The sequence below is a fragment of the Phocoena sinus genome, chromosome 5 (assembly GCF_008692025.1).
Source record: "Phocoena sinus isolate mPhoSin1 chromosome 5, mPhoSin1.pri, whole genome shotgun sequence".
In the NCBI taxonomy this organism is placed as follows: Eukaryota; Metazoa; Chordata; class Mammalia; order Artiodactyla; family Phocoenidae; genus Phocoena; species Phocoena sinus.
Window position 1 is genome coordinate 20,477,511 of NC_045767.1, and position 118,862 is coordinate 20,596,372.

At 39.1% G+C, this 118,862-nt stretch overlaps 2 protein-coding genes and 1 pseudogene across 2 annotated transcripts; all 3 read left to right on the plus strand.

Annotated features, from left to right (window-relative positions):
• Nucleotides 1-2,274: 2,274 nt before the first annotated feature.
• On the plus strand, nucleotides 2,275-63,431 carry TNIP3 (TNFAIP3 interacting protein 3). The gene is given in 14 exon segments (XM_032633430.1): nucleotides 2,275-2,329; nucleotides 3,873-3,993; nucleotides 26,317-26,403; nucleotides 29,827-29,907; nucleotides 31,785-31,850; nucleotides 33,276-33,383; nucleotides 35,133-35,261; nucleotides 39,775-39,894; nucleotides 42,765-42,890; nucleotides 46,974-47,024; nucleotides 48,155-48,184; nucleotides 48,186-48,253; nucleotides 51,140-51,200; nucleotides 60,332-63,431. Coding segments are annotated over 13 exon segments (1,113 nt in total). The 5' UTR covers nucleotides 2,275-2,329; nucleotides 3,873-3,882; the 3' UTR covers nucleotides 60,407-63,431.
• Nucleotides 63,432-72,253: 8,822 nt separating this feature from the next.
• On the plus strand, nucleotides 72,254-72,370 carry LOC116754844 (annotated as a pseudogene).
• Nucleotides 72,371-86,634: 14,264 nt separating this feature from the next.
• LOC116754709 (NADH dehydrogenase [ubiquinone] 1 subunit C1, mitochondrial-like) lies at nucleotides 86,635-86,948 on the plus strand. Its single transcript, XM_032633596.1, has one exon. The coding sequence runs from the start codon at nucleotides 86,635-86,637 to the stop codon at nucleotides 86,863-86,865; it is 231 nt and encodes a 76-aa protein (XP_032489487.1). The 3' UTR covers nucleotides 86,866-86,948.
• The last annotated feature ends 31,914 nt before the right edge of the window (nucleotides 86,949-118,862 follow it).

The following is a 118,862-nucleotide window of genomic DNA, read 5'->3' on the forward strand; positions in this document are numbered from 1 at the left end:
GGCTTGCAGAGTTTCTGCTGAAAGATCAGCTGTTAACCTTATGGGGATTCCCTTGTGTGTTATTTGTTGTTTTTCCCTTGCTGCTTTTAATATGTTTTCTTTGTATTTAATTTTTGAGTTTGATTAATATGTGTCTTGGCATATTTCTCCTTGGATTTATCCTGTATGGGACTCTCTGTGCTTCCTGAACTTGATTAACTATTTCCTTTCCTGTATTAGGGAAGTTTTCAACTATAATCTCTTCAAATATTTTCTCAGCCCCTTTCTTTTTCTCTTCTTCTTCTGCAACCCCTGTAATTCGAATGTTGGTGCATTTAATGTTGTCCTAGAGGTCTCTGAGACTGTCCTCAGCTTTTTTCATTCTTTTTTCTTTATTCTGCTCTGCAGTAGTTATTTCCACTATTTTATCTTCCTGGTCACGTATCCGTTCTTCTGTCTCAGTTATTCTGCTACTGATCCCATCTAGAGTCTTTTTCATTTCATTCATTGTGTTGTTCATCATTGTTTCATCTTTAGTTCTTCTAGGTCCTTGTTAAACGTTTCTTGCATTTTCTCTATTCTATTTCCAAGATTTTGGATCAGCTTTACTATCATTATTCTGAATTCTTTTCAGGTAGACTGCCTATTTCCTCTTCATTTGTTAGGTCTGGTGGGTTTCTATCTTGCTCCTTCATCTGCTGTGTGTTTTTCTGTCTTCTCATTTTGCGTATCTTACTGTGTTTGGGGTCTCCTTTTTGCAGGCTGCACGTTCATAGTTACTGTTGTTTTTGGTGTCTGTCCCCAGTGGTTAAGGTTGGTTCAGTGGGTTGTGTAGGTTTCCTGGTGGAGGGGACTAGTGCCTGTGTTCTGGTGGATGAGGCTGGATCTTGTCTTTCTGGTGGGCAGGTCCATATCTGGTGGTGTGTTTTGGGGTGTCTGTGGACTTATTATGATTTTAGGAAGCCTCTCTGCTAATGGGTGGGGTTGTGTTCCTGTCTTGCTAGTTGTTTGGCATAGGATGTCCAGCACTGTGGCTTGCTGGTCGTTGAGTGAAGCTGGGTGCTGGTGTTGAGATGGAGATCTCTGGGAGATTTTCGCCATTTGATATTATGTGGAGCTGGGAGGTATCTTGTGGACCAGTGTCCTGAAGTTGGTTCTCCCACCTCAGAGGTACAGCACTGACTCCTGGCTGCAATACCAAGAGCCTTTCATCCACACAGCTCAGAATAAAAGTGAGAAAAAGTAGAAAGAAAGAATTAGTAGAAGTAGAAAGAAAGAAAGAAAGAAAGGAGGGAGGGAGGGAGGGAGGAAGGGAGGAAGGAAGGAGGGAAGGAAGGAAAGAAAGAAAGAAGATAAAGTAAAATAAAATAAGATAAAATATAATAAAATTATTAAAATAAAAATATAATTATTAAGAAAAAATATTAAAAAACAAAAAAACGGACAGATAGAATCCTAGGATAAACGGTGGAAGCAAAGCTATACAGACAAAATCTCACACAGAAGCATACACACTCACAAAAAGAGGAAAAAGGGAAAAAATCATAAATCTTGCCCTCGAAGTCCACCTCCTCAATTTGGGATGACTCGTTGTCTATTCATGTATTCCACAGATGCAGGGTACATCAAGTTGATTGTGGAGCTTTAATCCGCTGCTTCTGAGGCTGCTGGGAGAGATTTCCCTTTCTCTTCTTTGTTCTCACAGCTGCTGGGGCTCAGCTTTGGATTTGGCCCGCCTCTGCATGTAGGTCGCCTGAGGGCGTCTGTTCCCGCTCAGACAGGACGGGGTTAAAGGAGCCGCTGCTTCGGGGGTCTCTGGCTCACTCAGGCCGGGGGGAGGGAGGGGCACGCAGTGCGGGGCGGGCCTGCGGCGGCAGAGGCCGGCGTGACGTTGCACCAGCCTGAGGCCCGCCGTGCGTTCTCCCAGGGGAGTTGTCCCTGGATCCCGGGACCCTGGCAGTGGCCGGCTGCACAGGCTCCCCGGAAGGTAGGTGTGGAGAGTGACCTGTGCTCGCACACAGGCTTCTTGGTGGCGGCGGCAGCAGCCTTAGCATCTCATGCCCGTCTCTGGTGTCCGCGCTGTTAGCCGCGACTCGTGCCCGTCTCTGGAGCTCTTAATCCCTTCTCCTCGCGCACCAGGAAATAAAGAGGGAAGAAAAAGTCTCTTGCCTCTTTGGCAGGTCCAGACTTTTCCCCGGACTCCCTCCCAGCTAGCCGTGGCGCACTAACCCCCTGCAGGCTGTGTTCACGCCGCCAACCCCAGTCCTCTCCCAGCGATCCAACCGAAGCCGGAGCCTCAGCTCCCAGCCCCGCCCGCGCCGGCGGGTGAGCAGACAAGCCTCTCGGGCTGGTGAGTGCCGGTCGGCCCTGATCCTCTGTGCGGGAATCTCTCCTCTGTACGGGAATCTCTCCGCTTTGCCCTCCACACCCCTGTTGCTGTGCTCTCCTCCGCAGCTCTGAAGCTTTCCCCTTCTGCCACCCACTGTCTCCACCCGCGAACAGGCTTCCTAGTGTGTGGAAACATTTCCTCCTTCACAGCTCCCTCCCACTGGTGTAGGTCCCGTCCCTATCCGTTTGTCTCTGTTTATTCTTTTTTCTTTTGCCCTACCCAGGTACGTGGGGGGTTTCTTGCCTTTTGGGCGGTGTGAGGCCTTCTGCCAGCGTTCAGTAGGTGTTCTGTAGGAGTTGTTCCACGTATAGATGTATTTCTGGTGTATCTGTGGGGAGGAAGGTGATCTCCGCGTCTTACTCTTCTGCCATCTTCCCAGAAGCCTCCAAGGGGTTGTTTTTAAGGGATGAAAAATGATGAGGAAGGCAAAAAAAAAAAACCAAAAAACTATGTAAAGAAAAATAACAAAATGAATGTATTTTTCTCTTGAATTGTGGGGGTTTTTTTCCTTTTTTTTTTTTTTTTTTTTTTTTTTTTTGCGGTATGCGGGCCTCTCGCTGTTGTGGCCTCTCCTGTTGCGGAGCACAGGCTCCGGACGCGCAGGCTCAGCGGCCATGGCTCACAGGCCCAGCCGCTCCGCGGCATGTGGGACCTTCCCGGACCGGGGCACGAACTCATGGCCCCCGCATCGACAAGCGGACTCTCAACCACTGCGCCACCAGGGAAGCCCTTGAATTGTGTTTTTAATGAGAAGATTTCTCCATCATGCCAACATGATATAATGGAAAGAAAAATGGACTGGAGTCAGAAAATCTGATTTAAATTTTGATGTTACCTGTTAATAGTCTTGGGAATGTAAGCAATTCATTCTTGTTCTCATATAAATGATGCAAGTTGGACTAAGTTCTTTTTAAGGTAATTTCCAGATACTCTTTGACTCTAAAATTTCCATTTGGTGGCAAATAGTTCCTTAGGGATTTGTTCTCAGTTTAACTGAAGACATACAGCAAACATAGCCAAGAGACAGGCCATAGAACCCTACAGATCTGCGTCTGCTCTTGGTCCTGCCAGTGTTCTGCAGTGTGATTTCATGTAAATTAGTAAGTTAATTAACTTCCTAAGTCTGAGTTTGCTCACCTGCATAACGCAGGTAATGCTGACTGTGGTAATGCATTGTTATACCCACTAAATAAGAATATGGATGTAAAGCATCAGGCTTACTGGGAGTGCTCAGCTCTGGTCATCGTTATCAGACTGTGAAAATCCCTAAACTTGTCTGTATCTTACTTGATTACTTGGAATAAATGTGCAAGTAAGTGAAAATTAAACTCCAATACTCTTTAGAGTTCTCTAAGGGCAGCAGCTAATGAATACAAAATGAAATTAGAGAACTGGAGATTTTAGAGGGGTATCATACACTAATAACACCTCTACATCATTCACAAAATTATCATCATTTTTAATTATCTTTGTAAAATGTGACTTTCCCATGTACCCTGGGCAGATGTGAAAGCATGGAGCTGGATAATAAAATCTGCGATCTGATTGAGAGGAATGTTTCTCCTGATCCCGGAGGGGTCACCCCGGGACCAACGCCAAGTCACAGAAGTCCATGTTCTGTGAAGGTAAGAAAACATCTTCTTTTGCGGTTTCTCAATACACCCTTCAGCAGAGTGTTCACCGAGAAGAATGCATGGGGACAGTCCCCAAATCATTTACAGTAATGCACTTCCTTGATGGCTGAGAGGACAAAGTGAACCAGTACCAACTTCTCATACACAGTCACTTCCTGTTACCAAGGAAACCCTCAGCAGAAGCTCCTTCCAGTTTACAGCGTGATACCAGGGGAAGCAGAGCTCAAGCCGCAAGAAAGAACACTTATTGCAGCGACAGCTCTTTTACTGGGAGGCGCTAACCTCATTTTTGTAAACCCACTTACACTGGGTTGCGAAAGTCTGCACAACTCACGTCCATTTTTTTGATGAAAGAACAAGGTTTCCCTGATTAGAGTTGTTTGACTTTGACTTTCCTCTGGTTTTAGGATATTTGTCTATAGTGCTTTATGTAAGCAAATAAAATTCAAGGGTAAGCTCAAGCTAGGAATTTTGTGCATGACTTTCTAGAAATACATCATAAATGACAACATAAGCTCTTAAACTCTGCAGCCCTTCTGATTAGAAACCATCTCTAATGATCATTTCAAAAGATATCTAATGTAAGTAAATTAGAGAGCATGGCTGACATTAAAAACATTTACATAGGGCTTCCCTGGTGGCGCAGTGGTTGGGAGTCCGCCTGCCGATGCAGGGGACATGGGTTCGTGCCCCGGTCTGGGAAGATCCCACATGCCGCGGAGCGGCTGGGCCCGTGAGCCATGGCCGCTGAGCCTGCGCGTCCGGAGCCTGTCCTCCGCAACGGGAGAGGCCCCAACAGTGAGAGGCCCGCGTACCACAAAAAGAAAAAAAAAAAAAAAAAAATTTACATAACTTCTGCTTTGGTTCTTAGTTCTAAAATAATTCATGCTCATTGTGGAAAAGCTATTCTAAGCATAGAGAATACTATAAAAATCATGTAGAGACAGATTTATTGTGGAGCTAATTAAGCTTGGATTCCCCTAAACAAAGATTTACTTTTGTAACTAATTAGCATTCACAGATTTGTGTCTTTTTCTCTTAAAGGAGGTCCTGGAATTGTGTAAGCCTCAGGCCTCACCAAACATGTATCAGCCTCTGAAATCCCCTCCATGCCCACAGCTCCTAGAGAGCCTCTCTCAGCATTTGGGGTCTGTCTGTGTGTCTCCTTCTGTCACACACACACACACACACACACACACACATGCACACCCTGTTTTGTTAAACTCACCTTTTTTCACTTAATAAAATGTTGTGGATATTCCTATAACTCTTTCATTCATTTAATGACCAAATAGTATGGTGTGTGTTCTTCCCACTTCTCCCTGAAAAAGAAGTATTTCTTTTCAGAGTTAGAAATGACTCTCTGCTAATGATGAGGGGCAAGGAGGCTTTCCTCCCCTTTTCTTTCTTCTCTTCTCACTCCCACCCCCATACACATATCTCTAACTCCCAGTTAAGACTTCCTTCCTTCACGAAATGTGTGCTTCTTTGTAGTGGCCATCTTGTCTAATCCCGGAAAGAAATTTAATGATGAGAATTTGAATCCCCTCCAGTACCTCTGATCTGCATATTCTCTGATTATCAGCCCCCAAGGCTCATTTGACTGACTTCCCTCCCCATTCCATTCATTTTGTTTTCTGGATTCCTCCTTATGTGCTAAAGACCTCTTCTCCATCCTTATTGCTACTCTCTTGGAAGTTAGCTCGCTCTGTGCTGGGGACTTAACTGGAACTTCTACCTCTCTTTAAGATACTGTTTCCCCTATCACTTTGTTGATGAAATTGGCTCGTTTTCCGATACATATCCAGGCAAAGGAGAACAGGTACCTGGCTGATGTTTTTTATTGTCCTTGTGAAGTGTGAGGTAAAGACATCTATAGAGAATGAATGCGAGGGTAAACGTGAAGTCCAGTGGTTAACATAAGGGAAGATATGAAATGGCCATTGAGAGACTGAGAGACAGGAGAGAGGTGCAAAACTAAAATGAGTTGCTGAGTAGCAGTGAGGACCACTTAATAAGACCAGTCACTAAAGAGTGTTTGGGCTCCTAAATCTTCAATCTCTCCATCACCTCTTGCCAGCTTAATTCTCCTCAACTTTAAACATTTATGAGACCTCATGTTATTTTATGGGTAATGTTCTTTCTTTCTCACCATTAAGTATGATTTTATTTTATTTTTTAATTTTTTTATTCAAGTACAGTTGATTTACAATGTTGTGTTAGTTTCAGGTGTACAGCAAAGTGATATGCATATATTCTTTTCCAGATTCTTTTCCATTATAGGTTATTACAAGATATTGAATGTAGTTCCCTGTGCTATACAGTAGGTCCTTGTTATTTATCTATTTTATATATAGTACTATGTCTCTGTTAATCCCAAACTCCTAATTTATCCCTCCCTCACCCCCATTTTAGGGGTAATGTTCTAACTGACTCTAATATATCATAGCCAAGCTTATTGATCATGACGTCCAAGACTTTGCAGCCCCTTATCACACCACTAATAAGCTCTACCCTGATAAATCCACAGTCATTTTGCATCTAATTTTTCACTTGTCCTCCCATTTGCATTTGATACTATTCACTAATTCAACTTTCTTAAAATGTCTTACTCCATTTACATCTATAAAAGTATCCCTCAACACCCTCCTTTTACCGTCTGATCTTTTCTTCTCGCTCACCCTCACTGACTTCTCTTTCATCACCTGCCTGTGTTATACTAGTGTCACCCAGGGATCTGTCTGTAATCATTGGCTCACTAAACTACAAAATATAGGCTGATGACTTCTGACACATACACCTACTAAAGGTCAAGTACTTTTCTATACTCATATCAACTTCACTCAGCATTTTTAAAAGTGAATTCAGTATCTTTCCTGTTAAAACTGCTCGTTTTCTTTTTTTCCACTCTCCATTTCCCACTTCCCAAAATGCACCCATGTCCCACCATTCCACAGTCCTCTAACAGACCATGCAGTTTCATGTACTATGCCTTTTCACATGCTGTTTATTCTTCATGGAAACCCTTGTCTCCTTGCCCATTGGATGAACTATCTTTCATGCCAAGGTTTAGACATTTCATGACTCTTTAGTCCCACAGAGTTCTCCAGCCCCCTTTTGCTCTGTCCTAAATAAATACCTTCTTTATACCTCATTCATAGGCTTTATCACCTTGGTTTTGTAATCATTTATGTATAGACATGTCTTCCCCACCGGTCATGGACTTCCTGTGGATGGGGTATAAAGTGTCACATGAATGTGTAAAGTATCACAACATAGGTTTTTCTAGAAGGTACCAGTGTTATGCAACATGTTTGTTTTCATGCACTGTGAGAAAAGTAGATATACAAAATCAACTTATCTCTAGAATCCTTTCACAAATAATTCTCAAAGTCTACAGGGGAATATTGAATATACACTTATAAGCCCAGTTTCTCATCCTCAAGCTTTTGACTGCCAGTGATTGTCAGATGCCCACCTATCACTGCTGCTTCTAGACGTCAGCTTTACCACTCTCAGTGGCATTGTTGTGGTACCACTCACTGTGACAAGTCAGCCTAATATTTGGATATATTCTCCAGAGCCCAAATGCAGCTAAATGCTATTGCTCTCTCCATTTCAATGGAAAGACCTTTCCTTTTGCAACTTTAGCTACACAGGCCCCTAATGCTACTTTACACATCCAGTGTTTGCCAGAAATATGTGTAACAGTTTGACTTTCATCCTTCTGCAGATGGGGAAACTGAGGCTCGGTGAAGCTAGATCATTTTCTCATGGTCCTATAGCTAGTAGAAATTGGTTTCTGGACCTAAACCCAGATTTGTCTGGGTTGCCCTATGTATCCTGCTCTTAACTTCCCTTCCCTCACATAAGAATCATTTGGTGACTGGGCCCAAGTTCAAGCTGATATCAGGAATGATGCTATTGTCAGAGCAAACCCTCCTTTCTGGCTTAAAGCATCACCATTGGATCAAGCTTCTGTGCCTTTACTCTCTCTTTGAGGGTAAGATCTCCCAGGAAAAATCCCTGGAAGTTTCTCTTTATCTCATGGACTTCTGGCATCTCCTCCTCAATTGTCATCTGAAGTATCTTAAAATATTTGATTCCTTAAGTAAACACAGCTTAGTTTCCAGCTGGAAGCTCTGCTGAATTACTGTTTACAATAGCACTCTACAGAAGTAAATCCTACATTCAAAACAAATAAAAACTGTTGCATTCTCACTGAGATACTGATGGAACTAAAAAAAGTATAGGAAAAATCTTTTGGGGTAAGACAAGGGTGAGCCAATGACAGAAGAACTGTGGAGGGCATCTCTCATTTTTCCACTGGAGGAAGTAAGCATAAGAACGGTAAGGTAGACTCCCTTTCCAGGAAGAGGAAATGAATTTCTTTGTGACATTATGAGATGGGAAGAGTGTGGCTGCATAAAAGAAATATGATTTAATGAAAACTCCTGAGACATATGTCATGTTCCTTTTTTGCTCTATCTTTGCCAAGAATAAGGAAAGAGGGAGAATTACTATAAGAGAAAATGAGCAGACTGACTCATTGCTTTGAGGAAACAGAAAAACATTATTGATGAACATGAGGAACTTCACCAGTATGAAAGCAGGTTTTAATATTCTGGGAGAGCTGAAGTAGACAGCTGGTGAACAGAAGGCATTGAAAATCTTATAGGCAAAGGACAAATAATTTTCTAAGTGAGATTAACATTCAATTCCAAAATGGGTGTTAAATGGAAGTTACACTAAACCAAGACACGGTCTTAATACTATGAGAAAATTAATATATGAACATTAATTTATGACCCTGTAATTGTATGTCTTTAAAGACAAAAGAAAGTGATAGGAGGCTTGAGATGTATTTCTTGGACAAACATATACATTCCAGTAATGCTTGGAAACAAGGGTGCCACTTGGGAAAGGGAAGGAAAAGTGTCCAAATTTTAAGAAGATATACCACAACTGAATTTGCTTAAGAGCATTGTCTTGTGTTTAAATTCTATTTTGCTTTTCTGATTTTAACTGAGACAGCACTAGAAATTGGCTTTTAATAACTTTGGTACCAGCTGAGGGAAGATTTCCCAGTAACTGGAGGAAAATTCTAGCTCTGGACATTCTTCTCAAGGCAAAAAGCTTTGGGAAAATGTTTTGAAATGTTCAGAGAGTAATATGAAACTTCTTGGAAAGTACAGTAAGTTGACACACGTTTTTTGTAACCACATTTGTTGAAAAAAACAAAAGATCTAGTTTCCGTTTCCTTATTTCCCTTTTTAGAAAGTTAAGCTAGTTCTTTATCAAAATAAAATTTTGATTATTGAAATCTTGTTTTCTCATCTCTAAAATGGGTTGTCACGAGAATATACTAAAGTGAGTGAAGGAGAGTGAAGCTGTGTGCTTGCTCAGCGGCCGCAGGCACCGCTGCTCCTCTGCTGCACCAACGCCGCAGCCTCAACTCGGATTTTCCCCTGATTTCATGCCTCTTGACCCGGGTCTCTTACCGTTCTGTGGACGCTAGCTCCACACACACCTCCTCCTCGAGGTAAATATTTAGGAGTGGAATTGCTGAGTCGTATGGTTGTAAATCTGGGAGGTCCTTATCCTAGATCATTTAATCTGCAGTTATCTTGAAGGCTCCACTGTGGCTGGAGGGTCCAAGTTGTCTTCACTCAGATGTGTGGCAGTGGGTACTGGATATTGGCTGAGATTCCTCATTTCTCCTCCACATGATCTCTCATCTTCTGCCACGTGGCTGACAGGGTCTTGGTGCTCCAGCCTGGTGTCAGGCCTGAGCTTCTGAGGTGGGAGAGCTGACTTCAGGACATTGGACGACCAGAGACCTCCCGGCCCCACATAGTATCAATCGGCGAGAGCTCACCCAGAGATCTCCATCTCAACGGTAAGACCCAGCTCCCCCCAATGGCCAGCAAGCTCCAGCGCTGGACACCCCATGACAAACAACCAGCAAGACAGGAGCACAACCTCATCCATTAGTAGAGGGGCTGCCTAAAATCACACTAAGTTCACAGACACCCCAAAACACACCGCCAGATGCAGCCCTGCCCACCAGAAAGGCAAGATCCAGCCTCATCCATCAGAACACAGGGAGCAGCCCCCTCCACCAGGAAACCTACAGAAACCACTGAGCCAAACTTACCCACTGCAGGCAGACACCAAAAACAACAGAAACTATGAACCAGCAGCCTGCGAAAAAGAGACCCCAAACACAGTAAATTAAGCAAAATGAGAAGACAGAGCAATACACAGCAGATGAAGGAGCAAAGTAAAAATCCACCAGACCAAACAAATGAAGAGGAAATAGGCAGTCTACCTGAAAAACAATTCAGAGTAATGATAGTAAAGATGGCCCCAAATCTTGGAAATAGAATGGAGAAAATACAAGAAACATTTAACATGGACCTAGAAGAAGTAAAAAGCAAACAAACAATGATGAACAACACAATAAATGAAATTAAAAATTCTCTAGAAGTAATCAATAGCAGAATAACTGAGGCAGAAGAACGGATAAGCGACCTGGAAAATAAAATAATGTAAATAACTACCACAGAGCAGAATAAAGAAAAAAGAAATGAAAAGACTTGAGGACAGTCTCAGAGACCTCTGGGACAAAATTAAACGTACCAACATTCGAATTATAGGGGTCCCAGAAAAAGAAGAGAAAAAGGAAGGGTCTGAGAAAATATTTGAAGAGATTATAGTTGAAAACTTCCTTAATATGGGAAAGGAAATAGTCAGTCAAGTCCAGGAAGTGCAGAGAGTCCCATACAGGATAAATCCAAGGAGAAACACACCAAGACACATATTAATCAAACTATCAAAAATTAAATACAAAGAAAAAATATTAAAAGCAGCAAGGGAAAAGCAACAATTAACATGCAAGGGAAATCCCACAAGGTTAACAGCTGATCTTTCAGCAGAAACTCTGCAAGCCAGAAGGGAGTGACAGGACATATTTAAAGTGATGAAAGGGAAAAACCTACAACCAAGATTACTCTACACAGCAGGGATCTCATTCAGATTAGACAGAGAAATTAAAACCTTTAGAGACAAGCAAAAGTTAAGAGAATTCAGAACCACCAAACCAGCTTTACAACAAATGCTAAAGGAACTTCTCCAGGCAGGAAACACAAGAGAAGGAAAAGACCTACAAAAAAAAACACAAAACAATTAAGAAAATGGTAATAGGAGCATACCTATTGATAATTACCTTAAATGTAAATGGACTAAATTCTCCAACCAAAGATATAGAAAGGACACAAAAACAAGAGTCATATATACCATCTACAAGAGACCCACTTCAGACCTAGGGACACATACAGACTGAAAGTGAGGGGATGGAAAAATATATTCCATGCAAATGGAAATCAAAAGAAAGCTGGAGTAGCAATTCTCATATCAGACAAAATAGACTTTAAAATAAAGACTATTATAGGAGACAAAGAAGGACACTACATAATGATCAAGGGATCCATCCAAGAAGAAGATATAACAATTGTAATTATTTATGCACCCAATATAGAAGCACCTCAATACATAAGGCAAATGCTAACAGCCACAAAAGGAGAAATTGACAATAACACAATCATAGTAGGGGACTTTAGCACTCCATTTACACCAATGGACAGATCATCCAAAATGAAAATAAATAAGGAAACACAAGGTTTAAATGACACACTAAACAAGATGTACCTAATTGATATTTATAAGACATTCCATCCAAAAGCAACAGAATACACTTTCTTCTCAAGTGGTCATGGAATATTCTCCAGGGTAGATCATATCTTGGGTCACAAATCAAGCCTTGATAAATTTAAGAAAATTGACATCGTATCAAGTATCTTTTCCAACCACAATGCTATGAGACTAGATATCAACTACAGGAAAAAATCTGTAAAAAATACAAATACATGAAGGCTAAACAATACACTACTTAATGACCAAGAGATCACTGAAGAAATAAAAGAGGAAATCAAAAATAGCTAGAAACAAATGACAATGAAAACATGGCGACCCAAACCTATGTGATGCATCAAAAGCAGTCCTAAGAGGGAAGTTTACAGCAATACAATCCTACTTCAAGAAACAAGAAACATTTCAAATAAACAACCTAACCTTACACCTAAAGCAATTAGAGAAAGAAGAACCAAAAACCCCCAAAGTTAGCAGAAGGAAAGAAATCATAAAGATCAGATCAGAAATAAATGAAAAAGAAATAAAGGAAACAATAGCAAAGATCAATAAAACTAAAAGCTGGTTCGTTCAGAAGTTAAAAAAAATTGATAAACCATTAGCCAGACTCATCAAGAAAAAAAGGAGAAGACTCAAATCAATAGAATTAGAAATGAAAAAGAAGTAACAACTGACACTGCAGCAATACAGAGGATCATGAGAGATTACTACAAGCAACTCTATGCCAATAAAATGGACAACCTGGAAGAAATGGACAAATTCTTAGAAAAGCACAACCTTCCAAGAATGAACCAGGAAGAAATAGAAAATATAAACAGACCAATCACAATCACTGAAATTGGAACTGTGATTAAAAATCTTCCCACAAACAAAAGCCCAGGACCAGATGGCTTCACAGGCGAATTCTATCAAACATTTAGAGAAGAGCTAACACCTATCCTTCTCAAACTCTTCCAAAATATAGCAGAGGGAGGAACAACTCCCAACTCATTCTGTGAGGCCACCATCACCCTGATACCAAACCAGACAAAGATGTCACAAAAATAGAAAACTACAGGCCAATATCACTGATAAATATAGATGCAAAACTCCTCAACAAAGTACTAGCAAACAGAATCCAACTGCACAGTAAAAGGACCATACACCATGATCAAGTGGGATTTACCCCAGGAATGCAAGGATTCTTCAATATATGTAAATCTATCAATGTGATACACCATATTGACAAATTGAAGGAGAAAAACCATATGATCATCTCAATAGTTGCAGTAAAAGCTTTCGACAAAATTCAACACCCATTTATGATAAACACTTGCAGAAAGTAGGCATAGAGGGAACTTAACATAATAAAGTCCATATATGACAACCCCACAGCCAACATCGTTCTCAATGGTGAAAAATTGAAACCATTTCCTATAAGATCAGGAGCAAAACAAGGTTACCCACTCTCGCCACCATTATTCAACATAGTTTTGGAAGTTTTAGCCACAGAGAAGAAAAAGAAATAAAAGGAATCCAAATCGGAAAAGAAGAAGTAAAGCTGTCACTATTTACAGATGACATGATACTATACATAGAGAATTCGAAATATGCTACCAGAAAACTACTAGAGCTAATCAATGAATTTTGTAAAGTAGCAGCATACAAAATGAATGCACAGAAATCTCTTGCATTCCTATACACTAATGATGAAAAATCTGAAAGAGAAATTAAGGAAACACTCCCATTTACCATTGCAACAAAAAGAATAAAATACCTAGGAATAAACCTAACTAAGGAGACAAAAGACCTGTATGCAGAAAACTATAAGACACTGATGAATGAAATTAAAGACGATACAAATGGATGGAGACACATACCATGTTCTTGGATTGGAAGAATCAACATTGTGAAAATGACTATACTACCCAAAGCGATCTACAGAGTCAATGCAATCCCTATCAAAAACCAATGGCAGGGCTTCCCTGGTGGTGCAGTGGTTGAGAGTCTGCCTGCCGATGCAGGGGACATGAGTTCGTGCCCCGGTCCGGGAAGATCCCACATGCCGCGGAGCGGCTGGGCCTGTGAGCCATGGCTGCTGAGCCTGCGTGTCTGGAGCCTGTGCTCTGTAACAGGAGAGGCCACAACAGTGAGAGGCCCACGTACCACACACACACAAAAAAATACAATGACATTTTTCACAGTACTAGAACAAAAAATTTCGCAATTTGTATGGAAACACAAAAGACCCCGAATAGCCAAAGCAATCTTGAGAAAGAAATACGGAGCTGGAGGAATCAGGCTCCCTGACTTCAGACTATACTACAAAGCTACAGTAATCAAGGCAGCATGGTACTGGCACCAAAACAGAAATGTAGATCTATGGAACAGGATAAAAAGCCTAGAGATAAACACACATACATATGGTCACCTTATCTTTGATAAAGGAGGCAAGCATATACAATGGAGAAGAGACAGCCTCTTCAATAAGTGGTGCCAGGAAAACTGGACAGCAGCATGGAAAATAATGAAGTTAGAACACTTCCTAACACCATACACAAAAATAAACTCAAAATGGATTAAAGACCTAAATGTAAGGCCAGACACTGTAAAACTCCTAGGGGAAAACACAGGAAGGACGTTCTTTGACATAAATCACAGCAAGATCCTTTTTGACCCACCTCCTAGAGAAGTGGAAATAAAAACAAAAATAAACAAGTGGGACCTAATGAAACTTAAAAGCTTTTGCACAGCAAAGGAAACCATAAACAAGATGAAAAGACAACACTCAGAATGGGAGAAAATATTTGCAAAGGAAGCAACTGACAAAGGATTAATCTCCAAAATTTACAAGCAGCTCATGCAGCTCTATGTCAAAAAAACAAAGAACCCAATCTAAAAATGGGCAGAAGACTGAAATAGACATTTCTCCAAAGAAGATATACAGATTGCCAACAAACACATGAAAGGATGCTCAACATCACTAATCATTAGAGAAATGCAAATCAAAATTACAATGAGGTATCACCTTACTCCGGTCAGAATGGCCATCATCAAAAAATCTACAAACGATAAATGCTGGAGAGGATGTGGAGAAAAGGGAACACTCTTGCACTGCTGGTGGGAATGTAAATTGATACAGCCACTATGGAGAGCCGTATGGAGGTTCCTTAAAAATCTAAAAATAGAACTACCATACGACCCAGCAATCCCACTACTGGGCATATACCCTCAGAAAACCATATTTCAAAAAGATACATGTACCACAGTGTTCATTGCAGCATGATTTACAATAGCCAGGACATGGAAGCAACCTAAGTGTCCATTGACAGATGAATGGATAAAGAAGATGTGGCACATATATACAATGGAATATTACTCGGCCATAAAAAAAATGAAACTGAGTTATTTGTAGTGAGGTGGATGGACCTAGAGTCTGTCATACTGAGTGAAGTAAGTCAGAAAGAGAAAGCCAAATACCATATGCTAACACATATATAGGGAATCAAAAAAAAACAAAAAACGGTACTGATGAACCCAGGGGCAGGACAGGACGCAGACATAGAGAATGGACTTGGGGACACAGGGAGGGGGAAGGGTAAGCTGGGAGGTCTCAAGCTGGGACAAAGTGAGAGAATAGCATTGACATATATACACTACCAAATGTAAAATAGATAGCTAGCAGGAAGCAGCTGCATAGCACAGGGAGATCAGCTTGGTGGTGCTTTGTGACCACCTAGAGGAGTGGGATAGGGAGGGTGGGAGGGAGCCGCAAGTGCGAGGGGATATACGTATACATATAGCTGATTCAGTTGTGGTAATCGTGGAGTATTTCAATCCTTTCTTTGTTAGGAAAAAACGTTGCATTTTTGTGTGAGGACCTGTTTACTGTTCCCTGGGAAATGTTTGAATAGCTGGCTGGAAAAACAGCAAGTTCTTAGGCAACAAGAAGGCCTGTCTCAACTCAGCTGCTGCACTTTGTGGTGTTTGAAGCTCACAGTTGGCAACCTGGGTGAAGTCATTTAAATGAGCTATGTATCTTTCTCTTATCTCTAACTTCAGCTAGTAGTTTTTAGTCTTATAGTTCTAAAAGTATAATCAAATCTCAAAACTAAACAGATGAGTGGATAAAGAGACCATGTTGTGTTTCCCTAAATATCACCATGCCTTATCTATGACCTATTATTCCTCCATTCATTACAAAGATTTTAAAATCTTCCACTATGCATGAATATCAGGTATATGTCCAGATAGGGAGATCTTGCTGTGTCTGTCCCCCTTGAACTCTTTTATAATAAGGTATAACACCAGGCACCACAGGAAAACAGACACACAAGTCTGTAAGCTAAAATCGAACTCTAAGACACAATTAAAACTCTTATAAAAGAAGGGAGACAGAAACTCTCCCTAACACTTGAGAGGCATCCATTGTTGGACAGATGGCTGTCTATTGGATAGAAGTGAGGTGATAAGCTCAAGCTCCTCTTGGTTAATAAGTAAGAGACACTTTTGAGTAGGACACTTTCTTACTCAAAGGTTTTCTCTTCCATCGCTGGGAGGATTTGCCCCAAGTTCCACAAGAGAGGGATTTAGAGAACACTGGAAGATGCAGGTTGTCCTTTGGAGATGTGAGCAGTAGGTGCAAGACGATTCCATCTGCCTCTGAACATAGTGATCCTGGAAGCTCCAATGCAGGCTGCTTCGGTGGCCAGGAGAGCAGCATGCCAACACGAGGGGGTGTTAGTGGAGGAAGCCACCAAGTCTTGAAGTGAAGGGTGACATCTGGGTGGAAATTATAATACATTTTATAATTTTAACCGAATAAACGAACATAAGGCATCCAAGAGGCTGCAAAGAGAAGAAAATGAATTCGGAGTGTCAGGGCTTCTAGCAAACAGACTTTTGGAGCTAAAAGTATTATCCTTACTTTTGGAATCATTGCCCTCTCCTAGACTTATATGACTTCAGCAATTACACTTGAAAAAAACTTTAGATATGTCTTTCTTATTATGCAGAAGGAAGAGTAACGTCAGCCTCTGGGTTCAGAGATTTGTAAATTTGTGACACTATTAAGGAAGCTAAATTCTTGGCTTGGGAGATACCACGAATAAACACGTTCATAAGAGTTGTTTAGCAAATATGTATTCTTTATATTCTTGATCTGTTTAGCTTTGTGACAGAATGTGGATCTCTCGTAAGGGCTTCCAAACCTAAGATGGGTTTTGGAATCTAATGCCTCAAGAAACCTTTTTTCTCAAGTAAGCCTTCCCATTTCTAGTTTGGTTAGAAACAATTTCTTTAATGGGCGTGGGGAAAATACTAGCGAAATGGGCACTTTCAGCTCTCACTGAAGAAGGCTCATTGTGTTCTCATGTCTACCATCTAGATGAAATGCATCTTAAGACTCTTTTTAGCTTCTTTTGTACTTGTGAGGGGAGTGAGGCTGGGCCCACAGAGTATATAAATATCTTTTCCTATGGGATTCTGGGATAGGTAGCAAAAAGTGGGATAATTTATTCCTTTTATTTTTTTCTCCAGTAAGGAAGATTTAGTTTTTTAAAGTAAATGTTCCTTAAATCAGTAAGATCAGCTAGTAAATATTTACAATATTTTCAAGCTCTCATATTGAGAGATTTTCTTTGAGTCAGGCTCATTTTCAGACAAAACAGTCCCAATGTACACTATTTGATCACTTGTGTTTCCACAAGTCATCACCGTAGGCTCCCATTATTCCCACGTCATCTATATATGTACATGCCCCTTCTTAATTACTATATGTAACTATAATTTTTGCTATTTAAAAATAGTATCTAGGGGGCTTCCCTGGTGGCGCAGTGTGCAGGGGACACGGGTTCGTGCCCCAGTCCGGGAGGATCCCCCATGCTGCGGAGCAGCTGGGCCCGTGAGCCATGGCCGCTGAGCCTGCGCATCCAGAGCCTGTGCTCCGCAATGGGAGAGGCCACAACAGTGAGAGGCCCGCGTACCACAAAAAAAAAAAAAAAAAAAGTATCTAAAGCTATGATATGTTGAGATGTATTGTCTCAGGAAGAAAGGAGTCTCTTTCACCTGAGGTCTCCAGGCTAATCGCTTGGTGATTATGAAATGATGCAGAAAGGATTTCATTATCAATGGAATGATCCCTCTAATCTTCAGATTTTATTTTCAAAAACCAGAAAATACATGAAAGACATGTCTGTTTTGCTCATCTAGTACTTATCTCATGTCCAATACACAGTCCATAATCAATAAATATTTATTATGAGTACATGAATGAAAGTGAAGTCAACACATGTAAGCTAGGTACAAGAGAAAAATAAAGTGATTTGCAAAGATACCGAGTGATCAGGGATTAAAGTCTGGCAGAGAAGAGAACATTAAAAACTTCAAATGCAGGATTACAATTTTCGAAGGCTAAATTTCTCTTTTCTGACCACCAGTTACTGGCAGTAGAAATTAATCTCTAGGCAAGTAGTGATGGGAACTGGTAAGAGTTTGTTTGGATATGATCTTGAAGGTCAAGCCAGTTCATATGTAGCCCTCAAGAAAGCTCAACTCCCTTGAAACTTTTCTGAATTATATTTCTTAATGGCTCAGGCTCCTGTATCAAACAAAGTAAATTATGTTTTGTCCAATAATCTTTAGCTATGTTATTCATATCTCCTCACACAGGTGAAAAGGTTCTTTGTGGGGAATACGCCAGGGGGACTGGGGTCTGGTATGGGTTCAGCCACCCACTCATCATGTAATGACCATGGGCAAGTCACTTCTCAACTCTGAACCTCAATTTAATCCTTTACATCAAAGATGCCTCTCCTGACAGCTGCATGGGACTGTTATGAAGTTCAAATTGAAGCAGATAAAAGTTTTCAAACCACAGAACTCACATGTGCAAAATTGTAATTTTCTCCGTTTTTTAAGCTGAATTTAGTTTCAATCTAGGACCGCTATCCTGTCTTTTAGAAGATAATTTAATCCAGTTGACTTCAGGAAATCTCAGCCACTTCAGCGTTTTCTCAGGCAATTTATATTTTCAGTGCAGCCTTATGCAGGGATTCTCTCCTCTGTCTTCTCCCTACAGCAGCACCTACAGTCTGTGATGCAGATTTTGTGGGAAAATGCAGGTGGAGTAGAGTTGCCAGATGTGGCAAATAAAAATACAGGATGGGGCTTCCCTGGTGGCACAGTGGTTGAGAGTCCGCCTGCCGATGCAGGGGACACGGGTTCGTGCCCTGGTCCGGGAAGATCCCACATGCCGTGGAGCAGCTGGGCCCGTGAGCCATGGCCGCTGAGCCTGCGCGTCCGGAGCCTGTGCTCTGCAACGGGAGAGGCCACAACAGTGAGAGGCCCGCGTACAGCAAAAAAAAAAAAAAAAAAAAAAAAAAAAAAAAATGCAGGATGCCCACTTAAGTTTGAATTTCAGATAAACAACAAAATATTGTATCGGACATACTTTTACAAAAAAGGTTATTGTGCATCTAACACTCAAATTTTTCTGGAGGTCCTATGTTTTTCTGGCAACTTCAGGGTGAAGGCACCAGGCTGCAATAATCCATCATCTTACACTGCAATTAGCACTGTAATCTGTTCCTTATGCTCTTTTCATTGGCTCATTGCTTCACTGGCAATCACTGAAGCTTCCAGGGCCCTCTTCTCATCTCCTGTCCTCAGATCCATGTGATAAATACTGCATTTTCCTCAATTTTACAGCAAAGCATTCTTAAATCCACAAAACCCTAGCTAACCACTGTTACATCCTTCTCAGGAGTGCAGGAAATTTCTGACTCTGCTTCCACACCACTCTGGGTTTGAGGGGTCTGTCTCAGGACCTCCCTCCCTAGACATGCTGCGAAGTCCCAGATGTGTGCTATGCAGAAATTCTCAAGACTTGCCCCTTCCCCAGGTTTACCTCAGGGGGTAAGGCCAAAGCTCTCTCTGCTCTTTGGTGTTCAATCTAGGCATTTCGATAGATGATGGATGAGTCCCTAGAAGAGTTAGACTCAGTTTCCCCAAGAGTACTCACAACATTCAGGGCTCTTTTCCCCTGATTCTTTTCTCATTTTTCCTCAGGGCCATATACTTTTTTTTCTCTTCTCTGGGTGGGATGGGGTAGGGAGTGTGGAAGAGGTAAGGAATAGGTTATACCATCTCTTCATCTACCCTCTTTTCTGTCAGTTGTTTATGGTGTAAGATTTTACGGCTTGATTCTGATTTTTCTCAAACATTTTGTTATGAAAATTTCAAATATATAGCCAAGTTGAAAGGATTTTATGGTGTACACCCATAGATTTTACTATTAAAACTTCACTCTACTTGTTTATCATATATCTATCCATCTACCCACTGCATGTTTCATCCATCAATCCACGTTACTTTTTGAAGCATTTCAAAATAATTTCACAAAAGGAATTAACCTTTAAAAAAAATTTTTTAAATATATTACTTTCAGAAATACTAACTCTTAAAATTCAAAGCTTTGGTTTTCAGGATGGTCTCTAGAGTTTGAAGAGTCTATTTCGAAGTTCAAAGGCTGAACAGGGACTGTTTTTCCCTTTGCATTCAATGACAAACTTACTCAGCCCTGAGACGAAAGATATCTCTTACTGAACAAAGAAAGGATTACTTAGATGAAACAAAGAACCATATGTGTTTGGGGGAATCACCAGTTAATACTTCAAGAGATTAACTTATAAGATATAATAAAGTACGGTACAAATGTAGGAGATATTATTAAAGACCACATTTATACCTTTTAAAAATTCCCTCATAACATGTATAATCATTTATATTATTTATTTATTAAATATTAACTAGGATTAGGAGAAAAAAATTTAAGGAGGTTTTGTATGGAGACAAAACAATATTGATCATGTAACCAAAATAAAAAAGGGTGAAATATTTACCTATAAAATGAATAAAAAGAAAATACATTTAAACAGAACAGCTTTTTAAAAATGGATACCTCTACTTGATCCTTTCTGATTTGGAGACAAAACATATAACTTTGCTTATCCCTGTGGTCATTCTCCTCTGGGCTGTGTTCTGAGATGTAGAAGTGTACTATGATTTCCTACTGAAAATTTATACATAAACAGGTTTATTTTTTTTCAGTGTGTATGTCACTACTCTGTCCTCTGAAGGTACTATGTCAGTTCCCAAGGCTGAAATGATAAATATCAACCCTACCTTCAAGAAACTTACAGCCTTGGGAGAGAAAGGTACATAAAATTAATGACAGTTTTACAGTAAGTGCAGGAATTGATGCTTCACAAAGTGCCCTGGATCACAAAGGAGGAGGTAACTAACTGCTCTGGAAAACCAGGGGAGACTTCAAAGGGGCTGGTGGTCAGGCTGTGTCAGCTAGTTTACTACTTTGGGCAGCGCTGAGAAATCTTTAGACATGGAAGTTTCATAAATTCTGCAGTTTCCTAAAGACTGGAGAAGAGTCAGCAAAGCCCAATTTGCCCTGTGATGTGTCTGCAATGCACTAAAAACTAAAAGTGTGCAGTGGAAGCAGACATGTATGTACCGCATGGAAGAAGTGCTTCAAAGCGCCAACCTGGAGGGACACAGCCTGTATCCCCCTTGAGGCTCTGGAATTTGGGACACGCCTCTCATGCGGCTCTTCTAGTCCAAACCCAGGTTTGGGGTATGAAGGAGAGGTAATTTACTAGTTTGGAAGCCAAGAAGTTGACTTTTCTGATCTTGAGATCTTCTACAACCTCTTGAGAAGATACATGACTCAGCAACATTACAGATTTAGTTTTGGGTAAGGAGGAGGCTTTACGTGTGTCTGAGCACTGTGTGTACTTGTGTAGGCACTAACATAATTGGCACTATTTTAGGTTCGAGAAATACAGAATGAACACAGCAGACAACAACTGCTGTCATGGAATTTAAGCTCTAATGGTGGGAGGCAAAGAACAAAGAAGAAAAATATATAGGGTATGATATACAGTGCTGTGGAAAAAATATAGCAGGAAAACACTGGGATGGAGAGTAATTTTAAATGGAGGGGGGTTAGGTAAGATCTTAATAAAGAGATGACATTGAAGCAATTACCCGTTTGGGGTGGAGGGTGGGATGAGCCATGAGGTTATCTAGGAGAAAGATAGTTCTGGGCGGACAGAGCAGGGAGTGCACACGAGAGGTTCATGGACCAGCAGTGTGGCCAGGACATAGAGCAGAGTGAACAAACAGGAGGATACTGAGAAAGAGGTCAGAAGGGCACAAGCTAGAGTATCTAGTACCCTGTGGGCCACTATAAAGAGTTTTGCTTTCACTCTGAGATGGGAAGCCATTGAAAGGTTTTGAGCAGAGGAGTGACATGAAATGACATATTTTAAAGACCCACAGTGGCTACTGGGCTGAGAATAGATGGGAAAGGAGCCAGAGGGGAACCAAGGAACATTGCAATAGTATTGCAGTAATCCAGGTAGGAGATGATGGTGGCTTGATCAATGCAAAGATGCTAAGCCTCTTGCCCAAGCTCACATATCTAGTAAAGGATGGAACTAGGATTTGACACAGAGACAGATGTCAGTAACTACTGGATGCTCTCTTAAGAATTTTCATGTGAATAAAATCAGGAAGTAATCATTAAAGTTTCCATTTTGAAAATTTATAAAATTGCACGTTTATGTCACTCTCTCCTTAAACTGGGAAGTCTCTAGTGGCAACATGCTGCTCTCCTTTCTGTGTATGTTTTTTTTTTGTTTATTTGTTTTTTTTTGTTTTTTTTTTTGCGGTACACGGGCCTCTCACTGTTGTGGCCTCTCCCGTTGTGGAGCACAGGCTCCGGACGCGCAGGCTCAGCGGCCATGGCCCACGGGCCCAGCCGCTCCGTGGCATGTGGGATCTTCCCGGACCGGGGCACGAACCCGTGTCCCCTGCATCGGCAGGCGGACTCTCAACCACTGCGCCACCAGGGAAGCCCTCTGTGTGTGTTTATAGAGAGCCTAAAAAATGTTCAGTTAGATTGGGTATAAGCTATGAGGAAAAAGAGGAGTCAAGGATGACTCCAAAGTTCTTAGTCCAGAGCGTGAAGTTTGTCATTGTGATGGGGAAGACGAGTCTTGTGAGGGAAGATCAAGAAATAGCTTTTATATAAGTGGATAAGGAGGTACCTATTAAGCAACCAAACAGGTATGGTGAGTAGGCAATTACTATAGGTGTCTGGAGTTCAGAGGTGTGGTTCATTCTGAGTGCCCCAGGTGAGCTGATTATTAAATATTTTGATTACCACGAGATGTTAAGTATTTTGAATATTACTTTTGATAATATCTATTAAGTGGTATTGCAGTTGTCAGTCTAACCCATTTAGTACATAATGTGCATATCCAGGTTTATTTTTACTAAAAAGCCACTTTGATCATATAATTCCTTTCCTCAAGGGTCTTTAGAAGTGCCCCATGGCCTATGCAATAGACTTAAAATTTCTTAGTCTCAAATTAAAAGCCTTTCACAATTTGATCTAAATCGACTTTAGATAGACCACATGAGCCCCCCTCTAGTTACAATGAGCTTGCTATAATCCTTCATATTTAGGCTTGTCCATCTCTGTTTCATTTAAGTTGCTCCCCTTACAATAATATATCTCAGTTCTCACCATCTATGAAAATCCTATCCAGCCTTCAAGGCCCAGCAGATATTCCAACTCCTGCAATAATGATTAAAGCTCTGAATGAGCTCTCTCTGAATTCTTACAGTCATGTCTCTCTCCCTCTCTCTCTCTCTCTCTCTCTCTCTCTCTCTATATATATATATATATATATATATATATATTTATATATATATTTATTTATTTATTTATTTATAGATATGCAAATTTCATTAGAAGTAGGAACTTTTGTTACTTTTGTTTATTTTCCTTTGGAATCCACTTAGTGCCATGTGCATAGTAAGTGATGTGTAAATGATTGATGATCCCTATCTTTAAGGTCATATTATTATTAACATCTAAGCTCTTCTATGTATTATCACAGACAGCACCCCAGGAAGAAGACACCTCTACTATCCCTAGTTTACAAATGTGGAAGTTGAGACTTAGGGGCCTTAAGCATCATCCCCAGATTTACAAGCAGTGAAGGTAGAGCTGAGATATGAATCCAGATGACTGGACTCTAGAGTCAGATGTTTAGTCACCACCACGTACTCTCTCTCCTACCTAGATAGCACATTCACTTAAAAATCTATGCAAATAGATTCAGGAAGCAAAGGAGGTTTTTTAACCCCCATTCTAAATGGATATTAAAGAAAAAGCCTGCCAAAGAACCCCTCCAAGCATGTGTAGAAATGTGATGATCTCTCTTGAACTAATTTTGAGAGAATTATCATCAACCGGAATGATAGTTACAGACCACTGACCGGTAGTTCCTTGGTCCTTTACTTCACCATATCTCCCTCTGTTAGTTATTTTCCTCTAGAGATTATTTTAGTCACTTGAGAAATGAGGACTCTTCAAAATCACTTTGGAAACATGGAGTGACATGTCCATTTCTCTGAAAGTTATTGCAGCTAGTGAGACTTCTCATGAAACAAAGCTTGACTAAAAGCCAGACTCTTAAAGTATACAGCATATGTGAAAGGGATGGAGGTGAGGTGAAGAGGGCATATGTAACAGAAAATATCCAGTTTATTCCTAGGACAGTACTAATGCAAATTCCCTTTTTCTCAAACCGAACTTGGGATACTCCAGAAGAGTTATTGTTTATTCATAAATCACTACATGGCTCTCTGGAGCTAATAGAAAATCTGTTTGTTGTTAAACTGCCATAGCAGCAAAAGAGGGAAAAAATTATAATAAAAAATGCAAAGATACAGGATTTCCATTCAGTAGAATCACTCACATCATGACGGGCTACAATGATGAATGTGCGACAGGAGGCCCATACAGAGGGGACCCAACGACGACAGTGCCTGGCCAGAAAATGTTCTTTCTAACCATTTCTTTAGGTCAGTGTTAACACGTCCACTGGGTTATTATTACCAAATACACAAATAAGGCTGACGGGAACCTTGAACCATATATAATTATGTTTTGTGTGTGTGTGTGTGTGTGTGTGTGTGTGTGTGTGTGTGTGTGTGTGTTTGCAGCAGGGATTGGGAGGGAGAAAATATATTTTTATGTTATTGTCTTTTTTATTCTTTTCTGATAAGTAGATTTTACTGTTAATGAAGTGTCAGTCTCCAGGAAATCCCTGCTCATAGTCCCTAAAGTCAAATCATATGTGAGTCATAAGTTTTACCTTTAGAACTGTGAATAATTTCATTCCCACTTGTATTTTTGGATATTGCCTTAAGGAAATATCATTCTATTTCACTCAAGTGTACCCCCCAAACAGACCAAGAAACCAGAAGAAAGTAAACACACACACACATACACACACACTCCAGGTGGAGACAGCCACAGATGTCAGGGGGCGTGGTCAGTTCAGGAAGCAGAGGGAATTCAGTTCGGTTGGAGCCCAAGAATTGGAGACGGGTAGAAGACCTAAAGGAGAAAAAGGAGGGCCAAATCTTAGCCACCCGTTCATTCCCTTTTAAAGAATCTGAATTTCAGGAGTTTTAGGATTTATCCTACGTATATGTGGATATCAAATGGGGAGGTCTAAAGAAAAACGTAAATTAAGTGATTGACTAAATTCTTCCTTTTCTCCTTTCAGCAACACATTCTTTCCTTTCTATATTGTTGCCTTTTCTTCTGTTCCCTCTCCTCCAAGTCAAGAATGAGGTCTTCTGCTCTATCACGGCCCATCTGTGTAGCTCCAAACATCTGCTTTCCGTGCTTTTTTTTTTTTTAACATCTTTATTGGAGTATAATTGCCCTACTTATCACATGCTCCATTATCTCAGTGCCCTGTAAAACGACAAGCCAACTCATTAAAGGTAAATGTTAGTGCAAAGATTTTACTTCCATGGGATCATGGAGAAAATGTGGACAACCTATGGAAAAGACAGTCTTGAGACTTTAAACTTGAGAACCAAGTTTAAACTTCCTGCCAATACAGAAGATTAGTTTTACGAACAATACCCGATAACCTTGTAATGAATTATTTTCTTTTTAGTTCCATGAGAATTATGTATGACTCATTAAATTCTGCACAGCTAAGCTGACATGTATAAGGCATTGCCAGAAAAATCCTTCCCTTAGGGAAGCAAGGAACTGGGCTGTCAAAAAGTCAGCAGTTACCTAATTGATCTGGAAATACAGTGAAGTTACGGCAGCTTGTCTACTGAGGAAAGACTTGGCTTGCCTAGGCTTTCTGTGGTAACTTCTTCCTCCAGTGGGAGAAACTTCCAGTAAGGGAAGAATGGCAATTTACATACCATAGCAAGGCTTATCTGCCTTGCGTGTTAGTCACAGCCTGCAGCTTGAGACAACCTGGGAAATCCCTATCTGGAAGAGAAGAAAAGTTATAATCACACTTGCTGTGCTTTTAACCTTATTCTGTATAATTCACATACAGAGTCACTTCTGTACATTTTCAGTGAAAAACTGTTGCTATTATTTTCTATCATCAGTTAACTATTTGTGTGGTATTTTAAAAATTATATATATATTTGCTCTGACTTTAAAAGACACCATTCAGAGATATTTTCTTTGCTTTTTTCTTTCTGCTCTCCAAGACTCCAGAAAAACCAGCTTCCGTGGCACATTTCCTACAGTACACAACTAGAATGAGTGGTACAGAAACTTCTACTGAGCATGCAGAGGTAAGACCGCATTTCTAGGGGATGAATTGACCATATATATCATCGACAGCATTGCTAATGGCGAGTTATGCAATGATTAATAAAAGTAGAAATGGCTAGTTTACTTTCTTTAACTAAGATCTGCTCTATATATTTCAAGAATGTTATTCAACAAAGGAAAAATATCTAGGTGACTGGTTACATTTCCTTTGACACCTCTGAGCTACATTTCTTCTTTTACAAAGTGAGAAATAAAATCTTGTCCTGTCAGCTTTTCGATTCTATGTGTTTCATATTTTGCTCTTGATTTCAAGGAATTTGGTTTAATGTAAAATGTAAAAAGAATATTATATTTGTGTGGTTAGAAATAAAAGCTATTATAGCAATAGAGTATCTATGGTGAAATACTTCTATATACGTAATTAATACCACAGTCATTGTTCTGTTACTGGTTACTGCAACAGATACTTACTACTTGAATGAATGAATGAAAGTGCTTTCTTAAAGATTTTTTTAGAGATAACTAAGATATAATAGGACTCTGAGACTTTTTGGTACATTTAGGTATTTAATTTAGCAGTCTCAGAACTTGGATCTTTTAGAAGTTGGTCTGGGTATTAGGGTAAATGAGAAATCAAGGTCCAAATACTTTGAACACAGATTACATTTTATAGGGAATAAATGTTCTTTAAATGAGCCCTTAGAAGGACCAGTGACTAAAATTCTTTCTATGCCTTTATTAGCAACTGGGAAGCACAGCAAACACAAGTGAAAAGTTTCCCCAAAACTTTGTATTTAATTGATTTTCTTTCATTTTAATGCACACCTAAGACATATGAATGGTGGTAAAATGTTGATTAATCCTCAGAGAAATCCCTAGTGATACATTTATGACTTATAAGCCATACCTATTGCTGTGCTTTCTCTGTCTTGCAGATTTAATATCTCTACTAAATCATTTTATAAATGATTTTTATAAAGTTATTTAAAAATAACTCAGGGCTTCCCTGGTGGCGCAGTGGTTGAGAGTCCGCCTGGTGATGCAGGGGACACGGGTTCGTGCCCCGGTCCGGGAGGATCCCACATGACGCGGAGCGGCTGGGCCCGTGAGCCATGGCCGCTGAGCCTGCGCGTCCGGAGCCTGTGCTCCGCTACGGGAGAGGCCACAACAGTGAGAGGCCTGCGTACCGCAAAAAATAAATAAATAAAAATTTTAAATAACTCATTTATAAGAAAATCAAGGGTCAAAATATTTCATAATTTTTTTCCAGAGAAAATTATATATGGAAAAAAATGCATGCTATCTGATTACTCTTAATCTAGATTCCCAGAAAGTAGGGTCATACAAATATTTGTTGGTCACAGATCTTTTTTTTTTTTTTGGTCTATATCACAAACAGAAAAAAGACTTTTTGAGGACCTAAAATTCATATTCCGAAGCATGGTATGGAACGGAAGAACCTTGAACTTTAGTGTAACTCATGATAATCAGCGATATTTATTAAAAATAGAGGTGGGATAAATTGGTGGAGCACAGAGGATTTTTAAGACAGTGAAACTATTCTCCATGACACTACAAATGATAGATACATGTCATTACACATTCGTCTAAATCCATAGAATGTACAACAGCAAGAGGGAACCCTAATGTAAACTGTGGATTTGGGTGATAATGATGTGTCACTGTAGGCTCATCTATTAACAAATATACCACTCTGATGGGGGATGCCAATAATGGGGAAGGCTACCCATTTGTTGGGGCAATAGGTATGCGGGAAATCTCTATGCTCTCCACTCAATTTTTCTGTGAACCTAGAACTGCTTTAAAAAGTAATCTATTAAAAAGAAGGTAGAGGTGCTATGGCTCCCTTTCAGAAATTCTGATCAGTGTTCAGGGTGCCCTATGTTTAGCAACGTCCCAGGGTGATTCTGATGTGCTCCAGTGGTGAGAACCACTGGTCTAGAATCCAGTCTCACCAAACCTCTGCTTCACAGAGCCCAGGACACACTAAGTAGGGTTGGCTCACAGCATTCTCCAAATCAAAGATGCCTAATATTTAGTCTGTGCTGATCCAGAATAAGTCCAGTCCCTTGAAAATCTTCCTAAAAGAGGGAAATCTCAATTGCAGGACCCAACATACTTGTCACCTGGAAATTGATGTCACTTCTGGCACTGGGCTAAACCACCTTGAGGTCAGAAGCAGGTATAATCATTCTGATTGTGTTGACCTACGGAAGAATGTCTCTTTTTAAATGCAGTCTTAGTTACACATGGATCTGAATAGGAAGTAGCTAAGAAAACTAAGAACAACATCTATAGAGGTATAAAATACCCTCGAATCCTAAAACATTGTGAGACAAAGATAAGTAAAGATAGAAAATAGTTTTATAAATCATTTCTAATGAAAAAAGTCCTTGAAATCCTGTGACGATTGCAAAACGGCATTTCCTGTAACGTTTGTGGCAAAGGCCAACATGTTTTGAAAATATTTCTTAATTGTTCATGAATACCCTTAAGCAATTTCGTGGTCCACAATAGCTATTGAGCCTGAAACTGAATAGCAGATTTAGGGACGACCCTCATTACCGCATTCATTGTATTACTTATATGGCTCAGCCATGCGATGGTTTTAAGACTATTGAGTTAAAAAAGAGAAAACTGTACTTAAGAGAACTTTGTTGATGGTCGATTTAGACAGATGGCAGGCAGTTTCCAGAGCTTTTGTGCTTTCTTTAAATGAATAATATTGTTTTTTAAAAAAACTGGAAAGAAAGGTGGTTAATTTTTCACCATACCAATGATTTATTATTAATCTAAATTTGTCACCTAGTAGCTTTATACAAAGGGCTGGTTAAAATTACAAAATACCAGATAATCTATGCCCACCTCTATAACATAATCATAATGATGGTCACTGAGGTAGTTAATTTATTGTATTATTGTTTCAGAATCAATTTGTTGCCATTTAACTGTAGTGTGTTGGTCTTTTTTTCTTGGTGGTTCTATCACTTCTCTGACTTTTGCCAGGGCCACTCTTCAGATCATGGGTATGTATACAAAAATGATTTTTTAGAAATGTTTACCAGGTAAATACCTAACATATATCCATGAAACTTACCTGATTTCTATATACATTATACTCTGAATTTTCATTTTTTTGGAAAAGGGTTGAAATCCAAATTCATAAAATCCTAATTTCTTACTTGCCCATTATATAGATACATTCGTAATTTATTAGAGAATTATTTTGGTACTTAATTCATATAAAAGAGTCTAAAATATAAAGCTTTTCCATCAACAGGTCTCTATGAAGGACTATGGTGTGAGCATTATTATTGCTAAAATATTTTTATGAATTACAACATGAGAGTTTGTGAAGAGAAGCATTTCTCCTGTTCACAGACTATTCTGTTTCACTCTTTTTCTTCTTTTTTTTTTTTAAGTGGACTCAATCATCGAGAAGAAAAAACTTAACAAATTTCCTTGAACAAAAGATAAGGTGCCTGGAAAAACAGAGAAAAGAGGTAATTTTGAAATATTAGTTGAAGCATGTGCCATGGATTAATGCTGAGAATAAAATAGGCATCTAGTGCCTTTTATTTTTGTTATTGGGTCACAGTATTTATCTTAAGGATACTGGACTGCATTATTTTGAGAGCAAATACTTCTTTCTTATTCACCTACATATCTCTTACTCGGTCTCTCAGTGCTTGTGCAAATGAATAAAAATGACAAAGCCATAAATCCAATAATTATAATCTTATTTTTTTCAAAACTTAGACATTTCCTCCACACGGGCTAGGTGAGCTTATCATCTGTGCCCTTTCTGCTCGGCACTTGACACACCTTGAAACTCAAACTGTCAGAGGCTTTATTGTATCACTGATTAGGTGCTCTGACTTCATGAGTTGGGCATCTGACCAACAGGGGTTAAGGAGCTTGATCATAAGAGAAATTTGTTTTAAAATGTCATTGGGAGTGTGATGGATATTATTTTGAGTTCTGTTTTTCTGAGTTTAATGAATATTAGAACCTCTTTATTCTCCTTAACAGTTCTGGCACTCTGTTGTCAATTTTGTAATTCCTTTTCGAAATCATTTTCTGTGCTACAGCCTTCATGTTTTCTTCTATGGTTTCCTCTACCCTTCTTTGATACTGCATAAAATAATGTGCCCTTCTGGAAAATTACTGAACTATAGCAGAGTAATGTTACCATAGCATAGAAATGTTAGTCCCTAAAATAACAACAGATCAGGGATCTTTACATAATAATATTATATAGTCTTATACTAAATAGTCATATATATTTCCAGCATAAGAGTTACCTAGCAACTGCCACTCTGGATTAGATATTTTGCTTTGTAATTAAGAGAAAGTCTTGCTACATTTTAGTCATTGCGACAGTCTTCTCCATGTCTGTCCCATATTTATAGGTGTTAGAATTTCTCTTAATGTGGAAAGTTGTAGACTTCCCTTACAAGAAAACTGAAAACAGGTCTTAGTGTTTTTTCTTTCATCTATTTGGCACACAGTTTTAAAACTTTCAAATTGTTTGCAGCCTAAATTGTTTCTAAATATTGTCTTATGACAAAAACTATTTTTCCCTGAAAAACCTATGCTTCCAAAAAGGTGATATTATCCATTAGCTGAGTATATAATACAAATCATGTACTGACTTTTTTAAAGAAAACACAGTATTGCAAGCAAATGATTATCAGTTAATTGAACTTGGAATTTTTTTTTTTTTTTTTTTGCGGTACGCGGGCCTCTCAGTGTTGTGGCCTCTCCCGTTGCGGAGCACAGGCTCCGGACGCACAGGCTCAGCGGCCATGGCTCACGGGCCCAGCCGCTCCGCGGCATGTGGGATCTTCCCAAACCGGGGCATGAACCCGTGTCCCCTGCATCAGCAGGTGGACTCTCAACCACTGTGCCACCAGGGAAGCCCGAACTTGAAATTTTTTAATATAAATTCTGCCTTTAAAAAGCTAGAAGAAATATTTCATTTTAATAATCAATGTAAGCACATAAAAAATATGGAAAGGTTTGAAAAAAGTCCCTTCAAATATTAATAAATCTTACATAAAACCATTAATACTTACAATTTTTTATCAGATTCTGGTTAGATTAAACAAGAAGATGGAAATTCAAATAACTAAGCAAAGTTAGAAGTTGCTAATAAATTGATATACCTAAGGCTTAATAGTTTTTCATATGTGAACCAATTAGGAAAGGTGAATGTGTTCAATTAACTTATCCCAGGTCTACCAGAACTTGGTGGAAATAATACTGTCTTCCCCCATGGCTTCCAAAACCTTAGTAGCCTCGAAAAGTGATTTCATTTTGGCTAAATTTCCAAATGGGCAAAATCCTTTGTTGCTTTACCAAACTTTAATAATTTCAGCTCCTGGAAGTTAACCAGCAATGGGATCAGCAATTTAGAAGCATGAAAAAGTTATATGAAAGAAAGGTAAACACCTCTCTGTTTGGTATTTGCTTTAAATCGGTAATCTCGGGGAGACAAGTATGTGAAGATTCTCATTGATTTCAACTACAGGAGATTTGTGGGTAGCCAGCTGTCTGTTGTAAAATGATGAAGGGTAGGGTGCTGAGTGCATTATCGGCCTCTTGGTACTGAAGATTAATGAACGAAGGAACGTGTCAGTGAATTGTCTTAAGCATGGCAAAAGAAAGGTACTAAATATAGCCCCCAGTGCCGTCTCTAGAGTTCTTGCCCACATTTATCATAGCTCACACAGTATCCTGGCCTCGGCTTTGTTACTAGCAGCCAGAAAAACACAAGGTTATATGTGAGGTGAGAAATGGCTTAAAGTTCATACTTTTTTGTGCAAGGCTACTTCTCTAATTCTTTATAACATAAGCTGTTTTCCACAGAAAAATAGACAAGCAGTGTTAACAGCGTAAGTGTGAGGGGAAGTGGGGAATCCCTTCTTCTCTCCAAAGCATGTTCTCTGTCAAGAAACTTTTGCTTTGGTGAGAAAGAATTTTTTTTGGAGGAAATATATTTTGAAGGGTAAAAGTCAGTTTATAATTTAAAACCATTCCATGTTCTAAAAGAGAGGAAAGAGAAGGTAAACTCCCCAAAATAATTCAGAGTCAAGAAACTTGACCACACGTGAGAAATACATTAGTATTGCTCTTTTCTTCCTCATTTTGATACTCAGAGTATTAAATCTGGAAAGAGCAGGGTAACGTTTCACTGCACCAGGCCATGGTCAAGCCACCGTATAATAGTCGGTCTGGACAGCTTTGGGATCTCCAAATTTTAAAGCACATGATCCCAGAGAAAATTGTTTAAGCTGCCTTCCTGAACGGCTTGCAGCTGCATGAAGACCCAGGGTTAACAATGGTCACAGTTCCCATCTTTGATGACATGCCTGTCCCTAAGGCTTTTCTCACTGGACCCTTGTCACTCAGACGACTAATTTGGCATTTAGTAGCAGGTCAAATGCTGCAGGTTACTGATGAGTTAAAGGTCATGTCTGTTTTTCAGCAAGGTGGATATATTCACTTATCCCCTATCCTTCGCTGTCCTTTTCAGATCAGATGAGGCACACCTTGCGAGCCGAGAATAGAATGACAAGCCTAGAAGGCTCCCTTAAGGTCTACGGGTTTATTTCCTCGAAAGTGGTGTGGTCTAGAGAAAGAAGGCTGGAGGCCGTTTTGGTGTTTGCTTTTTTCTCTTGTAGAGGAAACTTCTTTTTAAAAGCAAAAGACCCGATCTTGGTTTGGGGCGGTGGGAAGAAGAGCCACTCCCTAGGGGATGCCCAAGACTGAGCCAGTTCTGTCCCCGGATGCTTAGGCTGGGAATAAATCCAGGGGGTTGTGGGCTTCAGGCGAGGTGTCTGCAGCTGTCTGTGAACCACTTCTTCAGGTCACAGAGCTGAAAACGAAACTGGACGCCGCAGAAAGCTTCCTAGGCACGCTGGAGAAGGAGCTGCAGCAGAGCCAGAAGGAGAGCGACCTGCAGCAGCGCGAGGAGGTGGGCGGGGCTCGAGGAGCGACCTCCCTGCCCCCAGGAGCGCGCGGTAGGGGGAAGGGTGGGGGGGCCCTGCCTCCAGATGGTTGAGAACCAACCGTTTATTCAAATCAACCCTCTGCTGATCGGTGACCGACAGGCAAGGGTGTACGGGTTACGCAAGTCCCCAGAGCCAAAAATAGGGGCCACTTCTCTAGAATCAGAGGGCGGGAGGTGCCGGCTCACTTCCTTCTTTGTCGCGCAAACAGGCAGACCTTAATTTGCCCCGCTCCACCCGCGGGCAGAACTGAGCCAGGGCTTTGGGGTGTCTTTCTCGGACGTTGCAGCCTAGGAGAAAATTCATTTTGCGTTTTTGCTTTTACTCATACTAATCATTTTTATTACCAGTGTTGATAATATGACAATTCCTTGTATTTGTACAGCTGCTTTTCAGCTTACAGAGAGCTTTACAAATAAGTATTACTTTTGTCATGTTAAAAATATAACATTTTTGAAAAGTATCTCACCCTCATCGTCTCATTTAACATCCTCAGCCCATCTGTGAGGAAACTCTTATTTTTGCCGTTTTAGAGATGAAAGGGCTGAGACGTAGGGCTTAGATGACTTAATGTCAATAACGTAGCACAAATCAGTGCAGACATCATCAGTTCAGGTTCCCTTCCTTGCTTAGCAACTCCCTTTCTGCCACGTAAGAGTCCCTTTCGGTTCCATTTACATGCAGCACAGGAATCATGGTAATTTCTTCCCTATGAAGTTGGGACCATTTTCTTGTGGAAATAATTTTCTCTTAAACTATGCTGAGTTAGAAAAAGATTGGTAACTTTTCTGTGTACACATGGACCTATTCTGTTTAGACAAAGGCAAAGAGAAGTGTTTTCACTTTTAAAGAAAACGACTCACCTAAAGTAGATTTCTTTAATCATTGTGATGGGAAATATTAGCTATTAAAATAATATACTTTAACGTATATCTTAGCTATTTCCTCATCTTGATTTACCTAAATTCCAGAATGTTTATTTTACTGGGTTAAAACTGCAGTCTCGTTAAAAATTCAATTCACTCCACAAAAAGTTTACTGTCCAGAATATAAAATTAAGAGATAGGAGGCAGATGTTGTCTGAATCCTGTTATTGTCTAAGCCACCGACCTTGCTTCAGTTACTTAAAACACTGGATTCCTTGAAGGTGATCTGAAAAGTGGAGGAGTGATGGCAGTTGGACTAGCTCATCTCTACCTTTTAAAAGTAATCATCAGAACAATATAGTGCTCTGAATAATTATCTGTGGTGAAATGTCTTATTGCCTGAGGTTTTGTCTTTTATCCTCTTCTTTGTCTCTCACCAGTCCTGAATGATGCAGGATTGGGCTTTGAGATATTTGGTATTTTTTGTTGCAATGACACTTTGCATATTAGAACTTTCAGTTATTTTTAGTGAGTCACTCTTTCATCACCTTGTAAGAGCAAGTAGCTTTTTCTGCAGACCCATTTGACCCTTGAAAGTGAGGAGTGGAGATTTTGATAGCTTGTTCTGGGGTTGCAAAACGTAGTAGCAGTAAGGATAACATAAAGATTTCTTCTATCCTAATCCTGACCTCCACCCAGAGATTATTGCTCAAATGGAATGTTAAGTGAAAATCTAGCACTTAAGGTCCTGTTTTTGTTTGTTTGTTTTTTATTTCAGAAGTATTCCTACAATATCATCTCATCTGAATTTTATTGATTTTGAATTTGTTTTCTTGCTTTCTACTTCAGAAGGAAAAGGAGAGCCTAAATGAAGAATTACATGAATTGAAGAGAGAGAATAAGCTTTTGAAGGAAAAAATTGCTCTCGCAAGCCAGAAGAAGCAACACTTTGAATGTGAAATAAAACGCCTCAATAAGGTATCAGGCTAGGTGAAGCTGGAGAGATGAGAGGTTTCTGTATAAAGAGCACTTTCTGGGCTGAGGCTCACAGCAAAATCCACACTGCAATGCGGCTCAGTCTCGGGGGCTTGCACGGAGGTCTCTGTAATTGCATAAATCACTCCTATCTGCTTCGTTCAGCCATACTTGGCTAAGAATTTTGGGGGGAATTCATGTCTCTGCAAAGAATTGTCATTAAAGAAAGCGATAAGGAGAAAGTATAGAAGGGAGTAAGAACTTCTTTTTTTTGGTAGATCAAAGCACCGCATAAAGCAAGTGGGTGTTTGCGAATAGTAGCGTTATCTCTTGGTCAACCGCGAAAGTTTCCTGAGGAAAACAGGCTGCTCTTTAAAATCATCACTGTGGAGCTGCTGAGTGTAATTCAGACTATATGGAAGCAAGCTAAATGCCAAATCCAAAAATGAGATGGCGGCCTTCCTGAGAATAAGCCTAAAACTCACCTTTAATGGGGGGTTGGGGAGTAGTGTGTAGGTCTATTAAGAAAATCCTGGTGATTTAATGCCTTTGCTCCAACAACTATTCAAAGGAGCTACCTGTGAATTGCTGCAAAAGGACGACATGTAAGTGAGTGTGTGTGTGTGTGTGTGGTTTTAATGGACTAAACCTTAATTTTCTTGGGGGAGGGATTGCTGACTTGTTCAGGGAAAAAAATTAAATCCTTTGCTGTTGACTTTTCCAAGAGTCACATCGTATGTGGACCGTAGTAATATTTGTAGTACATGGTTGAGTTGAGATAGTCATCTCTCAAGCTAGATATTTCTGGACCAAAGTAACAGAAATTATCTTCTAAAAAAAGAGTAGGTGGTTGACTGGCCTTAAACACGTGCTCAGTGCTTGCCTTTGGGACCGTGTGCCATCTTGTAGTTAAGTAGTGTTCAGAGGTGTAACTTAAATATCCCCAAAGTGTTAACTATATGCCTGTATGGTTGATAGGGTGCTTTACAAATGTGATGCTATGTTTGATCTGTTTATGGGGCAAGTTATTATTCAGGAGAAAATGAGAAATTGGAGATTGACTTCGTAAACAATGTACTTCTCTGTCGTTTAAGAGAGAAAAACAATGTTCAGAGATACAAATTCAGGGCAAATGAATTTTCTGTCTTAATCACTGCTGGAAATCCTTCGCAAATGAATTAGAGGAACTGACATTAATTGAGATTATATTTGAAATCTCTCCCATTTTTGATATGTTATTACTTATCAGTTTTCTTCTGTTCTCTATTTCTATAAATGTAGGCACAAGGATATAAAGCCTGTCGAAATTAAAACAGCCGAGAACTCTGTTTTTTACTCAAACCCATGTATAACCTTCATTTTTGTGTAGGTGTGTTTATAGAAAATCTTTTTTAATTAGTAGAAACTTTAAAAATCATGATTATAATCAGAAAATCTCAATGAGAAAAATTAATTTGAGTAAAATTCAGAGCTTGTCATCTTCTCAAAGAGGATTTTTCTGGTTATCTTAATTAAAATTACATACTCCACTTCTAATATTTCCTGTTTTAATATTTCCTTGGAATTCATTGCATTCTAGTATATGCATAATGTCTCATATTTATTATCTTAATTGTTTCCTGTCTCCCAGTCTTGATTGTAAGCTCCATGTGGGCAGGATATTTGCAGGGCAGATTTCTCTCCTAGGCAAGGTGGACACAGTATTGAGGGCCCACAATACTTATAGTGGCCCATTAATACGCTTAATTTCTCTTAAAGTCAGAGGAAAAAACCTAAAGTATGAGGTTGAAAATATATTTTCATATTAACATATTCATCTTTGTAAGAATGCAATTATAATATATAGTTTTACTACATATTTATTGGGAGGAAGGGACTCACAAAGACAACAGTCATAATGGGGCCCTGAGTTTCTCTATTTTGTTCACTGCTACATTCCAAGTGCCTAGAACAGGGCCTTGCTCATAGTATGTTCTTAAATATTTGTTGACTGGATGAATGGATGAAGTAACTAATTAATGTAATTTGCTGGTACCTAATATGTTCAGTAGCCAATTTTGGCCCTGAGATTCATGTTTTAATAGGCGTAACACATTACTTATGAGTAGTAAGAGAAAAATAAAAGGTACTTCAAGCCAGAAAAGATTTCATCTCACACATCTATACCTTCAACTGTCACTAAAAACATAGAAAGTGATGAGCTATAAAGAGATGTTTTTTCTCATTTTTTCTCATTTAGTGCAAAGAGATTTTTTTCTCATTTAGGTTTTTTCTCATTTAGTATTAGTGTCTAATGGAATGTAAGAAATTATTATTTTACAGTATAGATTTTTCTTCTGTTCTCTTTTACCACTGTAATAAATAGAAGTTACTCAAAATGATGATTTGGGTAGCTAATTGTGTGCACCATTCATTACAGCATGGAAATTTGGGGTCCACCCCGCTTGCACAAACCCACTGCCTGCTGACCCGGTCTCAGCAGAAATTGGTAGCATGTCACCTTAGCAATTAACATATGGTTTTCAGAAGTTCACACAACTATGTGTACTGAATTTTACTTATTTGCTTTGAGGGAGATACCTAAGGGCATTGTTTTCATCAGGTTCTTGACAGAGAAGCCAGATGTTTGATCAAAGTGGGAGAAATTACCTGAGGCTAGTCAACCAGGGCCACCCATGGGCAAAACTGATGTGTCTGACATCTTGCCATTGTGAGATGGGTAGATCTGTTTAGTATATCTGTGCTTATGGTAAACTGCTGCTCTAGAGTAGGTTACAGGTGTTTGTTCAAGGAAGTTGGAAAACCCCAAGATGGAATAAATGTCTACTAGACTCGCCTTTCATTTATGACTCATTTGCAAAATTTCTAGAAGTCTGAATAGCATGAAAGGTAGATCAGAAAATTCAGATATTACAAAACCTACAAAAGTAGTCTATTCATAGCTGTAGGATATAGAACCAGCATATTTGACTATCTTGACTCACTTGGTTTACCCCACCCTAGATTCTATTACTAGTGACACGTTTTAAAAATATAACTATTATGATAATTCCTAGAACTATGTAGCTTAGCAATAAATTCTAACAAAACCTAAATTATTAAACAACTTCTGTTGTCTAATAATTCTTGGAGGAAGAAAAAAGGTCTTGTTTTTCTTACAACTTCCTGAAAAATGATATTTACATCAGGCTAGACTATAAGACATTCTATTAGGAAACTTCTAATCTTAGCTATGCATATTTAAGACCTTAAATTTGCTTTTCTTTTCTATCCTTATGACAATATTGTGTAGTAATGCAGGGAAGTGAGTTACTAATAGAATCATCAAATGAACACCATCGAAGCTACTAAAGAAATACAGAGGCAGTAAAGTCTTGGAGCTTTGGAAGTGAACCTTTCTATTTGTATAGAGGACTCATTTGATAATGAGCAAGTAGTCACATTGTGTGTGGGCTCTGAAACCACAACAGAATGAGGTATGTCCTGTCACAGTTTTTGGTGGCCGTTTTATTTAACTCATCATGAGCCCAAAGTCTTCAGAATAGAGACAATGTCTTTCATATAATCTGAGAAAGTATAGTATGTGTAAGAGTGCCATGGAATTATGAGTAAGGATGATGATCTGGCTGGCAAATCTAAGTGTCTCTTATTTGCTTCACTTCCTCACCCCACGGTGAAAACACCAAGTTGTACTGCATGTCAAGAAAGCAGAGCACTCTCTCCACCCTCTAGTGGGTTAGTGGGTGTTTTATTGGAGAATAATTATGACTGTGTCTAGGCCAAGGCACGTCATGCTAAAGGAGTACAGAGCAAAACCGTACAACAATGGGTAATGAGTCTGCCTGGGTTCCCATTTATGTGAGTTTCCCTCTCTCCTGTAAGGGACATGGTTAGATAGCAGAAATATATCATTCAAAATGTCATCTGATGGGGATATATGTATATGTATAGCTGATTCACTTTGTTATAAGCAGAAACTAACACACCATTGTAAAGCAATTATGCTTCAATGAAGATATATTTTTTTAAATGTCATCTGAGAGCAGGAACGTCAGCTTTTGAGGAATGCAGATTCTCAGGCCCTGCTTCCAGATATACTGATTCAGGATCCTTGGAGGCAATGCCCAGGAGTGGGCATGTTTGCTACCTCTCCAGGTGATTCTGATGCTCCCTGAAGTTCAAGCCTTATTGATGGAGCATATATTTGACTGAAGCAGACTCTAGAGAAAGGCTATGTATCTGTTTTCCACTCATGGTTGGCTAGGTGGAAGGATCTCTAACGCCAAAGCCTTCTCAAGTAACAATGAGAGTTGAATAACATAAGCACCATCATGGAGAAAAGATGGAGATTCTGAAAAAAAAAATGCATATATGAAGAAAGTTACTCAGTGATGAAGGTAGCATTAAAAATGAAATTCTACCTTATGAGTGCACTTGAGATGACTGTAGGAATTGTAGAGAAATTCATATGATGTGGCAACTCTCGGGTCAACAGTGTGCTTATCTTATAACACAGGCTCTTCAGGATGCCTTGAAAATGGAGTGTTCTTCATCTCCTGAGGATTGTTTGCGGAAGTCTGAAATGGAGTGCAGCCATGAGGAGATGAGAACAGAAATGGAAGTTCTCAAACAGCAGGTGAGAAGTTGAAAGTGGAGTGGTCATGTGGAGAACTTAGGGCCCATTGTTCATGCTGCTTTAGCCATTTCTGGAAGTCCTCCTATTCAAAACATGTCAAAGGTTTTTGCATGCATTTTAATTAGAATTACCTAATTTTAAAGCTTTATGGGAAAATATAGATCAGCTAGTCCAACTCTAGAGAAAAAAAAAAGGAGAAAATTGAGTTTCAGATGGATTAAGTGGCTCGCCCAAGATTATACACTTAAAAAGGGGGCATGCTAATTAACCTTTTAGTGAAATTCTATTAGCACTGGGTCTAGAGGGTTTCATGTAGACATGATTTATTTTAAAGACACTATTAACCCAAACTCTGGACCTTTTCAGAAAATGGTAGCAGCCGGGCTATTATTCTGTAGCTGCAGGCCTCTGGGCTTTTGAACAATGAGGGCAGTTTTAAAGGGAATGCTCTGCACTGGTCATAGTCACTGAAGAGCCAGGTCTGTTCATCTATCCCTACATACAGATGGCACCACCTAGGAATTTACTGATGTACAATGGTTTCCTCCTCCTAACTCACTCAACTTCACTCACTGTTTCCAAGTGCACAGCAAGAGTAAAGGATGCTCTCTCTAAGCTTCTGCATGCACCAGCAACATGGGGCTGTGGGGATATAGCACTGCCTAAACTACTTGAGTCTAATTTTAGTTCACCCAGCTGGAGCCGGCTTAGCTCAGGAGCCACCCATGCATATCACATCTCTTTTCCTGTAAGAGGTTAAATAAACTAATATAAGCAAAGGGCCGGAACAGTTCATAGTGATATTGATAAGTACAGGAAATATAGGAATTCCAATCCCAGAAGCACACATTGTCAGAAATATGTTAGCAATGGCAGGGGCAGGGGATAGGGTGACATAGAACAAAGAGCCGGGAAGTATTATTTTCTGATGCCCCTGGGTATGACTTGTTGGCTGTTTTGCTCTGAGCAAGTACCAATTACAAGGATTCCTGATGCAATACAAGGAAGAATAGAGCAATTGTGATGTTGTTGTTGTTTACTTTATTGTTATTACTTCATAGGAAGTAACCTATCTATAAATCTAAAAAATTCAGAGCATTTGACATAAAGTTGGATTTTCTCTTCTATCAACTCAGTTTGAAATAATCTGCTTCATTACATTCAGGATCAAATATAGAGCTTGAAAATAGACCCATGGAAAGAATAAGTGCATAATCGGAGTGTTAAAACTGCCAAATTCTCAGCTCCTAAAGTACCACTGGCTCTAGCCAGCATTCCTCTGAAAAAGGTACTGCTTACATTCAGACACCTGAGTCATCTTCAGTGCTCCCATATAATGTACACCACATGCGAGAGAGTTGCTCTTACACGTGTTTACAGTAAAGGTTTAATTCGTATTTGATACAGACAATGGCAGGTATTCTTTTTCGCATAAACCCCAAGAGTAGACCAGAATCCATCTCCTTCGTTTCTGTATGGCCCTTTTGCTAGCTTTCGGCATTCACATTTTAACTGTGCACATTTCTAATTGGGTACCCACAATCATTACATCACCAAGTGCTGCGTGAAACCCTAAAGGATTTAAATTCACAAAGAAACTGAGCTCGAATCTTGGCCATCTAAGTGATGAAATCGCTGTCAGTGTTGTGTTTGATAAAGAGCGTCCATCTGTTCTAATCAGATGGACTTCTCCCACTTCAGATGCCTCTGGTAATTATTTACAGAGTATTGGTTTAACTGTGTCTGGATTTGAACCTCAGCTCTCAACTAAAAAAACCACCCCAAAACAAAATATCAGATTGGCTGGGTATAGTTCCCTTGCAACCTTCTGGTGAATAAAGCCTTGAAATTAAATATGTATATCTGCATCTAGATCCATGTAAAATATTTAATTCCCCCCCCTTGCCTATTACATTTTGTTCTATTATTATTGACTTAAAATTGATAATCCTGTAGTTAAAATTTGTTGCACTGTTGCTGATGGTGGTGCAATGTGCATTAACTTTAATAGACGAAATCTAGCTACTAGGTTCCCATGTAAGTCGTAGTTTAAATCTGGTTTTAGAGGAAATCCTTTGCTTCATTTCTTAAGCTTCATTTGTTTTAATAACTCCACATTCTAGTCTCCAAGCCATCAGCCAACACTACGCCAATTAAAACAACAATAATTAAATCTGGTTTGGGGGGGTTTGTTTTGATTACTCTTCTGGAATATTTGGAGTACCTCTTGAGAGGCATTCCACTAGAATGTTACTCTTTTTTATGATATACTCCCACAATTACTTATAAAGGCCAACTCTGGTGAATATCTTTCAATAAACATGCTTTGCTCTCCCACATACATGAGCCTTTCATTTCTATCTTGTGCTAAACTTATAATTTATATTTAGAAACTTTGGCATGTCAGTATTTAGTGGCTTCACTTAGCAGCTATTGTCAGTAAACTGTCTTTCAGAACTTCAAGCGATATTTATACATCAAAGCCTTGTTTTAGAGATGGATGATTTGCTCCAAAACAGTGAAACTTAACACTGATGGGGTGGGAGGAGCAAGGCTTCATCACAGCAATGGAATATGCAATAAAAAATCGGGGAGGGGAATTATTTTCAAAATATCCATGTTATTACTTTACTTATGAATTTCTGATATATGCTCAAGGAGAAAAAAGTTGAGAACTGCCATTATAAACAAAGTGAAAGGTAAAATTATAGTCATATGTATCAAGATAGAGCCCCACCATAAAGAAATATTCATGAAAAGAGGACGGAATGTCTCAGATTGGACAAACCCAGATAGCATCTCTCCGGAACTCATTTAAATGGCTTAAGAGAAAAGGAAGCTAGCAGTAACAGTAAGTTAATATTTCCTAGGTGCAAATATACGAAGAAGACTTCAAAAAGGAGCGATCAGACCGAGAAAGACTTAATCAAGAAAAAGAGGAGCTACAGCAAATTAATCAAACTTCTCAAACCCAGTTGAACAGGCTGAATTCTCAGGTATAAGCCCAATAATCTTTGCCAGCACATATGTATTTTATTTTTATTTTCTCATTTAAAACTCTAGACATTTTGGCTTCCATAATTGGCTTCCATAATCCATAATTGCTGTTGGATTTTTTTTTTCTTTTTTGAGAGATTAGCACCTGGGATGAAATCATTCTTAAACAATCTTGTAAAGAGATGAAAATGACTAGAGATTTCTTTCATCTTAAGTATATTAAGGCGTTTTCCAAGAAATTGGATTCCAAAGTCTTTTATAAAATCCAATTCTTTTGATCTTTTTGTCATAATATTTATCTTGGTAGAATGGGAGTTGGAACTACCTAGCACTCAAATTCAAAGCCAAAACACTCTAGTACAGTGAAGTTGTTTCTAAATTCTTATCATTTTCTTTGAAGGGCTATGTTGGAATGTTCCTGTCTTCTAAAAACATACATACTAAATGTCATTTATATACCTAGTGAAACCAAGAATTTTGTTCAGTGGTTTCCCAGATTTAAAGTAACTGGAGTGCTCTCAAGGAAGCCAGATAATGTTAGCCACTTTATTAGAATAGAATACTAAATGTAAGCATACTAAAATTAGGTGCAATAGAATTTATTAAACATAGACTCGGGAAGTTGCCCTGATGGGTAAATATTGATGTTAATGAGGGAAATGTAGCTAACACAAATTTGGCTTAAGAAAAAACAATGAACCACAAAATTTTTAATTTGCAAAATTATGCAGTGTTTTTCAATAAATAAGGAATTGTTGTGGGACAGGCTGTGACAGCTCTGTAGCTTTAAGATTCTTAGTCTTAGAAGAGATGTTAAACTCTTTGTCATCGCCTTCTTCCTAATACAAAGTAGATTGTGAGTTAAATTTAGTTTCTTCTTTGACATCTTTTTTAAGGATTAACTTTAAATCCCTAGTTTTACGTGGAGAATTATTTGGCAGAACCATTTCCTTTCTAAGAAACTGGAAGGAATAAAATAACGATAAAAATATAATACAATGCTTTTTCTGAAAATAATTCATGCAACATACTTTTACAACAGTGGGTGAGAAAATGTTCTGATTGTTCTTGGTGAGAAAATCACTGTCTCAATTTGTATGCCTTACATGCAAAGCTGCCGTAATTTTTTTGAAGTTGTCGCTGCACAAATCATTTTTGTTCCTGCCGTATTTTAATTTTATTCATTCTACTACATTAAATTCAGATTGATGATAAATATTTGTCTAGACTGGCAATGTTCTTGCCTTTATTAAAGCTGTAGTACAGCCAGAAACACACAACCAGATACTTACATTATAGACTATAATTCACAGTAATTTTCATTCCCATGTTATCTGTAATTTTTGATTGATATCAAAAAATAAATGTATTGTCTAATTACAGTACAGTATAACTGCTTATGAACTAGGGGAGGATTCTAGTGATATGCTAAAACTATCAAAATTTTCTTTATAATGATAATCCAAGCATTTATTCTTCAAAAGTCTCATTTACTCAGGTGAAAGGAAGACAGAATTCACCGGATGTAATAGATGGTTTAACAATCTATGTTAAATGTATTAACAGCAGATTAAATGCCATGATAGAATAGGCATGACCTTATTTGAGTAGCATATTACCAGTGGTCCAAACGGACCACTTGACCAAAGGAATTTTTAGGTCAAATCGATCTGCCACTAGTCGCTTACATACCAGAGTTTATTCTTCCTATCACGAAGGACATTTTAAGGCAGTGACTGGTAAAACAGTCAGTGTGGTGAAGTGAAAGATACTTAGGAGATATTTAAGGATAAAAGCCCGATGTTCATGCCTGCTTTGACAATCAGTGAGGACCTTGAGCAAATATTCAACCTTTCTTCTCTTCATCTGTAAAATGATGAAGTTGGAGTAGATGATCTCTAAAATGTTTCTTATAACTCTAAAACCTCTGTCTCTAAAAATAGGTTGCTTAACCTCTCTTAGCATTCTCACCTGTAAAATATAGATAATGATGCCTACCTCATGACTCCACAAAGTTGTTCTCAGGGTTAAGGGAAAAACAATCTATGCAGAAACATCTAGTTCAAGTAATGGCTCACAGGGATTTCATAAATAATCTGTTGGAAGGGAGAATTTTTAATAGTTTCATTTAGTTGTATAATTAGCCTGCCACATTCAGTGCCTCGTAATCTAATTTTGATGCTTTCTTTCTGCAAGGCATTCTGCTCTATGCTGTGAGGGAACTAAAAAATGATCCATTCTATTAAAAGACTCACAAGATAATGAGGGGGACATATATAGTCTGTCCTCATCATTTTTGCAGATTCCATTTTTGTGAATTTGCCTACTCACTAAAATATATTTGTCACCCCAAAATCAATTCTTGTGCCACCTTTAAGGTCACTTGTGAACTTGTACAGAGCAGCAAAATACTTGAGCTTCCTGACACACTTGTTCCCAGTGGAGGTCCAACAGTTGATGCTGTCTTCTTCTTTCAGATCTCATACTGTAAAAAGTGTCCTTTTCATGGTCTATATAGTGCCACATTTTTCACATATTTGTTCTTTTTGGTGGTGATTTCACTTTTTTAAATAAATTTATTCTATTTTAATTTTGGCTGCGTTGGGTCTTCGTTGCTGCATGCGGGCTTTCTCTAGTTGTGGCGAGCGGGGTCTACTCTTCAGTGTGGTGCACGGGCTTCTCATTGTGGTGGCTTCTCTTGTTGCAGAGCATGTGCTCTAGAGCACAGGCTCAGTAGTTGTGGCCCATGGGCTTAGTTGCTCTGCGGCATGTGGGATCTTCCCGGACCAGGGCTCGAACCCGTGTCTCCTGCATTGGCAGGTAGATTCTTAACCACTGCACCACCAGGGAAGCCCCCGGTGATTTCATTTTTTTAAAATGGCCCCCAAGCATAGTGCTGAAGTGCTGTCCAGTGTTCCTGAGCACAGGAAGGCTGTGATGTGCCTAATGGAGAAAAGGCATGTGTCAGATAAGCTTCATTCAGGGATGGATATAGCGCTATTGGCCATGAGTTCCATGTTAATGGATCTATAATATTTATTAACTGAGGTGTCTTTAAAAGAACACACATAAAACAAAATTATGTATTGATTGATTTACAAAAATGGCATGACCAGAAGCTGGTAGGAACCTAAGCCTGCATTTCCCTGGGAGAATGGTGCAGTGTTTGCTACTTCAGTGTTCACAGTGACTTTATAGAGCATAACTACCGTGAATCATGAGAACTGACTGTACATAGTACACATTAGACTATAAAAAGTCATATAGTAAATGTAAAATGCTATCTATATGGGAGGACCAAAGGAGAGAATAATTCTGATAGGTAGGACTTGGAAAGGTATCATACAGTAGGGGACATTTGACCTTGCTTTATAGGGATATAGGGATGACAATAGCATTACTAAAGAGTCCAAAGAAAACCAGCTTTCCCTAGATGTGTCAGATGTTGGGGGAACCCAGCATAGGTGACTCTGCTGGATGAGGTTGGGCCTCAAATAGTGAGAAGCATGAAGTGTAGCAGTGTGCCTTTGAACAAGTTACTCAGCATCTCATGCCTTAGTGACCTCGTCTGTAAAACAGGAATGATAATGTTAAGTATCACGTAGGGGTATTGGGAAGATTGAATGTGAGTTATTAAGTGTAAAGCACTTAGATCACTGACTGGCATGTATTAAGTGCATATGCAACTTTTAAAGTTTATTGTGGAAGCCTTTGACTGTACAATTGACCAATTCCAATTACATTCAATAAGCAGTAGAAGCTGTTTCTATATCCATATCTATGTCTATATCTATATTTATAGCTAGAGCTAAATACATCAACCTAAAACTGAGAATTATAATGGCCCCAACAAATTGGAATAACAATTTTAAACTATCCAACTTTCCAAACTTCATTTGGGTATTTCAAGATAGAACCAGTGCCTGTCTGAAAAATCCAAAACTCAGCTATTTTCGTTGGCATGACTGTTATCAGTGCTTCACCCCCTTGATTTCTGAGTAGATCACTGCCCTCTGGGCCAAGAGTAGCTTTAGAACATTTGAGCTCTTTCTGATATACAAATGCCTTTGTTTTGTCCACAGATAAAAGCTTGTCAGATGGAGAAAGAAAAACTAGAAAGGCAATTAAAACAGGTATGTTGGTCCTTACTGAAATTCACCAGCCCTCTTGTCGTGTTTGGTTTTTTTTTTTTTTTTTTTTTTGCGGTACGCGAGCCCCTCACTGTTGTGGCCTCTCCCGTTGCGGAGCACAGGCTCCGGATGCGCAGGCTCAGCGGCCATGGCTCACGGGCCCAGCCGCTCTGCGGCATGTGGGATCCTCCCGGACCGGGGCACGAACCCGTGTCCCCTGCATCGGCAGGCGGACTCTCAACCACTGTGCCACCAGGGAAGCCCAAACTCTTGTCGTGTTTGAAATTCCAACTTTAAGTTTTACACATTTATTCCCAAATACAGCAGGTCCTCATGGTCCCAATTGAAGGCATTTTCAAACTCTGGTACAGATGGCCTAGGACAACTCATGCTTTTCATTGTCAACTAAAATGTCAGTGGAGAGTTAATGCTTAGGTACCACCAAGGCCTCTCAACCCTAACACTCATGAAAAGCACATGTTACAGAACACGTTTTTACAGTAGCACAAGCTTCGGTGTGTGTTCATGCAAACAGAGATTTCTTCATAGACTCACAAACACCTGGGAAATATATTTCCTTGGTATTTCTTGCAGTTGCTTCCACAACAGTGGAAAACTACGTCAAAGACTTGTGCCTTCTTTTGAGAAAGTAGAGTATCTTCTTGGGTATTGGAGCATTCTAGTCCATTGGTTCGCTAGTAGCCTTAAGGAATGAATATTGTTTCTCTTAATTCCTAATTTCCTCTCTGGACTTTAGTTATGTCATCAGTGTCTCTGGCTGCAGTTTAAGAAAATTTATTTTATGGCTTAAAGGCTGGTTCTTCTTAAGCAAGGACTCCGTGAAGATAACTCAGAGACACAAAGTTAACTCTACATATATTTTCAAATGTTTCTAATTTCTTCAACATGGAAAAGTAGCTACAGCTTCACCTTAAGTAAAATTTGGCCTGTGAGCTTCATCTGTATCAGTCCAGAGTCTGCATTGACAGGCCTCCTACCTTGAATTTGTATTATGCCAGATTTAGGCTAAACCGTAAGATTTTAACCAAACTTTGTGGTTGTATAAAACAAGTGTCAGTGTGATTCCCCAATTTCACCCACTTTCCATAAACCAACAGCATTGTTCTCCTCAGATGTATTTCCTAACCAGTAACTACGGCTGGAATTTTCACCTACGGGATCCATGCCTACCGACAGGCCCTGGGGCTGTGCAGGATCAACAGAAGTACCCAGTAAGTAAGAGCTCTCATTGCAACAAATAAGTGCTTATATCTCTAATAAGTGCTGATATTCTCTTTTGGTAGAAATGATGTCTGTCGCGGGAATTTTGGCACATAATACTGTCTACATAAAGAGCCTCTATTTATCTCAGCCTCTAATTTGCAGAGTTACAGTGGTCTATGTACATTATAATTATCTTTGGGCCACTGTATCCATAGGACATATAGATAGGAATACATTAACTGAAAGGTATCGAATTGAGCTAAAATTCCAGGAACAAACATATAACACTTTATATGGGTCATTTTTAACGACATACCTGACTCTACCGAAAAGACATTTCTGTGTATAAAGAAAAGCAAAGTGAATATAGCAAAACAGTCTGGGTGATACCTTTTTCAGTTGTAGACTTATATTCAACTACTATGAATATTGCTACATCTGTGTAAAATAGTTTTTGACATTTTCCAGTTGAAAGCATCTTCTTAAAGGATCCAAGAAAAAGTGACCCACTTAAGTTGCTCTCTATGGCTGTGTCTACCCAAGCAAAATGAAGTGAACGGTGGAGCCATTAGTTGTGAGTGAAATTGCTTTGGACAGTCAACCTGAATAAGTCAGACCCAGAGCACCCTCCCTTTCCTTCTCAATAACAGTGTTCCACCCACCATCCCCCATGGTCTGCAAGTTTGTCTCTACTCTCTATTTTTGCCTACATAGACAGAATCTTCATACAGGAAATAAATCATGCCTTTTTCTGCATTTTGGATTGGCTCAGACAACCTCCTCCCCCTTAGTTATTATTAACTGTGTTTCCAATTAGGCAAAGAATCTGAGATTTTAAATCCTAGCAGGATTTTCCTAGCGGGACACTTAAGGAGTACATAGTTCTCTTAGTTGCCTGAAACTTCTCACACTTGTATTTGAGTGTGACTCAGAAGCCCTTTTCCCAAGGGAAGAGAATGACTCTTTGGGTGGTGGAAGGAAGGATGTCAGAATTTAATGAGCATCTCTTAGTTGACCCTGGTGTGACACAGCATACAGCTGAGAATTTGGTTCTTTTTGTGTTGTTGTTGGTTGCTTCTTCTGTCTGCTCTCCCTCCTCCATTTTCTTTTTTCTTTACCCGTTTGCTTACTTTTTACTTTTCACTAGAAACATTTCTGGGAATCTCCAAACACAGCTATCATTCTGTATTTTTTTCAGAATGTAGAAGGAAATTAATATTGTGGGAAACAAAGAGATAGAAATTTACTAAGGAGTTTAGTTGTCTGCAGGTTAGGGAATTGGGGGAAATACTCTCATGGAAGGTTAACTATAAATCCAAGGACTCATTCAAGTTTGCCTACAAGTAAAAATGACTGTTTTCTTCAAATCTTCGTTTGTGGAAAAAAGGCAGAAGTTCACCTACTATAAAAGCTCATCAAACCTTTTCTATCAATTACAAGAGATAAGGCAGTCCAGATCACTTAAAATTATCACCAGATAAACGTCTGTATTTGAAACAAGATTCCACACCATGTAACGACTACATTTTCAATCAGTATTCACTTAAACAAAATCTCAGTATAAGGAGAGAAATTACAGAAACTCCCAGAGTTCATTTTAAAAGAATATTTTATGTCTCATGCTTATTTCTAAGCCTGAATTAAAGCACATGCGATAGTGTTTGTAAAATGATGGTATATTCACCTTCTTTTGGCAACTGTCCTGGAATATGAAACTGAGGCTCAGGTCACTTATCCTGTGTTATTTGAGACATCTAAAAATAAACGAGGAGATGAAAAACGGAGGTGATCTCATTTCCTCTTCTAGCTTTTTGTGGACCAAAAAGAGCCAGGAGCCTAGGTGTCTGAGTGAGGGTAAAGTGGGGTCAGGCAGTACCAAATGCAGCATTTCTTAGCATCTTAGATAATTAAACTCTTAGGCTACTTTCAGTGGTCTGGCAGCCCTGTAAAATGCCCCCTATTGGCTCGTTGTTAGAGAAAATTCTCCTCAGTTATTTTCAGGTGGTAATTAGATAATAGAACAAAGGGCCTGTCTTCTCTGGGTCTTGGGGAGAAGGTAGAGGAAGCAGGAACAAGCATCTGGAGCAGGAAGACAGACCAACCTCCTTGGCAGGGAAAGCTGAGATTCCTCTGTTCTAAGTGGTTAAATACAAAGATTCTGGCCTTGGAACTGTATTTTGAAATTCAGGTCTATAGTTTATGATTTATTTCAATGCAATTTGTTTAACAGGTTTCCTGATGTTCAATGTCTAGCTGTTCTTAATTGGTGTAAATCTAGGGAAAAAATCCCAAGAGAAAAATCCAAGTCTACCCTCTCTTCTCACTGACTTTCTAGTCTAAACTAAGCAATTTAGAATAGTTTCTGCAGAGGAACAGTACAAAGGGAAAGATTTTCACTCCTTTACCATCCTGAGCCTCTATAAGCCATGTCCTCATGTAATGGCTTAGATTTCTTCCTTGAGCCACCAGAAAACATTAAACTTGTACATTGTTGTCTTAGTCTTCCTGTTGCCTCCTGTGTGAGGGTTTTATAAAGAGTATTCTTGATGATAAATTCTTTTGTTTTATTTACGGGCTATAGTAAGTTTTACAAAAGTCTTTATACTTCTGCACATATCCAAAACACATCCAGTTTCAAAAAAAAAAAGCCACAATCGCAAAGTAGTAGACATTCTGGCTGAACACAGAGTGGATTTAGGAGGGGGGTAGGGAGATGGTAATAGTGATGAGGGAGATAAGAGGGGTGAGCAAGATTGGCCACAGGTCTGGATAGAAACCCCTTTTTTGTGTTGCCTGCATAACAAAAGCCACATAGGGTAGTTACGTTTTTAACACACCACTATGTTTGGTTTGAAGCCCATGTTGCTATAATAATGTTTTATTGTTCCACACAGCCAGACTGTCAGTGGTATGCTCCCGACCTGTTTCCGCCAGATGTGCAGGACAAGGCGAATGGTAAGACCGCAGCTGTATTGACCATTCTTTCATGTTTACATTTTGATGGGCTCTTTTGGGGATGTTTACTCGACATACATTCACTCATACTCGGGGAGGACCCACTATAAAGTTGAGTTGCAGACACACCTCTAATGTGATGCACCGGGGGTTAAATTGAACTCCTTCAGAAAAAGAAAATGTTCGAATGCAGAAATGCATGGATCTCAGTTCTGGCGTCAGAGTCAGTATTCCATCCGGGGTTAGAAAGGAGAACTTCCAGCAGAGCTGCATTGTAAGAACCACAACAAAGCTCTGCGATTCTACTGCAAAGGCAGATGCACATCCACCATTCCAGGTTGAGTTTGCTAGACAGACGTTTTAAATGTCCCTGGCAGACAGACTGAGGAAACCAAAGGCTCAGAGCTGTGTTCCCTGATGACTGTCAGGCTCCAAGTTTAGGCCAGAGTTGCCCACAACGCCCACTTCTAAGTATGCTGAGAAGAATGAAAAAGTCACCTACCAAGGACTCACAACTAAGAGTACTCTTTTACGTTATTTTTCTTTCGTTTACCATTCTCTTCTTTCTTTCCAGAATCTGCTGTACTTTCTACTGCTTGTTTCTCTGGTCTCATGAGGCCACCCAGGAGTGGGCTGAATACACTGGGCTAGAATTATAATCCCTCCTCTGTTTTCATCACATATAATCAGAAGTCAGCAATGTCTGCTGCATGTTTAACATTCCATATGACACATACCTGTGACTCTAAGTTGTTAATTTCCAGAGATTGGAATCTATCTACAAAAGCTGAAGAGGAGCCATATTCCAATTTCAGGCCATACTTGGAATGTTATCTCATTTAGTTCAGATCTGAGGTCACAAAATTCTAGTGTTTAGTGCAAGGAATCCATTATGGAGTGGAAGTAGAGAGCCGGGGATACCGTATGTAATTTTCCAGTTGGGAACTTCACAAGTCCAAGGGCTTTTCATGGTAGTCTGCGTAAATGGAGCCTCCTACACTTGTGCACCACACAACCTGGACAGCTGTACACAGCAGCACTGAGAGTGGCAAAGGCCATAGCTCACAGTAGCATTATGAAGAAGAAAGATAAAAAGTGAGAACTCTATAATAAAATGTCTAGGTATTTATCAGAAAACTGTAGGACTTTCTTTTTTCTTTTCTTTCTACTACTAATATAACCATTGGTTTTAATGAAGTTCTTGGGTTCCAGTCATAAAGGAGAGCTTTTAATAGAAAGGCATACTATTAACCATAATGATTGTTGCATAATGTCTGTGTTTCTGAAATACATTAGCTGAGTTGCCATCCAATTATAGTTTCCCATTTTATATTATATTGGTCTGGAATGAATATTAAAGATATTTTCTCCTGAGTTGGAGTTTAATCACTAGAAAATACAATTATGCAGTAGAGAATTCGATAATATCATAAAGCCATTTATATATCACTATAGTATTCGTCCTGGACCAAAGTAATAGAAACTAATGATTATATAAAATAGGACTGAATTGTGATGATCTTCAAAAACTAAATAACATGCAAAACTATAATTTTATAGTCAGTGTGTGAAACCTACTGATTTTTGTCTACTTGGGAAGAAATATAAGAGCTCTGTGATGTATAAACATGTGTGTGACAGGGTCTACAGATATAAAGTAAGTTTTATTATTATACCATTTTACAGATGAGGAAACTGAGGCTTGGAGAATTTAAGTAGCATGCCTAAATCACAGAGTTAGGAAGATTTAACCCTGGGATTAGATTCCAGGTATATAACACCTCAAAACCTGTGCTTGAATCATATCCTGTAGTGCCCTTGAAAAGCCACCTCTCTTACTGTATTAAAACTCTCTAAAATGGTAGATATAAAAATGACAATGGGGGTCTTAACTTGGATAATTATAGGTCTAGTATCTAACCCTCAATAATCTCTTCTTCCTAAGAACTCATAGCATATATTATCTGTGCTTCTCATTTGACACTTAGAATATCACAGGTAAAAGACACAGTACTATGTAAGAATAAGTGCATAATAAATGTGTTATGAGGTAAATCTTGCTTGGGCAATCCTGGTGGAAACTGAAGGGTTATATTACCATTTGAAACCTGTCCTCCGTACCAGCACTGCTCTGCAGCTGACAGTGGCTTGTCTACAGGGAAGAGGGCTGATCATGACTAGGGGACTATTATAGAAAGAAACCTCCTTACTTTAAAATCTACCTGCTTGGAATTCCTGTTGCCCCTTTTCTAGCTTCCAAAGCTGATGCTGTTTCAAAGCTCAAGCCAGGTCATGACACTTGGCAGAAGCTCTGAAATCACCCTTGTCACAAACATCCCACGTGCCATTATTTAATTTCGGTAGTGAATCTTGTTATTTTTTGTTTTATTTAATTGGAAAGCTCCTTTTGCTTTGTCGATCCAACACAATTGCTCAGAGTTCTTAAAAATAATTGTGTAGTATTGATTGTTAAAAAAAATATGGATTTAAAGAGCTTTTATTATAAAGATATTTTTATTGTCTCATCATATGACCAATGCATTTATTCTCCACTATTCAAGAACATACTGCTAGTCAATATAGCCTGTGTTTTGGACTAGAAATACCAAAATGCAAGCGATGGAAAGAAAAATGAGTGGAAAAATTAGACTCTGTTTCTGATAATCTATAAACAAGCTATTTCTGAAAACTGCTATACGTTTTATTCATATAATATTTAAAATATTTTATTTATATTTAAATAAAAAGGATCCTTTTTAAAATGTGGATGTTTAAATTAATATTAATTAGTACATATGCTTCCTAGATTGTCCTAGTTCTCGGTTTTTATTAATTTCCTATTACTCCTGACAAATTTATCTTTCTGACCCCAATATATGTAGGATATTTTTATCTTAGTATCTTCCTTTATAATTATTCCTCTTATTATAATTTAACCTGAAATAGTGGCTCCAATGTCTACACATAGAGCGGCAGCCTTGTGATTTTTAAAAGGGACAGTGGGTACAAAGTGGGTGACTAAACGTCTATGCTACCGCTAGAGCCTCCTCTGACATTCCCAGGGTCTGCGACAAGAACACAAGGAAAGCTGCATACTTTATTTGTAACTATTTAAACATTATGGATCAGGCTTAGAAGCTATTAAAGTATAGTCTATCCTCCTATTGATAAATATAACTGGAAGGCCAGCGTCAAATTTAGAACACTCAGATTCCAACCAGTTCTGTGCCAGAAAGCAGTGGCACGGGAAGACCTGAGCCATGGCCCACCCCCTTCCCTCCCACCTACCCACTGGGAGGGGTCTTGAGTGTGAATTTGAGGACAGCCAGAAGGCACATCCCAACTTCATATACCCCTCACTACCCTACAAACAGCACCCCTTGGCTTCGGGCCTGGGGAAGAAGACCACACGGGGCCTGGAAGCAGACCCGGGGTCACCTGGCAAAGAATCTGGGGGTCTGCTTGTGGGTGCCAGGAGCTTGTTCTAAAGGAAGGTAGGCCCACATGATGAGAGGGAGTCTGGCTGGAGCAGGGCCAGAGCAGGGTCCTCTGAAGAGTGGGGACCCAGTGAAGGGCTCCCTGGCCGAGGATTAAGGTCAGTTGGTACTGAGTACAACATGGGACAGTCTTCAGGTCAACTGATTTCCAGCCTTGCTCTCAGCCACTGTCTGTGGCTATTTTAGAGTGCTTTGGGGACACACTGAAAATCAAATCTTCTTTCAGAACCTCCAGATTTAAATAAAGGTTTTCAAGGCTTTGAGACTTTCCTAGCTTTCTTTCTGCGTAGCATTAAATAATGGCATTTTTCTACATGATGTAGAAAATGCAACATCCACATGATGGCCCCAGATGTCAACGGGTTACAGTTTCTGTTCAAACATGTGATTTTACAAAGAACTTTTCATCTCATTTTATCTGTGGTCAGAATGGGGTGCAAAATGACTTCCGTGTTTCCCGAACAATTACGGCACAGCAGAGTTAGTATAACCTGGAAAGCACGTTGTTTGTTTCCTCCTTTTTGAAATGTCAAAAGGCTATGTTTTCTGACCCTATTGTATGCCGATCACTTCTGTACCTTCCAAAATTTTCATATGGTATAGAGCTGAACTTTGTCTAATGAGCTGGAGCTCAATTCTTACATATTTGGAATGGCATGAAATGTAGGCGTGCAAGATTGTGTTGTGAGCAAACATCATTATTTCTTTACAATATAGAAGATCAAAGCCCAACCATTATAACTGGCCTTTACCGATGTCTAATAATAAAGAATTAATTGAATACTGCCTGAATTCGTTTCCTAGGGCTACCATAACAAAGTACCACAAACTAGGTAGGTGGTTTAAAACAGCAAAAATTTACGCTCTCACAGCTCTGGAGGCTGGAAGTCTGAAATCAAGGTGTTGGTACGGTCGTGCTGCCTTCAGAGCCTGTAGCGGAGGGTCCTTCCTTGCCTCTTTCAGCCTCAAGTAGTCCCAGATGTTCCTTGGCTACGGCAGCATAAGGCCAATCTCTGCCTCTCTCTTCACGTGGCTCTCTTCCCTCTGTGTCTGTGTCTAAATTTTCCTCTTCTTATAAGGACACCAGTCATATTGGATTAGGCTAATCCAGTGTAACCTCATATTAACCTGATTATGTCTGCAAAGCCCCTATTCCCAAATAAGGACACGTTCACAGGTACCAGGGGCAAGGACTTAAACATATCTTTTGGGGGGACACGGTTCACCCAATAACACTAACCGTATGCCAGAAACTATTTTAGGGGCCTTATATTTATTATCTGGTCAAAACTTTACAGCAACCATGTGAAACGAGGACTGCCGTTGTCCCTGTTCTGTAAATGTGAAAACTGAGAAGCAGAGAGATCATGTAACTTGTCCAACCCCACATGGTTGGACATGGCTGGTTATTGGCTGGGACACAGACAAGCTCACACAGTCTAGCTCCAAAGCCCACATTGTAACCACTAAGCAATGTGGACCACCCCATGCTCTGCATTAAGTAAAATGTAATAGTGTCATACTTTGCATTTATTCTATTTAAATAAATTCTAATAGTCCTGTCTGTCCTGAAAACCAGAATCTTTACGTCTCAGGGTGTGTCTTTTTTTTTTTTTTTTTTTTTTTTTTGCGGTACGCGGGCCTCTCACCGCTGTGGCCTCTCCCGTTGCGGAGCACAGGCTCCGGACGCACAGGATCAACGGCCATGGCTCACGGGCCCAGCCGCTCAGCGGCATGCGGGATCCTCCCGGACCGGGACACGTGTCCCCTGCATCGGCAGGCGGATTCCCAACCGCTGTGCCACCAGGGAAGCCCCCAGGGTGTGTCTTTTTATAACTGTCTTTATTTAAACATTACAGGTGATTTTACATTGGTAAATGGCTTGGATTAGTTGGATTTTTTCCAGTTCCTCATAGTATGAAGAGATAAAGGGACCAGTGTAAATAGTAAAAAGTACTTAAGAAATGTAAGAAACAGAAGAAACTTGAAGACCATACTTTGTATAATTTTCAATACAGATGGATAAAATATTACAATATTTTTCTTTTATCAAATACATTACTGTCTTAATAAAGGAAATTAATTGAAACTTAGAGGCAGATAATTTTATGCCTGTTTCTAGATTGTTTGAAAAGAATTACAGGAGAAATGCCACCTCACCTTTAATGCTCTAAAGGTCAGCTTATCAGTAAACTAAATGATTTTGCTAAAAGAATAATAAAGTGCAAAAGTATATTTACATGTACAGGAACATATGAAAATACAGATGGTAAATATATTCCTAGTCAAACACTGATTTTATAAGCAAAGACTAAACATTCTATTTAGCATTTTGTATGAATAGATACAGAAGATAGATAGATCGATCCTAGATGAGAAAAATGCACACAATAAGTCTATAGACTAGTCACAATTCCACCAGGTAAATGAAATTGTAGTAATTCTATTAAATGGAAGATAAAAATCCATAGGGAAGGAAAGTAAGGTATATATTTTATTTTTCTGCATCCCAACTGGGAAGAAAGTCTACTTACCTAGGTTTCCTTACTGTTCATGCCTAAGCGTTCACATTCTAAGAGGTTAGTGGGCATGTAGAGAGCAGAGTCCCCTCAATCCTTTCAAAACCCCTCTGCGGCGCTGATACCCCCTCCACTCTTAACCACCAACTGTACTTTAGATTCAGCTAATACTTGATGTAGAGTTGAGACATGGCTTCTGTCACCAAGATCTCCGGGGTCTATTCAGATCACTTTGGCCTCAGGCTACTTAACCTGTGCTCCTGTGAACATGGAAACCTACAGTGTAACCAACACCATTAATAGATAATTACCTACCCAATTAGTGGGTAGAGTCCTTCACCAAGTGATAAGGCAAAGCCAATTCTTCCTAGCAGGTGAGGACCCACATTCCCTTGTGGTGTTTCCCTTGTCCTGCCCCCATAACTGCAGAGCCAAGTCTCACGACAGAAGTCTCTAACCAACTTCACTATATAAGGACACTCTGCCTTCCATTCTAGGAACTCAAGACCTGTATTTGCCTTTGTTCAGATTTCCATTCTGCCATGGATTATCTCATGGGCCATAGCTGCTCTCCATCTAAAACTTGTGGGTAGTAGCCCTTGCCTCTATACCTATTTCGCAAGAGTGCTGTAAAAACTACACAGGAACTAATTTTTCTTAATGTTTTAAGATACCTAGAGGTAGGCATCATTAATTAATGGATTAATTCTAAACTTCAGGATTGGTTAGACCAGTAGATCATGCTTCTGGATCCAAATTTATGTTCTCACCATATTAGATATCTCTTCTTTTTGGAAATGCGAAAACTTTTTGATCAAATTAAGGAATGCTTCCAGACTTTAAAAAATTATTACAAAGTTACATTCCCATCTAAACACATTTTTACCTGTATTTTTATATTTTCTCAGTTTAGTGCATAATCATGTCTAGTCTGTCTTTAAAATACACCAAAAGTTCAGGTACATATTGTAAATGAATTCTTTGCCATAAATTGTAATTCGGTGCCATAAATTGCATGTAATTTCAAAAACGTACACCACAAATATCTTAAGTACATTATGGGCTGAGTTCCTGTAGAAACTGTAGCTAACATTTCTGAGAAAGTAAGATACTTATTACGTTTAATATAACTTTCCAAAAAGGCATTAAATATTTTTTTCTTTTTTTATTGAGGTATAGTTGATTTACAATATTATGTAAGTTTCAGGTGTACAACATAGTGATTCACAATTTTTGAAGGTTATACTCTCCTCATAGCTCATTATAACATATTCATCCATTCATTATAAAATATTGGCTGTATTTCCTGTGCTGTACAATAAAGCCTTGTAGCTTATTTATTTTATGCATGGTACTTTGTACCTCTTAATCCCCTGCCCCTTTCTTGTCCCTCTCCATTCCCTCTCCCCACTGGTAACCACTGGTTTGTTCTCTATATCTGTGAGTCTGTTTCTGTTTTATTATATTCCCTAGTTTGTTGTATTTTTTAGATTCTACATAGAAGTGATATCATACAGTATTTATCTTTCTCTGTCTGACTTATCTCACATAATACCCTCCAAGTCCATCTATATTGTTGCAAGTGGCAAAATTTCATTCTCTTTTATGGCTGAGTAATATTCCGTTATATATGTATTATGTATTATATATATTATATATATCCATTATACATGTAATGGATATATATAATGCATATAGTATATCTTTTTATACATATATATATATATATATATATATATATATATATATCCCACATCTTCCTTATCCATTCATCTGTTGATGAACGCTGAGGTTGCTTCCATATCTTGGCTATTGTAAACAATGCTGCTATGAACATTGGAGTACATATATCTTTTTGAATTAGTGCTTTTGTTTTCCTCAGATACATACCCAGGAGTGGAATTGCTGGATCATACGGTAGTTCTATTTTTAGTTTTTTTGACGAAACTCCATACTGTTTTCCACAGTGGCAACACCAATTTACACTCCCACCAACAGTGTCCAAGGGTTACCATTTCTCCACATCCTTGCCAATATTTGTTATTTGTGGTCCTTTTGTTGATAGCCATTCTGGCAGGTGTGAGCTAATATCTCATTGTGGTTTTGATTTTCATTTCTTTGATGATCAGTGATGTTGAGCATCTTTTCATGTGCCTATTGGTCAAATGACTGTCTTCTTTGGAAAAATGTCTGTTCAGGTCTTATGCCCATTTTTAATTGGGTTGTTTGTTTGTTTGTTTTGATATTGAGTTGTATAAGCTATTTATATATGTTAGATATTAACCCCTTATCGGTCACATCATTTGCAAGTATTTACTCCCATTCAGTAGCTTGTCTTTTCATTTTGTTTCCAGTAGATACCTTTTTATATAATGGCCGCAGTTCTCAGAAGAATATTTTTTCAACCTGAAAAAGTAACCTTTTATCTTCCTGTTACTAAAATGTTAGTTTAGCATATCTTTGAAATACCAAATGCAGGGCAGCAAGTATAAAACATTTAACATATACTAAGACGTTATCATGAATCAGGGAAACACCTTATTTCTTGGCATTTATGCGATTTTTTTTTCTGTTGCCATGAGTAGACTTCTTTGATTTTGTTTTCCCTATGGCACTTATTTGTGGCATTTTATTACTAAAATATTCCAAATTTTTCTTATTGGTTTTCATGATACACTCTCACATCATAAGAACTGTGATCTTTTCTATGGCTTCGGCAAGAACGCACCCAGTATCGTATTTTTAAAGTACTTTATTTGGCAGTTATCTCTCTGTGGGATGAGTACTGAACCAAATAGTAACACATATGACTCACTTTCATAAGCAAACGCCAGAGCCACCGAAATGCCAGCAAGGATGAGAAGCAGTGTATCCTTGTCAGGCACGACCAGGACGAGGCCACAAGTGATTTCACGAAACGGTAAGCATATGTCAGTCCTGAAAAGAATAACCTTCCATTTGCTGCCTCTTGATTTCTCATTGTAAACTTGTGGGTGCTCATGAATAAAATACTTCTTTTCTCACCAGCCTCGAAGTTTTTGTTAGCCCTAAGCCAGAAGAAGAGAAATGAATTTTTAATTTTCAATCTGAAACATTTTCCTGCTGTTTTTCATAGGTTTCTCCTCAGAAAAGAAAGCCAATGCGTAGAAGCTGTTGGAGGAGCACACAGGCCGAGGGAGAGCTCGGCTGAGGGCCCTCGTTCCTCTTTTTACTGTGGCTTGTGTCTGCCACACCTGCACATCACCTCCTCCACTACTCATACCTGGTAATGTTTCCCTTTGGCACGGATGGAGGACAAGGCTGTGACAGCTGAGATCCTGATCAAGTCCTAGGGGCCAAAATTATACAACCTATCACAACTTCCAGCTTCCTCGAAATGAGAAAATCCTAATGTGATGGTGATGGCTTTGCTGCATACATGTATACTTAGAGAAGTAGTTCAGAGACACATCGATCTGCAGTTAAATCTGTGTTTCTCTTCCTGTGCATTTGCGTAATTATTAACCAAAAACGTAACTCTGTCTCCTCAAACCAATTAAAACGGAAAACGAATGTATCCAAATTTTATTGCAATTAAATTATACAGTGACGTGACAGATGTCTAAAGATTAAGCAGGTTTAAAAGTATTCATCCATTTAATAAGGATTCTACTAGGACCAACTGGAGATCATCTTTGCGAGGAGGTATAAAGCAGGAGTGTGAAATTCACGGATATCTGTACTTCTAGAAGTAACCAAAGAAAACCAGGAGCGTCCACTGAAGCTGCAGTCCAATAAACAAGCCAGAGATAAGAGCTGAGACTATCTAGCTACAACTTCCAAAAGTTATTCTGCTTAATTCCAGCTCAATCGTTTCTGTTTTTTCAATTTCTGGAAATACTTGAAGCTTTGTGTAATAGGAAGATGAAAGAGCCTTTAACTGCCTAAGCAGTTAAATACTTTCAACCTCAGTCTTTGGCTATTTAATTCTTGATAATTCTTGAGAAAGAAATATCCTTCTCTTACGTTAATTCGCTAAAGCTTTGTTTTTTCTACAACTGATTAAAGAGACAAATCATTCTTGGCCAATACTTCAGTATAAGTGAATCAGAAAAGCAATAGTTGCATCATAACAGTTAGGTGTATTTTTTTTAATTTCCATTTCCTTGAATTAGTGAAAAAGTCATTGTAATCCAGCTTCTAGCAGCGGATTAAGTTTGCCAACTGAGGTGTGCTCACCAGAATAAAAATTGAACGTATATATAAGAAGTACCCCTTGGTAGCCTTGTTGTAGGTCAATTCAACAGCAGTAAAACATGATTTAATCACACCATTACTATTACTGAAGTCATCCTACTACTAATTAGCAAACGGCCAAACATTGTCAAGATTGTACAAATGCTAATGTATTGGGAGAAAATCCAGCTTAGGCGAGACCTAATTTCATTTCAACTCCCGGTGGGTGACTGCAAAGGTGCAAAGAGGACCCCTTGCTCAGAGTGCTACTGTAGTTCCAAGAAGACAGGTTTCCACATCCCCGGCCTGTGAGTCAGCCAGTCCCTCTTGTGACCCTCTCCCAGAATCATTTGGGGACGTCTCTGTCTCAGCTCATTCTAAAGGTCATACCCCTGTGCTGTGGCGCTTGCTTCGTTATCACACACAGTTTGTAGAAACTGTGTGAGGAACAGCTCTATCCCTTTGAAAAGATAAGAAGTCACACCACGCAGTGGTCTCTATTACTTTGGAAATGTAAGACCAGGCATATTTTAAGTTTTCAAAGGTCATGGAGAAGTTCAGTCTTTGACTTGAAGGTATCACATGAAGAGAAAGATGTATTCACTTTGTCATGGTTGTGATGTGATGTCAGAAGAAAACCTTCCTTGGAGTCTAGTTAGGTCTGGGAGTGAGGCCAGCCTGTAACGCTCACTAGCATAGATTTTTTTTTTAACCCCATTTTCCTTATCAACAAAAATAATATTTCAGACTAAATTTCTAATATTATTAAGCATGGACTAACTTCAGATGATTTTCCTTAGTTTATTTATTGAGCTCTATCACCCAGCAAGAGAGGTATAATTATCCCGTTGTTACAGGTGATTAATCCAAGTCCCATGGCAAGATAATGGCAGAGCCAGGATTCAAAACTTCCTCAGGGCTGGCCACCCAGTTCTATGGATGCTATAATTCTGCTTCCTAAATTATTCCAGCAAGTTCCACTTGTTTTGTGGTTCTTTGGGTCTTCATCAATTTGAAGTTATAAGAGCATACTTCTAGGAGAAAGTATTTCGATAAAAAATACTATATATTTTATAGAATTTATGTTACCCCCTGGGTTAAGGGAAGTATCTCATTTAAGCTCCTACATAGAAAAAGGAAAATGTACATTTAACGTTAAAGTGCATTAAAGGTAGAAGTGTGGGCCTGATTGGTTGCTTTCATGTATTGCTACTCTTTCATGTAGCTCAGACACTGCTAGAATTGAATCTAAAAGACATGTATCTCCCAATTCAATGATTCAGTTTAACAATTATTCTTTAAACACTCACTTATTTTCAAAAATGTCCAGGCAGCTCAAAGCATCTCACACTGATTCTTTGTCTAGGCACTAATTTTGGTTGAGTCCATATTTGGAGGGGAGGACAGAGTCATTTAGCAGCCATTATTCTCCCCAGCTGGAGGGTCCCTTTGCCCCATTTCATTTCTGTCACTTTCTTCTAATCATCCTGGGCACCTGCAGGATGTTAAATCCTAGGCAGATATAAAATCAGTTGCACTGCTGTTGCAGCCAGACTGTGATACTTTTGCCGGCTTAGAATTGCTTAAGCTCCAGGTACAAGCGCAAAAGAAAAGAAAATGTTTGCTCTAATCCTTACTTTTCAATAATTTTAGAAATAGTTTCTCTTGCCTAGTTTCCATCTTATATAACTACCTCTTCACTTTCATCAGTCTTTGCTCCAAGGGAAAAAGGTGTTAGGGGGAAACAGTTATACCTCCAGCCTTTGTGATTCCATAGAAAAGGAAAGTTTTACCAGCACACACATGCTATACACACACACACACACACACACACACCAGGCACCTCCAGACACACACACACACACACACACCACACACACACGCCCCACCTCTGCCTCCCCAGCCTTCCAGGCAGCACTGTGGGGCTCTAGTTTCTCCATCTGTGGCTGGGTAGATATATTCAAATTGAAAATTTTGCCTAATAAAGTTATATCTTTCCATTTTGCCTCAAATGCTGGTGTGTGTGTAATATATTGCCAAGAATATTGACAAACTCTATCTTAAGCCTCCTACAGGAAGTGATAATGTTGAGATCTAGCACCAATTAACTTGCCAATAATTGCTGAGTAATAGGAGGGGAATTTAACGTTTGTGGAAATGCGTGAGTTTCACCACTTTGTGTCCTGCGCTCAGAAGGTAAGATAATTTCTCTCTGCTCTTCTTCCACTTTATTCCACTCCAGCAGCAGAAGGGGGAGCACAATATATGAGGCTCACGAAGTACTGCTTTGGTAAACTAAACCCAACCCCAGGGCTTCCCAACGCTCTTAACCTATTCCTGAGAATTAGTTTGTTGGGAGAATCATCATATGAGCTGATTTCCCTGAGTCTGCCCTTGACTGGGGGGGAGCATTTGCACATCTGCGGGGGAACCTCACAGCTCCCTTCTCCCTCTCCCCCTCTGCGGCCGTCAGATGACGACCCACATCAGCCAACACAGACACAGAGGCGTCTGGCAAGCACGAGGCCCCCTCCACTTGGAGACGCCTCTGCAGGCCGAGAGGCTGGCTTTGTGCTGGGGAAGCTGCTCAGTGTGTCGTTTCACGTGCATTTGCCACACTCGGGCCATTTCCAATCGCCCTGGGAAGGGGGGGCTGAGGGAACACATGTGCGAGATCGCAGGGTCCGGCCTAGGCTGAGATGATACTTTGCATTTCTCACGAGGGGTTACAGCATTGAGCAGGATTTAGCATGTAAAGAATGAGACTTAAGCCTTCTCTCCTCCTTTGATTCTGTTTAACTTCCATAGGTTCTTTCTCTCTGTTCCTGGGTGGAGACCCTAATGTCTTCCTGCTTCCTGACCACTCCTGAATGCCAACCAAAAACATGTCTTTCCCTTCAGTTTCCTTTTTTCAGACTTTTCTCATGTTCCTTTTAAGTAACGGAAGTTTCAAAAAGGCAAGATGGATGCTAGCATGAATGTTAACAGTATGATCTCAAGTTCTCTCAGATGTGGTAACTTACACGGGGGTCTCCAGTTTCCTATTACTTAATCCAGACCCCTCTCCTGATTCCTAATAAAGAACTCAGTGCGTCCCAAACTGTGATGGGTGCCATCATCCCTTCTAAACCCACTCTGTCTACTTCCTATTTTCATCTACAGAATTGTCATTCATCTAGTCCCATAAACCAGAGACCTTTGAAACAGTAGCAAAGCAACATTTTTGGCATATTATGCTTTACTATCTCGAGAAAGGTAAAAATGCAACTGAAACACAAAAAAAGATTTGTGCAGTGTATGGAGAAGGTGCTGTGACCGATCGAACATGTCTAAAGTGGTCTGCGACGTTTCGTGCTGGAGATTTCTAGCTGATCGATGCTCCACAGTCGGGTAGAACAGTTGAAGTTGATAGCGATCAAATCAAGACATTAATTGAGAGCAATCATTGTTACACCACGCAGGAGATAGCCGCCATACTCAAAATATCTGAATCAAGCACTGAAAATCATTTGCACCAGCTTGGTTATGTTCATTGCTTTGATATTTGGGTTCCACATAAGTCAAGCGAAAAAAACGTTCTTGACTGTATTTCTGCAATTCTCTACTTAAACATAATGAAAATGTTTGGTTTTTAAAACCTCTGCCACGCAGCACAATAACTCTGGGAGTTTGACCAAAATACTCAAACCTCTATGAGCATCAGGTTTTCCTTGAATAAGTATCCCACATAGTATTGGGGGGCTTCAAGAACTTCTGGCTTGCCATCTCTGTTTTACCAACTCATCATGACCTCCAAACCTCATGTCACCCTGGATGTAAACCTGGATATGAAATTCGGAACCTTCCAGAGGATCTGCAAGTAATCTAATCCCTGAAATGAGTTTCTCATGGTTTGTACAGTCTGTCCTAAATATTTGTGGGAGCATGGGGATTGCATTCATAGCATCCCACTACAGGCTCCTATCTAGTATTTGTGTACCCTGCCTTGCCCTCTACCACAGCTTTATTGCCTTGTTATTTTTACTTTCTCTTCTGCCTTTTTCCACTTAGTATTCAGTCTCTGACATTTTCTCTAACTTCCGACTCTTTCCCTTCTTTCAGTAGCAACAAACATTACCCCTTTGTCATAAATATAATGACAGTCATTTATTTTTCAAATGTGTCCTTGAGGTCTTACCCTCTACTCAAGAGTATTATCAATGTATTGTGTCACCAAAACAGACAGACAGACAAATGGCAAGGCTCTCTCCGAAATGAATTCTAATGAATTCTCTAAGTGCTAAGGCACAAAATGAAGAAAATAGTTATTAATTTATGGGATTATTTAACGATTAAATTATGTATATAAAGAGGTTAACACAGTGGCTGGTACATGGTAGGGACTCAATAAATTCCTTGGTTTCAATATCTATAAAGAAAAATGTCAATGTTGATAAAGGCTGCTATTGTCAAGAACTGTAAAAGTCTGAAATACATAAGTCAGCTGCCGTAGTTTCAGGAATGCTAGCAGAAGACACAAGGTTCCTGGGTCAGAGACAGAAGACTTCATTACTCCCAGCAATAGCAGTAGCCACAGTATCAGCATTTCCTTGTGCCCGCTATCTGAGCCTGATCCCCACAGGGCAAAGTGAAGAGGGCCAGCTGACACCTACACATGCAGTGGCCACATTACAGGAAAGGAACCCTAAATTTAGAGAACCCAAGCCTTTTATGATGGGCAGTAATCCTGCCTGACTGTTGCTTTGGAAAGAGACATTATCTTTATTATATTGGGCAGCAAACCTGTCTGCCACCTACTCCAGAAGGAGATACTTCCTCTATCTTCTGAAAAAAAAAAATATATATATATATATTTTGTTTGTTTTTTTTTAATTTTTGGCTGTGTTGGGTCTTCGTTGCTGCGCGCGGGCTTTCTCTAGTTGCCGTGAGCGGGGGCTACTCTTCGTTGCGGTGCACGGGCTTCTCATTGCGGTGGCTTCTCTTGTTGAGAGCACGGGCTCTAGGCACGTGGGCTTCAGTAGTTGTGGCACACGGGCTCAGTAGTTGTGGATCGCGGGCTCTAGAGTGCAGGCTCAGTAGTTGTGGCACACAGGCTTAGTTGCTCCGCAGCATGTGGTATCCTCCCAGACCAGGGCTCAAACCCGTGTTCCCTGCTTTGGCAAGTGGATTCTTAACCACTACGCTACCAGGGAAGCCCCTGAAAAATATTTTTGAAAAGATAATCCAGAACTAAGGCAATCAGTGTCTCTGCTTGCGAGATGTAAAGAAATGGGATATTCCCAAGGAGGATTCTCTCCCAACAGATATATGTGAATAAAATCACCAGTTTTCTAAATGCTGTAACAAATTTCTCTATCTATATGATCTCGGAGTTAAAACTTGGGTTACATATATGGTAACTACCTCATTTATAAAATGGGATACTTCCAATTAACTGAATCTTAGACATAGCTCAATACCTCTTGTCAATTATATGCTTTAAAGTTAATTATTAGGCAATATTATTCCTTATATATCTTTGCATGTGCATACTCAAAAGAATGATAAAAAATACACATAAGATTTCCTGGTTCTCTGAGGAAAGTTACTCTAGCATAATACTTTATTAAAGGTATTTGAGACTGTTGCTTTCTTGATTTCCAAACATCCATTCCATCTTCTTTTCAGAATAGCACCTTAATATCCTTTAGGAAAATTATATTTTCCCCCACTGGACCCAGTTTGATCTAAAGTGTCCTGTCCTCTCCTAGGCAAGGGACAACCAATGTGATCCAAACCAGGCAGGTTGGACTTTCCCTTGCTGGAATTTGAACTTCAAGGCAACAGAGTGCCTTGAGGGGATAGTGGTTGCTACCTTGGCCCCTTAAGATTGACCATGTTCTACAACTTCCCTCTTACTCATGTGAGTAACCCAGTATCTCTCCAATCAGTTGTTTAAGTCAGTCAGAGTTAGTTTCTCTAGTTTGAAACAAACGAATCTTAATCACAAATGTGGGAGTTAAAGCTCAGAGTTTAGGTCAAGGGTCTTGTGAAGAATATATGTACACATACAATATACAGAGTTTTTTCTTTATTAGATCTCTGAAAATGGAAAGTAGGACTGCTGGTAGCTTTATAATAATATAATCAGATCCAATATACTCAGATGAGTTAAACAATTCAAATGCTATCCTTGCAAGTCTGACAAAATATTACCTTGGATCACTACACAGTACACTCAACTATATTTTAAAGTTGAAAACTTCATAATAAAAATAAAATACAATTATTCATTTGAATTTCTTCCAAAACCTGACAAAGCTCCTTAAGAAAATATTTTCATGAAGCAACTTTGGGAAAAGTTCCAGTGAAATAAAACCACCAAAGCCCATGTCTAATGTCCTTATTTCTTTCAATGAAGTGCCTACTTGCGTATAACTGATGACCTACATCTTCATACGTTGTTAATAAATAAATCATAGGTAATAGAATTCCTTTGTGAAAGAACTATACCAAATGAGTTCTGCTTTAAAAATCAGTGAGATGGTGGTGTTACTTTCCAGCAAAGTTAAACTCTAGCATTATAAACTCCAGATTATTCTGCAGCAAAATGTGAATTCAAACACAGAGCAGCTCCTCAATAAGAAGTTAAGGTAAAATTCCCGATGGCTTAAAAATTTCTTGTAAACCAATACATTTTTGGACATTTGGCCAATTCTACACATATCCTAACTCTCATCTTGATCAATTATCTATTTTGGATTATTACTTGTCATTGTCATCTTATTGGAAATTTCTTTTATTTGCATAAAACTGTACCTTGTGTGGTGTGATGTGTGGGTGATACCAAAGAGAGGCAGTTCCTATTCTTTCTAATGTCTAAGGAAAAGTATTCTAGCAGCTGTGGGGAGAATGCATTGAAGCCAGGGGAGATTGAATCTCCTTTTAATTTCCAACCTATTCCTCGGTCTTTCAATGTCTCTAGAAGTATTATCTTCCTTCTATAAGTCACAGGAGGCAATCAGTCAAAATTTGGCAATTTAAAGTGAGCGAACTATTATAATATTCAAATATTCTAGCAAAACTTTGTACGTTTTTTTAATCAAAATGTATTATTTCATTAATTAGCAAAATGTAGATCCATTTTCCCCAAAAGAATAACTAGCCTTTAATTTATTTTTTCTTTAATTTATTATTACTCCTAGTTCAATAGGTTCCAACAGCATGGCAGAAATCTATCTTTCCCGTAAAACATTAAAGTTAATCCCAGGACATAGATTAGGCACTAAGAAACTTTACAAATAAAGTTAAAATGATTTTTTTTTAATATAAGGAAGTGGTAGGCCAATGTTTCTGACATAAATTTAAATTTATATTCATAAATTTAATTTTTTCCAGCTTGTCATGTTTTTCAAAAGAAATTACCACTAACAATGTTTAGCAAACTTTTAATTTACATTTAGACATTTATTCTTGCTTTATTACCAAATTATTTAGCATCTATTGCCTTCACCCTCCACTGATTGCTTTCCAGTAAAATGAAAGAGCACGGGATTTGGAGTCAGGTACAGATTCTGGCCCTGATTGCACAGGTATGAATGTGAGCAAGTGTGCCTGATGTTAATAAACCTCAGTTCTCATAACTGAAAAATGACAAGAAAACAATCTCAGATTTTTGTAAAAAGTTAAATGATATCAAATATGTGATGTTTGGCAGTTGGGTGGTTTTCATCATATGTTAGCTCCCTTTGCTTACTGTGACGGTTAAAGAAATTTCTCTTGGGTAATGTTTCCCAAAATGTGCTTGATAGGAGGAAAAATAGGAGCTGTGCAGGAAAGGATTTCCTCATAAACATAAGAAATGCTTTGTCCAACCCAGCTTTTACTGTAGGAGTTCTCAGATCTTTTCATGTGAAATTGCAAGTTACGAAACTCACTCTGTGAACTGTTCCCAGCTTGTGGAGAATTTAAGTCATGTTGATAAAGATACCATAAATAGAATTAACACAAAAATCAGATGCCATCCAAAGATTATCTCTGCAAGACAAAAGCATAAAAAGTGATTATTCTCTGTTAAGTTTAGATATATTATGCTTATTAAAAGAGTGGCTCAAACACAGAAAGGGTTATCCTATCACATACCACTCAAAGACATAGGGTTAGCTTCAGTGGCTGCGACAGGCTAGAAGTACAGGAAAGGAAGTACAGCACACCCATAGGGTGGGTGGTATAGACCCAGTTGAGGAAGACACAGCTGCAGATGATGGGAAGAATGGGTGGGATGTTCCAGGTTGATGGTGATAGACAGAGGGGCAGACCAATCAAGATGTAAGCCCCAGGAAAACCCAACAAGGAGTGATAACGATGTTCAATTTGAAAGCAACTGAAAATGGATCAAAGCATGCAAATTAAAAGAACTCATCTTGATCCAGACAGAATGAACTAAAATAAAGACTATACAGACACTCTGAAAAAACTATTTGTATTACAAAAATAGTAATCATAAACTTTAAAAAATTCTCATACAAGTTTCTAAACTAAAAAAATCAGTTGGTCTACAAAGGAACTGTAGAGGGAATACCAACCAATGCTGGACAACTTGACATACAAGGAGATAATGGAGAAACACTTGTCATTTTTTTGGCATTATACTTTCATTTATCTTTTCAGTCAACTCTCAGGGGTAGCCTTGTATAAATAATATGCAAAAATTAAATGACATTATCTTTTATATAAATGGCTTTATAATGTCTTAATTTATGGTAAAGTGATTATAAATACCTTATTTCTTAGTAGTATATATTTTCATTTTAAAAAATACATTAAAGTGCTCCCATATCTAGGGTTAGTTAGAATGTAGCAATGGTACCATGCAAAGAGCCCGCCTCCCTGAGAGTTTATCTTTCTGTTTAAAAATCTGAAAGTTATTCGTTTCATTATATATAGGCCACAGTTCAAAGCCAAGGGCTACATGAGCCAGAAGTGTTTACTTTTAAAACCTAAGAGCATTTTACATTTTGGCTATTACACAAAATTCTTTTCATAATTTTTATTCTATCTTGCAGTTCTGAGGAATTTCAAGTTAAACTCAGATTCCAGTTTTCACATTTACCTTCTTTAGAAAAACAAATCATATCACTCAAGGAGAAGCTAAATCACAGGTGTGGATATGGGGTTAGCAATTTGCAGAATGAGGACTTTTTATGTTATAGCCTAGTTTGCAAGCTGAACTTACATATGTCACTTTATATAGAGCCATCTTGGAGATCCAAGGCACACTCTTGATGTTCATGTCTGCAAGACAACTCCAAATTCCAAAAGACAATCAGATTGTCGATTAGTTTCAATAGAATATGCCTCCTAGTTCCTAATTAGATTATTTCAAAAACTGGAAGTACAGATACTCCAAAGATACACCTGAAGCTATTTGTTTAAGTAAAAAAGGAAATTAATGGCAAGAAACATATATGCCAGATGTTTTCCCTTTATAGATAATATGTAAAAACAATTTATATATGATATATATGTTAAATCTTATATATATATATAAAGTACAGAATTAAATAGTCTGATGGACAATAATCCAACAAAAAATTAACAATAAAAATTAAACTGATAAAAATTTTTTTCTTCTGATGACTTTCTGAAAGTTTTTTTGCACCAATAAACATACCACCTGAGTACATTTCAAATTCTTTATAAGCGAAGTCCAAACTGATTGCGAAGGATGTTACATTGCAGCTTATAAAAGTTAGCAACAGTTAAGCCAGTGTGGCATTTACATGTTCTTGGACTGAGGATTGCTAGAATAAGAAGCAGAACTCAGAGTGTGGTAAACATTAAAAAATTATTCTTCCATTCTCATCTAAATTGACCTCATCACAATCTTCTGATATTACTAAGCTTTTGCAAGGGGAAGGAGGCAGTTGGCAGAAAGAGGAAAGGCTGAGGGTTTATTAGTGTAATGGAGAAAGGACAACATCAAAGAACATCCATCTTCTGACACTCCAGGAGCAAAACCAATCAGCTTCTCTTCACTGGGAACCGCCAGGGACATTACGGCCAGAAGTTCCTTTATACTTAAGTGTCAATGTCTGAAGCATTGAGGTCATCTTTGATAAATTAGCAGCCACTACAAAACTACATTACGATTATCAACCAGGCCAGCAGAGAACACTTTTCTGAGAAAGGCCATCTGTTGTGGCTCTTTATGGAATAAGAATCATCAGGTTCTTTTTTGGAGTTTCTGAATCTTCGCACACAGTTCACGGTCTAAGACATTTCTCTGTGTTCTTGACTAGCGTCCTGTTAGCTGGCGCAGAAAGGGGCTGCCTCTCTTCTTCTATACTGGCATTCACTGAAATCACTGGGTTTTCTTTTTCCGCTCTTCACGAACTTTCTTAAGAAAAAACTGCTTTTCTTTCTTCACTTTTTCATCCACTTGGAAATCACTGTCTTCGATTTTTTGAAGATAATTCTTGACTAAGGACCTTCCTCATACTGACCCAGCAGCTGCAGTGTTGGGCCACGTGGTCCTTACTGACAGGGTCAGGGCTCTAATCCTAAACCTTCCACGTGGTTGAGAGCAGCTCTCTGAGCCAGATGGCTCCCAAAAGTCAGAGAGGATCCTCAGAAAGTACCTGTCAAAATCTTATACCATGTGCAAATGCTCATGTTTATATATCTACAATAACTATATATCAATATCTATATAGCTATAATGTATCTTTAAAATGTTTTTGTTTAGAAGTTACATTGTAGCTGAAGAGTTTATTCTAGATGGATTGAGGGGTAAAAAGGAAAAAATAAAATCTTAAAAGAAAGACATAACTGAATACATCTAATAGGGGCTCAGAGTAGGGAGCGTGAAGAAATGGCTCGTCTGTTTACAACACACTTGACAGGAATCTGGGCTCATTGTGACAAGGGGCACAAAATACCCAACAAATACCCAACACACGTCCTCCACGTGGCTGCTGGGCAGGACCAGTGGAACAGGGCTCAATATTGGAAGAAAAGCTACAGTATTTAGTGGGGGAGTTTGCCACCTGGAGCCTGTCCAGTCCACACATGGGTGGGCCATGAGTGGTCTTATAGACATAAAGGCGTTGAAGCTCTCTTTTCAAGGAGAAAAAAAAAAAAGAAAAATAGATTCTATATGCCATTCTGGAAAAGGCAAAGCTGTGGAAACAATAAAAAGATCAGTGGTTGTCAGTAGTTTGGGGGGAGAGGGGAGAGGAATACAGATTCCAGAAGTTTTTATGAGCAGTGAAAATACTTTGACATTATGATTGACATATGTCATCGTACTTTTGTCCAGACCCATAGAATGTGCAACACTATTCACTTCACTAAAGTGAACCCTAAGGTGAAACAAACAAAAAAGAATCTACAGATTTGGTCTACAGATGCAGCCATGAGTATGATGACACCACAAGTATCATATGTGGTATTTATTGATACATGTAATATCTGTAAATATTTTTAAAAACAACATTAATAGGTAAACATAAACTAGAAAAACATATACATCAAATATGGTGAACAATTGACTAACATGCTTAAAATATATTTAATACATTTTTTTTTTAACATCTTTATTGGGGTATAATTGCTTTACAATAGTGTGTTAGTTTCTGCTTTATAACAAAGTGAATCAGCTATACATATACATATGCTCCCATGTGTCTTCCCTCTTGCATCTCCCTCCCTCCCACTCTCCCCATCCCACCCCTCCAGGCTGTCCCAAAGCCCCGAGCTAATATCCCTGTGCCTTGCGGCTGCTTCCCCCTAGCTATCTACCTTACTACGTTTGTTAGTGTGTATATGTCCATGACTCTCTCTCGCCCTGTCAAAACTCACCCTTCCCCCTCCCCATATCCTCAAGTCCGTTCTCCAGTAGGTCTGCGCCTCTATTCCTGTCTTATCCCTAGGTTCTTCATGACATTTTTTTCCCTTAAATTCCATATATATGTGTTAGCATACGGTATTTGTCTTTTTCTTTCTGACTTACTTCACTCTGTATGACAGACTCTAGGTCTATCCATCTCATTACAAATAACTCAATTTCATTTCTTTTTAAGGCTGAGTAATATTCCATGTGTATATGTGCCACATCTTCTTTATCCATTCGTCCGATGATGGGCGCTTAGGTTCTTTCCATCTCTGGGCTATTGTAAATAGAGCTGCAATGAACATTTTGGTACATGACTCTTTTTGAATTTTGGTTTTCTCAGGGTATATGCCCAGTAGTGGGATTGCTGGGTCATATGGTAATTCTATTTGTAGTTTTTTAAGGAACCTCCATACTGTTCTCCATAGTGGCTGAACCAATTCACATTCCCACCAGCAGTGCAAGAGTGTCCCCTTTTCTCCACACCCTCTCCAGCATTTATTGTTTCTAGATTTTTTGATGATGGCCATTCTGACTGGTGTGAGATGATATCTCATTGTAGTTTTGATTTGCATTTCTCTAATGATTAATGATGTTGAGCATTCTTTCATGTGTTTGTTGGCATTCTGTATATCTTCTTTGGAGTAATGTCTGTTTAGGTCTTCTGCCCATTTTTGGATGGGGTTGTTTGTTTTTTTGTTATTGAGCTGCATGAGCTGCTTGTAAATTTTGGAGATTAATCCTTTGTCAGTTGCTTCATTTGCAAATGTTTTCTCCCATTCTGAGGGTTGTCTTTTGGTCTTGGTTATGGTTTCCTTTGCTGTGCAAAAGCTTTGAAGTTTCATTAGGTCCCATTTGTTTATTTTTGTTTTTATTTCCATTACTCTAGGAGGTGGGTCAGAAAGGATCTTGCTGTGATTTATGTCATAGAGTGTTCTTCCTATGTTTCCCTCTAAGAGTTTGATAGTTTCTGGCCTTACATTTAGGTCTTTAATCCATTTTGAGCTTATTTTTGTGTATGGTGTTAGGGAGTGATCTAATCTCATACTTTTACATGTACCTGTCCAGTTTTCCCAGCACCATTTATTGAAGAGGCTGTCCTTTCTCCACTGTACATTCCTGCCTCCTTTATCAAAGATAAGGTGTCCATATGTGCGTGGGTTTATCTCTGGGCTTTCTATCCTGTTCCACTGATCTATCTTTCTGTTTTTGTGCCAGTACCATACTGTCTTGATTACTGTAGCTTTGTAGTATAGTCTGAAGTCAGGGAGCCTGATTCCTCCAGCTCCTTTTTTCGTTCTCAAGATTGCTTTGGCTATTCGGGGTCTTTTGTGTTTCCATACAAATTGTGAAATTTTTTGTTCTAGTTCTGTGAAAAATGCCAGTGGTAGTTTGATAGGGATTGCATTGAATCTGTAGATTGCTTTGGGTAGTAGAGTCATTTTCACAATGTTGATTCTTCCCATCCAAGAACATGGTATATCTCTCCATCTATTTGTATCATCTTTAATTTAATTCATCAGTGTCTTATAATTTTCTGCATACAGGTCTTTCATATCCTTAGGTAGGTTTATTCCTAGATATTTTATTCTTTTTGTTGCAATGGTAAATGGGAGTGTTTTCTTGATTTCACTTTCAGATTTTTCATCATTAGTATATAGGAATGCCAGAGATTTCTGTGCATTAATTTTGTATCCTGCTACTTTACCAAATTCATTGATTAGCTCTAGTAGTTTTCTGGTAGCATCTTTAGGATTCTCTATGTATAGTATCATGTCATCTGCAAACAGTGACAGCTTTACTTCTTCTTTTCCAATTTGGATTCCTTTTATTTCCTTTTCTTCTCTGATTGCTGTGGCTAAAACTTCCAAAACTATGTTGAATAAGAGTGGTGAGAGTGGGCAACCTTGTCTTGTTCCTGATCTTAGTGGAAATGCTTTCAGTTTTTCACCATTGAGGATGATGTTTGCTGTGGGCTTGTCATATATGGTCTTTATTATGTTGAGGAAAGTTCCCTCTGTGCCTACTTTCTGGAGGGTTTTTATCATAAATGGGTGTTGAATTTTGTCGAAAGCTTTCTCTGCATCTATTGAGATGGTCATATGGTTTTTCTCCTTCAATTTGTTAATATGGTTTATCACATTGATAGATTTGCGTATATTGAAGAATCCTTGCATTCCTGGAATAAACCCCACTTGATCATGGTGTATGATCCTTTTAATGTGCTGTTGGATTCTGTTTGCTAGTATTTTGTTGAGGATTTTTGCATCTATGTTCATCAGTGATATTGGCCTGTAGTTTTCTTTCTTTGTGACATCCTTGTCTGGTTTTGGTATCAGGGTGATGGTGGCCTCGTAGAATGAGTTTGGGAGTGTTCCTCCCTCTGCTATATTTTGGAAGAGTTCGAGAAGGATAGGTGTTAGCTCTTCTCTAAACGTTTGATAGAATTCACCTGTGAAGCCATCTGGTCCTGGGCTTTTGTTTGTTGGAAGATTTTTAATCACAGTTTCAATTTCAGTGCTTGTGATTGGTCTGTTCATATTTTCTATTTCTTCCTGATTCAGTCTTGGCAGGTTGTGCATTTCTAAGAATTTGTCCATTTCTTCCAGATTGTCCATTTTATTGGCATAGAGTTGCTTGTAGTAATGTCTCATGATTTTTTTTATTTCTGCAGTGTCAGTTGTTATTTCTCCTTTCTCATTTCTAATTCTATTGATTTGAGTCTTCTCCCTTTTTTTCTTGATGAGTCTGGCTAGTGGTTTATCTATTTTGTTTATCTTCTCAAAGAACCAGCTTTTAGTTTTATTGATCTTTGCTATCGTTTCCTTCGTTTCTTTTTCATTTATTTCTGATCTGATTTTTATGATTTCTTTCCTTCTGCTAGCTTTGGGGCTTTTTTGTTCTTCTTTCTCTAATTGCTTGAGGTGCAAGGTTAGGTTGTTTATTCGAGATGTTTCCTGCTTCTTAAGGTGGGCTTGTATTGCTATAAACTTCCCCCTTAGAACTGCTTTTGCTGCATCCCATAGGTTTTGGGTCGTTGTGTCTCCATTGTCATTTGTTTCTAGGTATTTTTTTATTTCCTCTTTGATTTCTTCAGTGATCACTTCATTATTAAGTAGTGTATTGTTTAGCCTCCATGTGTTTGTAGTTTTTACAGATCTTTTCCTGTAATTGATATCTAGTCTCATGGCGTTGTGGTCAGAAAAGATACTTGATACAATTTCAATTTTCTTAAATTTACCAAGGCTTGATTTGTGACCCAAGATATGATCTATCCTGGAGAATGTTCCATGAACACTTGAGAAAAATGTGTATTCTGTTGTTTTTGGATGGAGTGTCCTATAAATATCAATTAAGTCCATCTTGTTTAATGTATCAATTAAAGCTTGTGTTTCCTTATTTATTTTCATTTTGGATGATCTGTCCATGGGTGAAAGTGGGGTGTTAAAGTCCCCTACTATGAATGTGTTACTGTCAATTTCCCCTTTTATGGCTGTTAGTATTTGCCTTACGTATTGAGGTGCTCCTATGTTGGGTGCATAAATATTTACAATTGTTATATCTTCTTCTTGGATCGATCCCTTGATCATTATGTAGTGTCCTTCTTTATCCCTTTTAATAGTCCTTATTTTAAAGTCTATTTTGTCTGATATGAGAATTGCTACTCCACCTTTCTTTTGGTTTCCATTTGCATGGAATATCTTTTTCCATCCCCTTACTTTCAGTCTGTATGTGTCTCTAGGTCTGAGGTGGGTCTCTTGTAGACAGCATATATAAGGGTCTTGTTTTTGTATCCATTCAGCCAATCTGTCTCTTTTGGTGGGAGCATTTAGTCCATTTACATTTAAGGTAATTATCGATATGTATGTTCCTATTCCCATTTTCTATATTGTTTTGGGTTCGTTATTATAGGTCGTTTCCTTCTTTTGCATTTCTTATCTAGAGAAGTTCCTTTAGCATTTGTTGTAAAGCTGGTTTGCTGGTGCTGAACTCTCTCAGCTTTTGCTTGTCTGTAAAGGTTTTAATTTCTCCATCAAATCTGAATGAGATCCTTGCTGGGTAGAGTAGTCTTGGTTGCAGGTTTTTCTCCTTCATCACTTTCAGTATGTCCTGCCACTCCCTTCTGGCTTGTAGGGTTTCTGCTGAGAGATCAGCTGTTAACCTTATGGGGATTCCCTTGTGTGTTATTTGTTGTTTTTCCCTTGCTGCTTTTAATATGCTTTCTTTGTATTTAATTTTTGATAGTTTGATTAATATGTGTCTTGGCGTATTTCTCCTTGTATTTATCCTGTATGGGACTCTCTGTGCTTCCTGGACTTGATTAACTATTTCCTTTCCCATATTAGGGAAGTTTTCACCTATAATCTCTTCAAATATTTTCTCAGTCCCTTTCTTTTTTTCTTCTTCTTCTGGAACCCCTATAATTCGAATGTTGGTGCGTTTAATGTTGTCCCAGAGCTCTCTGAGACTGTCCTCAGTTCTTTTCATTCTTTTTTCTTTATTCTGCTCTGCAGTAGTTATTTCCACTACTTTATCTTCCAGGTCACTTATCCGTTCTTCTGCCTCAGTTATTCTGCTATTGATCCTATCTAGAGTACTTTTAATTTCATTTATTGCGTTGTTCATCGTTGCTTGTTTCATCTTTAGTTCTTGTAGGTCCTTGTTAACTGTTTCTTGCATTTTGTCCATTCTACTTCCAAGATTTTGGATCATCCTTACTATCATTATTCTGAATTCTTTTTCAGGTAGATTGCCTATTTCCTCTTCATTTGTTAGGTCTGGTGGGTTTTTATCTTGCTCCTTCATCTGCTGTGTGTTTTTCTGTCTTCTCATTTTGCTTATCTTACTGTGTTTGGGGTCTCCTTTTTGCAGGCTGCACGTTCATAGTTCCCGTTGTTTTTGATGTCTGTCTCCAGTGGCTAAGGTTGTTTCAGCGGGTTGTGTAGGCTTCCTGGTGGAGGGGACTAGTGCCTGTGTTGTGCTGGATGAGGCTGGATCTTGTCTCTCTAGTGGGCAGGTTCACGTCTGGTGGTGTGTTTTGGGGTGTCTGTGGCGTTGTTATGATTTTAGGCAGCCTCTCTGCTAATGGGTGGGGTTGTGTTCCTGTTTTGCTAGTTGTTTGGCACAGGTTGTCCAGCACTGTGGCTTGCTGGTCGTTGAGTGAAGCTGGGTGCTGGTGTTAAGATGGAGGTCTCTGGGAGATTTCCACCGTTTAATATTATGTGGAGCTGGGAGGTCTCTTGTTGACCAGTGTCCTGAAGTTGGCTCTCCTACCTCAGAGGCAGAGCCCTGCCTCCTGGGCTGGAGCACCAAGAGCCTTTCATCAACACGGCTCAGAATAATAGGGAGGAAAAGTAGAGAGAATTATTAGAAGTATGAGGAAAGAAAGAAGGAAAGGAGGAAAGGAAGGAAGGAAGAAAGAAGCAAAGAAGGAAAGAAAGGGAGGGAGGGGGGAAGGAAGGAAGGAAGGAGGGAAAGAAGGAGAAAATGTAGAGAGAATTAGTAGAAGTATGAGGAAAGAAAGAAGGAAAGGAGGAAAGAAAGGAAGGAAGAAAGAAGCAAAGAAGGAAAGAAAGGAGGGAGGGAGGGAGGGAGGGAGGGAGGAAGGGAGGAAGGAAGGAGGGAAAGAAGGAAAAAAGACAGAAAGAAAGAAGATACAGTAAAAATAAAATAAAGTATAATATAGTTATTGTACTAAAAAATATTTAGAAAGAAAAAAAAAAAAAAGAACGGATAGAACCCTAGGACAAATGTTGGAAACAAAGCTATACAGAGAAAATCTTACACAGAAGCATACACATACACGTTCACAAAGAGAGGCAAAGGGGGAAAAATCATAAATCCTGCTCCCAGAGACCACCCCCTCAACCTGGGGTGATTCGCTGTCTAAAGGAGGGAAGGAGGGAAGGAAAGAAAGAAAGAAAGAACGAAGGTAAAGTTCAATAAAGTTATTACAATTAAAATTAATTATTAAGAAAAAAAAAATTTTTTTTTTAAAAAAACCATGGACGGATAGAGCCCTAGGACAAATGGTGGAAGCAAGAGTATACAGACAAGATCTCACACAGAAGCATACACGCACACATTCACAAAAAGAGGAAAAGGGAAAAAAATCACAGATCTCGCTCCTAAATTCCCCCTCTTCAATTTGGGATCACTCCCTGTCTATTCAGGTATTCCACAATGCAGGGCACATCAAGTTGATTGTGGAGCTTCAATCCGCCGCCTCCGCGGCTGCCGGGAGAGACCTCCCCCTCTCCTCCCTGCTCTCACAGCTCACAGGAGCTCAGCTTTGTACCCAGCCCTGCCCCTGCGCGCAGATCGCTGGAGGGCGTCTGTTTTTTGCTCAGACAGGACGGGGTTAAAGGAGCCGCTGATTTGGGAGCTCCGGCTCATTCAGGCCGGGGGTTGGGGGATGGGGGAGGAGGGGCACTGCGTGCGGGGCGGGCCTGCGGCGGCAGAGGCGGCGTGACGCTGCGGCAGAGGCCGGCGTGACGCTGCACCAGCCTGAGACCCGCCGTGCGTACTCCCGGGGAAGTTGTCCCTGGATCCCGGGAACCTGGCAGTGGCGGCCTGTACAGGCTCCGCGGAAGAGGGGCGCGGAGAGTGACCTGTGCTCGCACACAGCCCCCCTGGTGGCGGCAGCAGCAGCCCCAGCGTCTCCCGCCCGTCTCTGGGGTCCGCGGTTTCAGCCGCGGCTCGCGCCCGTCTCTGGGGCTCGCGCTTCCCACCGCGGCTCGCGCCCGTCCCGGGGGCTCGCGCCCTCAGCCGCGGCTCGCGCCCGTCTCTGGGGTTCGCGCTTTTAGCCGCGGCTCGCGCCCGTCTCTGGAGTTCCTTTAAGCAGCGCTCTTAAATCCCTCTCCTCGCACACCAGGAAACAAAGAGGGAAGAAAAAGTCTCTTGCCTCTTCGGCCGGTGCAGGCTTTTCCCCGAACTCCCTCCCGGCTAGTCGTGGCGCACCAACCCCTTCAGGCTATGCTCAAGCCGCCAACCCCAGTCCTCTCCCTGAGCTCTGTCCAAAACCGAAACCCGAGCCTCAGCTCGCAGCCCCGCCCGCCCCGGCGGGTGAGCAGACAAGCCTCTCGGGTTGGTGAGTACCGGTCGGCGCCGATCGTCTGTGCAGGAATCTCCCCGCTTTGCCCTCCACACCCGTCGCTGTGCACCTCTCCGCGGTCCCCTATTTAATACATTTTTAATATGTAAGCTATTTTGTCACTATCAAAATTGTTTATAAAACCTTAACATGATAGAATGTCAACATAACTTTTAAAAAAATTCTTTTTTTTAAATTTTTTCTAAAATATAACTTTAAGAAGCGACATTATTTTAAAAAATGTGCTTAGGTTCACAATTCATTATCTGCAATTCTGAAATCTAATAAGCTCCGAAAAACAAGAGACTATTTGTGATGAACTGTGAGTCAATTAATAGCAAAATATGACTGTAACTCATATGAGGCTCTTTATAGCCTTTTTAATCTCATGTATTATGAACAAACATTTCACTATTAATGTATTTTATTGCAGGGTCCTGCCCCAGACCACACTAGGGATATTATGTAATGTACAGTTTATATAAAATTACCTTTCTATACCCAATCAATTCTCAAGCACATTTTGGTTCCAGAGTTTTCAGATAAGAGATTGAAGACCTATGCATAGCCTCAATTAAAAAAAAAAAAAAAAAAACCTATCCATTTATATAATAATTTTTAATTCTATGTAGGTGGATAAAAGGAAGAATGGAAGGAAGGAAGTGAAGGAGGAAGGGGAGAGGGAGGGAGGAAAGAGGAAAAAGGACAGCTATGAAGAAAGGGAGGAAGTTTTCTAAAATATTAGTATTTATCTATGAGCAGTGGGATTATGGGTGATTTTTATTTTCTTTCTTTTTAATATTCTGAATTTCCTAACATAAGCAAGCTGTTAGAATCAAGAAAAACAAAAAATATTATAAAAACATTCTTTGACGTCATTTTATGCTATTAAAAGCTCTTCATGGAAAACACAAAGATAAATTTTTAACCAATGCAGTGTTTGAATTAATCGCAAATTTTAAATTAGTGGGAAATATATTAATAGACTTTCAGTGTAGAAACATACATATAGTTAATATTTAATTTTAACGTAGCTTGTATTTATGTACTTATGTAAATATATATTATATTATATATACACATACAACTTTATAAGATATACATACATCTTTCACCATGAGGTCTACCCTATCCACCTCATTTAAAAAGGCAACATCTGCTGTGCAGTAGAAGCTAACACAACATTGTAAAGCAACTATACTCCAATAAAAATTAATTTAAAAAAAACATAAAAAAAGAGGCAATGTCTCTTATGCTCTAGATTTTCTCACCCTGCTCTGTATTCCCCCATTGCACTTATTACCTTCTATCATAGTATATCTATTAATCTGTTATGTTTGTCATTCATGGTCTTTCTTTTCCTCACTAGAATATTAGCTCACAAGGGCTTCAATCTTTTGTCTACTTTTGTTCACAAATGTATCCCAAGCACTCAGAACAGTGCCTGGCATGTATGAGTTACTGAATAAATAGTTGTTAAATTTATGAATCTGTGTAGTTTTCAAATACTCAGTAACAAAAAGAACAACAACATTAAATAATACATAAAATCTTAGAATTCTTAGAATCATATTAGATCTGAAAGGAGCCTGAGCTTTCTTTAGTACAGCTAAATATGGTTTAGCTAAATATAATTTTAGGACATTAATCACTATTAGATAGGATATCCAAGTACAATTTTCTTTTATGCTAAAAAATGTTTATAACCAGTTTTTTTTAGTAGAAAGTCTTGAGGTTCGCCTTTCTTTCATGTTTTTCAAGTTCCCACAGAGGAGGTTAAGAATTCTTCTTCACATGAAACTGTTATGTGATTCTGGCTTAGAGATTTATTAAAATAACATCCCTTTGACCTTTTCAATCTTGTTTGAGGAAAAAAATCCTATAATCTACTTTGTCACCATAATGTAGAACATGATAAGAATATGCACTATAAATGCAATTATCAACATAAACTTCCATTATATTATCTACATTGTTTGACAGGATCCTTACACTGAATTCATAGAACCCAAAGAGCTCACAATTCTTCCTGAGAACAAACACTTTCCTTTTCATCTCCTGTGCCCCTTCTCCCACAGGATGCCACAACCCAAGATCAGGCACACAGCAATGCTAGAAACAGCCTTTATGAATTTGTGTGTGTGTGTAAACACAAAGAACCCATGGAGTTGTGCTGGGGAAAGGGGCAGCTGGACCAAAACCCTTTTGCTGTCCCAGTATTTTGCAAGACAAGTCATTATCCTTCTTGTACTTTGTATACATACTAGCTGAGAAAAGTAGCCTTAAGATGTTAGTCTGCCTTTGCCTTTGGTGATTAGGAGTCAGAGATAAAATTCCCAGATAGCAGAAGGGATAGATGGAAACACTGACCTAATGTGTTTTCCTTTCTTTAAGTCCTCTAAGCATATCTTTCACTTATGCATTCTATTTTTTTAAATTAATTTATTTTTTGGCTGCATTGGGTCCTCGTTGCTGTGCACGGGCTTTCTCTAGTTGCCACTCCTACTCTTCGTTGCAGTGTGTGGGCTTCTCACTGTGGTGGCTTCTCTTGTTGCAGAGCTCGGGCTCTAGGTGCAGGGGCTTCAGTAGTTGCAGCACGTGGGCTCACTAGCTGTGGCTCACAGGCTCTAGAGCGCAGGCTCAGTAGTTGTGGCACATGGGCTTAGTTGCTCCACGGCATATGGGATATTCCCGGACCAGGGCTCGAACCCATGTCTCCTGCATTGGCAGGCGGATTCTTAACCACTGCGCCACCAGGGAAGTCCCTATACATTCTATTTTATATCAAGGTACCTTCCATGCTAAAAGTTTCTCCCCATCGATCCTTGGGGATGTTAATTTCTGTTGCTTTATGATGTGCCGTGTAGGAGACACTTGGTTTTTTGCCAAGAGCCCTTTTCCCTTCTGTAGAACCCATGTTTGATGCAGGTATTAGGGCTCAGGAAAGATTAGTCCTGCCCCAGTCACAGCCCCAAGAGGGTGAATCCTGATTGCCTTCAACCGATCATAACACAGTAGTTCAATTTCCCTTTCCATTTTGAGATTGAACTGGAAAGAGATACCTGATCCCAATCTAATAAGGCACGAGTGGAAATCTGTTGGAATAACTCCTGGAGAAAGATTCTAAGCTCTTAAGAAAGACATGTGAGAGAGGGCTCTTGAGTTTGTTTTTCCTCTGGACACTGATGTGTGAGGATGTAAAGTTTGCAGACAGAATCATTTTGCGAGCATGAAAGGGCCTATCCCAGATGGCAAGGCTGATAGAAGAAAAAGAATAATTCTGGGTATTTAATGGCTTTCTTAAGTTGCTGAATTAACAAACCCTGGAGGCTCCCTACATCTGAAACACTAGTTATGTGCAACAATAATGTTTCCATGTTGACCACGTCGCTTTGACTAAAAGCCAAATGCGTGCCTCTTCAGCAACATGGTAACAGCTAATTTGCACCCATTTGAGCCTGGCTTGGCTATCTGCTGTAGTAATGATCCTTACATATTTTCAGTTCTTATTTTTGCCAACCTCAGTCTATGATTTCATTTTGAAGAATCATTTGGAAATTTTGAAGTTATCTGTCTACTGTTAGGCCACATCTAAGTCCTTTTGCTTTCTGATAAAGCAAAGTAGAACACAAAGACATGTATGACCCCAAAAATCTGGATATCTAACTAGCTGCACATCAAACAATAAACACTCATTGGCAGTCTTATTTTAAAGCTATTCTTTGAACTTAAAAATTTGGCCTAAATTTGAGTATCTTTCATTATATGGAATAGATGTGTTTCAGAATGTTAACTGTGCTATAAAGCTAATGCTGGTGATTTAATTGCTGTCCTACATGATAAAATTAAAGGCATATTCATAACCAAAAATTCCTCTAAGCAGAATTGAATTTTAAAACTTCCAGCAAAAAGAGACTGATGATCAGCAAGAAGACGTGCTTGCTGTTGGAATTGCTCGACGTCACTCACAGTCCTTTGAGAACTTGCAGAATTTCTTCCATGAGAGATTTTTATTGTAGCATTGCTACCAATTTTCAGTGATTCTGAGGTTATAGAACTTCTCACGTTCCCCAAATTCTTTTGACCACGTGTTTGTGATTCCCCAAAGTGAACATTTTTTTTCTATTTGGATCGAGTATCTACCATACAAACGGGGACCCTGTGGTAAATTCAGATGGAAAGAATGAAGAATAAGAGTCTGTAAGTCTGTCTTCCCTGAACTTTTCTCTGAGCCTAGACACAAGCTGGAACATGACTTTTCTCATCTTTCAAACAAAGGGAATGAGCTAGATCCAATATTTCTAAAAGTTTTCCACTGAAGAACCTCTAATAGCAAGACGAAAATGAATGTGTTTGAAACAGAGACACTTTTGGAAGATTTCCATCATAGATAAAAAAAAAAAATCAGGCTAATTGTGCCATCTAAGTCACAATAAACATTTATTTTCGTATATAAATGTCGAATAAAATTGAGATGTCAGAAAGATGTGCCATGCATACTCTGTAACTACTTATACTCCAGACATAGTGTATTTTTCCAGGAAGATGCATTCTGTAATTTTAAAAACCTGACAAAACAGGGGCTTCCCTGGTGGCAGAGTGGTTAAGAATCCGCCTGCCAATGCAGGGGACACCGGTTCAAGCCCTGGCCCAGGAAGATCGCACATGCCACAGAGTAAGTAAGCCTGTCTGCCGCAACTACTGAGCCTGTGCTCTAGAGCTCGCGTGCCACAACTACTGAGCCCGCATGCCACAACTACTGAAGCCTGCGTGCCTAGAGCCCGTGCTCCGCCACAAGAGAAGCCACTGCAATGAGAAGCCTGTGCACCACAACGAAGAGTAGCCCCTCTCGCTGCAACCAGAGAAAGCCGGCACACAGCAACAAAGACCCAACGCAGCCAAAAATTTAAAAAAGTAAAAAATAAATAAATTTTAAAATAAATAAATACAAATTAAAACCTGACAAAACAGGTTCTTCCTATATTAAAGTCTTTAGAATTTCTTTCTAATGATGCTAGACTGCAATATCGTACATTGTCTGTAGGTGCCACTACTTCACATAATTTACTAGAAGGTGAAAATTCCTTAGTTCACTGTCCATCAACTAATTAGTATATTTTAAAATGAGTGTCAATTAATGTAGAAGACGCAGAAAGTATCTTTATTTACCTTCTGCTGAGACGTCAGCCTCTTTTTGCTGGAAGTTTTAAAATTCAATTCTGCTTAGAGGAATTTTTGGTTATGAATATGCCTTTAATTTTATCATGTAAGGAGGGATTTTTCCTCCAGGAATCTAGAAAAAGTTAAATTCTGTAGATGAATGCTATGCGAAATCAGTGGGGGAGAATTGCCGCATCCTTTAGAAAGGCGTCCATTATTTTCCTGGAGTTTGCGATACCAAACATACTTTTATGATAGATTATGTTCCTATTCTGCCTTGCAAAATCTTAAAATAAAAAAATATTGTTTCCAAATATATTAAAATAATTTTCCTTCTTCTTAGAGAACAATAGCAAAATGATAACACATTGTTGTGAAAACTCATGGGATTTGGAGTCAGACAGACCTAAGTTTGAGCCCATCTCTCCCACTTACTACTTGGGCATTCTTAAGCAATTTACTTGGGCTTTTTTTCCTTTTTTTTTTTTTTTGCCAGAGTCCCTATATCTTACAAGGTTTACACATCTGACAGAGTTTTTAGAAGACTAATAATGTACATAAATCCCCTGGCACATAGTAGGCATTCAAAAAGCAGCAGTTATTAGCAGTTGTCATGTTTCAGCAAAGCCTCAGTAACTACATTACCACCATGGCATTAAACATGGTAGTGTTGAACATCATTATTAATATTAGTAATATTAAAGTTAATTTTAACTTTCTCTAATGCATATGAATCTAACATTTAAGAGGTAAATATATTTCCTTATCAAATCAAATTCCACTTACCTTTGAATCTGATCTTGAATCCGATCTTTTCCTTGGATTCATTTACGGTGAGTACACTGTCTGAAGGCCAAGCAGTAGGGAATAAACTGTAGGGACCAGGTCATCCTCCTTGTTGGGAAAGCCCAAATACGCACAAGCGCCAAGGACATAAAGGTGCTGAGCGTGTCAGAAGCGCTTCAAAGAGGGGGTTAGCGCCCGCAGTTCCGCACCTCTGCCCGCCAGGGGGCGCTCGGGCGGACACCGACCCCCCGGGAGCGGCGGGGCTGGAGGAGGAGGAGCCCAGCCCGGCAAGATGGCGCCGTCCGCCTTGTTGCGCCCTTTGTCCAAGCTGGTGGTCTCGGCCAGGCTCCCGAGCAGCTTTTCAGCGCGGTCAAAATTCTACATTCGGGAATCGCCACTTGGCAGACCTGACTGGCTGAAGGTTGGACTGACCTTGGGCACCTCCGTCTTCTTGTGTATCTATCTCATCCAACAGCATAATGAAGATGTTTTAGAGTATAAAAGAAGAAATGGGTTGGAATAAACCTTTGAAATACCGATACAGTATATAGTGTTTATAGCAGTTCCTCTGGATTCACCAATCTGTTGAGCTGTAAACGTGAGAGAAAGAGTTACATGTGAATATATGTCAAGTCAGCATTTTGTGTTTCACATAATTAAATTAAAAAATACTTCTGTATTAAAAAAAGAAGAAGAAGAAGCGCTTGAAAGAACATGAGCTGCTTGACCGAAGTGGGCTAGGGTGAGTCTTTGCTGATCAGCCCATCTGGGATTTACGGTTACCTGGCTCTACCCCATGGGCAGAGTGCAAAATGGCAACCATCAAAATACTTACACCATGGGAAGAGGTCTAATTGAGGAGCCTTTGTGTGTACAGTTTAAAACAACACTCTATATTGGTCTTGGCGTCTTGCATTTATAGAGGCACATTCAAGACACTCACAGCACACAAGCAAAGCATGTAACTAGAAGGGGAACAACTGTTTTTTCCCAGTATAACAGAGCCATAACTAATGGTGCTGCGAAGGCTCTGTCACATTGATCTTAGCTAGTCTTTATTTCACCATCTGGCTCCTTTTCCAGGGCTCCCTCAAAAAGGATATCCCTAACTAACCCAACAGGGCCTTCTCTCCCACACATCAGTCCGCATAGAAACAACAAAAGATGTCAATTGTGCTGATTTTCTGTGTAAGGCCCCATACCAGGCTTGTTAGCAGAAGCCTCCTTCTTCACCCAGCCTGGCTGGCCTCCCCTTCACAGTCAGGAGTCTTCATTTAAGTCCCTTTTAATGAGAGGAGCTGAGAGCGAACTCAATAGTCCCAACCTTCCTCTTAAAGGAACTGGACCCCACCCTCCCATCACAGCTACTTCCAACAGTATTCCTAATAAGACTTGGTAATGTTTTCCTGTGATACTTACTCAGTGCCTGCACAATTTTATTTTCGGAACCAACAGTGTTGTTGGTTCACCAATCTGAGCTTATTCCACAGTAGTTCCAAACCACGTATCATTTTGTTGGGTGAAACCTGTTCATTGAAGAGATGAGTCCAGTGATCAAAGAAAGAAGGACAGTGTACAAAAGCTCTTTCTGCTTCCAATTATTTCAGTGATTTATTTGGGGCCAGATAAGCCACTCAATCTAAGCGTGTTTAAATAACGCACGCGTGAGTTGCAGCTGAATCTCAGTGGTGGCCCTTTTGATTTAAGATGCTTATGGGCTCCCAGACCTGCCTGTGGACATCACCAGGAAGTCTATTCCATGCTATTCTCTTTGTGCTTGTTTCCAGCGGATGGTATTCTTCAAATACAGAGTGGCACGTTCAAAGATATGTGTAGCATAAATTTTGCTCTGACAGATGGTTGGAGCAAATATATGCCCTCACATTTACCTTTAGGGAATCTTTTAATCATTTAATAGAAAATTCACGACAAACTTGTCTACAGTTTCCACATCCTCCATTTACTTGGTATGACCCCACCAGCCTTGCCTATTATAATCAACTCTCACCCACTGAGGTCAAATTTATGAAACACTGCTATATTGTACCTGTCACTTTGGGTATGAGATCCTTGGTAAGCAGACTGGGGAAAACTGGCAGTCTCTCTTTGTGGCAGAGTGAGAGGTGCCCATATTTCCTGGGGTGTTGCCTTAGTAGCTGTATCACACTGCTTTATGAACTGTCCAACAGCTGTGACTTTGGGCATTTAGACACTGGTTTCTTCATTGTAAGAAATGACATTATTAATGTTTACAAATGGTGGTTCTCAAAGTGTGGTCCCCAGACCAGCTGCGTCAGCAACAGCTGGGAACTTGTTAGAAATGCAAATTCTCAGGTTATACACGAGAAGTTGAATCAGACGCTCCAGAGGGTGTTTTAACAATCTCCCCCAGGGCCTTTTACCTGCACATTAATTGGGTAACACAGAGAACAGTCTCTCTTGTGCTGAGGAAAGTCTGAACACTGCACTCTATAGCAGACCTTAAATAATCTTTTCTGAAGCCTTTTGCCTTTGCTACAGAAAGGTTGAAATTTCAATATTTTCTTGTTCTCACCCAATCCATTTTATCACATGAATCTTATTCCCTGAAACCGAAAGCCCTGTTGAAAAGAAGCGGGTGAATAATTCTAGGCAGTGGAAGCATCCTAGATATGTACAGCAAGCATGGTTCCCACAACATAACTGGCAGGCTGTGCTTCTCTTAAATCTTTAAAAAATGAGAATCTCCATCTCTAGGCTATTCCCTTTCTTCCTTACTCAGCAGAATCTCTTATTTAGGATGTTATTTTGTCCAAGGACTCTATCCTTCTCCTAATAGGCTTTCTCAAGAAAATTTGCTTAATTCTCTCAGGTCAACTCCAAATACAGCCACTCTGATAGTCTTCTCTGTTACTGTTTCTTGACTTGAAATGCCAGTAATTTCCTTTCATCTTTCCCCATTAATCACCAAGTTCATATCTTGAGCCCTCATGTTCTCCAGTAATCTTCACCAGGCTTCTTGGTGCTGTGTGGTCTTCTCCATTTATTCACCATCTTCTACCCAAGCCATTATTTTATTAGTTTTCTTCAGTTGGTCCTTAGAATCCCTATCTTTGCCTTTTTCTGGGATCTATTTAATATCTGATAGCGTCACCTGGTCTGGATGTAGGTAAGCTGAGGGGCTGTCCACAGTGACAGAATGGATCCAAGACAGGATGAGAATCAGACAGTCTCCTTGTGGGTGAAACATTTTAACATAGAATCTATCTGTGTGTGGAAAAGGATAGAGGTTGTTGAGTGAAACAGACCACAGTTGGAAGTCAGGTTGACCGGCGCGGAGCCATAGCTTCATCATCACTTGTTTTGTTCTGGGCACTCTAAGCCACCTGCAATTCCATCTCACTTGCCCTGCTTTGCGTGTTGCTTCCAGCCTTTGGTTTACCCCATGCCTTTGTGCAAGTTCCAAAAAAGTGGTCCCTCTGAGGAGACAAACCCACAGGGCAGACATTTAACAAAGGGGCCCTTTTGGGTGGACAAAATACAGACCAGCGGCCCTTCCCAAATGCTTACATTGCCCTCAGGGCCTAGCAAGTGCAATAAGGGCTGGATTTCAAGGTCCGTTGCCGCCCCACAGTCCATGCTGGTGCCTTTGTTTCACGCTAAAACTGCACAACCCGACCTATGGCACTGCTTGCTTTTCCCCCATTTCGTACTGCTCTCTCTAAATCAGTGGTTCTCAAAGTACAGTCCTTAGATCAAGATTACCATCACCTAGAAACATGTTAGGAACACAAACTCTCAAACCCTACCGCAGACCTCCCGCCTCCGCCAACAGCAGTCTGTTTAAACAAGCCCTCCAGATGATTCTGGGGCACACTATACTTTGGAAACACTAGAAGACTCTCTGACATGTAACAGGTATTTGGTAAACGTTTGATGGTTGAATGAGGAAATTAATTTCTCCATCAAAATTAAGCTCAAGCATCATTCCCCTGAACCTCCTCCGGCCTCCATCTCATCAGGCTACGGCCCCTCTGTGTTCTCAGCTGAGTCTGGATCGCCGCACTGAGCAATGAGATTTAACGCACTGCAGGAAATAAATTGGACAACGTGGCTCTCTCCATGACTCAAACTGGCGCTCCTTCAGGAGGAGAAGAGGGTAGAAACTGTGTTTACTGAACTTCATTTTTGTACCCCTCACCACAGTGCTTTGTCTGCAATAGGAACTCAATTCCCCTAGAAGGAAGTGATGGAGGATGATGCAAACAAACAGGCAAAGAAAAAGTAGTCACCAGGCTGGGAACTGGTACTCCCGAGAGGACCCAGGGCTGGAAGTTTTCTTTGTATAAAATTCCAATCGATTCACACACTCGTGCTCAGAAAGATCTTTCCTTATTGTGCCTGAAGTAATATGCTACTTCCTCTTGTTCAGTTGTTTTGCTTACTTTTAGTTAATAATAAAATTTGTTTATTAAAGTATTTAAGCGACTTGTGTCTAGGGTGGTATTTGTTTCTAGGTCTATATGGAAACAGAATCAGGGAATGAACATTGCTGGACCCTTAAGATGCTGATCTACTCAGTAGCAAGAAATCATAAAATACTGTCTTTTTGTGTCTGGATTATTTTACTTAGCTGACTTCACTTAATGTTTTCAAGGCTCATCCCTGCTGTAGCACGCATCAAAACACCACTCCTTTTAAAGGCTGAATAATATTCCACTGTATGTACACACCACATTTGCTTATCCACACACGTTAATGGACACTTGGATTATTTCAACCTTTCGGCTATTGTGAATAATGCTACGAGAACAGTAAAACTTTTATCGTATAGAGAAATGCAGTAGTTTCAAATTGCTTTCCATGGAGTTTCATTTGCTTTATATATCAACACTCCATTTGAGGGTTAAAACTAATAGTTTTACTGGTAAAGTAGAACAAGCTAAAGCTTTGGAGTCAGACGAGATGCCATTTCTGTCTTCTGTCTTCTATGTGAACTTGGGCAAGTAATTTAACTCCTCAGGGTCTTAATTTCTTCATCTGTTACATGGATCGATGTAATAATTTCTGTTGTACAGGTTGTAGTGAGGATAAATAAGACAGCATATATAAAGCACCTAGTCTAATATTTGGCAACTAGTATGAAAATAGTAACTGGAAACCATTAGCATTATTTCCAAATGGCCACATAATCCAGCCCCTACACTTTTTGTTGTTGTTGTTGTTGTTTTTGTACGCGGGCCTCTCACTGTTGTGGCCTCTCCCGTTGTGGAGCACAGGCTCCGGACGCGCAGGCTTAGCGGCCATGGCTCACGGGCCCAGCCGCTCCGCGGCATGTGGGACCTTCCCGGACCGGGGCACGAACCCGTGCCCCCTGCATCGGCAGGCGGACTCTCAACCACTGCGCCACCAGGGAAGCCCTACACTTTTAATCTAACTATACTGCTTTCTTCATCCCCTTGTCACCCGTCTGGGCTTTATTCCCACTTTTTCTTCTAGTTGCTGTTAAGAGTTTTATTTCAATCACTTGCATAGGTCACAATACCACTCCCCAGTTTTATAACCTGTTTAATATTTTATATCAAAAAGTCTACTTTATCAAGTTTGCCTTCTGCTCTAGTTTATAAGTTGGAGAAAGATCATAGGAGAATATATTTTTAGAAATTCAAGATCATTCATGTATGAATTACTCTGAAGCCCATCTATTAAAAAGTGTTTATGTGGTATCAAAGACTTCTTCCATCACAGTGAAAGGGCAAGGAGATTGACCTTTAAGGCCTAGATAGAAGACATTCATGGACCATATCACTTAACTACTGTTTTTTAATTGAAAAGTGGCATTAAATCGCCCTGCAAATATATGTAGATCCCTGGGAGGATCCTAGCTCATATGCCTATATCCAGGAAAAGCATTGGGAAACCCTGAAATTAGTCCCAGTGTGTGCAAAAGAGGTACAGAGACGCTACTTAATTCAAAACTGCCCTGGTAGGCAGTTTGTCTGCTGTGGGTTGAGCCACTCATAGTCAAGGAATATAAGGGATAAAAGAGAGCCAGAAACGTCCTCAATCCAAAGACCCCTGCACCTGGAAATACAGTCTGCACATTCTAGAAGTTTTATCCAGAGCTTAATCATTTTAATTTTGAACCGAACTAAAAATAAATAATGATCCAATCAATTATCAATGGTTGATCCTATCAACCATTTCAGTCTTTTAAAATAAAAGAGATCCATGGACTTAGGTTTCAAGTTCATGAAATCAGGATAACAATAACAAGAACTTCTGGCTTACTTTATTCCAAATGTTTAGAGGTTTACTCTGTAGGCTGCCAATCTGCTTTTAGACATAATGTGATTAGAAGAAACACTGCCAAATCAGTAAAAAAAAAAAAAATCCAGCCATGTTAATATTCTGGAATCATCCACATGATTAATATTTGAATGAAACATCTGAATATATTGGCCATCTTGCTATTGTGTTGCAAATTAGAGCCACTATCAGAGGTCAAGTTTTTGTATTTCCAATAGTTCACTTTAGATGGCCACTGATATTGATAGCAAGCCCCTCTTGTGCTATAGGACTAAAGCAATTGTCAGTATCATAGAAGCTAAGAAGTGACTGGCATATATCTGATGCTGAATGGCAATAAATATTGTTGCTGAAATGAATAAATGAATGATTTCTATTACTCTGCATTTTGGGAAACGTGTACCAGATTTTTGTTTTTAATCAAATTGTAGTTTGTTTCTTGTCACAGTCATTCCAGTGTTACCTAGTTTGGCTCTCCACATTGATTAAATTATCAAATTTTTTTACCACATTTCTAGTGTGTTCTTAAACATAGGAAAGTGTTTTATTTACAGGTAGATATTTTTGTTTGTTTTCCAGCGTAATTATTTGGTTTCTACCTTGTTACTTGTGAATTTAATATTTTAAACAAGTTATTTCTCCTATTATCCTTGTTATTTTCCTCTAATGCTCATTTCATTAAAGAAAAAAAACTTTCTCTAACTTTTGGTATCAAAGGTTTGTTTCTAAGGAAATGTCCACTAGATGGAACTATTGTTTCAAAAGAAGAGGGTGATGCCTTAGAAAGGACCCATTTCTTAAGATTTCCCACTGAACTTTACCTCATAAAAACTGCTGATAGGTAATGCCTTTTCTTTCTTTCTTTCTTTCTTTTAACTAACTCTTTCTTTTTTTTGTAAGTAACATTACCATTTAAAGCACATGCTATTTGAAGGCTTATATTCTGAAGACCTGTTGCATCTCTAAGACTTTTAGTTAATCTGCCTCAGTGCAGGGTTCTCTTTTTAAAACTTTTTTCCTGTATACTTCAAGGGTTTAATGACAACAAATGAAAATATCTTAGCTGTAAAATGTGCCTTGAAAATGGAGGGAATCTGCTTAATGAGTCAGAAATTTAAAGATACAATTCATAGAGGTTTAAATAAAAACCCTAAAACTAAAGTCCTTAACAAAAAGACAATAAAACTTCAAGTGTGGAAACACCTACACAAAGATTAAATGTGAGTGTCTATTAGGTATGTTTCTCAAGTTCTCAAAGAAACAATATCACTGTGTATTCACACATCCTTGCCCAGTTTACACAACTGTATTTAAACTGCATAGCTTACTATTTGCTAATGCAAATGACATAGTAATGTTGCAAGTTACTTTCCTGTTTGCATTTGCTGACACGAATATAAAAATTCTCTTTATTAACTGAAATTTGTCGTGATTTACCCTTAGTTTAGTATGCTTAAGCTTCTAAAGCGGTTTTTACATTTTCTTACTATAATGTTTATCACCAATATTTTTAAAGTATTTACTTAATGTCTTATGGCATACTATGTTTTATAATTAAATATGGCTTTGGAGTTATTAACTTATTACCTTTAGGAAGTACAATTTTAAGGAAACAAAGTTATGATGCAATATAAAAGCATTTTAGTTTGAGGCTTCAAAACTTCAACCTAATGATAAGCTTCCTCTACATGTTATCCCACAAGTGTATACTTTCAACAAATGATAAAGAGAAATCTATCAGCTCCTTGACAAACTCTTTGTGGTAGTGACTGGAGACATCAAAGAGTACATATTTCATACAGCAAGTCTGAGTCACCAAGATGTCATTGAAAATTCTATGACTCCTTTTTTTCTCTATAAAGTCTGAGGGGAATATTTTTATCATTATTATGTAAGTTTCAGGTGTACAGCATCATAATTCAACATCTGTATATGCTACAAAGGGATCACCACCACAAGTCGAGCTACCACCCATCACCATACAGTTGATCCTAAGGGGACTTCTTTTTTATTTATTTATTTATTTATTTAGGCTGCGTTGGGTCTTCGTTGCTGCGCATGGGCTTTCTCTAGTTGTGGCGAGTGCGGGCTACTCTTCATTGTGGTGCGTGGGCTTCTCATTGCAGTTGCTTCTCTTGTTGCGGAGCACGGGCTCTAGGTACACGGGCTTCAGTAGTTGTGGGCACGGGCTTAGTTGCTCTGCAGCATGTGGGATCTTCCCAGACCAGGGCTTAAACCCGTGTCCCCTTCATTGGCAGGTGGATTCTTAACCACTGCGCCACCAGGGAAGTCCCAGGGACTTCTTGTAATTAAGTTGAAATAGTTATAATACTTTCTTAAAGTTTTCTTCAAAGCTCTCACAACTAAAAAATATTTTTTAAAGCTTTGAATGTAAGTGTTCTTCCTTACATAATTTACTTAACGGTAAAATTTAGCAAATAAATTAAAGTTCTTAGAAACCAATAGCAATTTTATAGTCTTTCTTTAAATCATTTGTCAAAATAAAATTTCAAATATTGGGGTTTTTTCCAATTTATTGAGAAATAATTTACATAGATCACTGTATAACTTTAAGGCATACAGCATTATGGTTTGATTTACATATATAGTGAAATGATGACCACTATAGGTTCAGTTAACATCCATTTTCTCATATGGATACAATAAACAGAAAAGAAGAAAGGAAAAAAATTTCTCCTCGTGATGAAAACTCGTAGGATTTATTCTCTTAACAACTTTCCTATATATCATACTTTAGTGTTAGCTATAGTTATCGTGTTGTACATTACATCCCTAGTAGGGATAATTACATCCCTATTTAATTATCTTATAACTGGAGGCTTATACCTTTTGATTCCCTTCCTCCAATTCCCTCTCTCCCCACCCTCCTCCTCTGGTAACCACAAGTCTGATCTCTTTTTCTATGAGTTTTTTAAAGAATATATTCCACAGATAAGTGAGATCATACAGTATTTGTATGATCACTTAGCATAATGCCTACAAAGTCCATCTACGTTGTTACAAATGATAGAATTTCCTTGTTTTTTATGGGTGAATAATATTCCATATTTTATAATATATTCAATATATACATATATATTATATACATAATGGAATATTCTATATATATCACAACTACTTTATCCATTCACCCATCAATGAACACTTAGGTTGCTTCCATGTCATGGCTATTGTAAATAATGTGGCTATGAGCATCAGGGTGCAAATATCCTTTCAAGTTAGTGTTTTTGTTCCCTCTGGATGTATTCCCAGAAGTGGAATTTTTGGATCATATGGTAGTTCCAGTTTTAATTTTTCAAGGATCCTCCATATTGTTTTCTATAGTGGCTGTACCTATTTGCATTCCCAGCTAGAATGCCCAAGCATTCCCTTTTCTCCACATCCACACCAGCATTTGTTATCTCTTGTCTTTTGATGATGGCCATTCTAATAGGCAAGAGGTAATATCTCACTGTGGTTTTCATCTGCATTTCTCTAATGACTAGTGATACTGAGCATCTTTTTAGATTCTGTTGGTGTTTCATATATCTTCTTTGAAGAAATGTCTATTCAGGTCCTTGGCCCATTTCTTAATTGCACTATTTGTTTTTTTTGCCATTGAGTTATAGGAGTTCTCTATGTATGTTGAATAGTAACCCCTTAACAGACATATGGTTTGCAAATATTTTTTCCTGTTCTGTATGTTGTTTTTTCACTTTGTTGATGGTTTCTTTTGCTGTGAAGAAGCTTTTTAGTTTGATGTAGTCCCACTTGTTTATTTTTTTTATTTTGCTGCTTGTGCTTTAGGTGTCATATCCAGAAAAATCATTTCCAAGACCCATGTCAAAGGTCTTATTGTAAGAGTTTTATGGTTTCAGGTCTTACATTTAAGTCCTAATCCATTTTGGGTTAATTTTTGTGAGGGTAAGGTATGGATCCAGTTTCATTCTTTTACATGTGAATATCCAATTATCCCAGCACCATCTATTAAACAGACCTGTCTTTTCTCCACTGAGTATTCTTGGCTCCCTTGTCAAATATCAGCCATATATGCTTGGATTTATTTCTGGGCCCTTGATTTTGTTCCATTAATCTATCTGTCTGTTTTTATGCCAGTACTATACTTATTTGATGACTATAGCTTTATAGAATAGCTTGAAATCAGAAAGTATGATGCCTCCTGCTTCGTTCTTCTTTCTCACAATTTCTTTGTTTATTTAGGGTCTTTTGTGATGTCATATAAATTTTAGGTTTTTTTCTGCTTCTGTAAAAATTGCCACTGGAATCTGGTTAGGGATCACACTGAATGTATAGCTGGCTTTTGGTAGTATTGACATTTTAACAATACCAATTCTTCCAATCTGTGAACAAGATATCTTTCCACTTCTTTGTGTCTTCTTTTAATTTCTTTCATCAATTTCTTACAGTTTTCAGAATATATCTTTCAGCTTTCTTGGAAAATTTATTCCTAAATATTTGGTAGTTTTTGATGCTATTATAAATGGGATTTTTTTCTGAAAGTACATTGTTAGTGTTTAGAAACACCACTGAATTTTTATGTTAATTTTGTATGCTCCAACTTTACTAAATTAGTTGATTAGATCTAACAGTGTTTTGATTGAGTCTTTAGGATTTTCTATATATAAAATCATGTCATCTGCAAATACAGACAACTTAACTTCTTCCTTTCTAATTCTGATACATTTTATTTCTTTTTCTGGCCTGATTGCTCTAGCTAGGACCTCCAGTACTACACTGAATAGGAGGGGTGAGAGTGGGCACCCTTTTCTTGTTCCTGATCTTAGAGGAAAATCTTTCAACCTTTCAACATTAATATGATGTTATCTTTGGGCTTGTGATATACGGCCTTTATTATGTTGAGATATGCCTAATTTGTTTAGAGTTTTTGTCAAGAATGGATGTTTTATTTTGCCAAATGCTTTTTCTGCATATATTGAAATGATCGTGTGATTCTTATCTTTCATTTTATTAATGTGATGTATCGATTTGTGTATGTTGAACCATCCTTATACCCCAGGGATATCATACATTAGGTTTCAATTTAATGTTGTATTATTTGTACAAATACAAAATGGTCTTTGTTCATCCATCCCTTGATTCATTAATCAATAGTTATCAAATTCCTAATATACCCTTTTTAGCATTCAGTGTTTTCTACATCTTTATTTTTAATATGCTGTCACGCCTTTCTAATTTGATTCTCAAATGTTCTACTTTTTAAACATAAAAAATTCTGTAACTTCCCACTGCCTACTGAAAATAAGTCCAACTCCAAACTCCTTGGTCTGACATGGTGCCTTTCCTCAATGAAGCTCCAACTTTTGAGGTTCATCACCTATTATTCCACCTATTTGACATTTCATTCAAATCTTACCTAGTCAACATTCCCTAAATATCACCTTCAATTCCCTTTGCTTATTCTCTTGCAATGTAATGGCCTACACTTCTGAGTCCCTCACATACTTTAAGAACTATCTCAGACTTTACCTCCTTTATGAGATTCTACTCCATCCCAAATCAGAAACAACCTTTCCATTCAGTAAGCTACCATTCTTTGCCTTCTATTTCTAACTCTCTCATGTCATCTATCACTTTCTACTTAATAACAGAATTATTAGCATATGTTTTATCTCCCTCTTCCAAACTGAGAGAGGACTGGGATCCTGGCATATTCATCTTGGCATCTTGAAAGCTCTTATCACACTCTCATTACCCAACCTGGGACCATCTGGACCATCATCACTCCATCCTCCTGATACTTGGAGGGATTGCCTCTTCCTGGTAAAGGGTAATGCTTCCACCAGTGCACTGTATCTCATACCCTCCTTCCCACCTCCTTAAGGATCTCCTGCCACTGGCTATTCTCTTTTCCTTCTTTATTGGATTCTTCCTATAAGCATATAAACATGCTTAAGTCTCTCTTAAAACCTTCTTTTCAACCTGATACACCCTTCCAACTAGCACACTATCTCTCTTCTGCCTTAACAGTCAAACTTCTTGAAAGCATTTTCTACACTCACTGTCACCATGTCCACAGCTCCCACTCACTTCTGAACCTTGTGTGATCTGGTTTCCATCCCCATCACTCAAATGAAGCTGTTACCATAAGGGACACCAATGACCTTCTGGTTGCTAAATCCAATGGGTACTTCTTAAAACTGTTTTTCTTTTGTGTGTGGGGGGGTGCTCTCTACGTCACCTAACACTATGGACCATTCTTTCCTCTTTCAAGTGCCCTCTTCCCTTGAATTTCTGTGATATTTTATGTTCCTGGATTTCCTCCTGAGTCTCAACCATCTCTTATAATGTGGGCTTTGGTCATTGTTCTGTCCCTTGGCTTTCCTCTGTTCTACGTCTACACACTTTCCCTGAATGGTCATCTAATCCACAGTTTCAGATGCCATTAGACTGGTGACTTTTGTAGCTTTGTTTTATTTCCAGCCTAGATATCTCTTCTAACTTTATACATACATAAAGCCTTCTAGACTTTTCTGTTTGGATGGTCCATATGCACCCAAAGTACAACATGTCCCAAGACAAACTCATCACATTTTCTCCCTTCACCCAAATCTGTTGGCTTTTTTTGTTCCTCATCACATTGAAAGGTAGTACCATAAATCAAGTTTCCCAAGTCAGAAACCAGAGTACCTTTCCTGAATTGTCCTTCTCTTTCCTGAATTGTCCTTCTCTTTTATTCTATATATTCAAAAAAAAAAATACTGAACCCTGCTGATTCTAACTTCAAAGCTTTGGAATATGGTCTCTTTTCTCCCATCTCTTTCACATTACCCTGGTTAAGACACCATAATTTTTAATCTGGATTTCTGCTGTGCTTTCTAACTCATCACTCTGCTTTCAGTCTTGGTTTCTGGCAATGGATTTTCCACACTGAGGGTTGAGTAAACTTGACAAATACAAGTCATCCCCCTGGTCAAACACATCAATCATGCTAATGATTTGTAGGAGAAAGTCCAAGAGAGTTTACAATAAGATAGTTTACAATAGTGCATAACCTGATTGCTACTCACTTCTCTGGCCTCATCTATGGTCACACCCCTTGAAACTCAACATTCCAGCTCTCTAAGTTCTCTCAACATACTGTGCTCTCTCACCTTGGGTGCTGTACACGCGCTGTTCCCTATGTCTAGATCACCCTTATTCCCACCTCTCAATGCCTTTGCAAGGCTAACTCCATCTCATCTACCAAGTCTCTCAGCTTACGTCTCTTCCTCCAGAAAATCTCTACTAACTTACTGCCTCTGGGTAAGGTATTTGTCCTACGTACCTGCAGTGGCATCTTACACTTTGTAGATCAAACTTAATTGTTATTGCCTGTTTACCTGCCTATATGCTTATGAATTGCGACTGTCTATTATGTACACAGCCATAACCTAATGGCTAATACATGCCTAATACAATGCCTGGTACATAGCAGTGACTGATATGTATTAAAGAGATCATAGATGCTCAAAAATGTATATAGTATGTGATGGATTTTAAAAAGTAATCAAACTTACCACAGTGGGGAGAAAAGGGCTTCTGGGCTTGGTTAGATAGTTTTCTTTTGCTTTTCGCCATGTGACTGTAAGATAACAATTGTTTCATCTAAGCAAGTCAATACATCGTCATATACATAAGCCGTATCATGAAATAGTAGGGCAATTCTATCAAATTATATTTCTGTATGTACATAGATGGACAAGTCTACACAGATTGCCATATCCTAACACTTGGGTCATCCTGTGGTAATCAGCACTGACCTTTAAGAGGATCCAAATAAGTGAACTGGCTAGGGGAAAGTCTGTACATTCATGACTTTAAACCCAGCCTGTGTATGTGTTTACACATTATAATATTTATACTGAAGAAGTAATTTATCATAGATTATACTGAACTATTGGAGAAATCACTTTTCTTTGGGCTGGACAATTCTAGTCATTCACAAATGGAAATAAATTCTTCAGTTCAGTTTATAGATCTACACCAAATGTATTGAGTTAGCCAAAAAGTGCCTTCAGTTTTTAAGTAAAAATAAAAGACACATTTTTCATTTTCACCAAGAACTTTATTGAACAACGTATTCACCCTTTCGTTCCACTACCTTCTGCCATTTTTCGGGCAACTTCATAATTCCATCTTCCCAAAACTTTTTGTCTTTTTGAGCACAGAACTGTTCCATAGGCCTTTTACAGTCTTCCAGGAAATTGAGATTTTTTCCATTAAGAGAATTTTGTAAAGACCTAAATAAATGGAAATCTGAAGGCGCGATGTCTGAAGGTGAATATGGCGGAGGAATCAGAACTTCCCAGCCAAGCTGTAACAGTTTTTGCCTGGTCATCAAAGAAACGTGTGGTCTTGCATTTATCCTGATGGAAGGTTATGCGTTTTCTGTTGACTACCTCTGGACGCTTTTCGTGGAGTGCTGCTTTCAGTTGGTCTAATTGGGAGCAGTACTTGTTGGAATTAATTGTTTTGTTTTCCAAAAGGAGCTCATAATAAAGGACTCCCTTCCAATCCCACCATATACACAACATCACCTTCTTTGGATGAAGACCAGTCTTTGGTGTGATTGGTGGTGGTTCATTTCACTTGCCCCACGATCTCTTCCATTCCACATTATTGTACAGCACCCACTTTTCATCGCCCGTCACAGTTTCTTTTAAAAATGGAACATTTTCATTACGTTTAAGTAGAGAATCGCATGCGGAAATACAGTTAAGGTTTTTTTCGCTTAACTTATGTGGAACCCAAACACCAAAGTGATTCACATAACCAAGCTGGTGCAAATGATTTTCAGTGCTTGATTTGGATATCTTGAGTATGTCAGCTATCTCCCGCGTGGTATAACATTGATTGTTCTCAATTAATGTCTCGATTTGATCGCTATCAACTTCAACTGTTCTGCCCGACTGTGGAGCATCGTCCAGCGAGAAATCTCCAGCACAAAACATCGCAAACCACTTTTGACACGTTTAATCAGTCACAACACCTTCTCCATACACTGCACAAATCTTTTTTTGTGTTTCAGTTGCATTTTTACCTTTCTTGAAAGAGTAAAGCATAATATGCCAAAAATGTTGCTTTTTTCTTCCATCCCTCAATATTAAAATGGCTACACAAAAATTCACCAATTTTGATGTTTGTTTTTTTTTTTAATGCACACTGATATGACAGCTGTCACAATACAATCTAACAAAATTGTTTCCAATAAAGTTAAAGACAACTAAGTGCTACCAGAGCCATCTTATGGGAAAAAAACGAATGAAACTTTTGGCCAACCCAATAACATTTTTAACTGTCCAAAATGGCTAACTGCATAGAAGAAATAAATAAATAGCAGTGTGCTTAAATCCTAGAGAGTGTTCAGTACCTAATTGTCAATAGCTGGACAAGCAAGCGTCATCTTTTTCAATTCCCTCCTCGTACAGATGAGGAAAAAGGAGTCCAGAGAGGTCGGGTTTCATTGTTCAGGTCACCCAGCATATAGAGGCAAATCTCCCATCTTGTTAGTGGGATCAGAGTAGAACCCATTTGGCACACCTTCCCACCCAGTCCTCTTTCCATTACAACGTGTGGTCCCTGACCACCCTCATGTCCTTTCATTTGCAGCTTGTGTAAACACCCTCAGCCTGGCTCAGAATTTCCAAGTCTTGCAACTTTGAGGAGGTATTTCAATGACGTATGTTTCCTGGCTAAGGTTGTAAAAAAAAATTTTTTTTTTAATGAAATCTTATCTGGAATCACAATATAAAAAACAGATAAAATCAATGAATGAGTTTTTCAGGCAATTTAAATCTTCGTTGTTTGTGGAGCCCCTGAAGCCCTTTCGAAGGTACAAAATACCTAGGGAGGAGAGTTGGGAAACTACTCTAAACTGAGGGAATTGGATATTTGGCAGCAGGAGTTCTGGGTTCTGCCATTCTCCTTGGACTTGGAGAGAGCCAGTTGACACAGCAAAGCATTACTTTAGCATCCCTATGTGTTTTAATAGGGTTGATTTTTTTTTTACCGTAATCAAGCACTGAATAATTACTACAATAAGATAATAGTGTAACTCAGAGCTCAGCCAAAATGATAGAAGACTGGGGGGAAGGAGTTCTCATGCTTTCTTCCCTTGTCATCTTATATGCATTCATTCAACAATTTTAAAACTGTTTATGTATTTATTTTTGGTACTATTTTCCCCAGAGGGGCTTTGGTCACCAGCATCTCAGTTAATGCTCCTGCATCTTAGATACCTGTCCTAGGGGAGGCAACAAATATTTTTATTAACATAGTTTATGTTGCAGACACTGGCCAGTCGTTAAAACATTTGCACATTCCATCTGCCCTGTTTTGCTTTCTTCCCATTCCTAACTCCAAGTCTACTCCATATTTCAGTTGCTAGTAATTCTTCAATGCCTATTTCACCCTCACTCTCTCTTGAATAAAGCCATGTCTAACTCACCTGCAAGAGACTAAGATTGCTTCCTCCTTGAAACCCTTATGGCATTTGCTCAGACTTCTTTTATAATACTTGGATTTATCAGTTTTAGAGTTTTCACAGTACTTGTCTCCCTCTGCCCCACCATCCATACACTCCTCTCCATACCCCACAATGCACACTTCTATTTTTGAGACACTAGCTTTCTTACTTACCTATGTATCCATTGGAGCAACAGCCCAATGACTTTTTAAAAAAAGAACAGGCTATGGGAAAGATGAATTGAATACAAATCCTTGCCTTACAATTTTTTTAACCTAATACGTTGGTTCGGTAACCTTTCTGCATCTCAATTTCCCCATCTGCAAAATGGGGAGAAAACCTATTTGTAAGCCTTTGGTTAAGATTGCAAACGATGCATATAAGGTCCTCAGCCCTGGGCTAGTCAAGGAAGTCTGTCACTATTGAATACATGAATTAATTCACATAGCATGGAGCTTTGGTCTGCAGGTTACTGGGGCTGCAGTAACAGTCTTTCCACCAGGTGTAGAAACCTTACATGTGTAGATACATAGGCCAGAGGTTGGTCTGTAAACTCTGTCTTGTAAAGACCGATCTTCTTTCTACACAATGTGTTCTGTAGTCCTGAGCACACATAAGGCAGTGTAATATAATGGAAAGAACTACTCAAGAGCAAGAAAACCTTGTTTTTAACCTAAGCCTTTTTTTTTAACCTAAACTTTGTTTGTATGATACTGAGGAAGTCAGACATTTATACCCTCAGGTGTTCATGCATAAGACAAGAAGAACCCTGCCATATTTGCCTCACAGGCTTTTAGTGTGGAGCAGAGAGAATTACGGAAGTGAGAGCCATTTGGTAACTGTGAAGGGAAATACCAATATGAATTAAACATTTAGTTGGCTTTTTTAAATGTTTCAGTAGGTATTATATAAACTTTGTACACAATTTAAAATATATAAATGGGTAGACAGTGAAAGGCAAGTCTTTCTCCCACTCCTGTCCCCCAGCCATGCAGCTCCCCTCACCAGGGGCAACAGATGTTGTATTTTTTGTTTATCTTTCTAATATATTTATATGCAATGTATTATGTAACTTTTAATAAAAATCTCCAACAGCCCCCTACACCTTCCTCCAGCCTAAGGTTCCACTTCACACTTTTAAAGCCAGCAACACCCAGGGCTGACACTTATAGTTGGCCACCTTGCACTGTTAACTGCATTTACTATTAAGAGGTACTCAGTCACTGAGAAAGATTCTGTCCTAAGTCTGAAAAAGCCATCATTCTCAGCACACAATCCCTCCAGGGAGCAGAGGGCCCAGTGAAGCCCAAAGATGCTACATCTCTGCTCAGAACCACAATAACTAAATGGTCCCTATTCTCACACATTCCACTGAAAATCAGTTGTTTTACTTTTTTTCTTCCATTTGCCCTTGCTCAACTTTGATATATATGAAATGATTTATTTGGATTTCCCCCATATTCGCTTGAAATAGTTGTTTGTATACTACTTGAAACCATCTTAATCTTTGGCTTTTGGGTGATATTTACATCCTATCCCATTTACAAGATTATATAACTCAGATGAATTAAGTGTCATTATACCAAGCTCTTCCAAATCTTTAGGTGAAAAGTCTTCAGTAGCTTAAGTATGTGGCTTTAAATATTAGAGAGCGTCTCTAATATTAAACTACTTCAAATGAGCGTTGTAAACCCTGAAACTTAAAGATTGTATTCTTTGAAGTTTTCTGGTAGGTACAGCCTGAATTTTGAAGATCACACTTAAAATGATCAAGATTAATGTTTTAAGTGATCATCTGTGTTAGTCTTTAGTCACTTATTCAGTCAGGGTCCAATCAAAAGACAGAAACCCTGTCTGTTCTTTAAATAGAGAGAATGTAATATAACCAGGTGTTGGAGAACTGAAAAGGGCACAAAGGGAACTTGGAGGTCTCCCAGAGGTAGCCAGTGAGAAAGCAGAGGGTTCCCCTGAGCACAAAGAGAAGAGGTGGAACTGTTCAAACCTACAAGCCTGGAATTAGAAGCATGAAGGAGTTTGGTGGAGCTGAAACTCAGATCTCTGAGGATGAGACACAGTTAAACTCATGCTGCTGTGTCTGACCTACGACCTGTGACCCGGACCTCTAAGGACAGGATGCTGGTGCTTCTGACGGGATGTGATGAGGCTGACTCTACAGGCCAGGAAAACCGCAAACGGGCATCCATCGCTACTACTGCAAAATACCACCATGGCCAAGTGGAGGAGCCCCACTGGGTGAAGTCTGAGGGCACAGGAAGCAAAAGCAGCAGTGGGAATGAAACAGGAAGCACTGAGGAAGGCAGTGCCCCTTCTCCGTCCTCCAACCCTGCACTCTCACCCCATCATCCATAGGCAGAGCCCATTCCAGAGCAGCTGGCAAAGCAGAAACCTGTTTTGCCAGCTCCTCAACACAACAAAGCGGGGAGGGAGAAGGAGGGAGGTACAAAACGGAGTGAAAAGAGCTTAATACCAGGCACAAAAATGTTATGTATTCAAAGGGGAACCTTTGAAAAGAGAATCATTCCCAAACCCGAGAGGTGAAAAATGAAAAGTCCATCATTGTTTTAGGAAGACCTGTGAACTGTCCACAGCTTCTCAAACATTGGTCAGTAGAATTTATAAGTTATTCTCTTCTATGCTTTTGAGATAACAAATATATTAGAAGATTTTGATAAAACACCATAATATTACTCTCAGTTAAGAATTAATTTAGTGGAATATAAATCATCTCTCCATCTCCACTCTGAAGCAGAACTATTCCTCTACCTTAAGTGAATATCTGTCTCTTGAGATGCCTGAATTAGGTGTTTCACCCACTGAGAGATGCCATTTAAAAACAAGACATTTTGTGTTTACTTTAGGTTAAAATCAATTAAGTTGGCCTTTAATTTGGTTCTTCCCATTCGTATTATAAAACTGATTTTCTAGTTCTCTTGAACAAAGATAGTACAAGAAACCTATAATAGACCTGGAGGTGTGTGTGTGTGTGCTTCTGTGAGTGTGTGTACAATCTATAAGAACTGGCATCCCAAAATAAAAGTGAGAGTTAGAATAAAACTGTTGCTATACCCTTCTTCTACTGACCTAATTCTGTTAAACTTAGCCCCAAACATATTATAGCTTCAAAAGAACACAAAAATGACATTTCAAATTAATATCACCTCTTTTGAATTACGTTGATGACCCTCTCTTGAGTTTTTGAGCCTGTGAGTTGAGGTAGATTAAAAATGGCCACAGGGCTTCCCTGGTGGCGCAGTGGTTGAGAGTCCGCCTGCCGACGCAGGGGACACGGGTTCGTGCCCCGGTCCGGGAAGATCCCACATGCCGCGGAGCGGCTGGGCCCGTGAGCCATGGCCGCTGAGCCTGCGCGTCCGGAGCCTGTGCTCCGCAACGGGAAAGGCCACAACAGTGAGAGGCCCGCATACCGCAAAAACAAAAAAACAAAAACAAAAATGGCCACAAATTCTTTACAGATTCTTCCATCAAGAAGTGGAGTCTAGAGACCTCCCTGGTGGTCCAGTGGTTAAGACGACATGCTCCCAATGCAGGGGGCCCGGGTTCGATCCCTGGTTGGGGAGCTAGATCCCTCATGCATGCCTCAACTGGGAGCCCACATGCCGCAACTAAGAGACTCCACATGCTGCAACGACGATCCTGCACATGGCAACGAAGATCCCATGTGCCACAACTAAGATCCAGCTCAGCCAAATAAATAAATATTAAAAAAAAAAAAAAAAAAGAATTGGAGTCGACTTCCTCACCTCTTGAATCTGGGCTGGCTCTGTGAGTTTCTTTCATCAACAGAATGAGGCAGAAGTAACATTGTGTGACCTCCATGCCAGATCTCAAGGGGCTATTTCCTCATCTCTCCCCCTTTCTTGCAGGCCTCGGGGGCTCACTGCCCATGGCTCTCCTGTATTTCCTACCTCTTTAGGGTCTTTCAAGAGCTTCCCACTGCTGTGGATCAGACAAGAGTCCTTCCTGCCTTCCTCATAGCCTAGGACTATCTCACTTTCCATGCATGCAAAGCAGCAACAGCATGAGTTATTATTTTAAGTGGTTCCATAGCAAATATTTTATTTATTTTAATGTGTATGAGAAAAAAAACATAACTAGCATGTGAAACAGATATTACTGTTTAGGTTGTTAATTTCCTTTTTAAATAAGCTATTTAGAAAAAAAAAAAAAAAAAGAAAGTCTACAGTTTAAACAGATCAAGTAAGTAATAGTAAAGTCTGTGTTTAAGTATGGAAAACTTTTGGGAAATTCTACTGTAAGGCATATTGGCTCAAATCCCACTCAGTGAAAATACACAATCCAGTTTAGTTTCTCTCCTTTTACCAGTAGGACCCCTCTAACTTCAAAGCCCTCCCCACTTCAGTTTTCTATCTTCCTTCTTTTCACTCAAATTGCCCATGAAAATGAAGCAGCTCTTTGAAGCTTCTCTAACTGATAGCGAGATGCAAATTCTTGAAATATGCTACTCTGCCTCCCAGTAAATGTAGGTGCACGTTTTTTGTTTTCTCATTACGTAAGTATTGACTCTGTGATGTTACCTCTAGATTTGGTGCTAAGTCACATACTTTTCCTTTTTTCTTGGGCTTCTTGACTCCTCTGATGCACTCTGCATTTTCCGGCCCCCATGCCCACTACTGACTAACCTTAACCCTAATCACTTTATTACGTGTCTTTATTTTCTCATCACTCTCTATTATAAGTTCTTAACTACTATTTTGTCTTCTCTTCACTTTTCTCTCTCCTTTTTATCCCTACTTCCCATCACCTTTATTCTTCATTTTATCGTGTTTCTCCCCCTACATGTGTTTTGCTAGACTTGCCTTGAAATCCAGAGGAAGAGCAAGTAGGGGATTTGTAAATGTATTTGCTCATGTAAAGATGAAGAGAATCAAACATTTTTGCACTTCTGAAGTTCTTTCTGCACTTGGATCCTGCTTGATTTGTATCACCTATTCCCTTAAGAACATTCTCACTAGAAATAAATTACAAGATTTCTGGTCTAGAATTGATCGGATATAAGATTATCTTTAGTTCTTGAATGAGACTTTGTGTTTAACACAAATTACATATTCCTCATAGGTTGGTGTGCAATTTCCCACACAGATAAGGTCTTTGAAAAGTTCTTTCAAACTCAGAATGATTTTTCTATGTTTTGACAGATGTACAAATGAGTTCTTTGGAGTTTAGTGTTTCAAATGACCACTGAGTTTCCAACCTATTTGAATTTTCATGATGTTATTCTCTTTTAATTGCAGAAAAATGTCCAGTCCCTAAGTTTTGTTTCTTCACCATAGGAATTCCCTCAGATTTTGACTGAGTAGTCTAAGGTTTGGGGATTGGAAGGGATATGATACCAGTATGATTAGCACATTCATAGAAATTTATAGACTTAGAAATATAGACAGTTACTGATAGAACGCTAGGAAGACAAAAGAGAAAAATTCAAGGTTCTAAATAGGTAATATTTATGGAGAGAATATATCATATAAGGATCGATCTGAAGAAATGAAGCAGGTTTAGACTAGATAATCTAAGTTTACATTAACAAAAATCAAAATTTTCCTTTGTAACACCAAGAGTTTTCAGATTCACATCAGACTCTATCAGAATGAAAGCTGTTTTCCCAAAATACTTTCAGTGGTTCATTTACAATTTATTATCTAGAAAAATGGCTTTATTCCTTTTAAATGACTCAAAATAATGCAATATTTTCCTTCAACAGAGCATAAGATTGTTGAGAAGTTATTCTCAGGGAACAAGAACCACCTATGTTTCTTATTACCTTGCACATACGGATTTTGAATTTTACAGGGTAGTGATTCATATTTGATGTAGTTTTATAATAGAATCTGATTTGGCACAATAGATTAAATATTAATACATTTGTTTCATAAATGCTGGAGAGGGTATGGAGAAAAGGGAACCCTCTTGCACTGTTGGTGGGAATGTAAATTGATATAGCCACTATGGAGAACAGTATGGAGGTTCCTTAAAAAACTAAAAATAGGGGCTTCCCTGGTGGCGCAGTGGTTGAGAATCTGCCTGCCAATGCAGGGGACACAGGTTCGAGGCCTGGTCTGGGATGATCCCACATGCCGTGGAGCAACTGGGCCTGTGAGCCACAACTAATGAGTCTGCACGTCTGGAGCCCGTGCTCCGCAACAAGAGAGGCTGCGATAGTGAGAGGCCCGTGCACCGCGATGAAGAGTGGCCCCCACTCGCCGCAACTAGAGAAAGCCCTCGCACAGAAACGAACACACAACACAGCCAAAAATAAATAAATAAATTTATATTAAAAAGAAAACTAAAAATAGAACTACCATATGACCTAGCAATCTCACTACTGGGCATATACCCTGAGAAAACCATAATTCAAAAAAAGTCATGTACCACAGTGTTCACTGCAGCACTCTTTACAATAGCCAGGACATGGAAGCAACCTAAGTGTCCATCGACAGGTGAATGGATAAAGAAGATGTGGCACATATATACAATGGAATATTACTCAGCCATAAAAAGAAATGAAATTGAGTTATCTGTAGTGAGGTAGATGGACCTAGAGTCTGTACTACAGAGTGAAGTAAGTCAGAAAGAGAAAAACAAATGCCGTATGCTAACACATATATATGGAATCTAAAAAAAAAAAAAAGGTTCTGAAGAACCTAGGGGCAGGACAGGAATAAAGACACAGACGTAGAGAATGGACTTGAGGACACAGGGAGGGGTAAGGGTAAGCTGGGACGAAGTGAGAGAGTGGCATGGACATATATACACTACCAAACGTAAAATAGATAGCTAGTGGGAAGCAGCCATAAGGCACAGGGAGATCAGCTCAGTGCTTTGTGACCACCTAGAGGGGTGGGATAGGGAGGGTGGGAGGGAGGGAGACGCAAGAGGGAGGCGATATGGAGATATATGTATATGTATAGCTGATTCACTTTGTTATAAAGCAGAAAGTAACACACCATTGTAAAGCAATTATACTCCAATAAAGATGTTTTTTAAAAAATACATTTGTTTCCTAGATGTGGCATTTAAAAGTAGAAATGTGACAAAATCCAGTGTTAACTGGTCTAATCCAATAAGGAATTTAAGGTTTGAGTCTGTTACTGCACACTGAGAAACTTAACAGATTTTTTAACATTATGTTATTCTATCCAAGAAAAGTTTTATTTTCTCAAAGGGAACTTTTTAAGATGCCACACTACCAAGAAATAGTTAAAATGGATGTTGATGTGACTGGACTTGGCTTGTTCTTGAATTCTTTAGTTCATTCCCCACATTTGTAAGGGACTACCTTGAATCGATTCCAAAAGGGGGCCAAGAGGGTGTCATAGCCAAAAGCACTGCCTGGGTTCAAATTTCTTCTTGGCAAGACACAGGACAAGTTCTGACAGCCTCAGTAGCCTCATCTCTAAAATGGGCATCATAACAATACCTACTGATGCTGGCTCTTGTGGGGACTAGTGAGCAGTAACAGTAGAGGTGTGTAGAAACCACCAACAACAGGGATTAGATGGACAAAAGGTTAATGCTGGGATGCCTTTTCCTTTTCTTTTCCAGTAATTGACGTGTAGGGTTAACAAGTTCCTTGTAATGGAAACTGGTTGAATCAAAGGTATATATACTCATGTCTGCTTTTTATGAGCTGCACATGTGAAGATTTTTAAAAATTATGTTAGCCCTCCTAGCCTCACTGTTTTTCATGGACAAGCCAGTTTGTCAAGTACCATTAGGGAAGTACCCATACTGTGTCAACTGGATGGAGTTTAAATGGTTTTCAAGTAAAAGACTCAGGCAGCTAAATCAGGTTGGACTATTCCACTTCCCTCTGGTTTAATCTTCCAGACTTGTGACCTGAGAAGTTTGTGGCTAGACCTGATGAATTCATACACTTTGTGGAAACAGTATGTGGGATTAAATTTGCTCTTATAGAGTGCCAAGGAGCCACCAACTCAAATTCTGTGGTAAAATCTTTTTTTCATTATTGTCTATTAACATGAAAGAACCAAAAAGAGAAATGAATATGCGAAAACAGTTGATAGAGAGGTTCCAGGGAATATACCTGGACAGCCTGGGGAGCTGGTTAAGAACAGAGGATTTGGGGTCAGACAGAATGAGGTTCAGGTCACTTGTGTCCCTAAACCTCAGTTTCCTCATCAGTGAAATGTGGAAAATCATGTTTTTCAGTCTTTGTTTTAAGGAATAAACTAGATAAAAATTTGTAAAGGGAGGAGTATTCGATATAGCACATTTTATAAACCTGAAATTGCTAATTTTGGTCATCCTAATGCCCAGGTTCTCGATGATTCCATTCATTTCATTTTTTTTTTCACTTACAAATGGCCTTCTGATTAGGCAGGGGCAAATGTTTTATGCGTTTTCAGGCAAGTTGAAGCCAGGGAATAAGAATGGGCAGTTATTTAGTGCCTATTTATATATTCGGCACTTTACATATTCAAAACTGTTTAATTCTGACAATAAAACTCCTCTCAGGGAAATTTTATTATTCCCATTTTACAGATGATAAAACAGAGCTTGAGAGAGATTAAACAACTTTCCAAGTCACACAGTCTCCAAGTCGTTAAGGGGCAACGTAGGAAGCTGTACGCAAGACCTCTGATTCAGAAGCCTGTGTTCCTTCCACTCTATCGATGCCATTCAGCTTCAAAACATTAAAAAAATAACTGGGCTTTGTGACCACCTAGAGGGGTGGGAGGGAGACGCAAGAGGAAGGGGATATGGGGATATATGTATACATATAGCTGATTCACTTTGTTATAAAGCAGAAACTAACACAACATTGTAAACCAATTATACTCCAATAAAGATGTTAAAAAAAAAGAAGAAGAAAATAGAGGGCTCTGGAGAAAAAATCAAAGAAAATAAAAGCTGATTCTTTGATATAAATATAATTGATAAATCTAAAGAAAAGAAAATAAAATAACTGGGCTTTGTGTCTAAGTGGCCTTAAGGTAGTATGACATCACTGGCATGTAGCTATCAGGCGCTTGGGCCAATCTTCCTACATGAAAGAATTTTCTTTTTAACTGTGTCTAAACAAGCCATGCAAGGTAGAAAATAAAGCAATTTTTAAATTATCCCAAATTATAAGAACATATTAATCACATAATCCTGGACTCACTGTTATATCTAAGAATACCTCCCCACCCCTATTCCTTTCAGCCCTTTTTCTGCCCCAGACCGGCCTAGTGTTTTCGCGTCTCTTTTTGTGGGTGTGCACATATCATCAGTACCCTCACTACAGTGCTGCTAGTTTGTCTTGCATGGTCTGCTCTTTCTACATAATTCACACAGTGCAGGCTAATGAAAATGGCAATCATGGTCGATTTGGTCAACCAGCCTGGATCAAAGTACAGTGGTGGAATACCACAGGCTGAGACTCAATGTCACCAGTGGATTCCTTCTTCTAGAACATAGGATGCACTCAGGAAATGTTTTTCTGGATTGACATTAAAAAATACTTTAGTTTTTCTATCAAATAATTGATAAAGTATAATATATCAACTAGCAAAATTGTTCACAGGAAATGCAATGAATGAGCAGATATATACAGTGGACCCTTGAACAACACGAGCTTGAACTGTGCAGGTCCACTTACACTGGATTTTTTAAAATAAATACTACAGCGCCACATGAACCTAGGTTGGTTGAATCAACGGATGAGGAATCACGGATATGAAAAGGCAGGGACTATGGGACTTGAGCATCGGAGGATTTCAATATTCACAGCGGGTCCTGGAACAATCTCCCAAGGATACAAGGAAGACTGTACTTTGAAGTGAAACAATAGGGGATTTTATGTAAGAGGAACCAATTTATTATAATCAAAAGAATGCCTCTTTTACAAACCAGGAGTGTCCTTCTTAAGTGTGGCAAACAATGCTTGCTTTAATTTATTTGTTTAGGTTATACTCCTTGCCAAGAGGAATGAAGCCAAACCTCATCTTATAACGTGGTCACCCCAAATCTACCCAACCTACGTATCCGATTTCTTTTTCTATATTAATTCCATTATCAAACCCATCCCAGCGAAACTAGTCTATTTTCTGCCTCTTAATGCATCTTGGTATTTCCTCCTCTGAACCTCTTCCAATGACACTTCTGTGGCTTTGATGTTCTCAAGTCTCCTCTCCCTTAATCTTCAACTTTTCCCAATGGTGAAAAAGTTACGCCCTGCAATTTTTACTAACTCCCTTGGAACTATCACTTGGTGTCTGATGTTGGGACCAATATTTTGAAAGGCAACTGACTTGTCGCTATTGTGTTATATGCTCTCTGAGGGCAGGGGGGTGACATCTGTCTTTTTAATAATACATCCTCAGGATCAGTCAGGCAATAGGCACTCAATAAATATTTATTGAATGTGTAAAGGAAGGAAAGAAAATATGTCTGAACTCATCTTACAGACTTTTCCTGGGCAAACACTATGCTTTAGATTTTCTTTTTAATCTCTTTAGCATTGAGTTCAGTGCCTTGAACAAGGTAACAATAAAAACATTCTTTTTGATGCACTAAGTTAATCTTTGGGAAAGCCACGCAAAATTGCGTTTGAGGTTTCTAATAAAATTTTTAATCTTTTTTTATCCCAGTGTTTCTTTTTAAGAGAATGGTAATTCTGATTTAAATTAAATGTATTTAAATGTACCTATAATGGTTTTAAAATATCCCATTCTAGTTCTCACACAAACTAAAACTCAAGAAAAATATGTTGATCTAATCTATACCTTTAAAATTAAGGTAATTATCCTATAGTAGTAGGGGTTTCTTGGTAACACTTTCTGAATATGTCATAGACTATGCTGTTCCCTCTTGCTTCAAACCCTCATTGACTCCACTCCGCCATCCTTTAACCCAAGATGACTGACACATTCTCTGGGTCTCTATTTTTTAGATGTTACTTTTCCCAAGAATCTTCCCCTGACACTCCACTCCAATTTCTCATGGATTTGCACAGCACCTCACTACTCACTTATTACATCACATGGTAATTACCTAATTCTCCACTAGACTAGATTCCTGAGAGCAAGTGCCCTGCTTAACCTTTTCTTCCCAGCAGCTAGCATAGTGCCAGAAATATAGTAGGTGCTCAACAAGTATTTATTAAGTGAATAAATGCCCTCATGAAGAATGAGGGGTAACTCAGGCTTAAAGTTTCCACTTAACATTGGTTCTGTGTGTAAGAGTCATCAAATTAGAGGTAATCATTAATTTTGAAGGGAATTTAGAGTCCTACTTCAAGAATTGTGTAACAGCCTCTGCCATGGAGAGGGGTGGAGTAGGGAAGGATTGAAAACTGAGCCAACAAACAAAAGAATGCCTGAAACTGATTCGGTAGAATGCCCAGGCATGGCGTGATACTGTTTTATCCAAACTTGTATTTGTATGATGGTTTCCACCAGTTCTGTTGTTCCAGTCCCCAGTGTAGAAATGTCCACTACAACACTCTATAGAGTTAAGTATATGTATAGAAGGGTCTATGTATACTTGTGTAAAATAAGAAATATGTTGGACAAATAAATGCATGTGAGGTGTTGGCCAATCATTAGGCGGAATACTATGATAAGGCTTTGACGATCCTTCAACCTATTTTCATGATTAGGCCTGTTCTATAAGGCAGTGGTTCTCAAGAACCACTAAGAATCACTGAGGATCTTAGAATCGTTGGGGATCCCAAGCAGTTTTTGTTTATGTGGATTATTTCTATCAGTATTCAACATATTAGGAATTAAAACAGAAAATTTTTTAAATTTATTATTTTAAAATAACTGTAGCATATCTACTATGTTAGCATAAATAGCATCATGTTTTTCTGAAAATAACGTATATTTTCCAAAGAAAATAATCTAGTAAGAAAAGTGGCATTGTTTTATATTTTTTGCAAGTCTCTTTAATGTTCGGCTTAGTAGAAGACAGCTGGATTCTCCTATCGCTTCTGTATTCAATCTGTTGTGATATGCTGTTTCGTTTGAAGCAAATGAGGAATATCTGGTTTCACACAGATATGTAGTTGGAAAATGAAATAACAGTTTAATAACGTTTTCAAATAATTCTGGATATTTTTCTTTGGTGCTATACGAAAACTCAACAAGTGGTAGTTTCTTAAACTTTATAATTGCAATACGGAATGTGAAACGACATCAGTTAACGTTTCATACTCTTATATTAAAATTCATTGGTCTGTCTTGGGCTTTGAATGTAGCTGTAACTAATGCATGATTTTAGAACACCACACATTATTGGTCATTTGGAAAATACTGGTGCACTGCGTAAGCAGACTTCCAAATATCAAGACATTTCATTGTACAGTATCAAAAAAACCACATTAATTAAAAAGGCCACAATCCTATTAGAAAAGAGTTTATGTTTTGGGAAGCTGTCAAGCTCGTGGTAGCAGATACAAGTTTTCTAATTTCTATATTTTTTTTTCCTTGAAAGCTCAAATTTTTCATTGAAAATAAATACTGCCAGTTGTTTACCTTGAAGTGACAGGCTCACTTAATTTGTTTTGAAAAAAAATGTCTGCCAAACATCAACTGTGAATAACCATAGCTTGTCTGTCAGTTGTTCTTTCAAGGAAAAATATGTTTTATGAAAAAAACAACAACTAGTTTAGCTCACAACTCAATTACACAAGGGTCTTAATTCAGGACAAACTCTATATGTAGCAGAAAAGCTTTATGTGTGTCCCTCACTTTGCTATACGGAATATTAAAAAGACAAAGTCAAGCGTTAAAATCTAATGAAATGAATAATTTCTACTGCATCAAAGGCATTCTTAGGAGAAACTGACATTTGTAGCAGTGGAGATGACAGTAACTACTAGTACGGTTTGGTGCCGCTGCCTTGATTCATGCTAAGATGTTAGCAGTTTTACCCGCTATTGCTTTTGTACTATTGATATTAGCGAAAATGTCAACACAGTAAAAAAAGGCAAATTATCATCTTCGAGTTAATATGATAGTACCTTGGCCTTACAGATCTCCCTGAAAGGCTCTCATGCCCCACCCCTCCACGGTTCTGGGGACCACACTTTGAGGACTGCTGCCTTAAGACAAGGGCTTGAACTAGGACTTCTCTTAAATAGACTTAAATTACACTCAAGTTTATAATAGGCTTGGACTTTTAATTTTTTCCCAATTGACTGAATATTTATGAATTTCATAGTTTAAAGGTAAATTGAGGGCTTCCATGGTGGCACAGTGGTTAAGAATCTGCCTGCCAATGCAGGGGACATGGGTTTGAGTGCTGGTCCAGGAAGATCCCACATGCCGTGGAGCAGTTAAGCCCGTGCGCCACAACTACTGAGCCTGCACTCTAGAGCCCACGAGCCTCAACTACTGAGCCCGCGTGCCTAGAGCCTGTGCTCTACAACAAGAGAAGCCGCTGCAATGAGAAGCCCGCACACCGCAACGAAGAGTAGTCCCTGCATGCTGCAACTAAAGAAAGCCCGCGTGCGGCAACAAACACCCAGTGCAGCCAGAAATAAATAAATAAATTTATTTTAAAAAAGTAAGTTGAAATATAAGTAATCAAATATCTGCCAAACACTTGAATAGTATAGTACCTAATCCTCACAAAACATCTGTAAGTCAGCTATAATTTGTTCCATTTCTATATTGGAAAAAAAAACACTGAAGCTCAGTGAGATTAACCTATTTGTCCCACAGCAAATAATTATCAGGGTTTAGAATTAAATACAAGTCTGTCTGACTAACTAATGCATGTTCTAACTGATATGGCACATCTCTCAAGTCTCTCAGAACACACTGAGGATCCGTACATATATAAATATAAATACACACAATGCCATTGGCTTTACCAATGGCACATTTTTTGAGAAGACAGCTATATTGATATATGCAAATCCTGATGTTCAAAATTAGGAATATTTGGGGGAACTTTCATAAAAATACCTTTCGGGGCTTCCCTGGTGGCGCAGTGGTTGAGAGTCCGCCTGCCGATGCAGGGGACACGGGTTCGTGCCCCAGTCTGGGAGGATCCCACATGCCGCTGAGCGGCTGGGCCCGTTAGCCATGGCCCCTGAGCCTGCGCGTCCGGAGCCTGTGCTCTGCAACGGGAGAGGCCACAACAGTGAGAGGCCCGCGTACCGCAAAAAAAAAAAAAAAAACCTTTCACAGAGTTTTTATAGAACTTTCCCCATAGACTCCTCAGTCTGTCATTAATTGGCTGATTTAATAAGTCACTTTAACATTTTTGGACTCAGTTTCTCCCCAATGGCAATTTTAAATCACTATCTTAATGCCTGGTTTATCTGAACTCCCATCAACACTGTGAGATTCACCAGGGAGATACTGGTGCCACCACTGTACTGAGGCGGGAACAGATCCTCAGAGAACTTCATAGACTACTCTCCCTTTCTCTCTCCACCTGCTTTCCCCTCAGTACTGTGCAGTTAAGACCAGGTATATCAAATCAGGAAAACAAACAAAAGTACAACTACAAAAATGCTTTTCTCATCGTCTCTCTCCTTCCCTTCAGGGCCGAAGTACCAGCGAAATGAGCTATGTTCTCTGTCCCCATGATCTCACCTTCTCTACCTGCTATTATCTGGATCCATTACACACATACAACAGAAACTACAATTGCTTAGGTCAAGATCACTGAGATATTCTGAAAAGAGTAGCAGTTGCTTTTTAGTCCAGTTGTATTGTTCACCCTGCCGCCTTCCACCGCGGTCACCAGTCCTTTCCTTCCTTGGCTTCATCAATGCCACTCCCTCCTTGGTCTCCTCTTCCCTCTCTGGTCTCCATCTGTTTCTTTCAAAGGCTCCTCTTTCCCCATCCAGCCCTAGAACACTGGTGTTCTGCCATGTTCCATCCTAAGTCTTCTCTCCCTGGCTGCCTTCCCCCTCTCCCTGGCTTCAGGAAATATCTGAATGCTGATAATTCCTGATGGATCCTCCAGCTTGGATCTTCTCTCCTAGGAACTTTGTTTCTGGCTGCTTACAAGGTACTGCACTCAGGTGTCCCAAATGCACCCCCTACTCAACAAGTTTAAGACAGAACTCATCCACTTCCTCCTAAAATTCCTCCTCTCTATACATTGTTTCTCTTGACAAATGGCACCATCCCCTGCCTGCTTGCCCCAGCCAGAAACCTGGGAGGCAGTCTAGACTACTCCTCCTCTGCATTACCCTCCATGTGCAATCAACCACTACGTCCTGCGATACTATTTCCTAAATATCTCTAGAGCTGTCCCGATCTTCCAACTGGTACTTTCACTGTCCTAGTTAGGGCCTACTTTTTCCTCTGGAAATAACCTCTTCACTGTTATCTATTTGTCTTCCACCATGATTCCAGAGGTAACTTTCCAAAACTCGTATGTGATGACATTTGAAAACCTTAAACTCTGTCCTTGCTTAAAACCCTTAATAGTTTCCCAACCACGTACCACCTCCAGAAAGTTCTGGCTCTCTGGGCCTGTAGTGTGTGGTGTGGCCTGGCCTTGCTTGCTTCAGCGGTAATTCAGCCACATCTAACTTCTCCCAGTTCCCAGGACACACCGTGTACTTTGACACTTTTCTAACCTTTTCACTTGCTTCTCTCTGTTTGTGGAAGTCCTTTCCTCCCCCATCCTTGTTTGCCTGGCCTTCTCTTCCTCATGCTTCAGAACTCTACACTAAAATCTCTACCAAGAGTAACTACTAAAGGGGAATTAGCTGCTTC

What these genes read in the sequence shown, in the direction of transcription:
- LOC116754709 (XM_032633596.1), top strand. Translation starts at nt 86,635, where the DNA reads ATGGCGCCGTCCGCCTTGTTGCGCCCTTTGTCCAAGCTGGTGGTCTCG.